General features: G+C 33.8%; 10 protein-coding genes across 11 annotated transcripts; 6 read left to right on the plus strand and 4 right to left on the minus strand.

Annotated features, from left to right (window-relative positions):
- Nucleotides 1-1,730: 1,730 nt before the first annotated feature.
- LOC108908604 (calnexin) lies at nt 1,731-6,802 on the plus strand. Its single transcript, XM_023454207.1, has 9 exons — nt 1,731-1,824; nt 2,198-2,294; nt 2,350-3,107; nt 3,393-3,780; nt 4,397-4,537; nt 5,890-6,030; nt 6,147-6,263; nt 6,339-6,395; nt 6,450-6,802. The coding sequence occupies exons 2-9, from the start codon at nt 2,220-2,222 to the stop codon at nt 6,516-6,518; spliced, it is 1,746 nt and encodes a 581-aa protein (XP_023309975.1). The 5' UTR covers nt 1,731-1,824; nt 2,198-2,219; the 3' UTR covers nt 6,519-6,802.
- Nucleotides 6,803-6,892: 90 nt separating this feature from the next.
- On the minus strand, nt 6,893-10,415 carry LOC108908623 (parathyroid hormone/parathyroid hormone-related peptide receptor). Its single transcript, XM_018712709.1, has 8 exons — nt 10,089-10,415; nt 8,930-9,174; nt 8,686-8,854; nt 8,473-8,629; nt 8,270-8,400; nt 7,918-8,006; nt 7,527-7,671; nt 6,893-7,204 (listed from the first exon to the last, which is right to left on the minus strand). Exons 1-8 carry the CDS (start codon nt 10,284-10,286, stop codon nt 6,959-6,961), a joined length of 1,380 nt encoding a protein of 459 aa, XP_018568225.1. The 5' UTR covers nt 10,287-10,415; the 3' UTR covers nt 6,893-6,958.
- Nucleotides 10,416-11,735: 1,320 nt separating this feature from the next.
- LOC108908622 (ribosomal oxygenase 1) lies at nt 11,736-14,317 on the plus strand. The gene is made up of 4 exons (XM_018712708.2): nt 11,736-12,752; nt 12,809-13,069; nt 13,134-13,394; nt 13,513-14,317. The coding sequence occupies exons 1-4, from the start codon at nt 11,863-11,865 to the stop codon at nt 13,847-13,849; spliced, it is 1,749 nt and encodes a 582-aa protein (XP_018568224.1). The 5' UTR covers nt 11,736-11,862; the 3' UTR covers nt 13,850-14,317.
- Nucleotides 14,318-14,507: 190 nt separating this feature from the next.
- LOC108908621 (WD repeat-containing protein 48 homolog) lies at nt 14,508-20,588 on the minus strand. The gene is made up of 14 exons (XM_018712707.1): nt 20,495-20,588; nt 20,051-20,115; nt 19,723-19,927; nt 19,454-19,666; nt 19,261-19,401; nt 19,021-19,126; nt 18,866-18,962; nt 18,692-18,796; nt 17,811-18,011; nt 17,653-17,760; nt 17,380-17,597; nt 17,076-17,283; nt 16,847-17,020; nt 14,508-14,805 (listed from the first exon to the last, which is right to left on the minus strand). Exons 2-14 carry the CDS (start codon nt 20,096-20,098, stop codon nt 14,710-14,712), a joined length of 1,920 nt encoding a protein of 639 aa, XP_018568223.1. The 5' UTR covers nt 20,099-20,115; nt 20,495-20,588; the 3' UTR covers nt 14,508-14,709.
- A 203-nt stretch (nt 20,589-20,791) lies between these two features.
- On the plus strand, nt 20,792-21,946 carry LOC108908624 (KRR1 small subunit processome component homolog). The gene is made up of 2 exons (XM_018712710.1): nt 20,792-21,593; nt 21,651-21,946. Exons 1-2 carry the CDS (start codon nt 20,817-20,819, stop codon nt 21,906-21,908), a joined length of 1,035 nt encoding a protein of 344 aa, XP_018568226.1. The 5' UTR covers nt 20,792-20,816; the 3' UTR covers nt 21,909-21,946.
- Nucleotides 21,947-22,116: 170 nt separating this feature from the next.
- On the plus strand, nt 22,117-23,494 carry LOC108908605 (peripherin-2-like). Its single transcript, XM_023454209.1, has 4 exons — nt 22,117-22,754; nt 22,808-23,027; nt 23,282-23,399; nt 23,445-23,494. The coding sequence occupies exons 1-4, from the start codon at nt 22,117-22,119 to the stop codon at nt 23,492-23,494; spliced, it is 1,026 nt and encodes a 341-aa protein (XP_023309977.1).
- An 83-nt stretch (nt 23,495-23,577) lies between these two features.
- Nucleotides 23,578-25,510, minus strand: LOC108908617 (protein fuzzy homolog). Of its 2 annotated transcripts, none has more exons than XM_018712701.1 (7): nt 25,280-25,510; nt 25,082-25,203; nt 24,884-25,031; nt 24,710-24,835; nt 24,458-24,655; nt 24,193-24,392; nt 23,578-24,137 (listed from the first exon to the last, which is right to left on the minus strand). In XM_018712701.1, the coding sequence occupies exons 1-7, from the start codon at nt 25,355-25,357 to the stop codon at nt 23,732-23,734; spliced, it is 1,278 nt and encodes a 425-aa protein (XP_018568217.1). In that variant the 5' UTR covers nt 25,358-25,510; the 3' UTR covers nt 23,578-23,731. The 2 variants fall into 2 exon arrangements, with proteins under 2 accessions (XP_018568217.1, XP_018568218.1); XM_018712702.1 differs by having other exon boundaries at nt 25,082-25,216; nt 25,280-25,305.
- Nucleotides 25,511-26,059: 549 nt separating this feature from the next.
- Nucleotides 26,060-90,872, plus strand: LOC108908615 (polypeptide N-acetylgalactosaminyltransferase 2). The gene is made up of 10 exons (XM_018712699.1): nt 26,060-26,245; nt 70,361-70,629; nt 78,580-78,678; nt 83,800-83,867; nt 85,055-85,242; nt 88,655-88,822; nt 88,885-89,055; nt 89,318-89,478; nt 89,530-89,813; nt 89,916-90,872. The coding sequence occupies exons 1-10, from the start codon at nt 26,153-26,155 to the stop codon at nt 90,110-90,112; spliced, it is 1,698 nt and encodes a 565-aa protein (XP_018568215.1). The 5' UTR covers nt 26,060-26,152; the 3' UTR covers nt 90,113-90,872.
- A 241-nt stretch (nt 90,873-91,113) lies between these two features.
- LOC108908616 (dynein light chain 1, axonemal-like) lies at nt 91,114-93,912 on the plus strand. Its single transcript, XM_018712700.2, has 2 exons — nt 91,114-93,194; nt 93,249-93,912. The coding sequence occupies exons 1-2, from the start codon at nt 92,801-92,803 to the stop codon at nt 93,416-93,418; spliced, it is 564 nt and encodes a 187-aa protein (XP_018568216.1). The 5' UTR covers nt 91,114-92,800; the 3' UTR covers nt 93,419-93,912.
- A 3,044-nt stretch (nt 93,913-96,956) lies between these two features.
- Nucleotides 96,957-98,129, minus strand: LOC108908614. The gene is made up of 3 exons (XM_018712698.1): nt 98,060-98,129; nt 97,731-97,933; nt 96,957-97,675 (listed from the first exon to the last, which is right to left on the minus strand). Exons 1-3 carry the CDS (start codon nt 98,110-98,112, stop codon nt 97,392-97,394), a joined length of 540 nt encoding a protein of 179 aa, XP_018568214.1. The 5' UTR covers nt 98,113-98,129; the 3' UTR covers nt 96,957-97,391.
- Nucleotides 98,130-144,179: the final 46,050 nt, after the last annotated feature.

Below are 144,179 nucleotides of genomic sequence, written 5' to 3' on the forward strand. Positions count from 1 at the left end.
AGTGGTGGATTTAGAACTGTTATAAAGACGAAATATGTACATGGTGTTCCAATTTTTTTACACAAAAAACAAATGAATCAGGGCCTGAGAACTTATACTTGAAAAAATGGGGAAACTCTGGGACCCATGTGACTTGAGATGGATATACAAGTTGGGGAAAGAGTCTATAGATGTCGCCACAAAGATTTTGTAGAATAAATTTTGACAATTGCAATTATGAATCATTTCATGTCATTCTTGTTCATGTTTAATGTTTATTGTTGGTTAGGTTTGGCGAGTGTTGGTGTGTGTTTTATTTGTGTTTTTAGTGTGTTTTATTAGATATTTCATTCACATTTATTTATATAACATAATAATGTCTGATCATCATATAATCACATTTTTTTATTAATAATAAAATTTTTTTTTTTTTTTTTAATAAAAAATGTGATCAGAGGTAGGTAGTTTTTTTTATGGATATCAACACAACGAAAAATTTAAAGTTGCATAATAAATCTCTATTACAAGAATTAATCAAAGATTGGTTTAGTAAAATTATTTACTTGTAATATTTTTTATTCACCGTGAAAGCTAATACAATATAGAAAACACTGAAACTATAATCATTTTCACTCTTTTTTTTTCAAAATATGTACTGAAATTTGAAATTTTTTCAACAAACATTTTAAAAAGTTACAGTATCAAAATTATTTCTTATTTTAAGTAGGAAGACTATTAGAGCATTTAAAAGTGTCTTTAATGCTTGAGTGATTTTAATGCTTTCTATCAAATGTACTTATTTTCTCATGGTGACAAAAAAAATTATCTACGTGAAAATTATTTTACAAAATCAATTTCTGAGTGATCTGTGTAGGGTGAGATTTGTTATGTAATTTTAAATTTAGCGGCGGCAAAATACCTAAAACAAATATTGAGTAGGTAGGTATATAGTTGTAGAGCGTACAACTAGATGGCGCTTGCATCTTTTACTGGCTAAAGGTAATTTAACTCACTGTATTACCGATAATTCCTAGAAAAGGAAAGCAATGGAAGTTGGATAAAGTGTCAACAGTTAGCGCTGTTAATGACCACGAAATCTGTTCAAGTTTCCTATCTATAGTATCATTTATCTAGGAAATGAATATCAAATATTATAAAGTAACTAGACTCGCTGAAAGGTGGCAGAGTATGTCTGAGTTTGTGCGCCATCTCTCAATTAGATGCCAAAGTTTAATATTCAGTGGTGTGGTTTAAAACCTGGCTCGAAATTAATTGAAAATGGCGGACATGTTGATCGCAGTGTCAAATAAATTTCGCCCATACTTTTTAGACCTATTATACGATTTCAGACAGCAATATTTTTAGAAATTGTCTAGTTATTTAACTTAAATAATGACAACTTTTCATAGCGATATTTGATGGTGTTTACCGGATACAAATACTTACATTTTATTTTCTATAATAGGAAATTATTTGACTTCAATTTTCTTCCTTGCCTACTGCAATATTTTGTCTTACATCTAACAGCTAACAGCACAAACCAGCCTATTGCCTAAAAAGTTAAAGTATTATTGAAAATAGGTCTACATTTTCAAATACCTAATTAAGAAAAAATAAAATAAAGTAACGGAAATATATCAGGAAACGCCGCATTTTATTATATTTTCTTTAATTTTAATATTTTACTGCCGCCTAGATTTGAAGAAATACACGTCATGGCCATCTGTTTAATTCCCATTGGCTGCTGTCATTCGACACAATTATTCCAGAATTTGTATTTGTTATACGAATGCCAGTTTTTAGTGAGATCTGGAAAATTGTGTTAAAAGACCAGTCATATTAGAGGTAATTAATTTCGCGGCGCCTTAACGTAAATCATTCGTCGTATTTCACCGGGAAATAAGCTGTACTTATCCAAAATTTACTGCCCGTAGACTTTTTGAGGTTAGATGTCATTACACCCCAGTTTTTAATTTAATATAAATTTATTAGTCTAATTAGATTTAACTTATTTAAATTGATTTTGCTTGTGTGTTGAAATTTTTATAGAAGGTATTGTGGTATTATTTCCAACAGTAATAATTGTTACAAGGCAAAATGACTGATAGAAGTCCCATTATTTCTCATGGTCATTAAAAATAAATTATTTTGTTTGACTCGGCTGTTATCTTTGTTTGTACATCGATTAATTTACTTTACAACAAATTTTTATTTGCAGTTTATGTGGCATTGACTACACAATGAGCAGTAATATATGCTACACACTGTTTTTTGTATTGTTAACATTTAGTGGAAATCTAGCTGATGATATTGATGTAAGTATGAACATCTAACGGAAATGTTTTGTTTTTAATTAAATAAATTTGACAGGATGGTGTTACGGTAGAAACAGTCGAAGACAACTCTTCGCTTGATATACCTTATGAGAGCCCGAAAATATCCGATCCAACACCGGTCTACTTCGCGGAACATTTTGATGACCCCGCGAGGTTCGAGAAGCTGTGGATAAAATCTCAGGCTAAGAAAGAAGGTTTGGAGGAGGACATAGCAAAGTACGATGGAATATGGGCTCTTGAACCTTCTCAGAAGGATAACCTTCCAGGCGACAGGGGATTGGTACTTAAATCCAAGGCTAAACATGCCGCTATCGCTTCGAACTTACTGAAACCTTTCGTCTTTGATAAAAAACCGTTGATCGTGCAGTACGAGGTCTTACTGCAAGACGGCCAGGAGTGTGGAGGTGCTTATTTGAAGTTGTTGAGCGAGAGCAAGGAAACTAAAAATCTCAACAGCTTTCACGACAAGACGCCTTACACGATCATGTTCGGGCCGGATAAGTGTGGCAACGATCACAAATTACATTTCATATTCAGGCATAAGAACCCTCGTAACGGTACCATCGAGGAAAAACACTGTCAGAAGCCCAAGGAGAGGCTGGAGGAGATCTTTTCTGATAAATTACCTCATCTTTATACGCTCGCCTTAAATCCAGATAGCACCTTCGAAATATCCGTCGATAAGAATGTTGTTAATTCGGGAAGCTTACTGGAGGACTTCGTGCCTCCTGTCAATCCCGCGCGGGAAATTGATGATCCCAACGACAAGAAACCTGAGGATTGGGACGAGAGGTAAGAAATAAGTACAAAAATACTGATTCTTACGTGTTTGATTGTTTTCGAAGGCTTTCATAGTTAAATCATAATTTTAATCCTTACTTGGTGTTTATGGTCCTCTTCTAGACTGAATATAAATTTATCTCGAGATGGTCAGGTGCACCTCAAGGATCTCTTTTGCAAATTTCGGTAAATTTTTATGGTTTGGAGACGATTAAATTAAAACCGTTTCCTCACCTGCCGAACCAGCAGTTTTTGGAAATTTTCTTTCATTAACGACGACATTTGCCTTCTATTTAGAGAGAAAATTCCAGATCCGGACGCCAAGAAGCCCGACGACTGGGACGAAGACGCGCCGGCCCAGGTGATCGACGAGACGGCCGTCATGCCCGACGGATGGCTAGAGAACGAGCCCACTCACATTCCGGACCCGAACGCTGTAAAACCGGAAGATTGGGATTCCGATATGGACGGGGAATGGGAGCCGCCGCTGATCGAGAATCCTGTCTGCGAAACTGCACCGGGGTGCGGACCTTGGGAGCCCCCGTTGGTAAATAATCCCGCGTTCAAAGGCAAGTGGCGGCCGCCCATGATCGACAATCCCAATTACAAAGGCAAGTGGAGGCCGAGGAAGATTGCGAATCCGGAGTTCTTTGAGGACAGGGAGCCCTTTAAGATGCATACGGTGGTAAGTTTTGGGCGGCAGCAATTTTTTTATAATTTAAAAATTATAATTTTGCAATTAAAATAAGTAAGTACGTTGAAAAAGTTGTCACTGATTTTTCAGTTGTTAGCACGTTTAAGTTTAATTGTGTATCTCTATTAATAACTGAGATAATGAGGTGGATGGATGCCGTTTAGAATTATTTCATGTTTGTACTGTGTATATTTTTTTATTTTGGGTTTAGCGAAAATAAGAAATTTATTTGCCTGTTTCCAATATTCGCGCTCCTTGTGTTTTTTTTTAATTTTTAATTAACTAAATGACAGGAGAGAGCTCAAGGTGCGCCCTTCTGCGCAAGAAGGTAGTATAAAAAGAGGCAGGCAAGTGTGTATACTCGGGTTCCAAAAGTTGAACATCCAAGAGAAACCACAGGAACGCCCAACAATCGTATCGCTTGTCTGAACCAGCACACGTTCATGCTAAAATTGTTATTTATATTTGCCCTGGAGTTATAAATAGTATCCTTGGCACCAAATTCTTCTTCAGTTGTTGTTTTCGATACGATTTAGTGCAGCTGCATGCGAGGTATCGATTCTAACCTCGTAAATGGAACTTTTCAAAGCTGTACTGTCTTTTACAGTCGGCTGTTGGTTTCGAACTGTGGTCTATGTCGAAGGACATCCTCTTCGACAACATAATCATCACCGACGAGATTGCAGTTGCCGAGAAGTGGGCGGCCGATACGTTCGACAAGAAACGTCAGAAGATCGCCAAGGACTCGGTGAGTAAAAAGTTTTGAAACGTTAACAAAAAAGTGATTTCACTTTGTGAAAATTCTCGTATTCCTCGTTACTATTGCATTGGTTTGACATGATCTTCGATTATTAGGAAATAAATCGAAAATGGTGTGTTGTGTTGATGTTTCGATTTATTTTAAAATCATTTCAGCACAGAAAATTCTCGATAATAGAATTTGTAACATCAAACACGTAAAATTGTTGATGTTAATGAGAATCGTTGCCGAAAATAATGTAAAGATTTTAAAATAAATCGAAACGTCGACATAGTATAGGATTTTAACTTGTAGTTTTTATAACCGAACAATCTTCTTGCATTGTTCGGGAAATGAACAATCTTGATTTTTATTCGTGATAACCATTGAATAAATTTTTTATTGCAAGCTGAAAGGATTTGCTTTATCATCAAGGTCACATTATCAATTAGTCGGACTACAATTATCTCCACGCTCGATAAATATCGGAGCGATTCAGATGTAATAAAAAAATTCTGATAATAACCTTTAAAGTTTTTTTATTTAAAAAAATTTATTTCTCATATTTTTTTCTCTAAAAATTTTTCGAATTTGTTTGCCTCGAAGTAAATGTGGGGCGCTAGCTAAAAAATCTTATTTTGTTTAAAGCCCTATTATTTCTGTTTAATTTCAATCGGCGTTCACTTACAGTCCACCTTGTGGGGTAAGATGATGAAAGCGATGAACTACAAGCCCAAGGCTTGGGCGGCCTACGCGGTGTACTGCGCGATACCACTTGCGTTTTACGTTTATTATTTGTATCGTACGGTTAAAGAGGTAATTGTCCAGTTGAAATGTGGTAGGCTGTACGATAAGCTCGATGTATTTTTATACGCTGATTTGTTGTTATTTTTTTAATTCTCTTGGAGGTAGGGTCGTTTTCAGTGCTTTTTATTGTATTTATTTATTTTTTTAGTAGTAGTTTTTTCATTTTTGATTATTTTGTGTAAAAAAAATACATAATTACTTTAGCGACTAGATGCTAAGTTCGCACGACAGATGGAGCCGTTTGCGCTCCCGCGTACACTATTAAAGCTTTTGCCTCATATTCTAGAAGGTTCAAAATACCTTTTAAGCAAAAAAAAAAAAGATTTTTTGAAAATTCTACAGTGGTGTAACCCCTTAATAAAACATTTCTCCACTTTCATACAATTTTTAAGAATTTTGATGAGACATAACGATCCAAGCCGTTATTGTCATTTTAAAAGTGTTATATTACGTTTAATTTTGTATTTAACCTTATCGGTATTGGAAACGACCTTATCGATATCCACCTGAAGTAGACGCTAGTAAGTCATCGAGCCGTTTCTCTTTTCCATTAGGAGAGCTTAATCCAGAAACTAGCAAACTTAACGAACGACTACCCAATTCTGTGGGGAGTGTACATCCTCGTCCTTGCAATACCCGTAGTATTCGTCTTGTACGTCTTCTGCCGACCCAGCTCCCCGGCTAGTCAAACCCAGGTAACCGCTACGCTGACCGCTAGCTTTGACGAAGTTATCCGAGGAATAATTTAGTTTTACTCGGATGGCTTTGTAGAATTCAGAGTATTAACTAGAGTATCGTGTTTGCGAATTAGGAGAAAGAGGAGCTCAACGAGGCGGCAGAGAAGAAAAAGACTGACGAAGCGACCGAAGACGTAGAAGAGGAGAATAACGAGGCGGAGGCCGAAGCGGAGCCCGAGGTGAACGACGAGGAGGACGCGGAGAAGAATTCCGAGCCGGATTCCGAGGAAGACAATGAAACCGTCGACGACGACCAGGACGACGAGGAGGACGCGGAGAAGAATTCCGAGCCGGATTCCGAGGAAGACAATGAAACCGTCGAGGTAAGTTTCTTGTTTTACGACTTGGGGTATCGAGTATCTCGTTTCGTTGTTTAGGAGAAAGACGCGACGGAGAGCAAGGCGTCCGGAGACGGTACGAGGAAAAGGAAGGTCCGCAAGGACTAAGAGTCTCCAGCACCGCACTAGTACCATTTTTGTGAGTCTGCATCTATTTATTGTTTAGCTAACGTGTAGTATTTTCCTTGCGAGCAGGGTCTGATTTGTTTAATCGTTGAAAGATATTTGTATTTAACTTATAAGAACTAGTAATCGTAGCTGGGAAATTCCGAGAAACTGGTTTTTGTACATATTTTGTGTAGCGTTTAGTTTAAGATCTTTTCCATGCATATTTTGTAAACAGGACCAGAAATTTTTAGTTCTATCCGAGCTAAAATAAAATTTTAAACTACCGTCGTTATTTATTTCCAACAAGTAGGACGCAGTCGCTTGGATACAGATCTGGGAAGTCAGGTGTCTGAAGCAAAACATGAAACACGGGCTATATTTACATAATAGCCATTTATTTGTAACATTAAACATTTAATAGACCAATTACGAAGCGTGTCTTAAGAGCAGCTATGATCCCCTTTGGTTATAATGATCTCTTCGGGATTCTGTTTATCGTTCTCCACTTCCTGATAATTTTCCGGCGGATCGTCCTTGGCTTGCATAATGAACTGTTGCGTGTGGGAAATAGTCCTACTTCTCCGAAATTCCTTGTCCGTCCTGTCCTTTATCGAGCTGTATTTCCTCTTCAGCTCTATCTGTACTTCGGTGTTCAAAAGGCAATAAACCAAGGCAGCGAACAGCCCCTAGAATGTCCGTTATTGTAGCAATCATCATTTACGATGAGATTTGAGACACAGACAGAGTGAAAATAGTTATTATTGAGCAGTAGCCTCCTTTAACGACTAAACTGATGCTAAGCCACATACTATAACGTCTTAGATCATTTACATTAAATAAATAATATTTAAGATGGGGCTAGGTCTAAGATTTAGCACGCAACTTCATCATAAATGATGTTTGCTACATGGTATATACAGTGTGATTCAAAAATAAGTGTGATAAGGTAAGTAAAAGTGTGTCAGTCTTATTTTTTGTTATCCCTTGTTGCACTTTATTTATTTTTACCTGAAAAGCGGTGAACGTTTGGTCGAGGAAAAGCCAGATCACCTCCAGGATGTGGCTTTTTTTAATGTAGAGTGACATTAGCAGTGAAAATGAATATGGGACTCCAAACACTGGAATCAGAATCAGCGTTGCTTTTAGCAGTTTCCTAAAATATTCAAGCATTATATTTTTCAAAAAAAAAATTTTTAATTAGTTGCCGATGTTTTGGTTTTGTTTTACACCATCCTCAGGGCTCTAAAATAGAAACGGCCAATTTTTTTAAGATACCGACACCAAAATATTGGCAATTAATCAAAAACTGTAAAATTTACTATTGATCTATATCCCACGAAAACTGTTGCTATAAATATTTATACAGACTATATTTGTTCAGTTACGAACAATTTATTACCTGTATTTGAATCGTCTTTGTTGAATACATGCATTGTTGAGCTTTAGAATTAATACTAGTACCATAATTAAAAATAGTAAAAAATTTATCTGAAAAGGTAAGCAAAATTAAAAAGTCCATACATTTTTATATCTTGTGCAAATGTTAGAATATATTGTGGCTGAGACACATCCTACATCGTTTGTCACATCTTAAATGTCAGCACCTACAAATAGTAGTTCATTTTCCGAGTAGGTGCAAAGTAATGTTTTGTGCCAGTAGGCATTGAGTATCAACGAAAGATATGACAATTATGACATATAGTTTGTAGGTTATGTCTGCCTACTCATCCTCACCCAGAAGTTGAACTTACCACAACAGTAATACCTATAGGTAAATCAATAAATAATGATATATAAATATTTTCCTTCTGCGTCCAGCACAGAACGTCTTCATACATAGTCCTCAGCACAATCCATGGTATGATAAAAAAGAAAGGCAAACCTGAGGAAAAAGAAGTATGAAATTTCTACTTCGTTGCTTACACTTTTTAGGCGCTTCATACCCAACACTTACCCCAACCCAGCAAGCAATATATTCTTATACTGTGGTTATCCGAAAACAAATTGAAAAACATCAAACTGTGCAGGTACATCCCTTCCATCAACATGAGCATAAAGTTTGATAAAATGAAATACCAACGAATGCTTATTATGGCCTTGCACACCCATGACTAAAGAGGAAATAAGTGAATTACTGTGCCTATTTTATTAATTTTTTTGGTCTTACGTAATTTACATCTTTTATGAACTTTGGTTCACCGTTTATGTATTCGGTTTCATACACCAAAGCTGTACCACTTACAAACAGCCCATCTTTTAATATAGACATAAAGCATCTCATTATGAATGACACGAACAAATTGATATGGAGTTTATTCCGTGGGCAATGCAATCTTCTAAAAAAATAAAAAAATGTTTCAAACTCGAATTGAACACATTTAAAAAAATCTATAGATTTCAAAATTTCTTACTGTATGCTAACGAGAATGCAAAGTGCAGTGATCAGAGTCACAATAGATATAGCGTATCCAAAGTATGAAATATTTTTCAAGACGGGTAGCCATTGAGAATAGAAATGATGCAGTATTGGTGGGGCTTCCGTTGAATTTGTTTCGATAAAGAATGGCCCACATTCTGTTAAATTCGACCATGGCTCTGAGTGATTTGATGGGACAAACCAGGTTCCGTTCTCAGTGCATTTCCTGGAAGCAATTCCCTAAAAAATTCAAGGTATATTCGATTGGATCAGCACCTCTTTCTCAAGATAAGAAGTGGAATCCGGTGATACTCGCATTTTTACGATACTGAAAATAAATTGACGTCGGACGGAAAATTTTAATGTATTTTTTTAATATTTATGCCAGTAGGTTTTGAGTCACAATGTCATTTGACATATACTTTATAGGTTATATTTCACAGCGAGGCCTAAGCCAGTAGGTACAAAGTAAAGCTTTATACCAGTAGGTTTTGAGTCACAATGACATTTGACATATACTTTCTAGGTTATATTTCACAGAGCGACCTACGCCAGTAGGTACAAAGTAAAGCTTTATGCCAGTAGGTTTTGATTCATAATGACATTTGACATATACTTTCTAGGTTATATTTCACAGAGCGATCTACGCCAGTAGGTACAAAGTAATGCTTTATGCCAGTAGGTTTTGAGTCACAATGTCATTTGACATATACTTTCTAGGTTATATTTCACAGCGAGGCCTAAGCCAGTAGGTACAAAGTAAAGCTTTATGCTAGTAGGTTTTGAGTCACAATGACATTTGACATATACTTACTTTCTAGGTTATATTTCACAGAGCGACCTACGCCTGTAGGTACAAAGTAAAGTTTTATGCCAGTAGAGTTTAGAGTCAAGTTTCAAGTTTAAACATCAACATAATAATCAAATTTGAAGCAATTTCGTGACTTTTTGCAGCTAACCGTTTTGATATAAATTAGAAATTTGTAAATATATCTTCAAATAATAATTTATTAAACCTTATTTGTACATCCGTATTTTTAACACATTGTATGTTTCACCTTGTATTTTTTTGAGAAAGAATGAAACGTAAGACAAAATTAATTAATTAAATGTATTAAAATATGTTTTATCTTCACTATTTCTAAACGACTTACCGTTTTGATGGACTTCAGCAGATCATTTGAACACGGTTGGACGGCTAATTGGCCAGCCCTGGTGAAAGGCCAGCAAAAATAGCCGTCAAACACGGCCTCACAGTAACCATCGCCCAGAGAGGCATTTCCCTCCAATTGCAAACTGCGACAATAATTTTGTAAAGTGTGAAATACTCGGTCGATCTGTGATTCGTTCATTTTGAAAACAACTTCCCATCAACTCGTTTCACATTAACTTGAGTGAGGAGAATCGAAGGATGCGTAAAATGATATTGGGCGGATTTTTTAATATTATTATTCTGTTTACTCTTGCCCTGACAAAGATGAATTGCACAAATATTTAAGTAAGTATAAAGCTTTCTGGTACTTATCTATATTTTTATTAATTAAACCAGTTATAATAACATCCAGATATTTTTTTAGGAGTAATCGTGTAATGCTGTTGGGTAATTTCTTATTTCCATATCTTAAATATAAACAAAACAATACATATTTATAATTGTGTATCTACTGGGTGCACAACTTTATAGATAAGGAGTGATTAATGGTATCGAAAATATATAAACTCGCAATTATAGTTTACATTTGTCTTGGCACTTATTTTTAATAATTTCATAAAAAAGTTATGTATATACCTACTACAGACATTTATTTTTCAATACTCTGGAAAGCAATATCGATAATACCATTTGATATATCTAAAATGTTGATATCAATTGCCAATGATATATTGTTATTTACGATATTTTTAATTAAAATAAAATATTTATTTGTTAAAAAATATTGAGGGAATCAGATATCGAAACACCCAGTAAATGAACTTGAAAGGTTAAATCACGTTAAGTGCGCTATCAAAGATTGATCATTTTACTTTGGAGGACAAATTTGATAGATTGATGATGATGAATAAGAGCATAAAAATAAGTTTAAGGGCAGCTATCCTTAATTTTATTATTCTAAGGAATATTTTTTACCACAGGAAATTTTCGTAAAGAATAATATATCCATTCTGAAAAATAATTTTGACCTGGTTCATTTAAATTTAAATAAAAACAAATTATCAAAAGCTATCACAGCGAAATGTTTAATTTTACATTTAACAAAAACAATAATTATGTAATTTCTCTATATTTAACTTCAGAGGTAAATATAGTTTAAATATCGATAATGCTTAAATATGAATCGTAGTATCGTAGTAATTTTTTAATTTAAAATGTGAAAAAGACCATTGTCTCTATTCATAAGTAAATATATCTAAATTTTGCGGTATTGCAATCCTCCTTCATTTCTACTTGCGAATTTTAATTGTTGGAAATCATTTCAGGATCTTATTCGTTCTCTAGTTACCCATTCTTTGCCTATCCGAAAATTGGTAGAAATGGCCATTAAACGCAATTGAAGTTGAATGATTATTTCGCCAGATTTAACAAACAGTAACCTGTACGGCTCTTGCACACGGGCGGTATTTTTCCGAACGGCAAAATAACAGACTAAATTTTAAATTACACATAGTTAGTTAAATAAAAATATCTTTACACACAAAATCGTTGCCGACAAGTTTGACGGTTGGCTGCCGATCGGTCAACCACCGCTAGTGTGTAAAAGCCGTTAGGTGAAATAACTCGTTTTGAAACATTTCAAGAAGAAGAAGAAGTAGTTAACCTCAAAAGAGATTTTTAAGGATTTGGTCTCGTGATTGCTTTCAAATATTCAAATCATTTCTATGAATATTTAATATTACCTGGTGTCTTGCTACGGATCTATAGTTAATGTGATGTTTTTAAATAATCAAGAGTCTATGTCTGCTTTTGCGGTGTACAAAAAGAAAATAAAAAAGAAAGTTAAAAACAAAACTTCTGAAAGTCCACCGGCAAAAAAACCAAAACTAAATAGGGACCGGCAGGTAAAAGTACTTAAAAATGGAAATGAAGGAACTGTGAAAAACATTGGAAAGCAGAATGGAGTACAGAAGTCAGGCAAGAAAAAGAAGAAAGCTAAGAAAAATAAGGAACCAGTTACGCATGTGGAAGATGATGAAGAACCACCACTTTTAGTGCCAATTGAAAACAGTGATGTGGTAGGAAAACAGAATACTGAAACAGCATTATCCCATAATTACCACGAAGCTAGTATATCGGAATTTTTAACAGATTTGAACAAAACAGACCCATCTCCCGACGGACTGAAACTATTCAAGTGGCTCATTGCCCCAGTCACCCCAAAAACATTTTTCGAGACCTACTGGGAACAGAAGGTATTGTTCATTAGCAGAAATCAGGCCACCTACTACAACCAAATATTAACTACAGAAAGACTCGACGGTATTTTCAGGGACTTTCCTTTATATTACACTAGGAACGTCGATGTTGTTTCTTACGAAAATGGGGTAAAAGAAGTACACAACATGGAAGGTAGAGTTGCCGCCGCAACTTTATACGACTTTTACACTAACGGATGCAGCATCAGAGTTTTGAATCCTCAAACTTACGACCAGAAGGTTCATTTACTGATAGCTACGTTGCAGGAATATTTCGGAACTATGGTAGGGACTAATGTATACTTAACACCGCCCGGTAGCCAAGGTTTTGCACCACATTACGACGATATAGAGGCGTTTATTCTACAACTCGAAGGCAGGAAGCACTGGAAGTTATATAAACCCGTGTAAGTAAATTTTATATTGTTTTACCTCAACAAATAAACGTAACGTTTTTATATAGAGGTCCGGACTTATTGGCAAGGGATTCTAGTCCGAATTTAAAACACGAAGATATAGGTGAACCCTTTATGGAGGTTACGTTGAATGCAGGCGATTTGTTGTATTTTCCGAGGGGTACGATACACGAAGGTAGAACTGATCCGGAGTCACACTCTTTCCACATAACGGTGTCCGTTTACCAACACACTGCGTACGTCGATTTGCTGGAACACATTCTTCCAGATGCGCTACAAAGGGCGGCTGCCGAGAGTGTGGAATTTAGGTAATTTTAGGCGTTTTTTTGCGTTGTATTACTAAAATAGTTTCATAAATCTTATCGTCCTTAGACAAGGACTTCCTTTGAACTACCTGAAGCACTTGGGTTGCGTAAATAGTGATTCCCAGACGAAAGAGAGGGCGGACGTTACAAACAAAGTACAAAGTTTAATGATGACTTTGATAAGTTACGCTGATGTCGACCAGGCCACTGATAAGCTCGGCAGAAAGTTTATGTACGATTCCATGCCGCCCGTACTAGCGAAGAAAGAAATCAGGCATACGTCGAAGCTCGATGGAGATTTCATGAAAAGTGGCAAAATTTTTAACAGGTTCGATATATTTTTTCGATCTTACAACAAATTGAGCTTCAAATTTCAAGTTTGAACTTGAAATCTCGTTAAAAAATTAAAAATTTTAATTTCTCTGTCTAAGTACGATCATTTGTAGGGTTGAAGTGGGAATGGACACGCAAGTACGTTTGTTGCGCTACCACTGCCTCCGTTTGGTCGTGGAGGAGGACACGGTTAAACTTTACTACAACACCGATAACGCCAAAGTGTACCACGGGGAGGAAGAGCAGTTCTTGGTTATCTCCAACGAGTTAACGCCTTGCATTAAAAAACTCCAAAACAGTTATCCGGAGTTTGTGGCCGTCGAGGATTTACCCAATGAAGACGGCATCCAGAAAGCTCAATTGGTCGCCGACTTGTGGGAGCGGGGGTTGTTGGTCACGAACGGCCCGCTGCTTCCTATTTCCGATGAAAGTGGTGATGAAGACGACTGATATCCTTCGTTTATACAGTTTGGTAACCGGTTGTCGACCTTACGGACGAGGGTGCTAGGTGGCACCACTCCCCCAAAATACCCGTCGGCCTTATTTGTACTACAAACAAGGGTGACAGGAGCTCTTGGCGGTGTCGCCACCTAGCGTTCTCATCCGTAAGTTTGATTTAAAAGGAATCGAGTCCGCCGATAACTTTTCAAGATTTGAGTCCTATCAAAAAAGTTTCATATAAAAGTTGACAACTTTTTGTATTAGAACTCAATCCTGAAGAATTATTGGGCGATTCGGGGCTTTTGGCGACACCTAAGGTTAATATTATACATTAAGGATTTTATTACGTTTTGTTTTTAATTGATTTAGACACGTTTTCGTCTTTTAAAGGAACTAAAATCTGTTTCAAATATTTTTTTTAATGAACTATAACCAAATGTGATACATTGATTGAAATAAATACTAAATATCGTAAACGCTAACATTTATATCGACACTACGCCTACCACTTCCTCGGAAAAGTTTTCTCGGTAGTGTATATTATATAAAAGGTACAAATAGAAAAATACTTTGAATTTTTGATAGTAAATGATAATCCGGGCCCCGTTTCACTTATATCCCTAGACGAGGAGTTGCCGTTGCCTTTTTGCTTAAAAATAATTCATACTTACGGATAACGGAACGTAATTGTCTGTATTTGAGGTTGTGTAAATTTAACAATTCAGAATTAGGGCCTTACAATCCCACCACAGGATAAAATTATATAAATTGATTTAAAAAAAAATGGTAAGTCGGATGATCTTGCGTTACAATTAGATGATATAATCTGGCAAGAATTAACAATAATTCTTGTTTAGGAATCTGCGATTTTACTTATTTATAATTTTATAGTATAATGTTAGATCTGACGACGATTTCCATATGAAGTGTTTGACGGTTCTCAGATCCATAGAAGGTTCCAATACCTAAAATAAAACTTCTTGTTTAATTGTGAAATTTTGGGTTTCGACACAAAATTTCAAATTAAACGTGAAATTTCGAGTTAGTTTTATATTTTTTTCTAATTTATTACTAAACTCAAAATTTTGAACAACACTTTGGATTTGAATGAAATCTTGAATTTTAGTTTCAAACGTTGAAACTCTAACATTTGCATTTAAAGCGAAAATTTCCAAGTTTAAATATGTAACTTCACATTCAAACTAGAAATTTCACAATAAAATTCCAAATTTTGAGTTTAAACATGAAATTATATTTTTGATCCTGTGTTTGAACAAGAAATTTCAAGTTTACAAGCAAAGTTTTGAATATGAACTGTAAATTTCGAATTTGAGCTTAAAATTATGTTTTTTTTTTGTTCACTTTTGGAATTTAACCTTCGAAATTTGTTATTTTTCTTTGTTTACTAAATTGTGTATCCTGAATTGAAAATTTTGTACTAAAGCTCTAACATTTGCATTTAAGGTCAAAATTTCCAAGTTTAAATATGTAACTTTACATTCAAACTCAAAATTTCACAATAAAATTCCAAATTTTGAGTTTAAACATGAAATTTTATTTTTGATTCTGTGTTCGAACAAGAAACTTCAAGTTTACAAGCAAAGTTTTGAATATGAACTGCAAATTTCGAATTTGAGCTTAAAATTATGTTTTTTTGTTCACTTTTGGAATTTAAACTTTGAAATTTAAGTTATTTTTCTTTGATTACTAAATTGTGTATCCTGAACTGAAAATTTTATATTAAAGCTCTAACATTTGCATTTAAGGTCAAAATTTCCAAGTTTAAATATGTAACTTCACATTCAAACTCAAAATTTCACAGTAAAATTCCAAATTTTGAGTTTAAACATGAATTTTTATTTTTGATTCCGTGTTTAAACAAGAAATTTCAAGTTTACAAGCAAAGTTTTGAATCTGAACTGCAAATTTCGAATTTGAGCTTACATTTGTTTTTTTTTCACACGGAATTTAACTTTCGAAATTCAAATTATTTTTGTTTGTTTAATAAATTGTGTATCCTGAACTGAAAATTTTATATTAAAGCTCTAACATTTGCATTTAAAGTCAAAATTTCCAAGTTTAAATATGTAACTTCACATTCAAACTCAAAATTTCACAATAAAATTCCAAATTTTGAGTTTAAACATGAAGTTTTATTTTTGATTCTGTGTTTGAACAAGAAATTTCAAGTTTACATGCAAAGTTTTGAATCTGAGCTGCAAATTTCGAATTTGAGCTTAAAATTATGTTGTTTTTGTTCACATTTGGAATTTAACCCTTGAAATTAAAGTTATTTTTGTTTGTTTACTAAATTGTGTACCCAACTGAAAAATTTGTACTAAAGCTTTAACATTTGCATTTAAAGTCAAAGTTTCCAGTTAATTATGTAACTTCACATTCAAACTCAGAATTTCACACTAAAATTCGAAATTTTGAGTTTAAACATGATTTTTTATTTTTGATTCCGTGTTTAAACAAGAAATTTCAAGTTTACAAGCAAAGCTTTGAATCTGAACTGCAAATTTCGAATTTGAGCTTAAATTTGTTTTTTTTTGTCACTTGGAATTTAACTTTCGAAATTCAAATTATTTTTGTTTGTTTAATAAATTGTCTATCCAACTGAAAAAATTGTACTGAAGCTCTCTAACTGCATTTAAATTAAAAATTTCAAGATTAAATATTCACAATCTTCTTCTTCACAATTCTTCACAATCGAACTCAAAATTTTGCATCGAATTTGAAAAAAAAATATTGTGAGATTCCAAATTTGAAATTTCAAGGACAAACTAGAAATTTTGCAACATAAAATTTCGAATTTGAACGTGAAATTTTAAATTTTAGCTTCTCGTGTCAAATTATTTTTTGTTGTACTAAATTTTAACTATGAATTCAAAAACAGGCAAAAAAAATTTAAAATCAACTTCTTAAAAAAAATTTCTTTTTACTTTTTAACTAAATATTTTGAGCTTTCAATATGACAGTGAAATAAACCAACGTTTTTCTCACCTGATCGTTACAAGTAAGTTCGATCTGGTCGACGTTATAGCCGTTGTTAGACGGAGTCGAATCCGCATCTCCTCCACCGGGAGAACTCGCCGACCCATCGCCCAACAATTTCTCTAAAATATGCTCCGCCACTTTCCTGCACTGGATGAAATCGTTGGCTACCAATCTGTCGGGCTAGAAAAATACTTAAATTACTACCAATCCAAGCGAGACGTCTTGAAAGTCGTACTTTCTTCATCCTGTCCTGCTTCAAGAGATGTGATGGTACGCTGGAATGGGGCTGAAGGTAGAACTGCACTTTGATAAACTTGTTGGTACAGTTCTCTTCTATGTTGGATATGACCCAGTTGGGGACGGTTTCGTTCAAGAGGGCGTTTTCTGTATCGCCCGACGTGTCGCCAACTAATACCCTGTAGAGAGTTCTCCCGCCAACCTCGCTGAAAGGATATTTTAAGATTTAAGGAATATTTAATAAAAATTATCATACTGGACCAATACACTCGTTTTGTTTAGTGTCTTTTATATATTTTTACCTTAAAATGAGTGGGATATGCTTTGGTACGCTGAAATACAGCCTGTTCTCGGGATCCGTTTCGACTCCCCGCCAATGCTCGAACAAAGCCTGCAGCAACAATTTCCCGTAATTAACTTTGTGATCCGGTTCGGGAGTATCTTTAATCCCCGCGTCTCTAGCGGAAACCCACGCTGAGAAACAATCCACTTCGTCTTGGCCAAGGTGTATCGTCAACATCTACAAGAAAAAAAACAACCAATAAAAATCCTATTTTCAACAATATTACACTTACCCCCGTTTTCAGATCGACGTTGAACCAATTCGGCACATACACCATCTTAAACCTCCTCTTCAGCTCATCCTGGAAGTTCACCTGTCCCAAATCCTCCACTTTCTTCGCCTGAAAAGTCACGATTAGTTTCACCAACCAAATATCTACCAGGCTCGTACCCGTAGAACGTCGTATACCGCCACGCTCTCCTGGGCGTCTTTCGTTAAGATGTGCCTTTTGTCATTTAAAACCACCGCCTGTCTTATGGCGGCGCCCCCTGGTATGAGCGACACCGGCGACGAAGGCATCTTGGCTTCGTCCTTGAAATGTTTCTCCGTGGGCAGTTTCCAGCAACGAATGCTGGAGTCCGACGTCGACACCTTCAATATAAAATGTTACGACTAAAAAATACTCTTCGTATAAAAATTAATGCAGTGTTAAATACGCGCGACAGTTTTAAATTAGATTTTCTCTCAAGTTTTGTTAAAAACTGAAATTTCAATGTGAGGAATAAAACCGTGATTGAAAAAAAGGAGATTGTTAAAATCAGATATAGGCTATTCTCATTTTGTCCAATCGTTGATTGTCATTTGTTTTTTTTTTCCTCTTTTTGATTGGTTGTAAGGCGGTAACACCCTGTTCAGGCGGATTGACATTATGTAGTCCACCTAACAATGACAGAGCTCATTAATGCTGAGAATCATAAACTAAACACAGTGATTTTAAAATTGTAGCAAATACGATTTATTAAAAAACATTTGAAAATTTTTTTATGTTTAACAATTTGTCCGTATTGCAAAGTCATACAAAAGCTTCTGCTTTTACAGCAAAAAGGTAACACCAGAGAAGAGCGCACATAAGACCAAGTCCAGGTGCTGCTCAGTGATGGCGTAGACAAGAGTTAAGAGTAGTTTTAAAAATTAATTATAATTTGACTAATTACTTGATTGAATAATTAATTTCAGATTAGTATTTCGGGAATACGTACTACCATCCCTTAAAAAACTGATCCCCACTTAGACTTACACCTTGTTTTAATAAAAGAATATTCAAACGTTACCCAAACGGCCTGTTGGTCCACCGTGAAGCACATTTTTAAGACTGGTGCTTCCTCCACACACACTACAATGCTATTGGAAATGTTTTTTAAATCAGTCATTATAACCTGAAATAAATAAAAGGCCAAATTACAATTGCAGAAACACATTTTACGGATTTTTTCGTATGTACTCGCCTTTTTGTCTCTTCCCCCTGATATGACATGGCTGAAGGTCTCGGTGGCAAGCAAAGCCCAAACCGAGTCCGTATGGACCCTAATCGTCTGAATATTCCTTAAAAATCATTAATTTCTAAAAAAAATTCATTACCGAGAATATTTTATTACGGTACCTCTGAGATCCGAGATTCCAGAGCTTGATGGAACCGTCACTGCTGCCTGACAAGCACATGGTGCCATCTCTAGACACCACTAAGGCTTTTACGTTGTCCGCGTGACCTAATAAGTTTTAAAACTGAGTAAAAAAATAGAAATAACAATCTTTAATCCTACAAAATAATTTGTATTCGGAAAGTTGCACAAGAAGAATCATGATTTACGGTTATTATTGTTATTAAGTAAAGAGCACCTACCTTTCAATTTAAACAGTTTGGCACATGTTCTGGGATCCCACAGCCTCAAAGCTTTCTCCGTCGATCCGCTAACGATTATACTACCAGAAGGGTTCATCGCTAGGCTGTAAATCGACTCCTTACTACCAATCAAGCTTGACGCTGCAATAATTCACGTTACTAATCCCTAATTAACTATTATATATCACCGTACTTGTAACTGTGTTGTTGCTTGCCGTTAGAGCTGTTAGAGTGTTAATATCCCACAAATATATGGACTTGTCCAGTCCGGCAGAAGCAACCTGCTCGCGGTCTTTAGCGTAAGCTAATGCTTTGACGTAGTCTTTGTGAGTTCGTAAAGTTGACATGCAGAAGCCTTTGTGGGCGTTCCAGACTTTAACGGTAGTATCTGAGCTCGCTGATATCACTGGCGTGAAAAAGAACGTGTGAATAACATAAAATATGTAATAAGTAGGTGCTTACAGTGTCTGCCACCGCAACATAACACGATATCATTCACCCAGTCGGTGTGATGTTCCATTCCGTGCAGGAACCTTTCATGTTCATAGACCCTTATTATGGAATCTCTTCCTGCGGAATATAAACGGTCAAGTGCTGGGTCAAGCTGAAGAGCGTTAACCCCTGATCTGTGTCTTTTTTCTTCTGCTTCGCATATTACCATCGATACCTATTTGAATCACATTCAACAAAGCCAGATTAAGCTTTACTAAATATAGAAATTATCATTGCAGTTTTATAATAATTCTAAATTAATTAAAAACAAATAAATGTGATAAAGCTGATAACATACCTGAACTTTCTTACGAGTGTTTTGACTTCCTGGTTTTAAATTCGCCATAGTATACTAATTGTTAGCTTTCATTTCAAAAAAATTTGTGAAATTATTACTAAGAACTGAATATTTTATATGTACCCTTTGTGTATTTAAAGGGCTTAAATTACAATAATAAATAAACGTCCACTACCCAAACAGGTTATGTTTTTTCTTTCAATTTTTCATAATATTGTTTACAGTGTTGCCAGATGACTTTTTAAAAAGAACCAAACCTGAGCGGATTATGGTTAGATCTTTTAAAAATTGCAAACGTTCTATGATAATAAGCTTAATGACAAAATGCACCCGATTAGCAATGTTTTTCGAAAGTACGTTGCTAATGCAAACTCTAACATTAGATTTAAAAACTCCAGATCTGGCAACACTGTCTGTCTATTTCTTCTGGCCTACAATACAAACCTAGAAAGTATCTACACTACAGGGCTTTTTGGAAACTGTGATTGTGTTATTCCGATCAGTAGGATCATTTGTTCGAAAAGTAAACCAGTTTATATTAAAAAATATTTGAAAATTGTTAACAAGACTGCATGTACTAAGTCAGTCAAAAATAGTTGTGAGGAATTAGGTACCGTTATTTGACAGACTATATTTTTCCTAAAAGATGGAAGACGAAGAAGAAACAACAGCAATATTGAGGTTAAATTTGGATTATGCATGTTATTTATTGATATAACGTGATAATTGACTGGGTATTTCTGAGGATTTGATAATTCTCCCAAGTATGGCAGATTCTACTGAAGAAGAAGGGCCGAAGACAAGCGGTCCCATTACGAACGCCTGGGAAATGAAAGTTCCAGAATTTAAACCGGAACACAACCCCCATGGCCTGCTGGAAGAGAGCTGCTTTGCGACATTATTTCCACAGTACAGGGAACAGTATTTGCGACAGGTGTGGCCCTTAGTTCAAAAAACTTTAGGCGAGTATCATATCAAAGCAGAATTGGACGTAATCGAGGGCAGCATGACAGTCCGAACCACAAGAAAAACTTGGGACCCCTACATTATCATAAAAGCTAGGGATATGGTGAAGTTAATGTCAAGAAGTGTTCCTTTCGAACAAGCAAAACGAGTGTTGGAAGACGAAATCGGCTGTGATATAATTAAAATAGGCAAACTTACGAGAAACCGAGAAAAGTTTGTTAAAAGACGGCAGAGGTTGATTGGACCAAACGGTTGTACCTTAAAGTCCATAGAATTGTTAACAAACTGTTACGTTCTTGTGCAGGGTCAGACAGTATCTGCTCTGGGGCCTTACAAAGGATTGCAGCAAGTTAGAAAGATAGTGGAAGATACCATGAAAAACGTTCATCCGATTTACAATATCAAAGCACTCATGATTAAAAGAGAACTGGCCAAAGACCCGAAACTAAAAAATGAGAATTGGGAGAGGTTTTTGCCTAAGTTTGTTAGTAAGAACATCAGCAAACGCAAACAGCCCAAAAAGAAGAAGGAAAAGAAGCCTTACACTCCGTTCCCGCCACCTCAACAAGAAAGAAAGGTATTTATTAAAGATATTTTGTGTGCGGCTATTAAATAAATATTAACTATTTTTCAGGTGGACAAGGAACTCGCCACTGGTGAATATTTCCTTAGCAAAGAGCAGAAACGTGTGAAGAAACAGAAAGAAAAAGACGAGAAACACGCCGAAGCCGCTAAGAAGAGGACAGAGAAAAGGAATGAGGCTTTCGTACCACCAGAGGAACCCAGTACTTCGAAAAAAGAAGCTGATATTGGAGTGGACGTAGTAGCATTGAAGGAAAAGATATTAAAAGCTAGAAAAGGGTCTAAATTATTTAACAAAAGCAATGTTTAATTATGTAACAGTCAAAATAAATATAGAATTTTTTGAAACACCGTTTATCTGTTTTTAAACACCCTGTATGTAAATATTAACGTTTTTCAAAAAAAGTATTTCGCGAATCGCAAAAACTAAAGTAATAATAAACTGTTATTTCAATTTATTTACACTTTTTGAAGCATGTGTTAACTTTGACATTGACATATTTGTATACGTCTAAACCATGCAAGCTCTTTTCAAAAAGAAAGCAAAAAAAGTACCACAGTCTCCTACTGAAGATGAAAGCCCAGTTCCTCTCGTTATTAAACATGGTAAACTTGTGCGATTAGTATCGTACAACACCATCAAATTCTTATCGGGAGTCTGTGCTGTACTGCTCATTGGCAATATAATTTTTTCGTTGAAGTTATTTTGGTCTTCCGTGAGCATCACCACGAACTTGGGAGCCTACATAAACATGGTATCGAAAGGGGACGGACATATCCTACCGTCGCTACAAGCTATCCCAGTTTTAACCTTCTTAATTGTAGATTTTGCTTTAATGTATTTTACGTACGAGCTCTTCGACCCTGAATTGAAACCGAACCTAAATCGGATTCTGTTTATGCTAATAATGGTCAGTTTAATTTTAATCGTAGTTACTTTAGTTCTACTCATCGTTATAATACAACACATTTACGGATTACACGAAGAGCTACACAATGGAATCATAGAAGCGATGTCAAACTACGCAAGTAATTCCGTGTACAAAAGCCAGATCGACAGGCTGCAGATCGAATTCCAGTGCTGTGGAAGCAAAAAATACGACGAATGGTATAATATCACCTGGTACGATTCAAGTTTGACGAAAAATAACGCTAGGTGACATTTTATATGGTTTTATTGTAATATCAGCTAAAAAAATTACTTTACAGTGACAACTCGCAGGGGCATACCCCTTTTAGCTGTTGTGCAATGTCCTCGATATTTCCGTGCATCCACCACAATATAGAGAATACAGGAAAAACTTATCTCTATACGCCAGAGTTAAATTTGAGTGTTTCTACACACGGTTGTTACGAGAGGATCCGGCACGAAAAGCAAGAAGTCGGATGGGGTATCGTAGGAAATCTATTTTTATACATTATATCCCAGGTATATCCCAAAATAATTGACAAATATCAATATTAGTTCGCCTTTTACCATTTTTTGGCGACCCAAATTATATCCAACATGGTCAGCTCAATTTTTCTTGTCAGACCTTGCAAAAATTATTTTGGTTTGGGTTTAGATGTCCATGTAACCTCAACAACCAAAAAACCTCTAATCATGTAATTAGTTTATTACTAATCAAAAAATTAAGTCGAGACTACTAAAAAAGGTCTATCCTATGTATTTTTTTTATTTAGGGGGCTACGGTAATTTGTCTACGATTTCTACAAACGGCTCATTATGAAAACTGTAGATTTGAAGGCCATAAACGTTTTTACACAGTTTGGCTAATTGGATGCTACGCTGGAAGGAAAGGTACTGCTGATGATGTTGCAGTTCCATACGATGACGACGGTGAAGCCACAGAACCACCTGAAGTACCGCCAGTACCACCAGACTTAATGGAATAAAAATAAAAGGACATTATTTTTACAAAGTGATTTATTGTTTAAATTGTTATTATACCCGGTGTTTATTAACACCCTGCATAAAATTATTGTAAAAGACTAAAAATACTGTTAATTATCGTAAAAAAATAATTTCACACCAAATCAAAAAACCAAAATACTAATTTATCACAGATAGTGTACATGGACGGAAAATTCAATACGAAATCAATTCATCGCAACAAATCTTTAAAAAAAAGGTTACCAACAAACCTGCTTGTCCGATATCAACTGCTTAATTGTCTTCTGTGTTATAAGCCTCATGCAATGTGTCGGTACCGATGAACTATACAAAACGCACAGGATGTTCTCGTTAGACTTGACAGCATGGCATTTGTGATATTCCGAACACCAATATGTCTCCGTCCCAACGTTTGACTCATCACAACCCATTTTGTCCTTTGAAGAATTATTTTCGGTTGCGTTGCCACCACTAGATCTATTCTTACTCGGTACAGTAGGTACTAGATGGCTTAAAACCGCTCGATAGAAAAAAGTTCTCAAAATATCAAGGCGGTGGGAGCTGCTCGTAGGTTTTTTGGCAGAGTTCTGCTGCGGGCTCTTCGAAATCATGTATTTTCCAATACTGGTGTTCACCAACAACAAACTAAAACGTAAATCAGAAAATAACAGTACAGAAAAAGAAACTAAAGCAATCGTACCCTAAAACATTACCATCGATGGCGTAATTGTTAGGAAAGTTCTTCGGGAAGCAATGCAGAGCAGAATTTAATATATCGGTGGAATTTTTGAAGCACTGCATCACCGAATGTTCAACGTCGTTTAAAACTGGGGTTGGCCCGCAAAGGCAACACAGTTGTACCTCTGGTATTAAAGTACATGCTACGAATCGGAACGCCACCTATCAACGACATAAAAAAAGTTTCACCACTCACTCAAAATCACATTTTAATTCTAAGTACTTACTGTAGGGCTCTTGTATGGCAAGAAAACGGGGATATCCTTGGAATTGGCAGTGTTTTCAGAAGTGGCAAGTAAAGAAAGAAGTTTTAGTTCATCGGGATGTAGCGACCACCAACTTTGTGTGGCGGCAGCAATTTTTCCCGATATCAGCACACAACTGAACATAGAGTCCACACATTCTGTAAAAGAGTCCAGTACAATCTAAAAATAAGACAAAGTAAACTTTATTTCATGATTGACTATTTATAAACATACCTGAATTAAATGATTTTCTGGACATAATATTGTTTCCACAAACCCAGCTAGATCAGAGGAATGTTTATTGGTTGAGTCACCGCAGTCTAATGAATCCAACAACCTGTCTATGAGAGGGTAACACACCTACAAAAAACCTATAAAGATAAATTAAATATAATGAGGAAATCTTACCCTTAGCTCACGTTTCAACCTTTCGATATTGCGTTGAGTTTTAACTTCTTCTGTGCCCACTATCAGTACAACTGCATTAAAAACGGATTCTAATATTTTATTCAAAATATCAACAGAACACCCACTTGCTATACCAATAATAACAACACTGAAAATATTTAAACTATAGTATTTTTTTGTTATTAAATTTGTTCCTACCTATCTACAAATTCTTTCCAAGCAACAACATAATCATCAGTGAGGCTATTTATCATTTCTATGCCAAGCGGCTTTCCAAACATGTGCACCCCATTTAAAGAACCAATAATTGAAAACGGTAGCTAAAATCAGTTCCTATATTAAAAAAATTCATAGTTTGAAGTTTGAATAAGCTGGGACTTGAATATTTTAACATACATTTTCACAATTGCCTTTTTTTCTCGAAAATATGGGCAATCCACCTCCAGATGTAATACAAACTATGTGAGCAGACATGACAAATAGAGGGTGAAAATTATAGTTACTAATTTTACTACTCTGTTATTACATATGTACTAGATCACAGTTGGTATAATACTAGATATTTTTTATTTGCCTCTCTTATATGAAATGTAAATATGGTACCAAATCAAAAGTAAACACACAGTAATAATAATAATAAACAGAAAAATGATCTATGTGACAGCTGTCAACGCTGTCAAGAAGGGAAATCAAGTGTCAAAATTCAATTGGAACAACAAAAATAGAATTCTAATCGAGATATCAGAAACGTGGGTATTGTAGTGTATCTATAGTATAATAGATGTCGCCCATTCGTTTGAGACTATTTCATTTGTTTTCGCGAGTCTGTCAATAGAACTTCTTACATAATTTATTTCTAAGAAATTAAATCAAGGCCGTCAGTCTAATACAAGATAACGGACAAATACCCAGTTAAGAATTGATTAGAAAATGCAGCCGCTATTATTATTACCAGCTTTTAAGAACTACACAAATTTATCGAACAGGGTAGCGAAGCAAACGAGCGTAGCGGACAATATCAATACAGAAATGACGAATCGAAGCATTCGCCGTCTCTATCGAGCCCTTGTGAAAGTAGAAGAGGATGAATTCTAACACGCTACAGCTACACCCTTGGTTGCAAAAACAAAACACAAACACGGGCGATGGGCGAATCAGTATCGCGGCGTCCGTGGATGCTGTGGTGTTTGTTGTTTGTCACGTCAGTGGTGCGTTGGTTATTCATGAACATCAGTGTTTAGTTTAGAGTGTTGTGACTGAAAAACTGAAATGATGAGAAGAAATGTTAAAGTTTTACTCCTCTTTTCCATGGCATGGATGTTTGTTATTATTTATTACTTGCAAACTAACGGAGACACCAAGGTACGTTTTTTTTGCTTTATTTCTTCGCCGATGCACAACAAATGATTTTTGCCTAGTTAATTACTTATCTAGTCGTCTGGGGTGTATAATTTTATAAAATTGCATAAAGTCTAAATAATTTCCTGCCATTTTATTTATGGAATTTAAGATATAATAACTAAACTCTGCTTTACATAATCATACTTAACCTTTTAAATTTACCCTATTATTCAAATAAGAAATTGTTTTGCATCGTCTAAAGAAAATATTTGTTACGTCTTACAACTATAAATGAAATGTACAAGAACATTTTAAACGTTTAGAATTATAGAATACTTTTATTTTTACAACCCAATTTGTTTCGTTTATGTAATTATAACAAAAATACTGGTACATATTCTTAGGTGGGTGCAGGTATTTAACATTTAACCAAAATAGCACATTTATTGGCAGTTTTTTACATTTTAAACAGGTAGTGCTTGAATGCAATGCAGTTTATTGAACTGTTAAAAACTACTGAAGTATTACCTGTTATGTATTTGTAATAATGATGAATGAAGTAGATGATCCTAGCATTACTGATATTTAATCGATGCAAATAATAGTGGAAATAATTATTTGTTCTACATTGACTACCTACGTTAGGGTATCTAGATCTCAACTCAAACGATCCGTTTTATCGATTCTTCAGAGCTGTCTAGATTTAATAGTTCTATTTTATATTATTCATCGACTGTTCAGGGGTATCTAGATTTAAAATATTGAACCTTTCGTTATAAACAACACTAATAAATAGGAAATTGTTTAAAATGTTTATGTATGAATGGAGGTGGATGAGATTAAATTAATTTTAAGCTACTAGGTATACATATCTTTCTGAATAAATCCTATTTTTTTCCATTTCATTATGTTGATACACGATTAAGTTATACTACATAAGATATGCTGATGAAATAAATACAAACAAGTATGTAAAAATGTTATTTTTTTCACTTAAATTTTGACATAGATACTTGTTTATCATAAAACGATTTTAATTTATAGCGACATTATTAATGAAATGTAAAAAGCCATATATTTAGGACGTGATATTTTGATTCCGATATGTCCAGCCTTGACATTAACAAAATATAGAAAACGAAAGTTAGAGACGTGGTTATGTCGAAATGTTCGTATGTCAGGGACAAATCAGAGATACACGTAATGCATCCATATGCTTTTACACCTGGTTAGCAGGATTGACGATAATAGCACGATGGGCAGGTAATTAGCTATAAATCTGTGGCAATGTCGGGGGAAAGGACGTGTTAATTCCATTTGAATTACCATTACCATTCTAAGAGACGAGGTGTTAGCGATATTTTATCGCTTTGTGGTCCGTCCTCCAGAGCACATCCGTTTGGATTGTTTGGAACTTATGTGGGAGGGGAATTTTTTGATATTTACGTAAAGTGTCGGCTTGTTTTCATGGTCTAGCTAGAAAGTGGATCTGCTAGCTTTTTTTTTTAAGTTTTAGTTCTTTTTAGTATGTTCTATTCCTTATGTAATAGCAAATTCGAGAATTTATTAATTTAATATCGTACTTCAGGGCAATCGTAGATAAATAGACAGACGTCCTCAACATTTATAAATACCTACTTTCTAAATAAAATTTTTCATAAAAGTCATGTTAAAATTGTATTGTATTAGGCTATTGATTATATCCAAAAAAACAGGGTTAAAATGAACTATGACTTTCAAGCAATTTTATTGCATGAATCGTTCAAAGGGTCATTTTAGATGAAAAAAAAATGCACTTTGCAGTTTTATTACTATAGCATGAAAACGAAGCAAAATTTCGGTATAGTTCATAGGAAAAATTTTGTAGAGAATTGAATTTCCCATCGGAATGGCTTATTTAAAAAAATTTAAAAGGAAAATTTTATGCAAAAAATCGTTAATAAACAATTTTGAAAAAAGTAAAACAAGGTTTTTTTTAATTTTTTGGCTCTAATTTTTTTATTTAGTACAAGTAGGCAAAGAAAATTGTTGTACAAAAAAACTAGATAAGATTCCCTTCAAAATGGTGCGTTTTCAAAAGTTTTTGGATTAATTTTTACTGTTATAATCGGTTAAGCTTATATATTTTTTAGATTTTCGTTTTAAACAAAATAGTGAAAAAAGTAAAAAAAAACAAAAATTCTTATTTTTTTGTATGGTTTAAAATAGTTTATTAACGATTTTTTTGCATAAAATTTTTGTTTTAAATTTTTTAAATATGCGTTTTCGATGGGAAATTCAATTCTCTACAAAATTTTTCCTATGAACTATACCGAAATTTTGTTTCGTTTTCGTGCTGTATTTAAAAAACTGCAAAAGTGCATTTTCACCCCTATCTTCAATTTCAACCCTCTAATTTTCATTTTTAATGACCCTTCGAACAAGTCATGTGATAAAAATCCTTGAACGTCTTATTTCCTCCCTTTTTTGCTAAAAAATTCTCATCCAAAAATACTGTACAACCTCTCTTTTTGAAGGAAATTTTATCTACTTTTTTTATGAAGCAATGCCTATACATATCTTTACTCAAACAAAAAAACTAGAAAAATCTAATTTTTTGCTTTTTTCAGATTGTTTATTAACGATTTTTTGCATAAAATTTCCCTTTAAATAAGCCATTTTGATGGGAAATTCAATTATCTAAATAATTTTTCCTATGAACTATAGCGAAATTTTGCTTCGTTTTCGAGCTACAATTAAAAGACTGAAAGGGGTGTATTTTCACCCCTATCTCCAATTTGCACCATCTAATTTAATAGCACTCCGCGTTTTTTCCATCTAAAATGACCATTTGAACGATTCATGTAATAAAATATCTTGAATCCTATAATCAATAGCCTATATATACTTAGGTATGTTTAATATTTGTTCCAATTTAAATAGGTACAGTTAACAATTCTGTACACAATCTGTTTTTTTCAAAAGTTTCAACCGTTATGACCAAAATTCGCAAGTACTGACATGAGCAGAAGAAGCACAATAACACTACTGTTTTTTTTTTTGTAATATTTTTTTAATTAATTTCGCTTTTTCGTATAGTAAACTATGAGAAATTGGGCAAATAATCGAACCCGTTTGGTTCTGCGACTAAATTTTTCCACTCTCACACACAATTAAAACGATTTTGACGGTAGCAGATAATGGTATTACAACTTAAAAACTATCGTGTAAAAAATTCACACGTTATTGTCTTATATGTGGAACATTATTTGTGCAACATGACGCCAGCAAAATATTACAATGGCTAGAGTTGCGTCATAGAGGCTAGTATACAATGAAGAAATCTCGGAAGAAATAAAACACAGCGGAGAAATAGGGTCTTCTAAACTGCCAAAATTTTTTTGTGCCACGGTGTATTTCATTTTGGGCTCGAAAAATGTTTTTCTCCAACTTTCCTTTTTAAAAAAGGTAATACAGAGCTCATACCTTTGAGACTACTGCATTTATTTCGGCTTTAATTCCTCGATACTTTTGTGAAAGTTTTTAAAATAAAGAAATTTTGTTTTTAAAAACCCAAACCGCTCGGCATAAAAGTGATCTCGCGCTAGCCTTACCGCAGGCGCCGTTTCAAAACTAATTTATTTTTGTCAGAAACTAGGTATAATAATTGAAATTTTCAAAATAAATTTGACGCTTAAACTTGTTTCATGTGCTTCAATTGCTGGAGATATATTACAAACCTTTTTTGGGTGCTTTTTTCAGCTTTATTTTCAAGAGAAAAAAATGTGTACTCATTTTAATGGTTAGTGCGCGTATCTGTGGCCTTTCAACTGTAATTTTTAATACAAATTAAAAAATAGCGAACAATCTCTCTGGTCGAATCAACGTCAAACGTTGCGACGCGATTGTTCGCGTTCGGAGGCACATACCGAACAAGATTAATTCTGTGTCTATCCCGACACAATTGGGCATGGTCGAGGGATGGCTTGCCTTGAGACTGATAAAGCTTTGAGTGCCGGGCTTATTGTCCTTATCGCGAAACCCTTTCACCGTACCCGCCTTACCCTCGCTGATGAATTTACAACGAAGTATTTATCGGTGTACTTTTGCTGCTTTGCATAACACACATGCCCGATTTAGGGTTTAATAACGCACGCATAAATGATTCCGGGCGATACGTCTACCTCTGATTCAGTTAAAATTCTCCTACGCGATGCCGGATTTCGGTCGTGGGACTCATGGGCATGGGCGTCGTCAGAAAATTTTACAAGCGGGGGCGAAGATAATCTCTATTTTATTTTTTTTTTCGAAAAACTTGGAAATACATACGGAGTGAGTGACATTCGACCTAATCTCCAAAATTTTAGTCTACGTTTAACTCCTCAAAAGCAACAATTTTTGTCCAATGTTGTATTTGTTCGAGCACGTCTTAGTTTTTAAGATTTTTTTAAATTCTAAATTTTGTTTACCCGCCACTGGGGCATAAGTAGAAACGTTTAGCTGAACTAATAATAATTTAGCGCTAGTATTTATTCTGGAAAAAAATTAAGACAGTTAAAATTTTGGCCCTTATTTCAGGGACACTCTGTACAGTTGAAACATTGAGATGTTACTTTGAAAAAAATCTTTAATGCCAATTATCTGGGAAAAAATATCTAACTTTCTAGATCATAGCCAACTACGATTACCAGTTAAAAATATATGTATAAGCTCTTTATAGCTTTATAACCAGGTCAACAACCACTTAAAAAAAATTAAAGATTTTTTTTGACAGTCGGATTTGTCTTTAAAATCGAATTTTTTTATTTTAAATAGTCGGTGGGATGCCTTGAAATCCCAGAGAATTTTACCCACCCTGTACAGCAATCCTTCCAATATTACAATTAATTTTAGCTTGATAAATGAGCGCTTGTAAAAACCGAAAAATAAAATTACCCACATTCGTTACAATTTATTTTTTCCGCTCCAAATTGTCTTTTAATTGGTACCATCAAATATTACTAAAACTTTTTACACATAAAATTATACAAATCCGAAAGGAATTACTGTTCCACAGTTACAATTGCCGTCATTATTTCGCGGAGGTTTCCTGCTTTTTTTTCTTCTTTGCTCTATTCAACTGTTATTCGCATTCGTATGTGGCGTTTTAGATCATGTATTTGTGTAGGTATCTCGCTTTGCGTTAAACGTCATCTATAAATTATTCTGTACGTGTCACCCGAAACAAACGACGATGCGTTACAAATGAAATCAACATATGTCATGCCACTTTGGGGTATTTAATAGAGATGGGCTCTACGTAGCTTTCTAGTTTCTAAAAAGTCGACAAATGTCTACAGCGATAAAGACTTTCCAATGTATTGTTAAAAATAGCGCATTTCTGATAATTTACCTTTAATTTTGAATTCAACCTCGAAATTGTTTTGACATTTATGTGGTATTTGACGTTTGACAGAAACGTATATACAGAATATAAACAGCTGAAATGTGAATATGTAATTGTTTTCATCTGCAATATTTATAGTGCTCAAATTATGTTAGGAAATTTTAATAGTTAATAAAGAAAAGTTGCTAAAGTAAAATTGGACGATAATCCATTATTTATAACGAGCGTTCAAATAAAAACGTGGTCGAAGTTGGCTCTGACACATTGGACGTAGGGAGTAGCTTATAGCGACCAACTTAACCTCATTTCTCAACGAGCTGTATAGCAGCTGTCAGTTTCAATAACGTTAATGACTATATAACTTTATTTTAAAGAATAATCGTGATAACAATAACAAACAATTAAAGGAGCTGCGGAAAGTGACCCCCTCCTTGTTATAACAATAAATTAAAGCAGCTGCTGAAAGTGTCCCCCTCCTTGTTATAACAATAAATTAAAATTTGTGATAAAACACGTACAGAAGTTCTTGGCGCATTTTTCATTATTTGTTGGACATTTTCTTTTAATTCTTCAGTCCGCTTTTTAGGTCGGCCGCTTCCTTCTTTTCTTGTTACACTGCCCGTTTCACGAAAAACATTAACACAACGCTGAACTGCACTTTGAAAAATTTTGTACTCAACAACGCCGGGAAATTGATTTTGAAATTCTATGAAACATTCCTCAATAGAATACTTCCATACTCCATCAATCTTGCGTCCATTTCTAAAGTAGGACTCTATGATAAACACTTTTTGTTCTTGAGAAAACACCATTTTAAACGCTTTTTAAAACGAAAATATTCAAATTGATAGCGGCGATATAGCGCTTTGACAGATGACGTTTAAGTTCATTTGCTATACGCTACGCCCTACGTCCAAATTTTCAGAACCAACTTGACCACGTTTTTATTTGAACGCTCGTTATTTGTATAAGTTGCATTTTATATTGTATTAAACATAATTGTGGAAGAAAATATGTAAATGAATTGCCTTTTTGTAAGTATAACTATGCCACAACAGTCATTTTCAACGAAAAATTTTCTATCAACAGAAAAACATTTTTGGATATTTTCTTTCGTTGCGTTAACGTTTTGAAATAACATCATTTGTTTGGCTACAAGATATAGGTGTGAAATTTTCGTTGTATGATTTTCAATCAACTACAAAATAACCAGTTTTAAAAATTCTGCTGCTTTACGGACTACGGCTAATATGTGAGCAATATACTTTCTTGCGAAGTTGCAACACTTGTTTGTTCGTAAGATTATCCATATATTATTATTATGTGCTCAATACCGAAGGTAATGATGCAAATTCGTTTTTAATTATAGACATTTTAAGTAGAAAGTAGAAACGTAATCTTACATTCTTGCGCCGCTAATTTGTTAAAAAGTTTCGGCTCAATGGAGTGTGACTATAGCTAATGTGATTATTTTTTTTTGCTGTATTTATCGTATTACACGTACCGGAGCCACTATAATCGATATCGTATGAGCAATTCTCTCGGAATTCTCCAAGTTCCGTGAAAACAGCTGAAGAGTAGACTACTGCCTACGTTGTGTCGCATGAACATCTAGTCGCCTGTGGAGGTCATACATATTTAAATTTATTCTAGATTTTGTAAGTATCCGCGTTTCAATAGCTTACATTTTTCTAACGTTGCATTATTTATGAGCTGTTGTCCTTTTACCTAGTTTCGTACATATTTTTGTCGGATTTGCATGCGTTATCTGTCAAAATTAATACAAATTGGCGCGACATGTTTCGCTTACCATCACCGAAACGTTTCTTAATAGCCTAAAATTTGACGCAAAATGAATTTTAAAGGAATAAGAGCCATTTCTATACATGTTGGAAGCGAGCGCGTTTCATTTGTGTACAAATACAAGTTGATTTGTTCAAAAGGGATTGTTTGAAGGTTGTTTTCGTTTGCCGAGATACTTGCGTACAGTTACCCGTTCTTCTTGAATAACGTACCTCTCTCTTTGTTAGATTTCATTATGTCATTTAACGACAACGGTTACAAACATTCCAGTTTATATATTCAGTCGAGATAAACTTTTGGTGTGCCTCAAGGTTCAGAATTGAATATCTTCCGTCCTTGTGAAAATAATTTTATCTAAACAGTTTTAATTACAAACGAGGCTTCTTTTATATAATAATAATAATATTCGATGAAAAGTGTGGTACATGATTGTATTCGAAACTGCAAATAAGAACCACAACACTTCAATATTTCTGTGCCCTGCACTGGGCGGGAAGGGGTTCGACTTTTTTTATCACCCTTTTTTGGCGTAACAAACTAAAGCTTTCATATTATCCTAACTCGATTTTGAGAACTTAGGTAAATGCTACCGGGAATCTCTTATCGAGTTTTTAAGTTTTGTCATTCCGGGAAGTCGGGCCGGATCCGTCGAGGAATTCCGTATATCGATTTCTTGAGGGAGCTTGGGCGATGAGACGAAAGTAATCGGAGCCAAGAGAGAAGAGAATAAAGTAATATTACACGACGGATATCGGCAGCAGTAAGTCTAGCTAATATTACAGTCATAATCTGTCGATGGATTAAATTGTTAAGTAAGAGTTGCCATACACGTAAGCCATTTTTGACATTTGTAAAACTAATGTAAACACTATCAGAAATACACTAAAATCGGATTTCAATATTCGGAATCGCCTGTCGCCACGTGGAGAGAGAGAGCGCATTACTTTTTTCCTTTTATTTTTCGCGGCCAAAAATAAGGTTTGCCTTAATACAGGGACTCTATTTGACATCTGTTTTGTTGTTTTAAAATTTTAAAAGTTAAAAAATACAAGCAGTGTTGGGACGAAGATAATTTTTTATTCCTGAAAGTTTCTAAAATAAATAGTTACAATTATAGCAGGTCCTGTATAATTCTTATAAAAATATACACGATATTTTAAAAGCTGATCCTCAAGTCAAGTGCGTCATTCATGTTTTTATCTGGATACTTCCAAATTTATAATAAAATATTTATTTTCTCACGTTTTCTACATATTTATTATTCTATTACTTCTACATCATTGAATGAATTCATATTATAAAAATCCAAATTGGGCTTTTTTTCGTATTTTTCATTGATTCATAGTAATAAAAAAGCAATATAGTAACATTAATATTTTAACTAAAATCCTTTTAACTTTGCCACTCGGTTGTAGAATATGTGGGTTTGAAAAACCAATTTCTACTTCTTTTAACATTTATTTTATCTTTGTCCTTCTAAAGGTGACATAAATGTGGGTAGATATTGTCATACGATAAATATTTTCTTTTCAATTTCATATTTTACCAAGAGAAAAATATTCAGATAGAGATAACTTTTAGATAATAGTTTTTATTTCTTTCAGTTTTCTGTTTTACTCTGCATATATTTGTATCCACATATCTACGCTGTGTACAAGGTGTCCCGATTTATAAATGCACATACCATTAACAATAAGTAAACAAATAAAGTTTACATCTTTTATCTAAATATTTTCTGCACGACCGTTTTCCGCTATGATCGTTTCCCTTTGTACGAAATTTTACGAACTTTAGAAAATCTTTTAATGTTGGAAGTAGTAGTTAATAACAAACAAGTTCCAGCTTAGTTATGTAAGAGGTTGTTTCTTTATTCTGGTTCATATCACGTTTAATATACCTAATTCCTTTTGGGTACCTCTTTGCAATGCTAAGCCTGCCTTTCACATCCTAAAGCCGATTAAATTGCAGCTGGAAATTCTTCTTCATTTCCATAAACGACTAATTCCAATATAGTTATATTAAAATAGTATACGTTTCGTGGTGACAGCGTAAGGATACGTACTTTGCAATAATTAAGAAGCAGTTTTGTTAGTTTAAAGCTACTTATCAGTGACCTACAGAAAATATCGTACCATTTATAGAACGCCCATGACATTGCTGATCGGAATGCGCGATGTTAAACTGTTAACGATTTTAGTCGATCACTTTTTCCGGAATATTTAATTACCGCTCAACCAGCGCAAGACTGTTTTTTTAAGCTTTTTTAAATCATTACTTTCTCTTTGCCAAAATACAAGCATGCTAAACACACACTAACCTAAATATTTTGCCATTAGCGTCAATTCATGCAAAACAAAACGCAGTAGGAGAGTATGTTTGAGTTTTCACATTAGAAGTGGTTCAATAAGTGATTTTTTACAATTATAATTTTATAAGCAAGCATGTTGAAGAAATTAGAATGGATGAAAATGTAGTTTCTCTTGTAACGTGTGTGGTTGACTAACTGGGCTTTGTTTTTGTGGGTTCCGTGAATTGATATCGATTTTCGCGGGTAGTAAAGTTTACTGCACCCCTTTTCTCATTTACATAATTGCCCCTTAAATAAATTTGCGGCGGGCTATTTTTTCACAGCACATTTTAAGTCGAGAAAAAGTCTTTTGGGGAGTTCTTAAAATCTTTCAATGTAATTATTCACTTTGTTATAAACACATTTTTAATAGGTTAGGTATTTCATTGTTTTCTGTATGATCGCGTTTCCACCTCACTTTTACATTTCTACGGAAATAACAGAATACTATTTTTAGTTTACTTTAGGAATATCTACATGTAAATAGAAACACGTATTCAGTTTCATCAAATAATGTGCTGCTATTTTTAAATGAAAGCTTATCTGTCTTGTCTAAGAATGAAACAAAAACAAACTATGTAGTTTCTGAATTGTCTGGAGAAGTCTTTTTTGGAACCGGATTATTTTTGATCTGTTACAAATATATACGTTTGTAAATAAGTGCGAAATATTTTAGGGGGTGGTTACCGAAGTTATTTTGTGAAAAAAGAGTTCATATAAACATAGGTTGAAATACGCTTCCTTTCCGAGATACAGAGCGTTTAAATTTTAATTTTTTATTTATTTTTATTAATTATTTCAGTGTTTTGAAGATATTGACTCGAAAATTGAAAAACGCTTTGGAGGGATAAATGTGCATTTTTTTAGTGATCCGAATATTTCTACTTACGCCTTTAAATAAAAGATTAACAAAACCTGCAATAAAATATGTTTTTTTTTCTCAAAAACGGTTCATCCTGCGAAAAAAATTGAAGAGACCAATCTCATTCAGAATGCAAAACGGGAAATAGTCAGTGGCGTACTTTTTTTTTATTAAAAAAGTTTGACATTCTCGCACGGTACAAATAAAAAAAATCTAATTTTTTTTCAGAGAAGAAAAGGGGTAGTTTTGAAAAAAAAACTGTTTTTTAAGTGATTACAAATTGCACAAAAATTAATTAGTTTGTCTCAAATAAATATAATTAAAATTTTTCGTTTACTCTGTAGTTCTCTGGAATTTTAAAGCATCTTTCGTAAGCATTGTTAATAAAATATAGTGTAGATAGGAATCTGTGGCGCCCTAAGCTAAAATTATGTTAAATTCTCTAGCGTCACACTTCGCCATTCCTTGAAACTTTTATTTTCAGAATCCAGGCCATGCCAACAGGTGCAACTAAATATTTTTCTCATTTTTCCGAAACTGTAAAGATTGTAGAACATACATTTTTTCCGAAACTCGACCCCTTTTCGAGATATTCAAGGTCAAAGTTCCAATTCCATGACGTCCAATACATTGGGCTCGAGATATTCACGAAAAATCTTAATTTTTGGCCTTAAATATCTCGAAAAGGGCGAGGTTTAGGGAAAAATTGCAAACAACCCATGTTATAGACAATTAAATTGTCTACAACTTGCACAGTAGTAAACGAAGTCATTCAATATGCCCTTATTTCTTTGTCGCAGTCAGTAGCGTAGGCCCCTGGATCCCAAAAAAAATAATAACAAAGAATTCATTTAAATCCTGTGAAGAACAGTGCAACCCCTGTAAAACTTGAACAGCTTTATGTAACTCCAAAAAAAAACGTACTTGCGTTAACATTTACGCTTGAATATAATTAGCCATGTTACGCAGACTAGCCGGACTGTTGAACTCGAAAAGTTTCCTAGTTTACGCCGGTATAGAAAGTATTTGATCTAATTCCTGGCAGTGATTAGTGGCTGCATGATATAATTAGCACTTTCTCGGTGTAAATGGAAAAAATTACTAAAAATAAATTATAGCCGTACACACACACGCATACGCATGTACGAGTTGATTTTACTACAACAACGGAATGACAATTCTTGGCACAGTTTCCTAGATTACGTTGGTGGATAACTAGATCGGTCTTTGGCAATGGCATATCCCGTCTCGTCTCGTTTATTAATAGAATATGTGGCATTTTTTTCAAATCTCAGCTATTCAGAATGCCTTTGTTAAAAGATATAAACATGGATTATTTTTATACTACTGACAGGAAAATATAAAACAACTTTTTTAGCCACACTTCTGACTACCCCATATTTGCCAATTTGTTATTCTTATAAAAATCATAATTTTATGTTATCAAAAGAAAAGCTACACCCTGTATATAAAGTATATTACAGTTGTTCAGTCAGTCGTGATTGACTCCAGAAAATGTATGTGACTATTTGTCGATAAAAGTCGCATCTCATTCACGTCAGTGAACGAATATGAACCCTTTCTTGACGGGAAATTATTTTGTCAAAATCAAATCCGACAAGCAAGTCAGTGCTCAAACAAAACTACAAGAAAATGTGTCTTTGTTTGCACAATGTATATATTCCAGTAGAAAGTAAATATCAAAGTCTAACAGTTAAATAAACAAGCAGTCTTGTTTTGTTAGAATATGACTGAATTAGAATTATAGCCTACAATTTATTTTATAAAGTTTACTCCATCTCCTAAAATTGCGTCCAAACATGCCGGTAGGTAAAGATTCCGTAAGTTTCTAGCTAAATATTTGAACAAGAGCTCCTGCAGAATCCTTCGGAATGTCGCACAACATAAATGTAATAACTTCTACTTCCGTAGGTTGCTGTGCATATTTACCGAGAATTAACAAAACGCGCTTTAAATAAAAGTCAACTTGTAACACGTAAACGGAACTTAAACAGTTGCAATGTTTTACTTGTGTTGTTTTCGTGGAAAATGAAGGTTAGCATCCGAAAATAATTTTATTAGTGTGTATATTTTGCTTTAATCACAATTAGTCGAAGGTTTTGTGTTTGAAACGTCCTTTCGGTTATAGAAAAGATCAAAATAAGCAGTATAGATGATTATCTTAGCTGGAAAAGGTATATTGTATCACTATTTCTGATTATTACAGGGTTATGCCCCTTTTTCATTGTGTTCAACTGACCTCTAAATGATACGTTTGGTCTTGGCAGATCGCCAGAAGAAAGGGCCCTAGCCGGCGGGGCCCAGCCAGGACAAAAGGAGGTCCCACAAAGCGCCTACACCGGCCGCATTTGCGATCGGGGTAGACGACGGATGGGGCCCACCTACGAAGGCTGTCCAGGCCTACACGAGATGAGGCAGGATAAAGAGGGATAATCCCCCTCGATCCCAAATCATTGAGGCCAATTTCTAGCCATGGAATAATGGCGCGGTCTTGGCAAAACCTGGTTCAGATTTGTTTTCGAGTTTGTCGAGTAAATTTCTCTGCCCAAATCCCATTCCAAAAATTTTGTGATTTTTTAAATATAAATTAATGCAAAAATTTAAACGCGACAAAAAAATTTTGCAATTTTTTTTCTCCACGGACTTGGAAAAATTTTTTTCAGCTAAGCCATTGCATGAACCAGATAGCTTGTTTATTCAGCTTCAATTTCCTTTTTTTTTTTAATTTTGATACGGACATTTTTCATCGTAATATCGGACTTTAATTTTTTTAGAAAATTGACGGCTAAATTAGAAATATTCACGAAATGACTAATGATAAGCATGATTTTTACAGTTCGATATACCTAGAAGAACCCTGTGGAGTTTCATCTAGATCTAGAGAATCGGTTTTTTGTTTCACAGTAAAACTTTCGAAAAAAATTAAAGGGTTACGTTTTTTCACTTCATAATCATGATTAAAATGAAAAAAATATGTTTTTTGAGGTTTTCTCACATTTTTACCGCAAATAACGTTTAATTTTCTACACGCTATGTCAATGTGACCAATTTAAGTGTCTTAAACTTAACGTTATGTCTGTACTTAAACAGAATTAAAATTTTTTGAATTATTTTAACCATGTTATCTGTATTACTTATCCCTGTCATTAGTCAGAGGTGGATGACTTTTGATACATCGGTGAATATATTTTACGCTTTGCCGACCGCGAGTACATAAATTTTTCAAATACATGGTGTGTAACCCGATAGAGAATAGATTGTTATAGTTTGCAGCTCATTATATGGAGCTTGCACAGGAAAAGTGGTGTTATTATTGTTTTTATAGGTGTCATTAACAGTTCATAATCAAAAAAATCTATAAATATGTAGTTATTGTATGCATGGAGCGAAAAAAGTATAATTAATGTAACGTTGTCCCAAAAATTTATTTAGGCGGGCGTGTCTCTAAGTTCACTTACTGGTTTCATGCAAGAATGCAAAGTAGAATACAATAAAAGTAAAATCCAAGGAAGAGTATTTGTTTTCAACCAACTAAACCAAAAAGTGTCCCTAAAATACAAAGAAAACCACCTTCAAAGGATTACCGCGGTTAATAAATTTAATTATAAATTTTTAATTGTCGGATCTCGTTGAAACAAGCATAATTATGTAAAGAATTAAAACTTTCACGCTTAATTAGTGTTTAGAACGGCGTCTCCACACATAAATCTCTTACCCCGGGCGGGAACCATGCGAAACAATTATTATTTATACGAATTTCGACACTACTGCATAATTTTATTCTAACAAGGCGATTTATACAACTAATTAAAATTTTAATTACGAAGGGGAGAGCCTAATGTACGGCCCAACCGATTTCTAAATTTTAACTCGCAAAACAAGCCGGTCATGTCGAAAGTGAATATTCGTATGTCACGTCGACTTAGTTGGTCGACTCATATAGCATAATTATTTTTTAAACCATTCCTGAAATTTCTTAACGATTACCGTGTCGCATTAAACTACATATATTCGAAGGTGGTTTGGGGATCCTCGTCCCCGTCTCCGCCGCCATAACTTTTTGAGTTATGCGAGTTATCTCGACAATTCGAAGACGATAACGAACAGTTCCGCAAGTAATAATGAACAAAGTTCCTAACAGTCGAGCGCGGATATAAAGTAAATACCTCGTCCCCAGTGCATTGCTAAAGTTGGTTCTAGAAGGAAACATTTTGGAACGCAGAATGCATTTCGATCCGTTATGAAACGGTATACATGCGTGTTAAATATATTTTTCCCACAACCCCTTAAGAAAGAACGCATAACAGTTATTATAACCACAGTAGGCGCGAAAACATTTGCTAACACACACGTGTGTTTGATATTCCAATTCAACAATATTGATTAAATTTACAAAAATCAATATCTCTTGCCCATTGGACTGAGCAGGTGAGTTCGTTAATATCCGTTATAATTGTGTTGGTTTCGCAAAAAATAATTAATTCCCTGTCAACTGCAAGCGGTGAACAATTGCAGTGATTTTATGGACAAACATTCTGTGTCGGTAACTAAATTGGACAAATATCGCATACGCATGAAATGGATTTATCGCGTTCCGGTAAAATTCTGCACGTGGGCGTGGCTAGGGGAGCAGGGTTGTGCACGGCCCACCCCAGAAAGCCCGGTGTCCAAGCAACAATTCTAGCTACGCCCATGATTCTGTATTTTAATCAAAACAGAGGTTTAACATTTTAAATGGTTTAGTACGAATTTAAAAATAGTGCAATGATGCGTCTAGGATTTTTTTAATTATATATATTTTCTTAATATTATCTCGATTTCTATGATATGAAACATTTTTTTATATATTAAATAAAAAAAGGTACTGAGAGAAGTTCCTTGCGCCTAGTTAACGAATGACTCCTGATTTTAATCTGGGGTCGGCTTGGCCTTTCTATCCCACAATATTGAAACCAAATTTTTGCTACATTAAAGAAGATGCAATAATTAATATCTACCGATTTTTTTATTGTAACATTCGATTAATAAGATATTATAAAACTTATCGGTGAATTTAAACTTTAAAATCCAAATGTAACTCGAACCAAAACTATATCTCGATTGAAAACGACAAGAAATTCAAGACTTAAACCAATTAATCACCCCAATTAAGTTGATACAGAAAGCAATCACGATATCCTTACACTCGCGATTAATAAAGTTTCATTATGCATGTCCTTTAGCCATTTCTCCGTATCAAGACGACATGAATTTTATGAGTGATATATTTTCTTGTTACTGCATGGAATGTATTTATCATATGCTGCTACTGGCAGTGCTTGAGTGGGCTGGATATTTATTTAATTGATTTTAGTTGGGTATATTAACAGCTCGGTTAACTTTCTCGACAAGTGTATATGCAATTTGTTGAAGGCATGCGGTCCAAAAAAAATATTTGTTTATTGAGAGCAAGTGGAGTAGGTAGATTAAGTATCTGATTTTAGATCATATGTAATATACTTGCATAGTTTCGTTGATAGAACAATTAGGAAAGATTGGTATTTTCTAAAATTTGCGTATAGATTTCTGACAATAAAGAAATATTGTGATATAGGTCAATGTTGACTAAACTATGGATTCCCAGTCGCTTGGAACCTGAACCGGTCATAATTTATTTTCTTATCTATACGACGTACCATAAAAATGTTTCCCCAGCGTATAATCCTGCCCACCGCAAATGATTTCGCTTTGATGGACGGTAGAAATCGACGGATTTTTATGGGCATTATGACGGACGATTTTACATTTCAATTGAACCCAGTGACAGTTGCGCGATGTTTCATACGGTGTGGCAGTCAGCGCGGGAAAAAAATTCGTTTGCATTTTTTGCCTCGCCTTAATCAAATTTAAACATGAACTGTTTAAATATATTTTGTTGACTTTAAAATCACCTGCTGCTTTAGTTTCATATAAAAAAGTGTTTTAAAAATTATCACAAGCAGTTTTAGTATTATAAAAAGTCAAGTGATATCAAATCCGGTGAACGAATTGGCCATTCTGCTGTATCTTGCCTTATGTTTCAATGAGTTCAAATGACGTTAACGTTTTAAGAACTGACATTCGTAACTCATGTCACGTACTATGTATCATTCTTGTTCGGCTATTTGTATTCAGTTACTGTCCATGTAATTATTAAGTTGTATACTTCCTTCTTGGAGGTATTTACAAGTTGTACGCAATTTGTTTACGGCACCAACCCTAGTGACCTTCTTTTGCGTCGTCGATAATGAATACTTCGTCCAAATTCTTGCAGTTCGAGGTCTCCAACACGGTCGGTCCAGTTTCGTGTATTTAAGTCACTGGACTAAACAGACAATGGCGTCGAAGTAATACCTTTCTCTTTTTTTAATAATAATTAGGAGACTACAGGATATAAAGTAAATCGCTTACGTAAAAATGTCACTAAGTGAAAACAATTTGCCGTTTATTTCGGAAGCGTACTAAAATTTTATGGAAATACTTCGTAAATGAAATGCTTTTTTTTTGTTTCAATGTATATACAAGTTATTTTTTATTTCCTTAAATGTAACAAAATTTTTTGCTTCAATGTATGTAGAAGTTATTGGTTATTTCCTTAAATGTAACAAAATAAGCAGATTTACCTATACCCTATCCTAAGTTGCTTCGTTTAGCTGCTAGAAGGCATCAGAGTTGACAAAAAACTGGCCACCTCGTTCACCTGATTTAAATCCTTGTGATTTTTGTATTTGAGGTGCCTTAAACCACAAAATATACTCTGTAAGTACTGATAGTGGGTGACATCTATGAAATCGGACTTTTTGCAGAATGAAAGAATATCTACTGAGAACAGTCCCTTTTAATTTTTGGCGCAGTTAATTTATTTCGTTTACTATGTCAAAGTTACAGCTGTGTGGAAGCATTAGTATGCCTAATTTCAATGTCTCATTGTTAATGCGGAAGTGCCACAAGGATCAGTTCTTGGCCTGATTCTCTTCTTAATTTATGTCAAGGATTTATCTTGTGCGAATGATTTACTTTGTCAATGATATAAATGTCGTTAATTGCAGTCGTACCTGTAATAGATGATTTAATAGAAAACATCCGCCAAGCTGAACCAATGACGAACTGGTTTCTTTCTATTTAACCGTAAGAAACCGTAGTATTTAGCCTAAGGGAAGCAGATCTGTTTGCTCCACAAAGTAGAACCATAAAAGTAATAACCGTTTTTAAATATTTCGTATACTTTGTAACCAACAAAGAAACTGCAGTAAATTTTTATGCAAGCTCTTGATAAAAGATGTGTGAATGCTTTTTTGTTCTCTTAATGAATAAGCCAATCAGCTGCGAAGGCAGTATTTCCTATTTCGTTCAAGACCTATCACGACCAATCTCAGTAACTATGTCAACGAGCGCGTCTCGTTGCAAAATGCGTTTGTTAATTATAAAAAGGCAATAAATTACGACGATAAAACGCTCCGAAGCAGCTAAAACGATTAACGGATAGTATTTTACTATAGATCACCATTAAAAATCGAAAGTTGTTTATTGAATGACATAAAAGTTACGGTAAAAGCGTATATCTCTATTAGGATCGACGACAGTACACAATAGAAAGTTAAATTATCGCTAAGGAACGTTTAGGTGACATTGCGATTTGTGTTACAAAACTGTCTATAATTGGTTCAATTGTTTTTATAGGTTGGTAGTCCAGTTGACCCGAAAGAAGTTGCGTAATACCATGAATAGTAAACAAAGTGTTTGCTCTACCAGATCTTCTAGGTTTTAATTGATTCTAGTTTGATGCTGGTTGGAAAATTGCAGTTCTATTCATACTTATTTGTCTCACCCGTACTATCTGCATACATCTGACGACTTTTTGTTTTTTCGTAGCTCTGGATCAGCCGTTTGCCACTTAGAAGTTGAAATCAAGTTAGCAGGCCATTTTAAACGCTCGAAGTGACGGGCAAATGTTCCATTATTTTCTGTCAACACGGTGAGGCGCACTTTAGCAAAGTGGTTTAGACAATTTCGCGTCAAAGCGGCGTAGGTGGTGCGCCTTAGCCCACCGCTGATCCCTAGCCATAAACAAGGCTTTTAACTTGTCGCGAAAACTGTGGATTTGGGGGAGAATGCGGGTATAAATGATTTAATAAAAACTAGTTTGTTTTTTTAGAGATAGAAAGTTCACGCACGCGTAAATCCACACGAAAATCGTGAATAATATGTTTATAAGAAGAAATTTTCTTTACTACACTGATAAAAGTACCTTTTTAAATATATAAAAATATGGGAAATTATCAGCAATCCCAAAAACGTATGATTATAGAGGCATTTTAGTGGATTCTATTTTATCTATTTCATAATGTAACAGTATCAGATTTGTACAAATATTTACTCAATTATAAATATATATTGTTTTACTGTTTATAGTGAATTACAATGGAATAGCCAATACGGATATCATTAACTGGGAATTGAATAATTTGCTCTGTTTACTCCAAAATTGGGCTGGGGATATATTAGTCGTTAACATCGAACGGTTTGACATAAACATATATTATCAGAACCAGTTGTGGTACTTTTCATTTGTTTACAATTTTTAAAGATATTTGAATAAATATTTTTCCTAAATATTAAGAAAAGGAAAACTGTTTACATAACCAACTAGTTTCTAGCCTTGCAAGACTTCCTCTGTCTTTATTTGTACATAATTTAAAAAATTCATTTGAAAACAATGCGGTGAAGCAACTTCCAATAAATTTAATCGGATATTTTCATCGAATTTGCGTTGAAGCCTATTTTAACGAGGCGATGATTGTTATATCATTACACTCGGTTCATACACTGAAATTATTTCCCTTTCATAATTTATGTTATGACCAATAAACAGCTAAAAATAAAATTGAATCGAATTTGCTCGTTAATCGCTGACAGCTTGTAAAATTCGAGCTGACATTTCGCAACAAGAATATATTTAGTGAGATGCAGAGTGCAGAGAACCGTTTTGTTAGGAAAAGCTTTGTTGTATCACAATTTGTTACTAAATTTGCAAAAAATTGTCAAAAACCGACACTACTAGCCTTTTTTATACAGGGTGTTTTCAAAAGAAGTAGCAAAGGATGTCCTAATATTCAGTCTACATGAAACTACCATAATATCGCTATACAAAGCATTAAAATCTATTAAAATGTCAGAGTAAAAATACCCGAAAATAAAAAATGACATCAAATACGTCAGTCTGGTTGGTTTTTTGATTATTTCGAAGTTTTTAGAAGTTTCCGAAGCGGTTTTAATTAATTTTAATTGTTTCTAAAGAGGTTTCCATGTATTTTGATATATTTTATAGAACTTTTGTTGCTCTTCGGAACATTCTAAACCTATTCGAACAATTTTGATGCACTCTGAAGATTGGACTAGTTTTTTTTTATTATTAGAAGGCTGTTTTTGCTTTTTCGTAGTATTTTGTTTGTTTCTAAGTGTTTTTTACGTGTTTGGTGCATCATAAAGGTGATCCGGAGTATTTGATTTTATCCTGAAGTATTTTTTGCAAAGCCGTTAACTTTTATCTAATATTTTCTGTTCTATAAACATGTAAACAAGCCTTCTAGACCTGACATGCAGCTATGACAAGGTTCATCTGTTTATTTTCTTTTGTTTCAATGGTAAACAACAAACTGTGGACTCGTGTCGCTTGATTTTCAATACCTGATCCTATTCTGTAGAAATGGAAATTGACAGAGGTAATAAAAACCCTATAAATACGTAGTTTATTATAGCACGGTAATTTGTTTATTATAATTTAAATTCGCGTTTCATATTCATAATTAATATTTCGTTAACCCGTTACCGACGGCAGAAACATGGGTGTTTCGTAAAACGGTTAATTAGAAACCGAAATCGGTATTTCGCTTATATTTAGAACACTTTCTAGTAAATGTACAACGAACTTCGCATTTATAAAAGCACCAAATTGATTTTGCAACAATGCGATAGTAATATATCACCCCTTCCCCACACAAATCTTCGCCGTAGAATTTAAGGAAGAAGAGCACAAATTACGACATTTTTTATATTATAATATATCTACCCCTCATTCTAACCTTAAGGATTATGTGTGGGAGTGGGGACGGCATATTATTAATCTATTTCCTGCAGTATTGAGAGCAAATAGAAATTCCTGCCAAAAGTGAATATTCAGGCGCGTTGTTTGTTTGTTTCGTTGGCCCTCGCCCCCTTTTTTCTCGTTTCGCTCGTGTTTTTAACGGCCGGTGAAGGTAAATTGGCGAGGTGGAAGATCCGTGTCGTGGTGTTGCGTGATATTTGGTAGCATTCGGGACGAGGAGTGAAGGCCGCGAAGGACGACGGGTCGCCGGGCGATTGGGGGGGTTTAGAATGTGAGCGACTCGGATTATTGACACATAGTTGTCGGTGGAGCGCAACTCTTTTAGGTCATCTTTACTTTCGAACTCGTTCAGTGCTCCAGTGGCGGAGGCCGGATACGGGGTGTCTCAAATTCGGAAATATCAGTATCGGTGTGTAGATTATCACAGAGGATGGAGATATGCTTGGCATAAGAGTATTTTGCTAGTTTTTACTATCATTACTCGTGTAGGTTTCTATACTGAAAAAAAAGTATTTGGATCAAATGAGCAGATAGTATTAAATGGAATTATTTGCCGTAAATGTTATTTTATTCTATTCAAATGTATATACTTTCGTCAAACTATGTGGAGTATTTGCTATAATCTATAATTTATATTATTTGTAAATATATATAATTTAATTCAAATCTTTTATAGTTTTGAAATTTATTATCTCGGACTTTAGCTACAATATCTCTTACAGTTCAGTGCAAACATATTTATTTCAAAACTACCAGTGCCTTAAAAAATATATAAATATTTAAAATTTAGTGTAGCAATTATTCAAGACAAATGTAGCATATTATCAAATTTATGTTTCTTGAAAGAAAATTGTAGCAGTCATAGAATGACGTATTTGGGAAGTAGCACGATAGATGGAGCCACTTACGCTCTGTGTATACACATCTCCTTGTGAGTAATGACACTAAAGCAGCTGGATCGTTATATACTATATTCTTAAAATAAGTATATACAATCATTTGACCAAAACTATTCAGTTTTGTATTAAACAAACGATACATTAATATACAATAAAAAAAAACATGTTTCTATAAAATCTATGTAGATTGTAGATTATGGCAGATTAGTGAAAATCCTATATTATTAACTGTTTTAAATGTGGCCAAATTTCACCGTAATATTACAACAAATAAATGGGTGCGGTGGTTACAAAAATACCATTACCAAATCAAGGTTTTTTTATAAAGATGACCGAAAGTGAAAGCAACTGTGTGGACATTTATTAAAAGTAAGTTAATAAATACCTTAATTTGAATCTCCTCACCTGTATTTTATGTGTAGTTTACCAAGTTTCCATATGTTCAGTTTTGCATAAGGAGCTTTTTGTTTTCACCATCGCATATCAGTTGTTGTATAATAAACGCTAAGAGACTTTCACTGAAATTTTTGCTTTATGCTTCCAACGACAAGCAACCGACCGAAAATTGTAACAAACGTACTTCTAATATAAGAAATAGCTTCCAATGCTCTATGGATTTACGCTTTCGTGCATTGCCAGTATTCATTTTGTACAATTTTGTTTTTAAAAAGCCTGTTGATGTTCTACACATGTTGTACACATTTAAGATTCACTCTGTATAAATCAGAAAAGGGGCAAGAATCGTGCTTTATATTTTTTTAACGTAATATATTCTTGTCAAATCAATCAATTGCAAGGCTTACTGAAAAATGCCTCGGTAGGTTCAGTGACAAACGCGAAAAACCCTTTGAAGTGGCAATGAATAATTTCCTCATCCCTTTTAACACGGTTGTGGGGGGAATTTAAAAATATTTATCACACTTTGGTGCGTGACGAAACAACTTTTAGATCGCCAGACATTAATTTGAATTTGGTGCTCTGCGTAAATATACTTGAAATTCGGTCAACGTTGGATCCATTCAAAATAAAAATGGAGAGCAAATTATATCCCTTTTTTTCTTCTTTTTTGTTTCTTCAATAGCCTCTAGAAGGCCTTCATTAATTAAGTAATTTAATTCCATGGCGTTGGCAAAATTAAATTTTGGTAAAATTGAAAATTATTATAACAATGAGATCGCATTATTGCAGACGTAGAGGTGTTTTAAAATCTTATGAGCTTTGACCTTCATATGCGCAGAAACATAATTGCGACGGTCGCCTAAATTATTCTACGTCCTAAAAACATGACATCTATTATTCACAGTCTATCTCGAGCTCTCGTAGCGTAAACAAGCCTTTGATCCGATTACAGATATCATAATAAAATGCTCTATTCTTTATTATTTTAATTTAGGCAATAAAAATATATATAACGAACGTTCCCCAGTTGACTTTATTGATGCCCGAGCGCCTTAGTTCATTTCTGGTTGTAATGAGGCACGTGATCTAATTCTGAGTCAATGTTTTCACAACGTGCTTATTAGAAGAATTATGCGGATACGCCACGCCTTTCGCGCATTTCGCAGCTCATGAGATATTAAAACACCTCTAACAGTTTGTTATTGTTTATTGTAAACGAATCACTATCGCTACGTATAGTAGGGCCCTTCTATTATAGCCATTTTAAATGATGATGATTTACAAGTAGGTTACTTTTGATAAGATGGGACAACCGCACATACTGCAAGACCAGCAATTTTTTAGTCGATAGTGACAATCGTGTAATGATGGTTGCCTATACTCGACGTGACTTGTAATCATTTTTTAAAATTCTGTATGTGGTTTTATGATGAAATATGAGAATAATTTGTGAAGTAACTAATTGTAACAAGTAAAGTTTTAGTTATTACACTTTCCATGAATTCACTGGGGTTAAAACTAGAATTTCATTTTAATCTGTAACATAGTAGCGGCATAAATAATTTACCTAATGCCTTGTGTCCTTTTGAGAGTTGAGAATTCTAGAACCCTCAGGTCACTCGAGAGCGTTTTTAATTTCGAGATTAGCATTGGGAATACTGTAGAGTCGAGAGAGCTTATCCAATACAACCATGTCCAGTTTGACCTAATATTCAATGTTACTTGTCTTTCAGATTTCATGTGATAACCTTATTCTCTCTTTTGTTGATGATAGTGCTTTATTTTTCCCAAATATCACGGCAAGAGATCGGTCACGGCCTCGCAGAGCAATCGTCGTTAACAAAGAATATCAACACCGTTGATTGACAAATCAGTGAGAGCAATTGTAGTTGGTCATAACAGCGCGGACCCTTTGAAGAAGCTTCAGATCGTTTTTGCGGTACTAACGTTTCCAGTTGTTAACTATCGCACTGTAAAATAGCGAATTGTGAAAGTAATTCAGAGAAACAGCGGTTTCATCACGGGTTGCGACATCTCGCTGCAAGGAGATGCAAAATTGTGTCGAAAGAGATTAACCCGCTAACTACTATTGCGTATTTCATTATAGTAAATCCTGCAATACTTTGCCTTCTCATAATAATCATTTCTTTCTTTTCCAGGTGAGCGATTGAAGCGTTCTTACTTAATGGGTAAGTTATGTGGGTGAAGTAGATTGCGTATGTAGGTGATATTTGTCTCGTTCAACCACATTTACATTTATAAAAAATCTTAATAGTCCAGGTGGTAGAGCAGTAAAAGTAGACTTTGGCTATTTTGTTGTACATTGAAAAATTTAAAAAAATTCTAAATGGTTATAAAAGTGTAAAAATAAGTATTTTTAGTATTGATCATTGTTTATTATGACAATAGTCCATTGTTAATGCAAAATTCAACTTTTTTGATTCGCAGTTGTTGTAACTTTATAGAAAATCGTCAAATAAACAAAAAATAAAGCATAACTTTTTTTAGGGCTTACTTTCAATGTTGCAGGGAAAATATGTTAAAAACGGGTCATTTTTCGTTCTTTTTGTATGTTTGTTGTTCCCCGAATGGTTTTTGGAATAGGCAAACTCGGATTCTTATTCTACATAATATTTGGGATTTTTCTGTACAACAAAATAGGCGAGATGTTCACCCCTAAAAAAGGCATAAACCGACTAAATTTTTAAAACAAAAACCTACAACATGAAACTTTTTTTATTTTATAGTGTATTTTTCTGATAATTTACATATGTTTTTTATATTTTTCGGTGTGGTCAGGCAATTGTTATAAACAAAAAAGTTGTAAACATTTTTTTATTGTAAAATGGACCAAAATATACATTTTGTTCTTTGACAAAAATTCGAAAAATACTTCGATTCCGAGATATTTACAATTTAATGTGAAAAAAGTGACGAAATCGTCAAACTTTCGGAATTTTTTTCTCAAAAACTACTGAGCAGATTTTAATTCTAAAAAAAGCATAATAATCGTGCGATTTTCTACTTTAAGATATACTTTTTGGTACGTGTCAATCATTTTATTGAAGGTCTAAAGTGAGTAAAAAAAAGTCTTAAAGAAAATTATGATAACACTTCAAATTTAAATTTTCTTTTTACCATATCTTGAATTAGATTATATTTACAATAAACATTGTTTCTTAATCGATATATGTTAACAGTACAAATGTTCAAAAGATTATTTTGTTTGGTTTTGTAGCCGGAGTAAGGTTTTTGCAAGTAATTAGTCAAATTTAAATATTCGATTTTTGGTTTTATAAATAGCTAAATAGCTTTTTAAATCGTAAAATTAACCTAATAATAATAATTGACCTAGCGGTCTCGAAAAATAAAAAAGTTATTGGATAATTTATTGTATAGGATAATTATTTTATTTTTATTTTACAAAAATATTAAGAGCAATAAAAGTATATTAATTTCTTTTTTATTTAATTTTTAAAGAATAAGTTTCGTTATTTTCGACAAGTTCTTTAGTTGAAATAAGCGTTTCATCATCAATTTCGGATGGAACATTATGACATTCATCTGAGCACGATGACAAACAGTTACAATTTTTCGTAGAACATTTTCCACTACATGAACAAAAATATTTTTGAAGCGTATCTAACGCAGTTTCTTCTTCGAAATAATTAAAATACAAACAACCATTTTCGATTTTTCATCCATGTGTATATGGATCTAGAGTTACAATTTCACTATTTGTAGACTGTTTTTTTTTACTCGCTTTAGACCTTCAATAAAATAATCGACCTATACCAAAAAAATATATCTTAAAGTAGAAGATCTGCCGATTATTATGCTTCTTTTAGAATTAAAATATGTTCAATAGTTTTTGAGAAAAAAGTTCCGAAAGTTTGTCGATTTCGTCACTTTTTTCACATTAAATTATAAATATCTCGGAAATGAAGCATTTTTCGAATTTTTGTCAAAGAACAAAAGGTGTTTATTTGGTCCATTTTACTTTCCAAAGCCACTCGGCGAGTAATTTTTTTTTACAACTTTTTTGTTTATAACAATTGACTGACCGCGCCGAAAACTATAAAAAAATATGTAAATTATCAGAAAAATACACTTTATAAAATAAAAAAGGTTTCATGCTGTAGGTTTTTGTTTTAAAAATTTAGTCGGTTACCTTCATTTAGAAGTATGTTTTTAGGGGTGAACCGCTCGCCTAACATAGATGAGTTCAAATACAAACGCCTCGAATGCTCCACTACAATTAACAAAATTCTTATTTATATACTTTACAATTAAATATCGTTCATACTGATATCTACAAACGGTGTTGTGTAGCCGAATTGTTAGATTTGAGTAGCACGTAACTAAAAAATCGTAAATGATATTGAATGTCGCATTTTTGCTTAAACTAAAGCAACGTTTGTACCCCTCGCAGAGATTTTGTATTGTTTTCCCTACAAAATAGTCAAATCCTTTAAATCTACTCTTCCATAAGAATATAGGATTCAGTTTGTGGGAGATCCGAATTCTATATTTGCATCCGCAGCACCCCACGATAAAAATTCAATGCGGTTAATAAAAGCCTATCATAATTTATTTCCACTTTCGGGCCACGCGTCTCTCTAACCGAATAGAATACGTTTTATCCGAAAATACAACGTTTTTCCTCGCCTGTCACTTGATAAATGCCCCTTTGCCGGAGGAATATTTTATTCAAGAAAGTTTAGGCGATATCCCTGCAGAAAATGTAACACGATCGGAGCGGTTTAGGATTACATAACTGAAAAATTATAAGGACGAGGCAATTCTATTCTGAAACAACCATGTAACAAGTGAACTTCGACCTAGGATTGCGTCATTCTCGAATATCGAATTTGTGGAACGATTTTATTGCACCGTGGTGGCCTAACAATTTTTTTATGTGCAGTCGTGGCGAGCTAGCCGCATGATCGTTTATTCGTGGTGTCCAGATAGTTTCATTGAATATACGTTCTGAGATAGAATCATTTCAAGCTTAGTTTAGGTACTTGATTATTTTTTAACATCGGAAAAAATCATTTACAATTCTTTTATACAGTTAGGTTATTAGACTTCAATTATAGCAATTAATAACAATATACGCTTTCTCAAGAACGTGATTTTTAGCACGGAGTGAAATCTATTTCTCATTTTTTTATGAAAGGATCAGCGGGTTATGATCTAATACTTGGCATAAAAAATCTTTTCATGATTTATCAATGCTAATGAGTAAGTTTCAGTTCACATTCTGTTTGCTTTTAAGAGAATGTGAAAGGATGCTCTGAGCGAATGCGGAAGATGCTTTATATGGCCGTTATACAATTATATTTCTGCATTGGGAATCATCTAAGAGCTTCAAATGTTGAAATACGATTGCCGTTCTTGTTTGAGAAAGGGGAAGCCACTCAAAAACGCAGTGATTACATTTTCACACTTGTTTCCACGCAGAGAGCTATGATAGCTATGCTATGTTCGCTGCGTCGAAAATAGCTATAATTGTTTTAAATGCGCTATTTTGGAAGGATAGATATGATACACACTGTTTTTATCAAAATATTTCAATAATCGTAGCAGCTACAGGTGTACCAATCAAGTGTTATCTTGTGTATTTCGTCAGTTTTCGAATACCTTCAAACGAAATAAACGCTACTACAAACAACTACAAACGATTTTAAAGCCAGAGCTTGCAGTTTAGTTACTTCTCGTCAGTTTTCATATAACTACAAACGAAATAAACGCTACTACAAACAACTGCAAACGGTTTTAAAGCCAGAGCTTGGAGTTTAGTGACTTATCCTCAGTTTTCGAAGAACTACAAACGAAATGAACGCTAGTACAAACAACTACAAACGATTTTGGAGCAATAGTTTGGAATGTAGTGACTTTTAGTTAGTTTTCGCCGAACTACAAACGAAATATGTGCAACTACAAACAACTTAAACAAATTTAAAATCATAATTTGACGTATAGAAGTTATTATAACGAGCGTTCAAATTAAAAACGTGGTCAAGTTGGTTCTGAAAATTTGGACGTAGGGCGTAGCGTATAGCGAATGAACTTAAACGTCATCTGTCAAAGCGCTATATCGCCGCTATCAATTTGAATATTTTCGTTTTAAAAAGCGTTTAAAATGGTGTTTCCTCAAGAACAAAAAGTGTTTATCATAGAGTCCTACTTTAGAAATGGACGCAAGATTGATGGAATATGGAAGTATTCTATTGAGGAATGTTTCATAGAATTTCAAAATCAATTTCCCGGCGTTGTTGAGTACAAAATTTTTCAAAGTGCAGTTCAGCGTTGTGTTAATGTTTTTCGTGAAACGGGCAGTGTAACAAGAAAAGAAGGAAGCGGCCGACCTAAAAAGCGGACTGAAGAATTAAAAGAAAATGTCCAACAAATAATGGAAAATGCGCCAAGAACTTCTGTACGTGTTTTATCACAAATGGTGGGAGTATCAGTCGGTACCTGCCACACAGTGTTAAAAAAAGATTTGCGTTTGTTCTCCTATCGTTTAACTTGTCAGCAAGAACTTCATGAAGTTGATTTTCCGCGACGGGCTGTATTTTGTGAATGGTTTTTAAACAACTACGGTGAACTTCATAATATCACCTTTTTTTCTGATGAAGCCTGGTTTCATTTAAGTGGTTACGTAAACTCACAGAATATGAGAATGTGGTCTTCTGAAAAACCAGATAACTTTTTTGTCGAGGGCCCTCTACACGCTCAAAAAATTGGAGTTTGGTGTGCTCTCAATCGAAGGAGGATTTATGGACCTATTTTTTTTAATGGTACTCTTACTGCGCAAAGGTATAGAGAAGAAATTATCGCTCCTTTTGTTAACCAGCTGGAAGAAAACGAAATTACAAACTTTTACTTTCAACAAGATGGCGCAAGGGCACATACGGCAGGCGAGACGATGAATATGTTGAGGGAAGTTTTCCAAAATCGACTAATAAGTCTCAATGCTGAACATGAATTTCCACCGAGGTCATGTGATATTACGCCGTGTGATTTCTTTTTGTGGCCTTACCTTAAAAACACTATTTTTGAACTGCCTATTCCTGATTTAAACCATCTGCAGGCTCGACTTATAGACAAGATTCGTGAAATTAACAATACCCCGAGCATCTTAGAAAATGTCTTTAATTCTTTGAGGAACAGGTGTGAAAAGTGCTTGGAACAAGGAGGGGGACACTTTCAGCAGCTGCTTTAATTTATTGTTATAACAAGGAGGGGGACACTTTCCGCAGCTCCTTTAATTGTTTGTTATTGTTATCACGATTATTCTTTAAAATAAAGTTATATAGTCATTAACGTTATTGAAACTGACAGCTGCTATACAGCTCGTTGAGAAATGAGGTTAAGTTGGTCGCTATAAGCTACTCCCTACGTCCAATGTGTCAGAGCCAACTTCGACCACGTTTTTATTTGAACGCTCGTTATAATAATAAACTTGAAATTAGAAGCGCTCTCTAAATTTACTCATGGCAAATTTTTAATATAGCTCTAATTTTTTTTCCTTGCTATTACAAACGAAAATTCGTTCACTACAATCAACTACAAACGATTTTCTATAGGAATCAACCATCAGATTTAAGTGCGGCTAAATTGGGGGATGCATTTTTTTATAGGCCATATAACTTTTTTCTTGAGCTACTACAAACGACAATATTGTTACTACAAACAACTACAACGAAAATCTGTTCCCACAGGTTCACACAGGTCAATCCATTCCATCCGAGAATATTGACAGCCAAAATGCTTCAGTGATTGGACTAATACCTTGGCATAAAACAACAGTGATTGTTTGAAGTACATACAGCGTTTGTTGCATATAGTCCAAGCATTCTGTCACGGATTAATGTTAAATTTGCAGAAATTATTACCTGGACAAAAAAAAATATGACCGTATAGAAAATTAAATTTTAAATTGAGTTTCTTGTTCTTTAAACTCGATCCAATATGGCGAATATGGTTAAAAAAAAATCGCAAAGTTGAAAAAATCGGTTTTTCTAAAATAACTAAAAAAATATAGCACGGATTGAAAAATTTTAAATGAGAAAGTTGTAGGTTTTAAAAAGATCTATCGACTGATTTTTTGAAAGTATCGATTGCTTTGTTACTTTTCGAGATATATCGAAAAAACCGTTAAAAATCTTCTCTTTTCTCTTCTTCTATAACTCGTTTACATTTACATGCCCATATTTGCTATTTACTGCAAGCATAGCCCGCGGCAAGCCAAAAAAGTACATTTTTGAAAAATTTAAAAATATTAATTATTTTTCGAGATATATCGATTTTTTGAAAAAAAGGCGCTCTCGAAAATTGGCTAGATCTTCTCAGCGGATAGCCCTACAGTAACGATTTTCGGTTTATTTTCTTCGTAAAGAGTTATATTATCATGCTGTTAAAAAATGTTGACGATTTTATTAATTTTAAGGATCAAAAAATGACTGAAAAAGTTGCACTTTTTTTGGGTATGTTTTTTTCAAATAACTATTTCAATTTTTATTATTTTTTTGTACTTAATCTGGGGTAGCTAAACACGAATATTATAGCATTTTCGCCTTAGAAGCAAAATAGACCCGTAAATGTTTAGTTTTCTTTCTTTAAAAGTCATTTTCATAAAATAAAAATTGAAATAGTAATTTGAAAAAAACATACCCAAAAAAGTGCAACTTATTCAAAGTCATTTTTTGATCCTTAAAATTAATAAAATCGTCAACATTTTTTAACAGCATGATAATATAACTCTTTACGAAGAAAATAAACCGAAAATCGTTACTGTAGGGCTATCCGCTGAGAAGATCTAGCCAATTTTCGAGAGCGCCTTTTTTTCAAAAAATCGATATATCTCGAAAAATAATTAATATTTTTAAATTTTTCAAAAATGTACTTTTTTGGCTTGCCGCGGGCTATGCTTGCAGTAAATAGCAAATATGGGCACGTAAATGTAAACGAGTTATAGAAGAAGAGAAAAGAGAAGATTTTTAACGGTTTTTTCGATATATCTCGAAAAGTAACAAAGCAATCGATACTTTCAAAAAATCAGTCGATAGATCTTTTTAAAACCTACAACTTTCTCATTTAAAATTTTTCAATCCGTGCTATATTTTTTTAGTTATTTTAGAAAAACCGGTTTTTTTCAACTTTGCGATTTTTTTTAACCATGTTCGCCATATTGGATCGAGTTTAAAGAACAAGAAACTCAATTTAAAATTTAATTTTCTATACGGTCATATTTTTTTTGTCCAGGTAATAATTTCTGTAAGCATTTCTCTATAATGCTTGGACTAATACTTCGCTAGTGCTCTTTCTGATAATAATGTTGGTTGTTTTTCATCTGTAGAGCAAGAACATAACTAGACTGTACTACATGTGGACCTAAAACAAGCTTAGTTCATGTAACTGATTTGTTTACTAGAATTTTAAAAGTTTTAACTGTAGAAGTATCCGCAATTAATCCAGAACCATACGAATTCTGCCCGAGATACAGATTTTCGCAATTACTCCGATATAAATCAGCTTCCGCGTATCCATTTTGATTTATCGCTTTGCCAGCACCAGATAAGAGGCTGCGCTACATCGCATGGCATCCGGCTTTTGTATTCCGCTGAAGAATGTAAATGGGGACGGCAACCCCTACTTCCGATTTCATTTATCAAACCCCGACTTGTTTTTCTGCCGGTTTATTAGTTGGGGAAGTTATAGTTGCGGTCCATAACTCTGCATATAAATGCCATTTTGATAGATTACGCTCTAGGCAGCTCGCTCCCTGTATTAAGTTCGCGTTTGCATTTGTTCGATTCGGAAAAAAAAAACCGTTGTATTGATCTTGTGTTAAACCGCAAATTTTGTACTGAGCGCTCGGTTATTTGTATCGTATTCGTTGCCATTGTGAAAATATCTTCTCGGGAAGAGCTTGCACCAAATTAAATTGTATTACTCGGCTTTTCTGGGCGGGCGGGATAATCGGGTGTCTAGATTGAATTAAGGTTTCACTGCCTTGGACATTAAATTTAAAGCCGCTCTTATTTGAAAGCTTCTTCCTTTTGTTTTCGCTGCGAACGGCTGAATATTTTATGGCAGGCGACTGTTATTTATCGCGAAGGGCGGAAGACGTATACAGGCGGTCTAATATTGATGACCCCGTCGAAATAAATGGACGTCGTTTGTGATTTAGGTTCCTATGGATTATTTTGTTTGATATTTTTTAGGGAGTTTCTCCGATTTTTCCTCTCTACATTAATGTGAACGTACAAACAATCTCGGCCCCCAGTCTTTTAAACGTTCGAGTTAGGCAACACCGCCGTGACCTATCATTTTCCATGTCTCGGACTTTCCATACGCCATTGTAAATCGTCGAGTAGAAATAGAAAGGCCTCAATTTTTTTGCCTTATTTGACCGGTAGGATAGTTGATAGTTCAATCGTTGCGGCGTGAGCATAAACCAAACAAGAAAGTAAAAAGATGTATGGACTCTACGTATCCACTTTGTGGAATAAGGTAATTGTACGAAATAACCATAAACTAAAGCGATTGCTGTGTAGATATTGCGCTATACAAGGCGTCCCATAAGCACATGATCAAAAAGGTACTGCAAAATATTTTTTGACTCAAAAGAAGACGATTTGACCTAACTTCCATTAAGAAAAAATGTCTGGTTCCTCTGCTATTGACTGTCAAAGTTCTTGAAAAAAAAAATGTTTTTTTGTAATATCTGGAGAATGTTACGATGGATTTTAATAAAACTTGCTGTGGATTTGTTCCTAAGCAAAACTTATGTTTTGATGAAGCAACCGCGTCCGTCTGCTTTGGGCTAGGTTCTTGAGTGTCTTGATTCAAGAATTACCAGAACTTTTTATTTGGTCGCTGGAATTAATTCATTTTATTTTTATTGATGCATCAGTTCCTTTTCGAGATTTTCGTGCTCTTGGTAAAATCTTGTAGCATTCATAGTTTTTACGCAAAAATTTTTCTGGTCTTCAATTTAAAAGATCACGTGCTAGTGGATGGCCCCTTGCACGAATAATTACATGTGGTTATCAGCGGGCGTTTTGGCCTATAGAATTTTTACACCTTTTAAGTAAATTATTGTTGGAACACAGGAGCCTTGATGCAGTATGGTTTCCAATAAGACCCATACGCTCATCTATTTTAGTTAAATACTATTATTCAAATGTCGATTTATAGTTCGGTCTATCGAAATAAGTAAATGGAATAATTACGTACCTACATTCTGTTTGTGCGTTAGTCCTCTGAAATTGGAGATATTCTGTAATTTCTCACGACTGTAGGACTGTAGAGAATAAAATCCGGCGTGAGCTACAAATAGTCCAGTTACTCAAGAGTTTTTACCTCCGAATTCTTTATAACTGAACCGATTGATGTGAAATTTTGACTGAATGTGGGGAATGCCTCAAGGAACAAAACTTATATAGTGCCGAAATGTGTTTTTGCTCTGGGGGTGGTTCCCACCCCTTCTTGGGGGTGGAAATTTTTACGTCCAAAATAACCACAGGAATCGATAGAGGAGTCAATTTTAAGTAACAAATGTTATATAAAGTTTTTTGGATAATCCAATACTTTCCGAGTAATTCGTCATTGAAAATGTTGATTTTTTACTGAAAAAGTGCTTGTTTTCGGACAGTTTTTTGCAAATAATTCTGAAACCATTGGATTTAACGAAAAAGTTGTAATGAACAAAAAGAAAGGTAATAAAAAACAAATCTAATGGCATTATTTTGTTTTTCTTTAATTGCAATATAAACCGACTTATGGATTTTTAAACATTATTATATGTTATAGCTAAAAACTAAATTGGAACCGGTTAACGTTAAATAACGCCAAAACCATAAATATTAGGAAAAAAACTGTTTGAACCTTTTTTAAAGTACTTTGAAAAACCTTTAAAATGAGCTATTTTAAAACTCTTTAGAATCAAAATTAACGGAAATATGATCGAAATAACATGATAGTCTCATTTTTTTAAAGAAAAAATTAATAAACAAATCAGTGCCTTTGGTGACAGAATTAAAATTAAATGCAATCCATTTACAGATTTCTTCATTTATGTTCTAAGAATATGTTCTGGGTCTTTGGCTGACTTACAAAGCATGATTTCGAAAAAAAACTTAATTTTTGAAAATGTTAATTATTCAAATTTTAAAAAAAAAATCGATTTTTACGTTGTAACTTAAAAATTAAAGGGTGTACGAAAAAATACAAGAGTAAAAAAATTTAGCTTTATTTTTGCTGATGATTTTGCTTATTTTTATTATTCCTCTAAAATTAATATTAATCGAGATATCGCCATTTTAAGTTATCATATGAATGAGAGAACCACCCTCTTCGAGCCCTTTAAACCCTTCAAACTTAAAAATGAAGGGCTTAAAAAAGATCAACTCAACAATTCACGTAGCCCTTACAATTCCCTGCAAAATGAGCCTTTGTGCGATTAAAAATCTTATAGGTGATAATTTTAAGAAAATACATATAAATATATAAATAAATGTAAAGGGTAATTTTTAAGGGTTGAAAAGTTGCAATCGATTCAAAATTATTTTATCAGAAGGGAATAAATGTTGATTTAACACGAGTACACATTTAAAATGTTTCTACTCTTTCAATAAAATTTTTTCATTTTATTTTCGAAAGAAGGGGTATTTTTCAAGGGTTGAAAAGTTGCAATCGATAAAAAAAATTTTTTAATCAAGAAATCAATTTCAATTTGATAAGAATGCATGATTAAAACGTTTCAAGTTGAAAAAAAATTTTTTATATTATTTTCATTCAAAGGGGTGGTTTTTAAAGGTTTTTCCGGGTTGAAAATTTGGGATACTTTACGTTTCATGTTAGATAGCACATGAAATTACTCATACTGCATAAATAAAAAAGATTTGGTTACATAAAATGCTTAAATTTGTATTTTTTCTTTTTTTTCCAATAAGGGGTGGTTTTCACTCCTTAAGAACAAAAAGCACACCTAGCGCATATATAAGTTTTGAAGTGGGGAGTAAGATGAGCCTAATTCTAAATTTTGAGAAAAATCGATGCAGTTATAAAAAATTCGGAGGCATTACTATATTTTCAGCTACAGTAACTGGGCTAAAAGTCGTAAGCGGCTCTTGACACTGGTTAAAGTAATTCCGTATAAAAGCAGACAATGAAAACACAAAGAGCTCCTCTTTGCGACGGCTTTGCCAGCCTGGACATGTTTATGTTGGAGTTGCAGATAATGACGTCTCACTAAAACTGAAGCTTTGCAGCACGGAGACCGAGAGATCGTTATCTAGTTGCAGCTTTTTCCACGTATTTCTTGTACGGGATGCCGAGCGAGCACGATTTCCTTTAGCACTTTATTTTGAAACTGTGAAAAGCCGCATTGGTAGTGCCAGATTTTCTGCTTGTTTTCGAGGCGCGATCGCTGCCTACTCGGGATTTTCCCACCGAGAGTGACACCCTACCTTTGGTTACGGTATTAGCACAGTATTAGTCAAATTACTGAAGTTTGTGTGGATCCTTTCTTTGTGCTAATGCGATTTGGATGTCTCTTCGGGGTTCCATTTCGTTTCTTTAACAATATCGTTTTACAACATACTGTATTGATTCTGATTTTAATTGTTAGGAACATACAGTAGATACGTATTTTACTCCTCTCATATCTAAATAGTAAAACACGTATCAATAAAACCCGGTTTTATAGTTGTCCTATTCGTTTTAAATCGTTATGTTACTCATAATTCTTGCTTCAATCCAATGTAATTTGCAATTTTCGCGTAAGATATTTTTCAAGTACGAAATCCTCGACTGTTGTCGTATTCTAAGAATTTGTTTCAGTACTAATTGTTAGTGCTGGCAACTGAAATCGGTTTTTTGGATAGTCGGTTAACTGGTTTCGGATAAACCGGTTATTCGGTTATTCGATTCTTCAAATATCCGAAAACCGGTTATTCGGTTATTCGAATCTTCAAATAACCGATTATTCGATGATCTACTTCCTTTTTTTTTAGGCATCGATTTGTCCGATTGCAATTGACCTTTTTTTTTGTAGATCGATTTCTTCGTAAACAAATTTGACTTCCAGATTTTTGTACAGACCTTTTTTTTAGACAATTTCTCCGGGTCTATCTTTGTAAAGCACCGATTTTCAGATATCCGGTTTTGGCGATTCAAGTAACGGGTTATTCGAATAACCGGTTTTAGCAACTATTCAACTAACCGGTTTTATCTGAAATCGGTTTTTACGGAACCCGGTTAACCGGTTTCACTTTTTTCCGGTTTTTGCCAGCACTACTAATTGTAAGTTACCCTGTTAGAGAACTAACAAGGAGAAGGTAAGATAGTCGGATTTTTGTAATTTTTGATATTTATGGTACGTGTAGTTTGGACCTTGAATAAGAATTTTCTGAAGTAGTTCGACGCAACGTTCATAAATTACCGAGATAATCGATTTTGAAGTTTTACCTGACAGTTAAATTCACTAGATGTGACGCATTTTTCAACTGGGAGCGTGGCCTAATTGGTAGCGTTCGGGAGTCACGAGATCGCTGGTTCGAGTCCGTTGCGTGACATATTTTATTTTTTCAAAACGCACCATATTTATTATTTTTTCTCATCTCGAAAATTATGAACAAACGAAATATAATAAATACTTATGTAAATGTAGGAATATTCTTCAAGTGTTTAATTAACATTTTGAGCTAGATTCTGTGGGTCGTCCACCGTGTTTGAAAAAAACCGCTTACAGAACACAGTGCTCGGGAATAAAAAGTTTCGTTAAATTCCACAAAGGGTAGAAAAGCATCGAAACTATCGAAAAAAATTGGAGCTTTTACTTTATTTTCGCTTTCAGTGACTGGCCTCTATATTGTAACAGTTTTGTCCCAGAATAAAAATTTGTCGATGGTATTAAAGGAGTAACAAACCGATACAACACTTACCATTAAATGAGAATGTAGCAAAAAGAAATTAAATTTTCAATGGAGTATCGGAGTACTGTAATAAAGACTGACCTTACCGAGAAAAACTGACCGCAAAAATTTGCAATTTATCGGAAACAATTCCATTGAACGATGAATACGGTAGAAGGTTTTGGGTTGGGCAGTTAAAATTTGTTTCGCATTTTTTATAGGTGTTTGGTACGTTTATTTTAAATTCTTGAGAATATGATTAAGATTATATTGGAATAGAAGACTTCTTCGGGATTTTAAGTAAAAACCTCACATTGTGGTAAAATATGTTTTAGTAAATATGTTCGTAATTTACAGGGTGATTCACAAGTGGTGGCCAAAAATGAAACCTCGTATTCTTCGGTCGTTTTAAGGGGAGTCTTTCCTATAAAGTTTCTATCTACGCTTCGTTAAAAAGATACTTGGTGTTAAACTTCAAAAAATATTTTTAATTTTTTTAAATAATTTAAAAACTAGTTAGTGAAATAGTTTGAAATTGGGCACATGTACTTATGTAAACGTTGTCCAAAATCTGAGGGCGTTTCCTAAAATTTACATGTTCCAGTAGCATATTTTTCTAAATAAAATAGTACGCCATCGCATTACGGTAACAACCATGATATTTTCGGATTCGTCTTTCAATTTTCTGCACCCGAGAATGTGCAGGAATCTAGAATCGTACGACCTGAACAGCGGAGGCTAGCCTCGGTTGCCCTTCGTAAGGGTTCGGAACATGATGGGATTCTGCTTAAATTTAAACTGTGTAAGGTGTATCGGTTATCATTTTGTTGCGCGTAAAAAATAATAAATGTAACGTTAACTTACATTAGCCTTTTTCTGGGATTAAATATTGTTATCTACCTATTTGGCTGATGAAGTGGTTGAATAAGCAAAGTCAGTGTAAAAAAATTAGATGGCGACTTTAGTTTCCAATTCTGACTGTTAAAAATTATGTAAACAACATACATGTATACCATAGTCATTATTTGGTGTGCATTAATCACGTACAACCACGCACCACGTTGGTAATTGCAAAGACGTGGAACTTTGGAGTAAGTTAGACGATTGTGGTTCGCCTTTAGACATCTGTACTTAATTGATTGCCGGCCGTCGAGAAAGTTGAGATTGCGTGGGAGGGCGGAACTCATTTAGGGCCTTCTGCTAAGTCTTAGGTGATAACTGACATAAATTTAAATGGCCCCGAAGTTTGGAAGATTGATTGGAAGGGGCGCGAAGCAAAGGCCTAATATCGGTATTGATTAATGAAGGACGTCCATTTTGATACTGATTAAAAGAATAATAAAAAGTTCGTTGAGGAATATCGTTTAAGGATTCTAAATCTTTCCACCTAGCGAAAAAGTCTTGGCATTATGTTTTAGTGAATAAATAATGTGTATGCTAGGAAAGTATGAACTATATAATGCTTTAATTTGGCACAAGACGCTGCAACCCACGCAACGTCTAAACTTGCTGCAATGAAGTCGGTGGTCGCCTGGTAAATGACACCTCATGCATAATGCATTTTATAATACCTGCATTGCCTCGGGAAATGCCATGAAGTAGATGTCTCTCAATAATTCGTAATTGAAGGTTGCGATCCTACAATTAACATTAATGCGTGTTTTGAAATATTTAATCGATTCGATTCTGATGGCCGGTCAATAGGAGTTAGAGATATTCTTATAGAGAAAGAAAGATATGCGCTCTTGGCATCCTTTTCAGTTATTCATGAAACACTTAGAGACGGCGTCGTGACGTAAATTATGTAATAGGAGCCTTGGATATGGTGGGATTTACGTCATTATAAATTAAAAACCCATTTAGGTGGATTGTTGATAATGTTCTTTTCTAGAAATGAATAATTAAAATAAATTAATAATAAATTTCAGTTTTAGGATATTATAAGTAATGCAATATATTTTTTTTTGGATAAACTATAGAAAAATAGGTTTTATCAACACAGATTACATTTTTTTGACATGTTTTTAGAAAGTTGATAATGTTTGTATGTTTGCATACTTTGCTATGTAACTAAAATTAATTTATGTTTTAAAACAATTGTTTTTGCTGTTTTATAAAATAAAAACATTAAATTATTACTACTACTTTCTTTTAAACACGATGTTTAGTTTGTAAATCTCACTCAATGATCTAGTTTAGATGANAAATTTCAGTTTTAGGATATTATAAGTAATGCAATATATTTTTTTTTTGGATAAACTATAGAAAAATAGGTTTTATCAACACAGATTACATTTGTATGACTTTGCGACATGTTTTTAGAAAGTTGATAATGTTTGCATGTTTGCATACTTTGCTAATAATTGTAACTAAAATTAATTTATGTTTTAAAACAATTGTTTTTGCTGTTTTATAAAATGAAAGCATTACACTATTACTACTACTTTCTTTTAAACACTATGTTTTGTCATCACCCAATGATCTAGTTTAGATGAACTAGACTACTGTCACTTTACATATTCCAATGAAGTAAACAATTAGATCAAGTGGACAGGGTCGCACTTAGGAATTTAAGCATTAAATTAAAAAGTTATGAAACTAAAATATACGGTCTTTTAATTCTTTTTTCTTTTTCATTCACTTCAGTTAAATCGATGGTAGACATCTTAAATGAATGTAAAACAACAGTAGAATTAAGCCACGGATGATACGCACGAAATGAAAACTCATGATGAAGACCTATTTAGTATGAAAGCTAACGCGCGCCACATTTGAGGCCACACTAGTCAGTTTTCATTACGGAATTTGAGAAAATTAACTTGTGTTTTTAAAGATAAAGTTAGCCTATGTATGAATACACACACTGTGTAATTGTTCTCGAGGATTCCAAAGCAAAATCTGTGTCACCTAGCGTACATACCATGCATTAACTGATATGTAACTTTCTAACTGTAATACGGTTCGTCAAGTTTAATAGTTTTTATATAAAAGCGCTTAAGTTTAACATATCGACACATATTTGTTCGCATTAATTAAATTAAGCAAAATGCAGTCATCCTAGCCTATGCGCGCCAGCTTGGCGGTTAAGTCCGATTACGTACGGGACCCTTTAGGTTGGGGGAGAGGTCGTTGCATTCATAAATAAATCGCTCGGCAGCTTCCTGTTAAAACGTTTCTTAAGTGGAATAATCCGAGTTTTGATTTATTTGTTTGTAAGCCCCATTTTTTTCCGCCTTAATAGCCCACCATAATTAGTGTATCAGCGTTTCAGATTACTTAATTTTTTTGTCGGTTCCACCACTTCTTCGATTGTGTACGATCACTTAACACAGTTTTATTTAATTTCCGTTGAGTGATCTTTCACAAAGGGTTTAATTATTTGTACATAAAACTTAATCGAATCGCATCGAAACGGAAAAAAGTTGCGTTTATAAATAATTAATTGGTTATACAGAATATGCCTACAACGGTTCACAGAGGAGGCTGAAAAAGTTATTAAACCTTATAATTGTCAAAAATTACTACTTTCTCCGGGATAAAAAGATTGCTCAGAGTTGTAATTTTTAATAACATTACACTTGTGTTTGAAACAAACCAATCATTGTGCAAAAAATAATTGCATACAAAAGACGTCGCCACTTTATAGGTGACAATGACATCACTCATTTATCATCACATACCGTCTCGATTACCATCTGTTTCAATTTCAATGAAAAGGCGATGAAAGGAAGTAAAAGCGTTTTTTAATCTGTGTGAATTATATAACACGCTTTATGTGAAGCTATTTTCGCAACAAACAATAGCATCATTGTAAAATAATAACTCTAGTAACTGTTGTCTTTAGAACCAGTGTCATAATTTTAATGCAGTTAGTCAATCATAGATTCTGTTGGACTGAGATCTTGTAACCGAGCAGGCTAAAGCATATTTGTCTCATTCACGTGCCGATAATAAATTAATTAAAACCAGTTATAAAAATACTTCTTAATACACCTTCTGGTGGTCAAAGACCTTTTCGTGAAAGGCTGAAATTAATGAAATTAATAGCAGTTGCGGCGCTGGTAATAAATTCTGAATTAATGAACGATTCATTCAGTTCAGAGGCGGTGGAGTAAGTACAACCCCCAGAGAATACTCCAATTTCACCAACGCTGTGTCTCATATTTGCGGGTAATTGGCATTTGTCTGTTATTAATAAACCACTGCTTACTTTAATTTGTAAACAGTTCGCTCTAATAATAGCGAATTCAGTCATCTGAGCGTAACAGGACCCTGGATCTTGTTGAAACAGTGGCGTACTGAAATTAATGTTAATGATGGCTGTTTCAATGAGGCCCACTTAAAAACTTGATTAGGCACTCGCCGGTTAAGAATATTACATAGTTGTAACCATTAGGAAGAGCAGAATAGTTCTGTTAAGTGTGTAATAGGGTTAGATTCGGCTGAAAAGTCGATTAGTTAACGAAATATCCAACCTGAAATCTGTAGAAAAGTATTTTCTCTTCCTTCTTTGATCAAAAATGAAAAGAAAGTGGAAAACAATGAACCTGCATTTCTATAAAACGTGGTACTTTGCTAATTAATTTCATATATTAATTTGATCTGCGGATAAATCTTTACCAGCAAGGAACAGACAAAATTCTGTGTAACTTCGTTCAATTCAAATGTTTCTCATTGTACCCTATTATAAAATATAACACCCTACGATGATTTGCGGAATTTATATTAGATTTATATGCAAGGAACAAGAACGAATTTTTACCGGATCAGGTTTTTCTCCTATTTTGGTGTTTTGCTTTAATGGATTTGTTTTTATTCTGTACCGTTATGTCACGATGAAAGTGAAATTTGTTGCCCACCGTGACTCGAGTTCCACATAATTATCCGGAAGATGTTATTAGTATCATTTTATTTATATTAGCATTCGCGCCTTTATGGGTCATCTTTTTTATCTACTCGACCGCGAAGATTTCATTGTAGCGCTATTAAAAATTGTGACATAATTATAAAAAGTACGAAAATATGAATTATGCAAAGACAATAATATTGTGTAATAGATTTCGGCTTCTTATCTACAGGGTGTATCAGGTATAGGGCCTCACGTTGTCAACTTTAGTACCGGAAGAAAACTTACATTTTCACAACGAATAAAATACAGGTTCTTATCAGTTTTTACCGAAAATTATTTCAATAGTTTCATTTGTAGCATATTTTGTTGTTCCATTCAAAAGATCGGTAAATCTATTACGAATCCACAGTAATGTACTTTATTATATTAGACTTAGAGATGAATGATTTTTTTTAAGGAACGGGAGACATATTACAGAAGTCGTAACCTTATTTGTCCTTTTGCTCAAAAGACGAGGACGCTGTCGTCTCCCAGCATTAATCAATGAGAAACTAATTCGGCCCCGGTGACTTTTTTCCCTTGGAAAATGGCTCATTGCTCCGCTTTAATAAGTCTCGTCTCTTAATTGAAAAATTGTAAGTCGATGAGTCGCTTTATTAAATCTCTCAAACTCGAAACGATCCCTTCTTATTGAATATAGCTACGTCTGATGGGATAGTAATCCACTTTATATGAGTTTTTATATAAGAAACTTTTCCAATAAGTGCACTTTAATATCAGGTCCTTAGATTTCCCGTAGGTAGGCCTTTCGAGGGTTATTAAGTTGTGGATTATTTCAGATTTTAGTTTAAAAGGAAAAACTTAATGGATAAAAATTCAATTGAATTGAATTAAAATTCAAGTAGGAACCTAGCAGCTATTACTAACGCACAGCGTTTTCCCTTGTTTTGAAAATCTCAGGGAACCAATTTCAGCCCACGATGCCGGCATATCGGTTCACTTTCTCTTCCGCGAAGTAAACGAATTAGCCAATCGGGGTACAAGACTTAATACTCTATTACGGTACACTATATAACGCCCAAGAGGATGGTGTTAGAAGGCGTACTATTAAACTTAATGGTACCTATTTAGAACGACCATTAGCAAATAGAAACGTTAATATAAGACCACGACTGCAGCCGCGTTATGCAACAGTTATATCGTTCTTTTAAAAAAACACAAATGTTGCGGTGATATAATATATGAAGATTTCAATGTAATGACTACATTGAAAACAATTCTTGAAAACAACAACAAATGAGTGAGCCTCAGAATGCTTTTTACGTTCATGTCACGTTGGTATACTGTTGCCTTTCCGTTGGTGTATTGTAGACAAATGCAACATTTTTTTAGGCAAAATTACAATTTTTTCACATTCAATTTTTTCAGTGTACTAACATGAATATTCCTCGAATAATCCTCATACATACATTAACAGTTTCACAAGCATGTGTTACAGTGTAAACTTGTAGCTCATCCTATTTCGGAAACTGCAGTAATTAGTCAGAACTTTGCCAAAGGGCCCGTGATGTATCAAGTTTTAATACTACTTGGTAATTATGGTTTGCGCTTCGTGTAACAATATGTGTGGAGAGAGAGATGTGATTCGTTAGAGTTTAGCGGAATCGTATTAATAAATATCACAAACTGCAATATCGGGGGGTTATTTCATTTTAGATTCAACTGAATTCGCTGCAACGACATTAGCGAGATATTAAAAGTTATAAATTTGCGCCATTAAATTTTATGAGCGGAAATATTGGAGGATATAATTCGATGTGGATTTCTGTTGTTCGGGACAATGTTTATCTGATTGTGAGTAATATAACTGCTACAGACTGCGTATAATGTGTTGACTGAACACACACGGAGAAAACTGCTGTTGTACTATATTTAAACCGCTACTTCTATAAATTTGCTACAAACTTTTATGTGATTATCTTAATGTTATATCTACTTGTGGAACATTTAGTAAATTGTATCGATTTTATAGTAGGTACGAAGATAGTGTTGTGCTTAAATTTTAGTAATTATGAATCTCCTAAAACAGAAACTTAACTTTGGCTTAAAAGTATATCACTTAAAACAGGATATCGTTTCCTCTGTACTTAATATACCCAACTAAATGTTTCGTGTCTGTTTCCTTTTTTCAGTTTCAAATCTTAAATTTAATAGGTGAAAGACAACGTTTGTAACTTCCTTTTAATTTAAAATAAAAAAAAACTTAAGGTTTTAATAATTTTAAAGTATATCCGACAATTTTTTAATATATCCTGTTTCCTGACAAAAATAAAGTTTGTTCTGACTATTTTTCCCGTACAAATATCTGTTATCATATGTTGTTTTTTTTTCTTCATTAGCTTAAGTATAATAATATTCGTAATATTACTTTTATGCTGTAAAAGGGGGAAATATTTTTTTTTTTTACAAAACAACAACATTCTAGGAATAATTTTCCTTTGAAAAAATGTGTTTTTCCAACTTTCCTCTTATTGTCTCCAGACTGAAAACAAAGCACTGCGACTGAAGGACGGCATCACGGCGTCGCCGCTGGTGGAAGAGAGCGCCGCGGGTCCGGGCTTCCCCTTGGCCCTCCAGAGTTTCGAGACCACGGACGGGCGCCTCACGTGGAACTACTTCGACGAGGCCGGGTACATAGCCCGCGGTGGCCTGCGCCAAGGGGAGGACCCCTACATCCGGAACAGGTTCAACCAGGAGGCCAGCGACAGCCTGCCCAGCAACCGGGAGATTCCGGATACCAGGAACGCCATGTGAGTAGCGCTGTCTTGTTTTTTAGTAGGTCTCTAAATGAAATGTTTAAGACTTTTTGTCGCCTTATTAGAGCTAAAAAATTTAGAAAGACTAGAACGTGAGTATAGAATACTCTATATTTCTATATAGTCCAGTCACTGTAGGCGAAAATAAGGTAAAAGCTCCCAGTTTCTTCGGATAGCATGGATTTTCCTGAAAATTTGCGTACAAGCTCATCTGACCCCCCACTTCAAAAGTCTAGATGTGTGCTGTTTTTATTTGGGGGTGAAAATTACCCTTGTACGAAAAAAATGCGAAAATCGCAGATTTACTTATTTTAAAGATTCAATTCATGTTCAAATATGTTGGATAAAGTTCCTTTCGTGTTTTTTAATATTATTTATGAAATTTAATTACTTTTCAACCCCTAAAAATCCTTAAAAACTACCCTTCCATGGCCACAACAATAGGAAAAAAGTTTTTAACATTTTGAAATATTCTTTTGGTGCATTTACAATGTATTGCACATCTTTTGTTATTCATTAGAAAGTTTACGACTCATTACAAAGTTGCAACCCTTAAAAACCATCCCTTATAATAAAATAAACAAAAAAACATTATTGCCAGCTTGAGATGTTTTAATGGTATGCAAATGTTGAATTATAAACTTTTTATTGGTTTTCAAATGATCTTATGATATATTGCAACTTTTCAGCCACCCAAAAAACCCTTATGGAAGGCCTACCCCTCATAAAAATCCCTACCCCTTATAGAAAAATTTTCTAAAAATTATATACGAGTATGATGATATAATTATTTTTTTTTTTAATTTTATTGAATCTTAATATTTTTTTATTAAATTAATATCAAATAAAAAAAATTTTATATAAATTATAAATGGATACGTGTGTGTATGTATATTATTAAAATACTCAAATCATAATACATAATTTCCCAGCACCGAAAATTTTACCGAAAAAATTCGATTAATTTTTGTAATTTTGTAGTTCTGTGATTTGCAGTTTTTTTTGAGCCCTTCGTTTTTTAGATTTGTAAGTTAAAAAAGCTCAGGAAAGGCAGTCTCGGAGCTTAGTTTTGAGCTTCTAACTTTTTTTATAACTGTTAGTTTTTGAAATATGGCGATTTTTTTTAAAATTTAAAAATTTTATTCATAAGTAAATGAATTTTTTTTTTAAATTTACGCTTCTACTCGTTCAAATTCCCAGAATCTACTGTTAATACATAAATAAAATAATTTGCACAAGGAATACGTTTAATTTTTTTTCCGTCAAGTCATTAATTTTAATACCTTTTTTTTCTCAAAAATCAAGACAATAATTTTATTTTGATTGTAACTTCATTAGTTTTCATGGTAACGACTTCTACTACCACTCAATTTAAAGGTCTTTTCAAGAACTTTAATAAGTGTTATTTAAGTTTACCACGAAAATCCTTTAATTTTTCCGCTACAGGACGTTGAACGTTTCGATTATAGCTATCTTCGAAATTGACCAACTTCTGGGAGTCATAACTCGGGTTCTATACCATCTACAAAAATTAAAAAAGCAATCTCTTTGCTATTCATTTTTGCTTAAGATAATTTTTTTGATAAAACTTGTAGATCTTGAGATATTCGCGAGAAATTGCTCAAAAACATGCATTTTTTGGGCTAAAAACGAACATGTTTAGGCGCAAATAATTCAAAAAGTATTGACTACAAAAAATTCTTATAGGACATTTTTTTGCTTAGAATTCATCCCTCTATCGAATCATGAGGTTATTTTTAATAAAAAAAATCCCATCCTCCAGAAGGGGTGGCATCCACCCCTAGGGTAAAAGCACACATCGGCACTATATAACTTTTGTTTCTTGGGCTATTCCCTAGCTACAGTTCAAATTTCACGTCAATCCAGTAAATCCGAAAAAACTGGTAGCAAAAATGCTACAGTGACTGGACTATAAACACTCATTAAGAATTGGCAGGTACAATGACTTGAAGATCAAACTGAAATTACAGTCAACCTACAAAATCAGTGACTACCTACTAGCGCTTTGTTAAGTATTGTAATATGGGTTGCAAGATAACGTAGACATTTAAAAAATATTTTTTTGTACCCAAACCGCTCATTTAATCAAATTTCTATAAGAGGCCCAAAAACTTCCAAATGGTGTCGTATATCAAATAAAAAATAATTGTCATTATTGCCCGAAAGAGGAAAAAGTTATGAACGGTTTTTATCACCATACATCAATTTTGTAGGAGTTGGGAGTTTTAAAAAACACTATGTATAAAACCAAAATTTGTAGATTCAAAGCAAAAGTCCACACCTCTAAAACAATCAAAATCGATTAATACATATTCGAGTTATTTACAAAATTCAAAAAATTTCACGAACTGTGAAGCCATCTAGTGGCCAAACGAAGCGATTTCGGATATAGGTGAATTAGCCTAAATCTGCCTATTTTGAGTCCACTAATCTGCGGTCTTCCGTTGTACACGCTATTCTGGGACACCCTGTATATTAAACAGTAATAATTGATTATGATGACATCGTCAATTTATCAACACACAGTTTTGCTGGTATATCATAATTAAACGCTAATTAATTCCCATTAGAGCCAGGTAATTGTAATTAGGCAAATTAAGTCAATTAAGGCGCTTATCCTAATTATAAGATTATACGCGGTTAAAAAGATTGTACGCTAAAAATACACTTCCTTAGCAAACCCCTCAATTAACCTGGGCATTATTTTTTTTTATCAAACTATTAGACGCTGGGGATCGTTAACTCTGCCAGAGCAGGCACTGTTGTGTGGTCGGAATTCAGGCTAATTGTTCGCCTTTCTCCGCGAGGCGCCCACGAAGATTGCCTCGACGGACTTTTTGAGTCGCTTTGGGTACGAATAAAGCCTGGCTGGGGGCGGTATGCGCCTTTCCAATTATGAAGTTGCAACATAGACACACTGCGGCGTTATGGATGTAATCGCGGATCGGACTTGCGTAAGAATTGCAATTTGCCGAGACTTAGTTGAACGGCAGGTCGTTCGTTTAAAAATGGGGGTGTTAATTGCGGCATAGGGGTGAATAAACTCGTGGACGAATGAGTCTATTGAATTATTAAGGAATAGTGGTTGTCGCACGAAAATAATCGCGGGTTATGCATTGTTATAAATAATTTCTTTAAAAAAAAGTTGCGTAAAATTTTCAAGACGTGTTTCGACATTTTTCTGATTTCGGGCAAAAAAAAGAGGCGCAAAATATTGAATTTGGGCGATCACGTGATTGATTGAGCCAAACAAATCAGTGCAAATTCACACTTATTTGTGATTTACATCGAAATTGGATTAAAATATTTTCAAGTTTGTAACTTCATCGCTAGGGGGCGCAACTGCTATAGTGTTACAGAAAATTGTCGTTTTCTCGAAATTTCGCTTATATAACCTAAGTTGAAAATACACATTTTAAATACACTGTTAAACCCTTCACATGTTTTGTCTGGACTTTTTTTTTGTTATTGCCATAGCAACGCCAGTATGAAGGACGCCATCTTGAAATTTTTAAATTCTCATAACTTCTAAATGCCTTAATCGATTTCAAGAAATGACGGCTCATTTTAAAGAACTATTTATAAAATTTATTTTTATGATATGGGAATAAAAATATTATTTTCCTGCGCAATGGTAGACGACGCTAATCACAAAAGTTTTATAATTATCTTCGTTTTCTAAAAAAATTAAATGTAACGATATAGATTTTTTTCATGGCTTGATAGACCATTTATTAAAGAAAACAAATACACAAACCGGAGGTCGATATCTTTTTTCGTTTTCAAGTTATTGCTAAAACAGTGAAATTGTGCTAGAACATCCTCCTTTATTTAGTTCTCTAAAAAACAATGACATAGTTCAAGCCAAAATTAAATTGTAAAACTATACCAAGCTTGTCTTTAAAAAAAGTACTTGCTATATTTTAAAATTTTTTTGATAACTGCAATGTTTCACTATTTTGTTAATTTCAAATATCTGAGTATTTATATAGATTATTGTTTCTATAACGAAGCAGGCTATGCCCTATGAAAATAGACTGAAAAATTATGCCAAACGAAATGTGACAGCTCTTGCTACGTGCAAAATTAGTGTTACCTGTGGCGGAAAAGTACTTGTGAACCAGGAAAATGCCTTTTACGAATGTAGAAGCGTATGAAATGTTGAAAGAACAAGAAAGAAACACCAAAACTTCCACGAAAGGTTTTAATAACAATAAAAACAAAACAAACAAACAAAATAACAACTAACGGACTCGAACAACATTATTAATTAATTTATTGACACGCGACACGAGATTCACGGAATGTGCGATCCGTAGCAAAATTTGGAATGACTATCCATTATTAAATTAACCCGAGACTCTAAAACTAAGTCGACTGCTCAATGTGGAACCCAAGCGAAAACTGCCTTTTTTTCGAGATCTCTCCTAAATTCGACACCTCGCTTCGACACGCCAATTTCTTGGGTCCAGACGTTTCTGTTCTTATATTACTGGAGGGAACCCTGAAATATCGGGACGCTTTGGCATAACTATGCTATGTTAATAGTTATCTAATGGACTGAATTTACATTTATATAGATAATTCTGTGACTAACTGGACTTACAAGTAACCCTAGCCTTCCTCTAGTGACTCCGTGTAGCAATACGGGACGGATTAGTCAATCTCATTTAATCTATTCTTATAGCTTGGAAAATCCGCCTAAAAACCAGCTATTTGATCTATTATTATTTTTCTAACAACTTCTAACAACTTATTCTTGGAATTCCTACGTTCTTTGGAATGCATTTCACGCGTTATTTGAAATATCGATTTTTCTCTTTATACCAGATGCTCAACACATGGCCCCAAGAGTCTAAGTGAACTTGTTAGAAAATATTGCTAATCATACCAGGTCTAGCTTCCTGTATACACTCAATCGCACAACGCAAGCGATTATTAAAATGTCAGAGAGAAATGACGGCAAGCACTGATTTTTCCTCGCGGTAGTACGGATCTGTGATTAATATTTACAGAATCGGCTTCGGAAATCTCACTAACTTCAAATATACATATTTCTTCCATGTATTTATTTGTAATTTATTTGTGCATTGTTTCGACAACAATTGTAGCCTTTTAAAATTCTAAACCCACATTCGAAAACACCCTGTATTTGACATATTTAAACGTAATCTACATGTTCTTGTTCTGGAAGACTTTCCATGCTTCCGTAGAAAGTTATCTTCAAAACGACGGGCAGCAACATCGGGCGTTGTTAAGAAGAAAAAGTCATTTATCAGTTGCCATTAAACCTTGCAAATTTCGGTCGGCCTTATCTCAGCGAAATTTACAACGTCATGAATAACCGACCATAAAATTTTATGAAAAATAAAATCGAGCAAAAACTGCTTCGACTCGGTCGTAAATTGTTTACATTTTATTGACCTCATTACGGTCCCGAGCGTAGGGGGAGTTTCATAGGTAAATTTGAGATATAATGGACTATGCTGTGAGGAATATTTCAGTTGGTATCTTACAATAAAATGCCGGCGGAGGAGACGTATAACATCGCACTTTACGGGTTGTTCACTTCCGTTTTAAACGAAACTTAATTGCGCCACTTAAGCAAGTTCAAGGAGTATGAATAACGACAGTAAATTGTACTTAACAAGTCGTTTCTTCAATTAGTTGTCTCGTCGTGGACATGTTTTTACAGATGGTGGAAAATATTTAGATGTGCGACCTAGTAGATTAATGATATTTTTATTATTAGTAGTAGTCCAGGCACTGAAAGCGAAAATAGAGTAAAAAATTTTTTACGGATTGCATGGATTATCCTGAAAATTTGCATACAAGCTCATCTGACCCCCCACTTCAAAAGTTATATTGTTTAGATGTGTGCTTTTTTCTATTTGCTGGTGAAAACTACCTTTGTACAAACAAAATGCGAAAATCGCAGATTTACGTATTTTATAAATTCAATTCATGTTCAAATATGTTAGATAAAGTCCCTTTCATGTTTTTTAATATAATCCATGAAATTTAATTACTTTTCAACCCTCAAAAATCCTTAAAATCTAACCTTCCATGGCCAAAAATAGAAAAAAAAAGTTTTTAACAGTTTAAAATATTCTTTTGGTGCATTCACAATGTATTGCATTTCTTTTGTATTCATTAGAAAGCTTACGACTCATTACAAAGTTGCAACCCTTAAAAAACATCCCTTATAATAAAATAAAATATTATTGAAAGCTTGAGATGTTTTAATGATATGCATATGTTGAATTATAAGCTATTGATTGGTTTTCAAATGATCTATGATATATCGTAACTTTTCAGCAACCCAAAAAGCCCCTAGGGAAGACCTACCCCTCATAAAAAACCCTACCCCTTATAGAAAAGTTTCCTAAAAATTATATGTGAGCACGATGATATAATTATTTTTTTTAAATTTTATTGAATTTATTCTTAATATTTTTTTTATCAATTAAAAAAAATTATATACGTTATAAATAGATACGTATGTGTATGTATATTATTAAAATACTTATTCAAATCAGTTCACAAGTGCTCCAAAATACACAAAGATGATGGTAATTTACCCGCACCGAAAATTTTGCCGAAAAAATGCGATTAATTTTTTTACCATAACTTCTGTAATTTTACAGTTATTAATTTACTCAAAAAATCATTTTGTAGAGAATATAAAGCACTTTAAGTTATGTGATTTGCAGTTTTTTTGAGCCCTTCGTTTTTTAGATTTGTAAGCTAAAAGGACTTAGGAAAGGCAGTCTTGGAGCTTAGTTTTGAGCTTCTAACGGTTATAACAGTCAAATTTTGTCCTACAAAAATTTAAAAAAGCAAATTGTTCAGTAAGAACAAACCTACAATTTCTTATTCTATCATTTTTTTTATAACGTTTAGTTTTTGAAATACATATTTTGAAAAAAGGCGATTTTTTTAAAAATCTACTGTTAATACATAAATAAAATAAATTGCAGAAGGAATACGTTTAATTTTTTTCCGTCAAGTCATTAATTAATTTTAATACCGATTTTTTTTTCTCAAAAATTCAGACCTTCATTTTATTTTGATTGTAACTTCATTAGTTTTCATGCTAACGATTTCTACCACCACTCAATTTAAAGGTCTTTCTTTACAAGAACTTTAGTAGGTGTTATATAAGTTTTCGTCGAAAAACCTTTAATTTTTCCGCTACAGGACGTTGAAAGTTTCGATTATAGCCATCTTCGAAATTAACTTCAACTTGTGAGTCATAACTTGGGTTCTATACCATCTACAAAAATAAAAAAGCAATCTCTTTGCTATTTAATATTACCTTCATTTTTGCTTATGATAATTTTTTTGATAAAACTTGTAGTTTTTGAGACATTCGCGAAAAATGGCTCAAAAACATGCATTTTTTTGGGCTAAAAACGAACATGTTTAGGCGCAAATAACTCAAAAAGTATTGACTACAAAATTCTTATAGAACATTTAAAACATTTAAACATTTTAGAACAATTAAAATTGCATGAAATTTAGACGAATTCCCTGATATATCCTTGACGTTTCCAGTTCTTTGGAATCTCCTAACACTTCCAGGTTTTCCAAATTGGTAAAAGTCAGTGCTGAAACATATTAGCTTTGCTCCAGACTAATCCAAAACGGTTTCCAACGGTCCGACGCATGCGCATTGCGATATAATTGTTACTTAAGGTTCAAAGTTCATTGTTCCGAATCAAATGCGATTGCTTCCGACTGTTGGAAACCGTTCCTAATGCACTAGAACCAACAAAAAATTTGAATGTTTTCTACGCGAACGTATTATTAACGTTGCCGCTGCATTTTCTCCAGAAATTCCGAAACTTTCCCAAACGCGCTTATCTCCGAAACCCGACGCCCGCTCATTAAACCTGATAATATTAATAAAACTCGTTGCAGGTGCAGACGCAAGAACTGGGGACCGGAGCTTCCCGCCACCAGCGTCATCATCACTTTCCACAACGAGGCAAGGTCGACGCTGCTTAGGACCGTGGTTAGGTGAGAATTTATACGCGCTCGGATCGATACCGGCGTTATTATTACCGCCAAATATGCGGGAGGTGAGCAATTAGTCGCTTCGGCGACGAGGGGGAAGGCGACGCTCTGAATGTGGTCATTAGCAGTTTGATTTTCAGGCGGCTACCTCGTACGCGGTGGTAATCGGATAGTCTGTCGCCGTGTTAGGCAACTGTACTCGGATGAGCTCAATTAATGACATTTAATTTATAACTTGTTTTTTTATTTTCCGTAAGCGCCCGATGAAAAAAGGAGGTCGATAGCTTTAATGTTAACCATGAAAAATAATTTCTATTCTTTGGCGTTCGTAGGGCTTCTGTGGCGTCACACCACCCGACTGGATCGCCCCAATGGCTCAGGATACTAGTTTTTTCCTGTATGTTGGTATTTTGTCAAGCCGTTTGGTTAGTCGCTGTTAGGTCTTTGAATAAAATGGATAAATTTAGTTGTTTGGACATTAGGGTGGACCAAAAATATTCTTCATTATGCATAAAAAAAAATAATGCGAAAGGAAAAAGTTTTAGGTCTATATCTTAACCTCGCCAAATTTTGTCAATGTTTAAAGTGTCAGAATTTTTTTTTTTACTTACCTTTATAGGAAATTTAATTCTCTACAAAAAAGGTCGAATCTGTCGAATTAATGGTGACGTTTTTCACAATATCTTATGTTTTTTATAGATAAAAAGTGATTTTTTAAATATTTATTTTTTAGGAAATTCAATTCTCCTAAAAAAAAGGTCCTTAGGAGAAATCATGTCAAATTAATAGTTTTTGAGATAATGGCAATTTTAGTAGAAACATTGATATTTTTCACAATATTTATGTTTTTTATGGATAAATAGTGATTGTTTAAAGGTCTATTTTATAAGAAATTTAATTATCTACAAAAAAGGTCCTTAGGAGAAATCATGTCAAATTAATAGTTTCTGAGATAATGGCAATTTTAGTAGAAACATTGATATTTTTCACAATATTTATGTTTTTTGTGGATAAAAAGTGATTGTTTAAAGATCTATTTTATAAGAAATTAAATTTTTTACAATAAAGGTCCTTAGGAAAAATCATGTCAAATTAATAGTTTTTGAGAGAATGGTAATTTTAGTAGAAAAAATAAACCTTATTAGAATCATCAAGTTTCAATATACATGCGATAGTAAAATAAATAGAAATGAGGACTGTTTTTTGAGAATTTAAAAAAAAATATTTTACAATTTTCTTTTCTCCATCGAAAATATATATACAGTGTGTCCCACTTAAACATTACCCACCCATGTAAAATTGTTATTTATTGACCGATTTGTTTCAACTTTTTTTTTTGTTTGATAGATCTCAGAAAAAGGAGTAGAATGTATAATTTCGGTATTTTCTTGGGCTAAGTCATGGCCAACCGAGACGCGTTTTATAGGAAGAAAAAACGAGAAGTAATATTAGCGATTTTTTTTCGACAAAAACTGCAATGGATTCTTATTCAGGATTATGAAAACCCTACTATACCATTTTTTGTTGTGATAAAATACAGGGTGTTGCAGAAAATTAAACCTTAATTTTTGAAACCTACTGAAGATTTATTTACGAAGCACATGCGCGATTTTGACACTTTTAGGTTACGATATCTTGAAAACCAGAGCCAACTGAAAAGTTTGGTTCTCGGATTCAAATTCAGCGCACCAAAATCATTCGGAGTACATTCTGGTTTCTGGGTTTGAGGGTCGGCCAAATTTTGTCGTCATGTTTAATTTTTCGACGCTTTTAGTCGCTCAAGCCTAAATTTACGTGGGTTTGAAAATATTTTCAGTCCACTTTAATAGGCACTAAACTCCCTCGCTCAGAATTTACAGGCAGTGAAGTCGAAGTAATACCTGTAGGCAGCGGGTATATATTTGCTGCCTTCTGCTTTTATTTGCAATAAAATATCCTTTATGTCGTTTTTAGCCCAGGGGATGCTCATATAGGGATTTAAATTCTAAAAGAAAGTACGGTTTTCCAGTGGAGTGTGTAACAAAGGCAACAGTACTTTTTAAAGAACTCAGTTTCGTATGAAAAACTTTCAATTCCAGCTGAAGCTTCTATGAACAAATATCACGTTGAATTTGAATTTCTAAAAGTTCTCCGGGTGCATGCAGCAAACATATATTTGACTGTCTGAATATATTGCGTCACTGGCTGTTCCAAAACATGTCACTGACCCTAGAATTGCCCTTCGCAGTTGCAGAAGTACGAAATGTGACGCGCGTACGGGATTAATATCGATTCCATTAGCAAATTGTACTCGGTACGTTGACAGTTTTGAGTTTTATAGAAATTTCGCTGCAGCATAAAGAAGAATTAAATAAAACTCTATTTTTAGGGGTATACGGTGTTCCAGGCAATTTTTCACAAGAGATTACCTTTCTATTCTTCACACGTCTATTCATATTTATTTCGCTTTTTGCCCAGACAAACTGAATCCCTTAATATTTATTTATGTTTCTGATAAAACTACGCCGGGACACCGAGTCGGCGTAAAATATGACAAAAAGCCTTTGCGGATACGGTGCACGTTTTTATAAAATTTGTTCTCAGTGGTGTACGTCCAGAATAAATCCATAATATACAATTATTGTCCAGATTTAGCCTTATTGTATTGATCTATAGCGAAACTGTTGAGGATTATTCTTGATCATTTTTTAAATTGATAGGTTTTCCAGATATATCTAAGTATTTTTAAATATTTTTCGAGGTTTTCGAGATATTTCGACTTGTTTAGTGGTTTTTGAGGCAATTAGAAGTTTCTTGAAATTTTGGTGCTTTTTGGAGGATTGTAAAGCCAATTCGAGAAAGTTTTTATGGATTTTAAAACATTTTAAATATGTATGGAGAAATTATTGTGCATTCCAAGATTGTTTTCATGTGTTTACCTATTAGACCAGAGCGGATTTTTTAAAATTGTAAAACTGTTTAAAAATTTTTTAAAAATACCTATTTTATCTGAGTTTTTTACTTATATCTTGGAACCTTTGCATTTTGGAAGAATATTGAAGAGGAAAAAAGTTTTAGAATTGATTTTTGCACAATATACTGTAAGTTAAGAATGTTTAAATTTATTACCGATGTTGCAAAATAGAAATAATTGATGAAAACAAAGCAAAATAATCAAGTTTTTTGGATAATTTTTTTAAAATATTTTAATTTCTCCTAGGGCATTCTAATTTTGCTAAAAAAAACTTCAGAGTATAATAAAATAACACACCAAACTTCATTAAAATTGGTTAGATAGTTTTCGCAATAATTTTTTGAAAAAAATTTTTGAATTTTCAAAATGCTCAAATAAAGTTCTAGATACTTGAAAATTTTTTCACATAGAAAAGACCGCTCAACCTTTCAAATTTTTTAAAACATTGAAATCGGCTGATTAGGACGGCCCAGTAAATTTGAATTTGTAAAGTTAAGTTTTTTTATTTTTAAACGATTAGATTCGTCCTGGTCTATATTCGGTGTCTCGCTTAATCTGCTTTTATTCTGAATTATTTTTTGCACATTTTCCATACTTTTCACAATTTCCTTATAGAAAATGGGTCTTTGGAATCTAAAGGGAACCTAAATGCTAATTATGAGAAAAATTTCTAACCTCAAGATGACCTTCGGGAAACAAACTTCTTTTGATATTCCTGTATCACGGCGTATATCACCTTGAAACCTTGAAATAAAATTCCATAGATTTGCAAAAGGTATCGTGGTTCCAGAAGACTTTCTTTTGGTGGGAATATCTTTCGGAGTGAATTCTACTTCGGAAAAGGATTTGCGAAAGAAAAAGAACAAAATAGGTCTGGTTACGTGTCTGCGTATGAATTTCTCAACCCGGATTATTTTTTTCAATGATGTCTTTTAACAGAGTTCATTTGGAGGACAGGAAGCGAAGATCGATCGTTTAAACAACAAAACACGTTTAACAAATAAACAAATCAAATAAAATCTGACCTCCTTCGGCATTCCGGACTTCCGTATATCGTCTCTGCTTGTTAGAAACGAGATTTCCGATAGTATCTAGTACGGACTGTATCGAAAGAATCACGTGAAATCAGTGAAACTGAATCCAACAGCGTCGATGGGAGGTGATTGCGCCAGCGGTTGCCAATAAGCGACCAAACTGATTTATGGAATTGAATTTAATTCTCACCAAGATGCTACCAGGGGGTTTATCTTGGTTTATTCCAGTATTTCGCGGGATGAAATGATAATATCGGGCGTTGGACGTTATTTGCTCTTTATTGGCCCGAACCTGCGCGTTTTTTTCAACGCACGCCTCTGCGTCAGGGGTTCGGAGGTGAATAAAAGCCTCCTTGATTAATGGTACTTCTTATTGCGGCAAGTAAATTCAGTCTTTCATGGCGGTTTAATTCCCCGCAATAAAAATGGCCGCAGTGCTAATGAAAGCCATTAAAAGGGGTCACGTTAAGAAAACCTTATTTGCTCGTAAAGATGTGGGTCAGCTCACTGCAAAAAATTCAAAAGTTAGCTGCGTCTACAAGGGAGAACCTTGCCAGATGTTCTCGATCTAGTCAGTGTTGCGTTGCGTATTTTTCTTCGCTAGGCGTACCAGCTGGTAATAAGTGAGGTTATGTTATTTACTTTTGTTTGTTAGATTTTAATGCCGCATTTTTTATCGATCTCTACCGTTTTCCTAACGCGCTGCTTTCCATCCGAGTTTCTTAAAAGGATATAAAAAGAAAATTTACTCGCGCGCCAACACATTTCTCCCCGACTAGGGTTAAAATTGTAAAAGCACTGAATTTAAAATGAGCGGGACCCAGAAGCGTGAAGTGGAAGGCAATAAAGCTTTAACTGCTCTGTATCGAATGCTGGAGAAATAATGGAGTGTGTATAAAAGCTCATTTAAATGTGACGAATGGGGAGAAAGGAGTTCAAAATCAATCGATAACCGAGCAAACCGCGTTGCGAGTGCTCCGGAAGGTACGTTACATTGTCTAATGACAATAGATACAGGGAATTCTTGTTTAATTCCGAAACGGCAAATGCTAAAGTAACATAACCTCACTTTAACTTACCCATTCCAAAATTAACAATTTTTGCGGTAATTACAGTCTTGTTTGTATTTTTTTTCAGCGTTTTAAATCGAAGTCCTGAGCACCTTATTAAAGAAATCATTCTAGTCGATGACTACAGTGATAACCGTAAGTATTATTTTTATTTAAAAAATCAGTAGAATATATTCGCGCTTCCTGAGTTTGTTAGGTATTTTTCTAAATCGCCAGAAAAACCTTTTTTATATTTTCTTTAAATGCAGTCGTCAGATTATTCCCAAATATAATGATTACTTTATTTAAATCCAAATTCCTTCGTGCAATTTTTTTATTACATTGAAGTCCCTGTATTATCAAATTCATTCGATACAGATTACGAAGATAAGATCTCCTCGCCAGCCTTTTCTTAAAGTGGCGCAGAAGTGGGAACGGAATAAGAATAATATTAATAAAATTAACATCTAAAAGGCTTTCTGGAAGGACGCCTTTTTTAAATCCTTTTGAGGAGAAAGCTTTTTATCGCAAATTTCAAGTATTCTCTTGGAAATCTAGGGTGCTTAGAGAGACTTATTTAATTTGTTGCAACGTTTTGGGGAAATAACAATTTTAATCAACTTAAAGTGTGTACGGATTTTACTTCAAGGGCAAAATATTTAGGATTTAATTTGTGGAAGAACATTATCACTTATCAGGAACTTGTGACTTTACATTACTGCCATAGAGCATAATACTACATGGAAGAAGCACGCTTACGGTGATAGTGTAGACCGGTGAAAGAGAGAAATAGTTTGGGTACTATCTTTCTCTCTCGCGCAGGCACGAGATTGGCCACTGTAATCATGTATTACAAATACATGAATTGTAGACAGCCTACAGTGCATGTAAAAGGAGATAGTGCCGGTAAACGGTGGCGAAACAGTAGTTCTGCATTTGGAGACATTTACTGCTTCTCCAGCGGCTTCTGTACATGAAGTATATGCTCTAAGCTCTAAGGGGAAAACAAACAAGAACAGTTTAGGAGTAAAATGTTCCAGCTTATTGGGACCCAAAAAGCCAATTTCAAGTGTTCCCAAAGTATATTTTTATATATATTTTTAATTGGAAAGCAACTAATAGCCGTATTCTATTTACTTGAGATCTCGGTTAATTAACCAATCATCTTTCAAAGTAGCTGAAATCTCAGGTAAATAAAACGCGGTTAAATGACAATTATTACGTCAGGTGATTGGCAACACTGCTACCAACTAAACCAAAAATAACTATCCTCCCAAAACGTGGGATATTTAAATTCAATCGCCGCAGTTGAGTGTGAATTATTTTCTTCTTGCTAATTCCAGCGGCCGACGGGGAAGAACTGGCGAAGATCCAGAAAGTCCGCGTGTTGCGTAACGAGAAACGGGAGGGCCTGATGAGGTCCCGAGTGCGGGGAGCGGACGCTGCGAAGGCCTCCGTCCTGACTTTCCTCGACAGCCACTGCGAGTGCAACGCCAACTGGCTGGAGCCGTTGCTCGAAAGAGTCGCCGAGGTAAGTGTTAATTAACCTAGCGAGATAAAAGTATTTTTCCGATTCCACGAGTTCCGTTTTCCTCCCTGTTCCTTCGTTAAGGTCACACGGGGTCGTCTAGTGAATTGAAAGGACCGGAAAGTGTCCTTGATGGTAAATAGACTTTATCATTCTCTGTGCCCTTTATTAGTTGGCTGTATATTTCATTTTTGTGAAGGCGACGTTCTTCGGATGCTGGGAGTAATATTTATTCTTTGTATTTTTATTTTTCGTTTATTCTTTTATGTGGTTTTTAAAGAAGTACTCATCAGATGTAAGTCTAGGACGAATGGGTACATTTTGAGGCGGTTTTATTCATATTTTAGAACTGGTTACTGTTCCCCAATACTTTCGTAATAAAGTGTCTGTGTCACGAAATGCAAATGTAAGACTATTTATAGGATATTTGGAAATGTAAAACGAAATATAAAATTTAGATTTTGTGTCGAAACTTTGTTTTAAACTGTATAATAACAACCCAGAAATATTAAATAACTCTAAAACTTTTTAATGGGTAATTAAATGGATTCTGGCCTTAGCGGTAAAAGACTTTCAAATTATTTCTTTAATTAATGAAACGTATTTCAATTTATAAAACAACTAATGCAAGTTCTCTACGATGTTTTCAATTGCATAATCTAAACTTTATCTCATACTAGAACTCTTCAAAGTAAGAAAAAAAGTTCTTAGAAAGCTCCGAAAGTGTCAAGTTTTATAGATAAAAAGTTGAAATTCTCGAAAACCTATTTTCTAATATATACTAAAATTTCCTAAATTTTTTCGTGATTTTTGGCAGACTGTATGTAGGTGAAAAATGGTTGTATCGAGAATTAAAAAAAAAAACATTTTGAAGCTCTAGGGTTCTAGTTTTTAGATCTTTCGGTCGAAATTTTTGAAGAGCTACAGTTATCATGCAATTCTAAATAGCGCGACAAAAAAATTTCGAGTCCACGGACTTAGAAAAATTTTTTTCAGCTAAGCCATTGCACGGACCAGATAGCTTGTTTATTCAGCTTCAATTTCCTTTTTTTTAAATTTCGATACGACCATTTTTCATCGAAATATCGGACTTTTAATGGAAAAGGCTCCTTTTGTCATCGATATCTCGGGGACAAATGGTCGTACAGAGAATTGAAGGCCAATTTCGAAAACTGGAGTAAATTTCCTAACATGCAGCCGCAACTTTTCGGATTTTTTTTTTTCAGTTTTTACACGAATTTTAAAAACAGGAAAAAAGGGTAATAATTTATGGTTTTTTAGAAAATTGACGGCTAAATTAGAAATATTTACGAAACGACTAATGTTAAGAGAACCCTGTGAAGTTTCATCTCGAACTAGCGAACCGTTTCTTTGTTTGAAACAGTAAAACTTTTGAAAAAATGAAAGGGTCACGTTTTTTGAGCTTAAACACTTCTTAATCATGATTAAAATGGAAAGGAAATTTTTTTTGAGAGTTTCTCACATTTTTACTGCCAATAACGTTTAATTTGTTGAAAAATTAAAAATTTGGAAAATTTTTGGAAAATTTTTTGGAATTTTTTTTTTTTATTTTTATTTGGAAAACCGGACATTGAAGAAAACAAAATTCAATTATTGTTTCCAGCACGATTCGGCTTTTCCGTCCTACGCTTCTGTTCATCAACTTTTAATTAAATTAAAATTAAAGTTGATCACTCAAACCACATTTCGATCCCAATTCATACCGTTTTTTGAGCTAAATTTCTAATTAATTTTTGTGCAGTCTGTAATCACTTAAAAAACAGTTTTTTTAAACTCCTTTTTCTTATCTGGAAAAAAATTAATAAAAAAAAGTTTAAAATTTTTTGTCGCGCTATTTGTTAGAATTACATGATAACCATAGCTCCTAAAAAATTGCGACCCAAAGATCTAAAAACTAGAATCTTAGAGCTTCAAAATGTTTTTTTTTTTAATTCCCGACCCGACCATTTTCCATCTAAATACAGTCTGTCAAAAATCACACGGAAAAATTTCAGAAATTCTTTTAACCTTTTAATTTTTTGCAATAGTTTATGTACGTTTTGCCCATTATAAAATAATAATAACTAAGCTGTCAGAGAGAGCCGCAATTCAGTGGCGTGCTAAGCGGGCCAACCGAAAAATTCGTGAGCCGCTGCTTCAGAATGCTTTTTACGTTCGCATCACGTTAGTATACTGTTGATCTGTTATGGAGCGGATATTGCGTAATTAATTTAATTTCTTGCTTTTTTTAATATATAATGCGTACGCCTATGCCGCGCGGCTCAGTTCCGAGAGCCCTGATAATAACTGTTAACCAGAATAATTCAGCGACAGATGAAATTTTACTCCATTTTTCTTCATTTTACATTTTTTCTGGTTGGTAAGAAAATAATTTTTAAACTAAACAATTTTTGCACAAAAAACGTCGCTAAACTTTATTATTTAATTGTGGTCGGATAATAAATGTAAGTAATTAAATTTTTTTGTCTTCATTTAAACAACCGAATAAAGTTTAAATCCTTGTTTACGACCATTAGACGTAGAAATGGAACATTGCATGATACAAAGACACGAGATATGATACTGCGCATATCCGCGGCCATGTTATGACGTCACGCGGAGATTATCAAGGGATTTGCGGATATTGTCCGTGCGAGACTGACGGGTAGTATCAATTTAACTTTATAGTTTGGCTTTCATGTCTTGTGCGCCCTAAAGTGGTAGTATTACGTGTGTTTGTATAAAACTTTTGGTTCCCATGGTGATTATTAACATTGTCCCTAGATATTGATAAGTACTTCTGTCAACCGCCATTTTGGGGTAAGATTCCTATTGCCAACCTTGAAACATAGTTTGAATTTTCAATACATGTTTATTTTGAACAATTCATTAGGCAATACCTCAATACTTGTAGCTTCTACAACAATTAAATTTTAATATATTTTAATATGTAAATAGCAGAAACTGATGTACATCAAACCGCCGTTTTGGGTCAAACAAGAACATTGGTTGTGGTACTTAACACCGTTGCCTTTGTTCGTAGTATGAATCAAAACTCCTATTGCCAACACTGAAATATAAGATAAATCTTTTGATTTCGGATATAAATAGCGAAATTTAAAAAATGCAGTGGAGTTTTTAGAAATTCCAAATTGAAAGTTACGTATTGGGGCAAAATAAGAAGAATCAGTTGCAATACTTGGTTAGTTTAGGGATTTTCGGGATTTTCTGGAAGAGTTACCATCGTTTTCAATTCTAACTTTGAATCTTGACGACTAAGTTTCTAAATTCTGTTGTAAGATGAAGTTTGACTTATGCAGTTCGGGATGTCGTGTACATTTAAAAAAATTTTACGATGTCCGCATTAACTAACTTGATTGATATTTAAAATTTAAAGACGAATATATTTACACAGGACCCCACACGTGTTGTATGCCCTGTGATAGATGTAATAAGCATGGATACTTTCCAATATATCGGGGCCTCGGCGGACTTAAGGGGAGGCTTTGATTGGAACCTCGTTTTCAAATGGGAATATTTGAGTTACGCCGAAAGGGAGAACCGACAGAGGGATCCGACTCGGGTAAATTAAAAAAAATAATAATTTAATATATATTTTCTTATAATCAACTTATGTAACTTTAGGCTATAAGGACTCCGATGATAGCGGGAGGTCTTTTCGTGATCGACAAAGCTTACTTCGACAAGTTAGGCAAGTACGATATGAAGATGGACGTGTGGGGTGGAGAAAATTTGGAGATTTCGTTCCGGGTCTGGCAGTGCGGAGGCAGTCTCGAAATTATACCGTGCAGCAGGGTAAGTCGTATTCAGTATTTTTATTTGAAATTATAGCACTTTGGAGACACTGAAACGGGAGAAATTGACGAAGAAATTGGCAATGTGGTCCCTCAAAATACAAAGAAGAGTCTTGTTTTTGACCGAATAAATCTTTAGACAAAATCCCAAGACCGAAAGTCGTTATCCGAGCAAAATTTTGTAAAAAAATTCACTTATCGGGCAAAACTCGATGGTCTTGGGATTCAACCCACGATAATTTTTTATATCCCGTTAATTTCAGGTTGGACATGTATTTCGCAAGCGACACCCTTACACCTTCCCCGGAGGAAGCGGTAACGTGTTTGCGAGAAATACGAGACGTGCAGCCGAGGTTTGGATGGACGATTACAAGAATTACTATTACGCTGCCGTTCCTCTCGCCAAGAACGTACCGTTCGGAGAGTAAGCTCCGATAAACGTGTCTATTTAGCATACTAGTCGGTTTTATTTCAGCATAAGCGACCGTCTCGAGTTGAAAAAGAACTTGCAGTGCAAGCCGTTTAAGTGGTACCTGCAGAACGTCTACCCGGAGCTGGCAATCCCGCACGCGACGACGTCCCACATCGGAGAACTCCGCCAGGGCATGTTCTGCCTCGACACGATGGGTCACCTGCTGGACGGTACCGTGGCGCTGTATCAGTGCCACCACACCGGGGGCAACCAGGAGTGGAGTTTTACCAGCGGGGGACTGATTAAGCACCACGACCTCTGTTTGACACTCGTCAACTTTTTGAAAGGTAAGGTTGCGACTTTTTGGCGTTTTGATTGAATAAAAAAAAAATACAGCGACACCGGGTCACAAAACATGAGACCGTAAGACTAATTCTCGTTTTTTTCAGGTTCTCAGGTGGTGATGAGGATATGCGACGGTTCCGACAGCCAGAAGTGGCACCTGATCGAGCCGGGCGGCCTCCTGAGGCACTCCCGCTATCCGCTGTGCCTGGACACGAAGTACACCAACATGAAGGGCGTGACCGTCGAGCGGTGCAACAGCAACCTGGAGACGCAGCGGTGGCAGCTCAGCAGTAGCTCCTAATAAGTGGACGAGCTAGGATTTTTTAGGATATTCAATTTTTCGACTTGCATAGTGAGATCTTCTGTAAAGTTTTAATGTACCCCTTAACGAATCGAGGCCCGGCCGCGGGCTTGGAGGTAGATCTGAAATTTGTTTCACTGTATTAGGATCAAGTTAACGTTTTAGGGAAAATTTTTAAATTTTTTTTTCGTTTTTTTATTTTTCGATTTTTTTTTTTAAATTTGAGATTCCACCACTAGTAAAAGCGTTTTTTACCTTTAAGATTGGTAGTTTAAAAAATACGCACTTATTAGTTACGGGTGAGAGATTCTTTAGAAACGTTGCAATTATGAAAAAAAAAAAAAGGTGGAATGCAGATATTCGAATAGTCACACTGTATATTTTAAATAAGTGTTTGTAGATAATGTTTTATACCATTACATGTTTGTTTTAAAATGAGTACTTAAAGAAAAGATTTTAATATATTGTTGTACATTACGAGTAATTATAGAAAGTGTTATTTATTTTCTCATATTTACGACACATTGTTTGAAATACTCAATTTTTTATATGAATTTTATTTATTTTATTACGAAAATCTAGTGTAAATGCTACCACCATTGGAAAAGACATAATAGATTTTTTTTACATTGATTTTTATAAAAGTAATAACGTACAGGGTGTCCCCATTTATTGATGTACGAACCGATCACTAACACGAAAAAACAAATTAAGAGGGCTCTGTAGCAAATAGGCAACCAGTAATACATTTTTATAGATTTTACTACCGAGTTTGTCTAAATATGAATTAATGCACAAATAACAGACTTTCCTCCATTCTAACACATATTTTCTATAAAATGAACTTTGTTTGAAACTCGAATTACTTTTTGGTGTACAGAAATTTGTAATTTACACGGTAAATTACAAATTTCTTTACAACGAAAAGTAATTTGAATATCAAACTAACTCCATTTTATAGAAAATCTGTGTTAGAATGGAGGAAAGTCTGTTATTCGTGCATTAATTCATGTTCAGACAAATTATGTAAGAAAATCTATAAAAATGTGTTGGTGGTTGCCTATTTGCTATAGAGCCCGCTTAAGCTCAAATATAAGTCCATATAGATGAATTTTTGAATCTACAGCTACTGTTTTATATAACGTATATTTGCATCTCATAATTTCTTAAAATTTGCTAATCCTAAACCTGCTAGAATTTTTTTAATCAAAGAATTACTCGTATAAGAAACAGCATAAATAATTATTGCAAATTTACAAAATTAAGCGTTTCTTTATATTCAGAAACAAATTGAATAAGAAAATAATTAAAATAAATACCAAGAAAAGTTATTGCTAGTTGATACTCAGTAGCAATGACATTTAAGACATGACATATACTTTGTAGGTTATATCCCACGAGCGACCTAAATCGGTAGGTACAAAGTATATTTTTTGCCAGTAGGCACCGAGGAACTGACATTTAAAATGACATACTTTGTAGGTTATATCTCACATAGCGACCTACATCGGTAGGTACAAAGTAATATTTTGTGTCAGTAGGCACTGAGGAACTGACATTTAAAACATGACATATACTTTATAGGTTATATTCCACCCAGCGACCTACACCAGTAGGTACAAAATAATGCGATGTGCCAGTAGGTGCTGCGTAGCAGTGACATTTAAAATGACATATACTTTATAGGTTATATTTCACAGAGAGACCTACATCAGTAGGCACAAGTATTCCTACGGGAATATTCTGAGAGGTGTGTTAAAAATACATTTTGCTAAGAAATTCTCACCTAAATAAAATCGTAGTAGGTTTAAAATTTGCAATTTTGAAGAAATTATGGTTTCCAAATTTGCGTATCCTTTGGGTCTACTTAATATAAAATATTTTTACATTAATTTATTTTTTAAATTTGTTAACGGCCCGTACGTATAAATCGGTACACTCTGGGTATGGATCCTCAATTGGTGGTGGACGTCTGGTTACGGTTTGTCTCTCACATACAAGAGAGACTGCATACTGTTTTTTTTTATTCAAATTCAATGGGAATCTCATAAATCGTAAGAGGTTGATCGGTAGCGAATTTAACTTAAATATTTGGACCTAATTCATTTATTTCCTGGTTGTGGCGAGAGTTGTAAGTTATTTGTGAGAATCCCATCTGCTAATATTAAATTTCGCACCCTGTACAGTGTAAAACCGTAAATTTGAAGTTTATCGAAAATAAGTAACGATTTGAAATGGAAAAAATTAAAATTTTATTCAATCGCGGCAAAATTAAAAGAAAACGTAACAGTTACGTTGATTATCAATTGAGGTTGATCGCAACTGGTCGAGAAGTTTTAAAATTGCTCGGAAAGACGTTTCCTTCATTTACAGACAAATACAAAAAAAAATTTGTACAGCAGCTAAACTTTAATACTTATTTTTTAACTTTTATAGCCTTATTTTTCCATGTCAAATCCGTTCGTGTAAATAATTGTCCAGGATTTGTCAATTTGACCCCCGTCGGATGCTTGTTTGGTAAAATTGAAAGTATTAAAATTTATCACAAAAATAAACCATTATTAAAGGGACAAAGTACTAGATCTGTTGCCTACCAACATCGCTGGTGTTTGATCAATACCAAACCGTAAAAAATTGCCATAGAGACGAACTTCACCGTTTAATCAATGTGACAGAAAATTTATAAACATGTCAAAACCGACGACAATAAAGGATGCGATAAAAAGGTGGGAGGAGAAAAACCCAGACAAGGCCATCGCCGACGCCACCGACATAGGCTTCCAGTTCCAGTGGCCCCCGATCGAAAAAATGGACAACTCCCTGTCGGCGTTGACCAAGGTCACCAAGCTGAGCCTGTCGACGAACATGATAGAAAAAATCGCGGGCCTGAGCGCTCTCAAGAACTTAAAAATCTTGTCGTTGGGCAGGAACTACATAAAATCGTTCTCCGGACTGGAAGGAGTGGCCGATACCCTGGAGGAACTGTGGATCTCTTACAATTTGATCGAGAAGGTTAAAGGAGTGCAGGTTTTGAAGAAACTGAAGGTTTTGTATATCGGTAACAATCTTATCAAGGAGTGGGGTAAGTGGTATCGGCGTTAACGATTGCGTAATTCTCATAGAGAGTATTCGGTAGGCGAGTTCATGAAATTCCAAGAGCTGCCTTCGTTGGAGGACATTTTATTTGTGGGGAATCCGCTTAGCGACAATTTGGAGGAGTCGGTGTATAAAGCCGAGGCGATAAAGCGGTTGCCGCACTTGAAAAAGCTGGACGGGGAGCCCGTCGTAAGGGAAGAAGCGGAGTGATTCGGAAATTGTAGTAAAGTTGAACGTTTTTCATTTAGTAAATGGGCAATCGTTTTAAGAAATTTCTCTGCTCTTTTCGGGTTTATATATCCATAGCGGGTGGATTTTTTTTTGTAATTATTTGAAATATTTCAAATTTACCAAACAAATCCCACTTTAATTGTATCCTACAGCAGCGGAAGACGGTAATAAATGTATCCATTACTTGATTTTTTGTTTTTAAGTGACGACTCGTGAAAATTAAAGTTGTCGCAATTTGATAACGAAGTGCGGGAGTTATACCGTTTTTTAGGGGATGATTCCTATACTCACGTAGAGTAAAAATTATTATCTGAATAGGTACAAAAATTAATAAAAATGTCGGGAATGGGAAAATTTCTGAAATAAAAAAAAATTCTTCAATTATTACATTCTCCATTAAGAGGGCGTTGTAGGAAATAGGCAACCAGTAAAACATTTTTATAATTTTTTTTACACAGTTTGTCTAAATATGAATTAATGCACAAATAACAGACTTTCCCCCATTCTAACGCAGATTTTTTATAAAGTGGACTTGGTTTGAAACCAAAATTACTTTTTGTTGTAAAGAAATTTGTAATTTGCCGCTATTAGCATCGTAAATTACAAATTTCCTTACACCTAAAAGTAATTTTAGTTTCAAACTAAATCCATTTTATAAAAAATCTGTGTTAAAATGGGGGAAAGTCTGTTATTCGTGCATTAATTCATATTTAGACAAACTGTATTGTTGGTTGCCTATCCGCTATAGAACCCTCTTCAGACCTTTTCAGAAATAAAATACGTTCTGCTTTGAAATTTAAATATGGGTCTGAAAATTGATATATTATGAGATACAGAGTGATGAAAATAAGAAAAATCACCACTTTTCAAACTATCTCTGAAGACGATTTATATAGAATGACGAAACTCGGACTGATTTATCTAAATAAAGACAAAAATCCACTGAATTCGGAGATAAATATGTGTAACAGTGGTGGAGTCACGTTGACTAAATTCAAAGGTGCGTCAAAAAAAAATATCATTTTATTCGAAAAACGAGTAGTTTTGGATTTAGGTCACTTATTGTGTAGTGTTTTCGTAACGTTAATGAAAATAAACAAATACAATAAATTGAAAATGGTTCGTTTTTCAAATAAAATGAAAGAAATTTTCAAAACACCACGAAGAGTTACAAAGTAGAGATCGAAAAATCCAGTGGTCTCAAATTTCTGGGGTTTTCAGTGAAAGTAACTAGTATTCCTCTTACTGATACAGATATTTATCTCCGAATGATATAAATTTTTCTTTAAATTGGACTGGTCCGCTTTAATTTTCATCATCAGTCAAACGTTTTTTGCAGATACCCAAGAAAAGGTGACATTTTTTTAAATTCTAACAACAGTTTGTATAAATATGAATTAATGCACAAATAACAGACTTTCCTCCATTCCAACGCAGATTTTCTATAAAATGGACTTGGTTTCAAACTCAAATTATTTTTTGGTTTATAGAAATTTGTAATTTATGCGTTAAATTACAAATTTCTTTCCAACAAAATGTAATTTGAATTTGAAACCAAGTCCATTTTATAGAAAATCTGCATTGGAATGGAGGAAAGTCTGTTATTTATGCATTAATTCATATTTAGACAATTTGTGTAATAAAATCTATAAAAATGTATTGGTGATCTTAATAATTTATTTATTTTGCAAACTTCATTCAAAACTTTTTTATTATGAATTCTCCATGTGGGCCTAAAAATCATCCCCTTCTTATGCTTTGTTATCAAAATACGATTACTTTTATTTTCACTGTCCCTCACTGATTTTATTAGAGTTGTGATATTTTATTATGTAAAATATGTAATATTTTTTACAAATACTGTATTGAATCAGATATTAATACTTTACGACATCCATTCTAAAAATTTTTTCATTATTTCAATTCTATTAATATCTGATTTTAATCTAGGTGTGTATATTTTAAATATTTAGAACGAGTTTAAGTTCTCTACACGGGTATACCTTTCATCGCGTTACATAAGAGATTACACCTGAAACAGCCAACCCACAGTTATTTTTATTTCGATAAAGTGAAAAAAATTGAAACTGCACGATTATTAATAATACTCATATAAATTTTGCGTAGACAATAAGTAGTATTTTAAAAAGGTAACTTCCAAGTTTTTTTTTTTGTATATATGACTGGCATTTATTTGTACTTATTGTTACATAGTTGTATATTGTAAATATCGCATAGATACAATTAGAATTTTTTTATTATAATTTAAAAGAATAAACGATTCAGTAAACCGGTGTTTTATTCAATAGGCTTCCATCCTTTTTCCTTCTCTATCGGTGAATATTTGTGTATTTAAAAGTAAGGTGAAATTGAAACTCGTTTGTTGCTCCGATGATGCTGAACAGGATTTTAAGAAGTAAGTAGGCTTATTTGACGTGAATTTAAAGTGATTATAGTTTTTTGCGAATTTCGACTCGTCAGATTCAATATGGCGCCCATAACGTCCAAAAGCCACTAAAATTCATAAAAAGTCAGTATTAAAGATCGAGTAGCAATTAAATTTACCCCAAAAAGACTTTTTAGAGGTTTTCGTGGATTCTGAATAATCTAGTCAATTTATTGAATTTCAAAATGGTGGATCCAACATGGCGCCCGTATGTGTAAAAAATTGCAGATATTATTAAGAAATCGATACGAATGATCCCAGAATCATTCATTTTAACTTAAGAAGGCTCACTGGGGATTCTTTAGACCCTTAGTTCTAATTCCCAGCGGATTGTTGAATCTCAAAATGGCGGATCCAATATGGCGCCCATAACAGGCATGAATTGCTAAAGTTTGCAGGAGTACTTATGATTGAACGATTGAATTTACGTAAAAAGTCTTACTAAAGCGTTTTCATGGTTTCTGTTTGATATTACAGTCGAATTATCTGCAATAGATGAGTTAATGCAAATTGAGGTGCTTACAGCTGATCTTCAATTTTTCCTGATAAAAATTCAAGTGAACAGGAATTCAATTGTTTTTTTTAGTATTGTAAGAAGTATTACGTTCGTCACTGTTTGGCCAGGAATTCTTAAAAGGGCTCTATAGCAAATAGCCAACCAGAGATACATTTCTAGATTTTATTATAGTTTGTCTAAATATGAATTAATGCACAAATAACGGACTTTCCTCCATTATAACGCAGATTTTCTGAGAAATGAAGTTAGTTTGTTACTCAAATTACTTTTTGGTGTAAAGAAATTTGTAATTTAATATGCCACTAGTTCAAAAGCGGCAAATTACAAATTTCTTTACAACAAAAAGTAATTTGAGCTTCAAACTAATTCCATTTTATAGAAAATCTGCGTTCGAATGGAGGAAAGTCTGTTATTTGTGCATTAATTCATATTTAGACAAACAGTGTAATAAAATCTATAAAAATGTATTTGCTGGTTGGCTATTTGCTATAGAGCCTTCACGACAGTCAACCAACAAACATGCGACACAGGTGATACAAATAGACGATGTAAAATAGTAGTAACAAATTTATTTCTCAGCGACAGGACATCCGGTGGTACAACTTTGTAAATAAACAACGATTACGACTGGAATTTGAAAAAATTACATGAAAACTTAAGAATTCACGATATTTCCAGACCTATGTACCTCCCTGATAATTCCAGGTTCTAAATTGATATACACCCTGTATAATGAGTCTTTTACTAAACAAATCGAGGCTTACATAAAATATTCACCTTAATAACAAAAATATACAATATGAGCTCAAAATATAACTTTTTTAAATATAATTCTTAAAAGAAAGTGCCTCAAACTTACCAAAACTTAAAAAAAAATCACATTAAGAAACCTTTTCAGGTGTTTATCTAAAAATTTTAAGACTTGGCGTTAAGTTTTTTTAAAAAGTAACCGGAATGAAACAATAAATTAAAAATTATATCTATACGCTTTATTTCCCCTCATCCTTCATGTTCTGGAGCCGTTTCATCAGCTGGTTCTTCCATTCCTCCTCCGGTATATTCGCCGCCCACTCGGGTATAGAACTTTGGGGCAAGGTAACGTTCATCATGACTTGCTTAACTTCGTCCACTCTCTTGCTGTCCATTTCGATGTCGACGGATTTAGGTGGGGGACCCGACCACACTTCTTTTACTATTACTTCTTCCATCGGAGTAATAGGAGGTACTACGGAATCATTCGTAGGTGTAGAGTTTGTTATTTGGACGTCGTGACCTGTAAAATAATTATATGTAATGTACGTGCATCAAAAAGGCGTGAATCACTTAACCTTCGTCGTCACTGCTCGACTGGTGTAAATCTCCAATGTCTTCCGTTGCAAGGGGTTGGTATTCGTCTAGAACTACGGTTTCTTGGTTGTCGGAGTCTTCTTCGTCATCGGTGACCAGAATTACGTCGTTCGTGGCTCTTATTTCGTTACTGGGGTTGTCAGGATCTGGAAAGCCAGTGTCTGTTGTCACCATCGTTGAGACGCTTATTAGAGAAATTATACTGTTCGAATCAACCATTAACGTAAACTATTTTTTAAAAGCCGTCGTTGATATTGAGGGCGAATAAATCAAAACATGTCAGTGGGAAATGTAAATTTTAAAACCTTACATATAGGTTATGTTGTTTTCCTGTCGTGTTCTGTCATCAGCAGGAACACCCATTATGGAGTAGATGTGACATTTTAGAAAAATTAAGATCTGGTTCTTGTTCCTTTTGAACACATATTGTAATTGTTTATAAAACTTGGTTAAACGTATCTAAACAAGTCGTTGACTTTAAAGAAATGTATATTTTCCAAGTAAATGAGCTTTAAAACGCATTTCTTTTGGTAACTTTTGCAATTAAGTTTGGCCTTGTTCAATAGGTTGGTAGTATTTCGGGCCTTTTCAGTGCAAAGATTTCCTATCTGTATCTATAAAGTTAGTGAAACAATTGACCATGGAATATATGTCACACAACTATTTCATTTATCTATGGGCTTCGATAACAAATAGGTAGACTAAATGTACATTTTGATGCGCCATTATTCCATGGTTAGAAATTGGCCTCAATGATTTGGGATCGAGGGGGATTATCCCTCTTTATCATGCCTCATATCGTGTAGGCCTGGACAGCCTTCGTAAATTTTGATGCAAAGAGCTGTCGTTTATTGATTATTGCCGTTTTATTTCATGGAACGGATTCAGTCCGTGTTATTATTGGTCTGTTTGAAATAAAGTAATCTGTGATCAGTGTTACAGAATTCATAGTGATGGATAAAAGAATACGGCAATTTCAACGGAGAAATTATATTATTAGATTTTAATTTGGTGATTTGGTGCTAAACATAGAACTTTTATAGAATTGTAAACCTGCTAAATAATATTTTATAGGCATAATCATGCTTCTTACCTTTATTTAAACAACCCAGGTTAATTAATTTTTCAAATAATAGTCGGCTTCTGCAGTGGCAAGTAATTTTTCAAATTAAGTGCAACTGTAAGCATTGATTAACTTTTTAAATGACTGCGCCTTGCTTCAAATGGAGTTAATTTACCTACCGCGATATTAATGGAAGGGCGACATTAAAATATACTTACAGCTGCTTGCCACTGCTGATATAATCTTATTAGATTTTAGTTGACTTTAAAGTTTGACTTTGTAAAGGATGGGACTCTCGCTAACTTCTAGCAGGGAAGAGCAGTGAAGTACGAGGTGAAATTATGGGTTTTAAAGATTCTTTCTGAATAATGTTGTCCAAAAAATAAGGTGAATTTGTTTAAAAAATAAAAAATCTTTATTTATGCTTCCAAATCAATTTCGTCGCCTTCAAAGTAATCCCCACTCAATACAATGAACTTATGCCAACGTTTTTTCCAACTCTCGAAACAGTTTGAAAAGTATTTTTCTTTTATATCCCCGATCAAGTCGAAACGGTGTTCACGGAGTGGTCTTTTGAGTTTAGGGAATACCCAGAAGTCACTCGGTGCTAAATCAGGCGAATACGGTGGTTGCGGAACGATATGAGTTGAATTTTTGGCGAAATGGTCTCGAACTTTCAATGCTGTGTGATATTTACTGAATCTTTTGAAATTCCAACACTATCAACAGGGTTTTTTTTTATTGTTAATCGAATGTTTTCGTGTAACATCCTCAATCTTTCCGCAGCAGAATATTCATTCATAATTTATTGCAAATTCTTTGCTCAACAAAATCGGCCATAGTGAACATCGATAAACTCACTTTTCTGCGGGGTGAGTCATTAAAATGTGGCGAAAATAAAATGGTCGGATATCTCAATCGAAAAACAATAATAATAAAGAAAGGCAATAAAATACCGTGACATGACGGCAAATATATTTCCCATTGCTCCTGTTTCCCCTAAAAGAAAATCCGGTTCCTCCGTGTGATAATTCAATCGCTTGACTTATCATTAAACTACAATCAGGGCATGCTGGAGCAGTGGTATACATCATCACCCAACAAAGAAGCGTTTTAATTGAGATTTACCGCGAATCCCTTAGGAAATTTCCTTGTAACTTGTAATATATGTGGCCTAATCGCAAATTTCTAACGTTCCCATTAGAAAATCGCGAATAAATCAGTAATTTTTCACTTCCGTACCTTCAAGGGGAAATGGCAAAATATCTAGGGAGGGTTATTCGCCCTGATACCTCACTATTTAGTAGTTTATTACTTTGATTTTCATGTTAACAACATTAACGCCCCCTAGCGGCAACGCGTCTCCCCAATATCGGCTGGAAATTTTGCGCATCCGCGCGTTTATATTAAAACACACAAACCCTTAATAGCAGTTATTGTTGGCTTTAATTTTTAATTACGGCCCAAATAAACCGAATAATTAATTCGTTAATGGCTTCAATTATAAATGTTAATTATTTTCTCTTTCAATTTCGAAAGGCTTTAAATGAATATAATTCGTTGTATAGTCGGTCAACGCTTTCGTTGTCGCCTTCAAATGTTTGTTTGTACCCAATTATTTCGCATTCGGTTTGAATAGAAAGATATGCGGTTGACAAAAAATTGTTTACGGGATAAAGCAAAGCGTGTGGAAATTCTTCGTCAATTGCAACATGACCTTGAACCGCTGTTCTTCCTCGGGCTGATAACGCAAATTCTGCATAACGGAATTCATAGAACCCCTCCTCTGTTTGGCATAAGCCTACTGGGAAATTTGCGCATTTACTCTCGTGCAAATGCGTTTACATTTTCCTGTACAGGTTTTTACAGAGTGAACAGGACATTTTTCTGTGTCGAACTTAACCTTAAGAACGACTTCATTAAGTTGTTGTTAGTATATTTCGATGCAAACGGACATTAGACGTATACGGTATAAAAATTTTACGTATTTCACAGGTTAATACTCGATTCAGCTTTTAAATCATCCTCCTAATCCCCGCGTGCGGGGAGATAAATCAATATTGGTTTACGAGACTTCACAGGTTCCGCGAAAGTATTAAACTTTCGGAGCCGGTCAGAGGAACTTTCGGATCGGCCGCGAGTAGATTTGAAGAATGTAACATCTTCCTGCGAGCAACTTTTCCGCCACAAATTGGACCGCCGTTTTCAATCCATTGTCGTTTAATCGACGTACTATTTTTGACGTTTAACTGAACTCGAACGGTTCAAGTAATCACGGGATGAAATCAATTGTTTCCACAGCCAACTCGTGAAAGTTTAAAAAAACGTTCTCAGTCTCAGCGAGTGGATTAAAAAGTAAATAATCCTTTTAAAATAATTACAAATAATATGAATTGTCAATTTAGAAGTGCATGTGACAAATTATAAATTTATTTGATACGTATTTACCATCTTGAGCTGTACCTAATATATTTTCGACGAGGGATGTACGGAATTGCCGAACAAAAATCTCGAAAAATTTAATTTCAGATCCAAGAGGCGGTATTAAAAAGTGAAGTGTTCGCTTCAGGTTCAAGAGTGTCAATTTAATTTCATTTGCGCCGTAGGGGAACAAGGCAAGGCCGTTTTTTAATATATAGCGACGCAGTAAAGGGCCTGAGTAATTTGTTTAACCCGATACAGAGATTACTCCAGTCGAATTAGATCATAAAACCTGAATATTTGAAAAAATTATTAGTAGATATTTTATAGCCCTTTATGAAGGGTGTGTAGAATGGATCGAAAATGAAAAATTTCAAAAGGTTGAAATTAAGTAGCCCTTTACAACTAACAAAGTAGGTCGTGCAAAACAGCGTTATTAACAAATTGTCCCAAGGTCAGGCAAAAGCCGCTCGGGAATTCGCTCTTTTTGCATTATATAAAGCTTAATTTTACGGTAATTTTTATTAAAAAGGAGAAATCACATACTCTTACTCGTCATAAGGCGCAATAAAATATCTATTAATATTTTTTTCACGTTCAAACTCTAATTCGATAGGAGTAAATGCCTATTTGTTGCAGCTATAGATTTTAAAAGTGTTTTTTTACCGATGGAGATGTAAAAATTCATTCCTTAAAAATACTTGTTCATTAGGGTAGCCCAAAAAAAACGAATTTTTTTTTCGTGTCTCTTGTGAAAATATGTTTTAAGAGCCTTCTCAGAAAATCAGCTCAAAAAAAATTAATTTTTTCAGAGATCGCTCAAGATTTTTATAAATTTCCAAAATCGTCAAAAATTTCATTCTTTTTTTTTTAATTTGAAAAAATCTCGATTCTGAAAATTTCAAATCGACATTTTAATTTTTAAAGGTCACTTATAATTATTTTAACTTTAAAAGTAGTGTACCTGTTTTCGAGCGACCTCTAAAAAATAAATATCAACACTTAAATTTTAAAAAATTCAAAAATTATAAATATTTGATACCCACAGTGTGGTAGTAAATTTTGCCTCGAGAAATTTTTTAAGTGTCTCGTGATTTATTTCTATTCTTTTCTTCATCAAATTCAAAAAAAAAATTATTAGTTCGTTGATATTTATTTTTAGAGGTCGCTCGAAAACATTTTAGGCACACTACTTTTAAAGTTAAAATAATTATGAGTGACCTTTAGAAATTAAAATATAGATTTGAAATTTTCAGAATCGAGATTTTTTTCAACATAGAAAATGATAAAATAACGAGAAAAAAAATTTAAAAAAAATTATTTTTGACGATTTTGGAAATATTTAAAAATCTTGAGCGATCTCTAAAAAAATTTTTTTTGAGCTAATTTTTTGAGGGGGCTCTTAAAACAGGACAAACTAACATATTTTCACACGAGACACGAAAAAAAAATGTATTTATTACATTTAAGGAATTTGATAAATGGATAATTTTGTTCTTATTTTAATTTGACATTTAATTTTATGTTACTAATCGAAAAGACCGGAAAATCTCAGGTTAAAATTAAAAAAATTTCGGTATCCACCTTGTATGTCTTTCAATCTTACTCCACTGTGAGTATTCCAGCTCGGTATTTCCAACGGAATATGCATAATTAAAAACACGCCGAAACTAAATTAACAAATATTCCCAGTATTAAATACTGCGCAATAACACAAAGTACACAATTTGATTTATTTTTTAAGTGCATGACGAACACACCGCACCGAGGCAATTTTTAGTTAACGAATGGGCGCGTCTCTCGCTAAACCTCATTAAATAGTCAGAACAATGGGCCGCGCGAAACAATACCTGTAGATACGTTTCGAGATAACAGAAAACAGCTTTCAGTACACAATAAATCCGGCAGTTTGAAGCTCCCAGGAATAAACTTCCATTCCTAATAAGATAATCCTGGATGAATTCGACTGCCACAGCAAATTTTAGCTCCTACAACAAATCCCGACGACGGAAACTTCTTTTCAAAACGTTCTGGTGTAAAACGGTATAAATAAAATGGTCATTTACGCTTCAAAATCGGGTTAAGATGTAACGATTCAATACTTAGGATTCTGTCTCTGTTCGTGAGTGATGCTGTTCGGACTTTTACAAAAAATAATTCATTACAAGAGATTTTGTGCTGTTCCTCGGGTGACTTATGGATTTAATTAAATTTAAGGCTCTTTCGGATAACGTTGCTTGCATGCAGCAGCAATTTCGTCTCAATTTTGGTAACAAATTAAATTTTTACTCGAAAAAAGTCCTATCCACGAGATTATTGTAAAATTGTCTAAAGGAACATAATACAAGACATACATCTCTCATCTCGTGAGTCAAAAACTTTTATTAGCTAACTTTTCTATTTAAACAAATAAGTGAGGAAAACAGTTTTTTCACTTTGCAGGGAAAACCATCAATTTTAGCGAAAAGTGACTCTCAGACAGCTTATAGGGAGTAAAATTATCTACAAAATGAGACTTGTTAAATTAAAATCGGTTAATAAACAAAAAAGTTATTGCAAAAAAACAAGAAAAGTGCCCATTTTTTAATTTGTTTATAACTATCGCATTTATTGTTAAAATTTTATAAAACCTATGACAAGTTGAGGGTTTTGTCATACTTTAAAAGTGTGCCAAAAGTGGGCGCTGTAGGTGCAATAGTTTTCGCACAATTCTATTTGTTTATAGCGGAGGCTCCAAAAGTTATGAACTTTAAGCCTCTGTACAGACGTTAATTTTCAATCAAACATGATTCTGAAAGCGTCATTGTAATCTTAAAGACGCAATTAAGCGACCTATTAAAAAATATCACCGTTTTTTTGACATTAACATTCTCAAATTGTGCATTAAAAAACCGTGCGTTTTTCGCTTATAAACAATTTGAATAACATTGTTGCTATTTATGCTATCTCACCGAAAATAGATGCAATGGATAGCTGGCAAAAAAATACAGTTTTAAAATAAAAAAAGTACCCCCTACGACCGACAGGAGCCAAGATAAGATTTTTTTTTAAATCGTAGCGCAATTGTTTATAAATATTAAGACTTGAATTTTTCGCAAAATAAAGTTTACGACGTAAACTACGATTTCCCGTGAATTGCATTGAAAAATGTGTAAAATTAACGACTCACGAGCCTTACTCCACGAGCCACTTATTTGAAAATAATTTATGAATTTTAACTTTAATTTTACATTTAAATCGTAATTAAATAGAAAAGTTTGAAAAAACAAGTTTACTTTGCCTTAATATGTAAAAAAATAACTTTTTAAATGAACGATAGCTTCATTTATTTATTTAATAATAGTAAAATAATTCCGAGATTGAAAAATTAATTAATATTTCGACTAACAATAATTTTTGTGACATTTTTGTAATTTAAAAAAATTAAAGTATAAAAGATGCATTTTTTCTGGTGTTCAGGGCTATTCTATTCGTAAATATGCCCACTGTTAGTTTTTCGTCGAGCTACCCCAGTTTAAAAATATTAATAAGTTTCTACGATGAATAGAAGCCGAGATATTGCAAAATTTACAGCGCGCATCAATTTGAACCACTCCGCCGGCCGCCGGACAGTTTACTTAGCGAGTACCTTCTTTAAAGGGCTCGTGAGTCGTTAATTTTCCACATTTTTCAATGATATTCACGGGAAATCGTAGTTTACGTCGTAAACTGTATTTTACGAAAAAATCAAGTCTTAATATTGATAAATAATTGCGCTACGATGTTTTAAAAAAAAAATCTTATCTTGGCTCCTGTTGGTCGTAGAGGGCACTTTTTTTATTTTAAAACTGTATTTTTTTGCCAGCGATTTTCGGTGAGATAGCATAAATAACAACAATGTTATTCAAATTGTTTATAAGCGAAAAACGCACGGTTTTTTAATGCACAATTTGAGAATGTTAATGTCAATTCAGAATCATGTTTGGTTGAAAATTAACGCCTGCACAGACGCTAAAAGTTATAACTTTTGGTGCCTCCGTTATAAACAAATTGAATTGTGCGAAAACTATTGCACCTACAGCGCCCACTTTTGGCACACTTTTAAAGTATGACAAAACCCTCAACTTGTCAGAGGTTTTATAAAATTTTAACTATAAATGCGATAGTTATAAACAAATTAAAAAATTTGCACTTTTCTTGTTTTTTTGCAATAACTTTTTTGTTTATTAACCGATTTCAATTTAACAAGTCTCATTTTGTAGATAATTTTACCCCCTACAAGCTATCTAGGAGTCACTTTTCGCTAAAATTGATGGTTTTCCCTGCAAAGTGAAAAAACTGTTTTCCTCACTTATTTGTTTAAATAGAAAAGTTAGCTAATAAAAGTTTTTGCCTCGCGAGATGAGAGATGTCTTGTATAATGTTCCTTTAGACAATTTTACAATAATCTAGCGGAGAGGACTTTTTTCGAGTAAAACATTTAATTTGCTTGGTCTTATACCTACTTATCTGTCTTTTATATTTCACGATTTTCTGGCAGAATTTAACAAGCAATCTAACGCACCTCGAATCAGCAGATATTTGGCAACACTGTGAGAAATTATTCACTTCGTGACCTGCAACTGGTGCAGAAATATTTGTCTTGAAATGTGGATTATGAAAAATTACATTCTAAATATTATATTAATTGAAAAAAAACCGTACCTCAGCAGGGATCGAACCCCGAACCTTTAGATTAGTAGGACAACGCGTAACGCTTTGGGCCACAATACCACGTTTATTTAGTTTCGATAACCTGGCTTATATACTTAACGTTGTGCCTCTTGTGATATAAACAATAATTAAAATGAATATATTGGCAGACAGCTGGATACCAATAGCAATATTATTGGCATATTTTGAAGAATTATCAAAAACAATAAAAAATAAATTGTTGCATATTAAAAAAGACCTATTTATCTGTCACTTTAGAGAAAGTATAGTGCTGTAAAGTATTTTCCATGGTAATGATTTATACATTCGTGAAAAAACTGTTTTCCTCACTTATTTGTTTAAATAGAAAAGTTAACTAATAAAAGTTTTTGACTCACGAGACGAGAGATGTCTTGTATTATGTTCCTTTAGACAATTTTACAATTATCTCGCGGATAGGACATTTTTCGAGTTTCTCTTTTATTTTCGCTAATTTTCCTGGTGTACTATACAACGGGAAAGATTCCCACCCCCAAACGAAAAATTCCTCGTCGGCAATAAATAATATTTAGATTATTTATACTTTAGACTAATCCGTGTTCGGGGAACTTATTTAATTCGGGGAAGTTTCCCAAGTTAGATTGAATCTATAACTAAAGGGATAATAAATTTCGTTCAGCATGTATTAGATTCAAAGTTTCCAAAGCCACGCGGCTTACCGGAGTGTATTCCATTTAACCGGGACGATGGATAATGTACGTAGCCTGATACAATATACAAAATATGCACTTCGCTTGGCTTTTTAAAAACTAAAGTTTGATAGGGGCCTTAATGCCAGACACAGGTTAGCTTAGCCTCACCGAAATATTTTGCTGCATGTTTTAAAGTGGATAATATTTGCGAATACAAAATACAAATACATTTTGGTTCGTGAAGAATATCACCAGGATGTCCTGAAATTAGGCTGAAATATTTTACGTGCATCTACGAGTAAAGATAAATGATAAAATGTACGTAAGTTATCTGAGTAGACGTTCAATCGCATGGCTCGGTGGTTCCGCAGATTTTGTCTTATCGGCTCTCGCTTTATTAAATTCATATTTGTTTATTTTTTATTTTATTATTTTTTTATTTTATATTATATTATTATTTTTCTATGTGAGTCTCAATGCACTGGTTATAGGCTTCGTATTTTGTATTTCGGCACTTAAAACTTTTAGTCCAAGCATTATAGAGAAATGCTTACAGAAATTATTACCTGGCCAAAAAAATATGACCGTATAGAAATTTAAATTTTAAATAGAGTTTCTTGTTCTTTAAACTCGATCCAATATGGCGAACATGGTTAAAAAAATCGCAAAGTTGAAAAAACGGTTTTTCTAAAATAACTAAAAAAATATAGCACGGATTGAAAAATTTTAAATGAGAAAGTAGTAGGTTTTAAAAAGATCTATCGACTGATTTTTTGAAAGTATCGATTGCTTTGTTACTTTTCGAGATATATCGAAAAAACCGTTAAAAATCTTCTCTTTTCTCTTCTTCTATAACTCGTTTACATTTACGTGCCCATATTTGCTATTTACTGCAAGCATAGCCCGCGGCAAGCCAAAAAAGTACATTTTTGAAAAATTTAAAAATATTAATTATTTTTCGAGATATATCGATTTTTTGAAAAAAAGGCGCTCTCGAAAATTGGCTAGATCTTCTCAGCGGATAGCCCTACAGTAACGATTTTCGGTTTATTTTCTTCGTAAAGAGTTATATTATCATGCTGTTAAAAAATGTTGACGATTTTATTAATTTTAAGGATCAAAAAATGACTTTGAATAAGTTGCACTTTTTTGGGTATGTTTTTTTCAAATTACTATTTCAATTTTTATTTTATGAAAATGACTTTTAAAGAAAGAAAACTAAACATTTACGGGTCTATTTTGCTTCTAAGGCGAAAATGCTATAATATTCGTGTTTAGCTACCCCAGATTAAGTACAAAAAAATAATAAAAATTGAAATAGTTATTTGAAAAAAACATACCCAAAAAAAGTGCAACTTTTTCAGTCATTTTTTGATCCTTAAAATTAATAAAATCGTCAACATTTTTTAACAGCATGATAATATAACTCTTTACGAAGAAAATAAACCGAAAATCGTTACTGTAGGGCTATCCGCTGAGAAGATCTAGCCAATTTTCGAGAGCGCCTTTTTTTCAAAAAATCGATATATCTCGAAAAATAATTAATATTTTTAAATTTTTCAAAAATGTACTTTTTTGGCTTGCCGCGGGCTATGCTTGCAGTAAATAGCAAATATGGGCACGTAAATGTAAACGAGTTATAGAAGAAGAGAAAAGAGAAGATTTTTAACGGTTTTTTCGATATATCTCGAAAAGTAACAAAGCAATCGATACTTTCAAAAAATCAGTCGATAGATCTTTTTAAAACCTACAACTTTCTCATTTAAAATTTTTCAATCCGTGCTATATTTTTTTAGTTATTTTAGAAAAACCGTTTTTTTCAACTTTGCGATTTTTTTTAACCATGTTCGCCATATTGGATCGAGTTTAAAGAACAAGAAACTCAATTTAAAATTTAATTTTCTATACGGTCATATTTTTTTTGTTCAGGTAATAATTTCTGCAAATTTAACATTAATCCGTGACAGAATGCTTGGACTATTTCATAGACAACGTGTATTCGAAGACGAAGGTCCCTTGTAACGTACCATCTACACTATCTGAAACAAGACTCCAAGTTAAACAATAAAATCATCGAAAGTTACTTGTCCCACGTCTTCCCAAATCCGCTAAACATGAATTCAAAGTTAAACACAAACTAAAAGCCCTGAGATTCAAGTGATTTAGGTACTCCAAGTCTTTGACATGGAATTTACGTCCCTCAAGTTTTGATTCTATTAAGTTCACATGTAGGATTTGTATTATGTAATGACGGAATCTCAATATCGCAGATCGAAGCCATTAAGTGAGATGTAATAGAAGCTGTAGAAAAAAAACACGCAAGTCAGTAGCTTCTATTCAATAAAATCCGTCATTATTTCACTTAATTTCACTGTCCCAGTCCTATTTACCGCGTGTATGTATGCATTTGACAGTGATCATACAAACCACGCGAGGCACAAGTATTTTAAATCAAAGCTCCAGACTTGCTGCACCTCCGTTCCGAGTTCATATTTCCGGTCGATTACGCCTATTAGAAAGTAAGCCGTTCCACGATAAACTTCCCGGGGAGGTTCCGGAGAGTTATGTTCAATTATTTCAGCACCGAGCATTGCTGACTAGTAATGAAATTTAAGTGACATGCACAAGAAGCAGTGGGTTGCTCGTTGGTACGCTTGAAGTGTAGAGGAAATTTATTCCTCAGAAATGGAACTTCCGCTTTAATCTCGAAAATAAGACGCCGGCAATTTTAAGTAACAGTGTCACACATATTATTAGATTAGTGTATTAATACTCCAGTCAAATTAGAGTTTCAACGCTAACTTCTTTTTTTATAACGTTAATTAACTATTGGACGTATCGGATATTAGAGACAGTTAAGGAAAATAGTTAAATTTTATATTCAGAAAGTTTGACATTGATAGTTCATGTAATAAACGCGCTAGCAGCTGTAAAAGTTAACGTTAACGGACGATCTGTACGCGGGAGAAGGAGCGCAAGGCCCGCGCATGCGCGTGAACCTCGCTCTCGTCGCGCCCGAGAGTTTTTACTTGAACGTTTCAAATTCGGTTCCATTGTTTGAATAAACTTCTTACTCGAGTTGTAATGTTAACAAAACAATCGTTTTTAAATCCGAAAATGTACATAACATACCCAACTATGTTCTGTAAACATATGTACGTACGTGTATCCACGTAAGTTATGCAAATCTAATTGATCTAGTCAAATATTTAGATATTCTATCACGAATTTATTGACGGCAAACACTTGCTTTGCTGCATGTGCCGTAGCTATTCATGGGCAACGTATCAATCGTGCTCAGCCGTATGTGTCGATGTTATCTGCTTTAATTGGAAAGGGGGATGATCTAAATACGTGACAGTCGTCGTACTCCTAAATCTTAAATGAAATACGTTACTTCAAATACTTTAAAACTGCATAATCTACAAAAAGTGTGTTCGGAAACGTCTCGTTTTCGATATACAGGTTCAAAATTAATTAAAACGTTTGGTTTATTTCAAATTCAAAGAAGTTACGTAAATAATTAGGTTATTCGAATAATAATTAATTTCATTTAAAAAGATCGACGATAAAAATAAACGAATGCGAATTTAAAATTAAACGCAAATTTGGAACATTCATAATGAAGGAATCGCCCATCCCCGCTCGCATCTTCCGGGCATGAAATGGTAGTTTTCCAGCAGGTAGCAACGGAATAACGCCGCCGGAGCCGACCGCCTCTCCGGATCCGGCTTGGTCATTGACAGGTAAGGGCCCTCGGGCTGATTGATGGGTAGAGGGCAGCACCATCGACAGATTGCAAGGCCCAGATACACTTCCCGCCGACCTCCGGTTGGGAAAGCAATTACTACAGCCGAAGAGCGATAGATGGAATTGAATTACTTCGCAGGGAATGCAAGCTATATTTGTAGACTTTAATTCAAAGAAAACATTCGCCGGGGTCTTTTTTTGCCGGCCCGGAGAGGTGAAGAATTAAATAAAATCCAGAGCGGACGGGGGAGCGATGTCCGGACGGCCTTGTTCCGTTTTTAAAATACGGTATTAGTCCAGTAAGTTCGACCGCGGAGCAACTTTTTAATCTGTAATTTGCGTTCGTCGTTATTTTTTCAATAAAAAGAACAGGAAATGCGTTAAACGCATGTTAAACATTAAATGTGGTCACATTTCAAATTCAAGAAATATTTACAACGAAACAAAATCGACGGCCAAGAACTCGGTCCTAGTTAAGTGAAATTATCTGGGTAGACATTCGAACGCATAGCTCGGTGGTTGAGAATATTTCGTTATCTTAGACCTCGCTGGCCAACTGGAACATGGGTGAGAATTATGTCGTTTAAGAACACGTTGGATAAACCGTTTGTGACTACTCAGCAGTGTTGCTCTGGTCTCTTGGATCCTCGGTCGTTTCAGCGAATCGAGCATAAGCCCATTCGAAAGTTTCGTGAAAATACGCTTTAGTGGAGTCAAGATAGCTTAAAATTACGCATTATTTCGAAATAATTATGGGAAGCATTTACTAAAACCTTTTGAAATTACTTGGAGATAAGTATTAGAAAAAAGTTATAAACTTATTTTTGTACGCTAATCGTTTTTTAATTGTTGAAACAATAATAAATAGTTTTTTAAAGAACATTTAAAACAATTCAATGAATTTTAAATCGAATTCTTTCAAATTGACAATATAGGGGTTTTCGATGTCGCTGAACAAGGATATGAAGTCGGAAAATGAAAATTCAAAATGGCTGATCCAATATGGCCGACTATTTTAAACAATTTATTTGACAATTATTGATTTTAAATCAAACTCGCTCATATTTGTAATATAGAGGTTCGAAAAATTAAAATTATAAATGGCTAAAGAGGTTTTATTGAAAATATGTTTTATTTTTTAAAAAACAAATTTAATATAAAATAATTAATTTTTAAATCTCATCGGGTTCGTGCTCTTCTTCTTCTTCTTCTTCTTCAAAAAACACTGATTTTAAATACAAAATTACAAAATCAAAATAAACGTCCCCTATTATTTATTTATTCATTAATTATTTTAAAAATGGATCATATTCATATATAAATATTAAACTCATACATTTACAGGTTTAGCATAAAAGAAAACGAATATAAATAGCTTAAATACAAATTGAAGATTATTTGTAATATTAAGTAATAATATTACATTAAATAATTATAAGTGTACGAGAGCATAACCTCAAAATGGACAAAATATGTGAATAATACACTTTTTAACACACTGATAACTTACTCGAAAACATAAAAATCATATTCTTATACCATTTATAATAAATAAAACTGTAAGTAACAAAAAAATATTTGATGTGCTCACTGTTTAGCTTCGTCACCCAAACTGACAAGAAAAACAACTTTCAAAATAAGAGAACTTATATTCACAATTTTAGATACAGAATATGTTTTAAAAAAAAATATTAAATCAATTCATCAAAAAACGTTATTTTTTTGCTGTTATAACAATTTTCCACTTATTACTATAAATCAAAAAATTATTTTTTGGTGGATTTACTTTTTTTAAGGTCTTAACTTAATTGTTTGATGGTTTATTAAAGAAAAAAATTTTTTTTGTACATTATCTATTAAACTTTATTTAACAATAAATTTCACGGATTTTTCATGAAATACTTTTATTTTCTGTTTTTTCAACTATTACCTCAATTTTTTAAGAAAAATAAAATCAATTCATCAAAAAACGTAATTTTTTTGCTGTTATAACAATTTTCCACTTATTACTATATATCAAAAAATTATTTTTTGGCGGATTTACTTCTTTTAAGGTCTTAACTTAATTCTTTGATGGTTAAGTAAAGAAAAAAAAATTTTTTTTTGTACATTATTAAACTTTATTTAACAATAAATTTCACGGATTTTTCACGAAATATTTTTATTTTCTGTTTTTTCAACTATTACTTCAATTCTTTAAGAAAAATAAAATGCACCATCTTAAAGTAGAGATTTTAAGCTTTAAAAAGTGCTCTCATAAAGTTTCAATATCACATTTACAACTATAGTTTTTGATCTATAAAGTATGGCCAAAAAAGTCAAATTTGTGATTTTTTAAATTATTGAATATATTGGGCTCAATATTATTCAAATTAAATTTTAAGATTTTTTCCATATCGCTCACTGTTTCAATCGTCATTTGAAGAGTAATCTGTGAAAGTTACAGATATTTATTTTAAAAATTAAAGGAATGACAGCTATTTTATTATGATTGTACAAAATTATAGAATGACGTAACTTTATACGTATGTACTATATATATATTTTTTTCTCAAGTTTAAAGACATAAAATTCTGATAGCCGGATGACTTTTCTTTTATTTAAATTTTTGTGAGGTCGATTTGATCAATTAGATCAAAAGTTATAACAAATTTAATGTAGCGCGCTCGAGGCCGCACGCTCTTCGAGAACTATACTTGTAGACCAAGCAAATTAAATTTTTACTCGAAAAAAGTCCTATCCGCTAGATTATTGTAAAATTGTCTAAAGGAACATAATACAAGACATCTCTCGTCTCGTGAGTCAAAAACTTTTATTAGCTAACTTTTCTATATAAACAAATAAGTGAGGAAAACAGTTTTTTCACTTTGCAGGGAAAACCATCAATTTTAGCGAAAAGTGACTCACAGACAGCTTATAGGGAGTAAAATTATCTACAAAATGAGACCGGTTAAATTAAAATCGGTTAATAAACAAAAAAGTTATTGCAAAAAAACAAGAAAAGTCAAAATCTATCTTAACTTCACTAATTCTCTTTCTCTGCTTCACTCTTAGACTGTTTCTGGATGTCATTCGTCGTGCCGGAGGTATTCGAAAGTGTGGCGATCTTTTTGGCCTCTCATACCACATATTCCTTCTGTATGGTATTTACGTTGAAATACGTAACATATTGTTAATTATGAAAACAGTGGACAAAAACTATCGCTGTAGGTGTTTAACGGGGCATAAATTTCGCGAACAGAAGCAACAACGGCGGTCGGCGTCACCGTTCCGAATGTATCAACTATCAGAGGACGGCCTGTGCTCCGTGATACCGCCTGACTTGTTTATGCGAAAGATAGGCTAATTCGGCCCGACGCAGATGATTAGTGGATTGTCGCTGCGACTATCGCGATGGTCCGGCCGAAAGGTACGTCTCTCGTAACCCCCTCCCGACAAAAAACGGTCGGCCGAGGCCGGTAAAAAATCACCTGCTCCGCAATTTGTTCTCTGCTTGATAACAGAAGTAATTAATTACTTCTTAGGGCAATCTTTTGTGTGATTTCATGGCTTCGTCAGGGCAGGGAAGGGTCGGTTAATTAGCGGCGGATTACAATGGGGGGAGTGTGAAGTGAATGCATTCGAATGACGTGGAATTATGCGTTAGTAGCGGAAATTGTTTTGTGTCGCGGCGGGCCTTTTATGGATGCGATTCAGGGAAGTAATGGGTCCGATCTGATTGTTCGAGGTAAGGGCATTCAGGGGCATTCAGGTTCAGACATAATTATATACGCGCATCATTAAATTGAGAGTATTGGTACAAAAAGATGGTTGTCCGTATTTATTTCTAAAAAACGAGGGAGATTCAATTAATTTTATGTCGGTAACAAGCACATCAGTCTTCCCATCATTCCAGGACCCAGGAAAACAAATCGGCGACAGATTATTTATTGTATCCAACAAAAAAAATAGTCCGACTTTTATGGTCCGCTTAATATATTAGAGTATTTCCATTATTGCCAACCGTTACATTTCAATTTCAACAATTCATTCAGTTTGGGAGGCAGAAAAAGACTGAGCTTCGAAATTTATTGCTTCTAAAAGCAATGTATAGGAAATGAAGTTGTAATGGTGGTGATACCGGACTCGTGCAGCGATTTCGATGCGCTTTCACCATCAATTAAAACGGAACGCCAGTGGCCAAACCATCGGTCTTGAATGTACTTACTGACGCACTTTTAGAGCGCTAATTACTCTCGTTTTTAAACGGCTCTCTTTCTTAGTTCAGCGGTCCCAAAACTTTTTCGGTAAGGAAGAAAATTCAAATAATAACAACGCACAGTCCGTCCCAATGTAGGTTATTTCACTGGCCACCACGTTCACCTGACGTAAGTCCCTGTGATTTATTCGCGGGGCCTTAAAAAAGGACAATCATGGAACAGGACTGAAGATGTTCATAATTTGCAGAATGTATCTACAATTTTTACGTGGAATTAATTTATGTATTACAGAAAACGGCGATAATGTTAAACATGAGCGGGACAGTCTATTATAAGTTACTTTGTTACTGTTACCAAATAAATTACTTTAAATGACGTAATTGTATTAAGTTTAAATCCAAAAAAAATATTTACAAACGAATTGTGAGTTTGCCAAGTCATATATCCAGAAAATTATTTTGAATCAGACCTCTATTTTTCTTATATCGTACTTCAGGTTAAGTTTAACTCAAATGAACTGTGACATATTCTAGTTTAAAAAATAGTAAATTAAAATTAAATTTTACGGTAATATTGACTCAAATTTTGATTTTCAACAATGTGCTAAATTATTCAAAATGACAGAATGTTTGGACAAAGTTGTCATAGCCTTACGATCCACATGCGTACAGCAAAAGTCACTGATTTTTGTGATAAAGACATAACTTCTAACTGCTATCACATTAACTTTGAAGAGTTTAATAGTTTTACTGTAGCAGAGAGACTAGAATTAGATATGAAATTCTGTGCTGCCTACATCGAAGACCTGATTTATACGGACAGGTGTGAGGTTGAATGAACAACACCTTTGGGTCTATTAAAACGTAATATATTGTTCCTTGAAGATTTAAAACCCGCTGGATTTTACCAAGGGAAACGCGATTATACACTTTTTACCCAAATTAAAATATTCATTCGAATGAAATGGGTATTGGCTTTGTTTTTCTACATTTCGATTCCAATTTCTAAAAAAAATAAATATAAAAAATATAGTTGTCTGTCTCTTCTTTCAAATGAACTGTTCGATATGACCACCGTTTTCTGTATAACATAATATAAAAAATACAGTACACTTTTTTCAATATTCCTTCATTCCGCAAATTGTAAGTCTGTTTATTTTGAGTACCCATATTGAGAAACCCTGCAACGATATTTTTCAAATTTGTACACCAAGTCACAACCATAATTCCTCATGGAATTTGTTCAAAAACACCACCGTCGAGCTACATCTGCAGAGCCCAGTTCATTATACCCCAAGACCGCCACCGCGAACCGTTTAATTCACTCAGAATGGCGATAACAGACTCCGAGCGGCAATAAAATTCATAAGTCCCATTTCGGGCGAACCTTCGTAGACAATCGGGAGGTTGACGTGTCGGTCCCATATCCGTCACATGGCGTTTTGTCAAATGACTGGGGAACAGCCTAGAAACTGGTAGGGCTCTGGAAAGTTTCGCTGTCAATTCGCTCGGGAGGCTTGATGGTCGCTTTGGCACCGGTCCTACGTCTTCCCGGGTTAACTTCTTCTACGATGTGGAAGTCGTTAACATTCAGGTGGTCTGTGATGAGATCTCAAGAAAAATCACGTTAAAATGTCTATAAATGTAAATATGTACCTAATATTACTTTTTTTTTGTTTAGTCTGTTTATTCTTAAATCGTGTCAAATTCTGCATAATATGAAACATGAGAATATTTGTCTAAATAACCCTAAAACTTCTTCGAACACTAAAAAGTTAGATTGTACTAAACAGGCTGAAAAAAACTTAAAAAATTTAAAATAAAACACTACTGTTTTTATATTTCATAGGCAGACAACTACTGAAAGTAGCATATAATGTGGTTTCAGTTTAAATTCTGAAATTAAAGTGCAATCTACCTAAAAATTACCACAAATGTATCTACTCTTTTTTGGAAATCACACTATGTACGAGCTATTGTTTTTTTTAAGGCTTTTTTCCCTCTACTCCCTGACATTCAAGAATAACCACTCGTAACAATATACCTAATTACAAAGAAACAAAAAACTCGAAATAGTCAGTGACATGAGGTTATCAGAGCTCTGTTTTCTTTCTGTTAACAGCTTGTTATTCATATTACAAGTTTCTAATAAAATCTCAACCTGAAACTAAACAATTATTGCAGCACATAATCCACAAGTGTCGGAAAATAGTTAATAAATGCACCCGAATAATAAGAATAGAAATTTATTACAGAAACAAAGCTGATACTGTACTTGTCGAATACAATTTACACGTTTTTATAATAATAAAAACATTTAACATACGATACGTCATTAATTATTCTAATTACATATGTACACTTCAAGTTTTGTTTACATATTTCAAACGTCTTTTCTAAACATTCAGATGAAATGAAGTAAACGTCATCGTTTTAAGCCGTTGAATTCACGATTGCCATGCCTCGTATCGGCCGAAATTTTGTTGTTGCGGCGCGTCGTTTGTTTTGTGGCTAGTGGTACGATGCGTCTCGTATTTTGTTAGCGTTGTAAATTTTTCGCGATGCAAGTGAACATATCGCGTTATCTAAACTTTATAGTGTGCAGGGGTATGTTTCAGATGAAATTCCGTTTGGTGCATGTGAATTTGGGTGAAAAATGTGAAAGTTTCCGGACGCTAGAGTGTAGTGAAGTGCCCGGGCTTGGCAACTGGCGATGTAACATGCACGAGGGAAGCAAAAAACAGTAAACAAGGCTTATTTAGGTGAGTCGCATGTTCAGTATCGAGTATTGTGTTGATTTAGGTAATTGTTGCGGTGTTGGAATTCTTACAGTTTGATTTAAGTGCGAATTGCAACGTAAGCTAAGACTTTTCGCGATACCGATCGTGTCTGTTCGTTTAACCTCGAAGGTTCCATTGTTTGAATATTTCCTAAGCTCTGTGAAAGCAAATAAGTTGAATAAAATAAGGTTTTATAGTCCAGGGATATGAGGAAAATAAATGACCTGGTGGTGTGACTGTTGAGTAGCCAAGGATCTGTAAAGTTTTTCATAAAATTTGGGTGAATTTTAGTATAATTTCACATTATAATAAAAAACGATAGTTTTTATTATAATGTGAAAGTAACCAACTTGTAGGGAATAAAAAAACCTTTAAAATGGCGGTTTTTAACATCCGATACGATAATTGTTGCTCGGGAAATTGCAAAAATCTGTCAAAATTGTATTATTACTAAATAAACAATAAGTTTTGCAAAAGTCAACCTACGACTTTGTTATTGCATAAATAGTTGGCTTTTATAGTCCTTAATATGTGATTAAAATTTCAGACCGATTCATCCAATATTTTTTTCAATAACTTGACATGCAAAATTACCAAGATATTTTAGTTCTGCGGGTGTCATATGAAAGAGAAAGACTTCTTTTATTGGAAGAAATTATTTTATTGCAAAAAAATTGTTTTTTACCACTGCAAAAACGTACCACAAAAACACTTGTCATTTTTTTCTTATATACAATTAGAATAAATTTGTTGTTATTATATTTAGAGAGATTATTTTTCCATTTTTGTAAAGCTGGTATTTTTAATTAATCCAGTAATTTGTTTAAACATTAACAAAACATATTTTTTTTGCAAAATATCAACAGCTTTTCTAATTTTTTGTAATGGAACATTATAGGAGTGATTAAATGTAATTTTTCAATAAATTAATATTGCAATTAACCAAGTACAATTTTGTTTAAATTTTTACCGAAAAAAAATTCTTAATTATCATCATTTTCGGAGTTATTTTGACGGGAAGTTATAGATATAGGTTCAATTTTTTTTCTTATTAATAAATTAACATTTAAATAATTGAATAATTTGTTTAAACATTAAAACATTTTAAAATATCAATATTTAAGGTTTTTTTAGGAAGTCATAGGAATAATTAATTTACATTTTAATATAAGCTTTATTAATGTAAACAATGCATTTTTTTTTTGTTATTTATATAACATAATTCTTACTTTCGCATATTAAGTATGTATATAAATATATAAATATCTTACAAACTTTTAAAATAAAAAAGGTAAATTATTGTGATCGCCTACATATAAGTATAACAATATTTTATTTAGATTCAAACATAAAATTATCAAAAATCTAATCGCAATACATAAAAAAAATGTTTTAATGTTTAAACAAATTATTCAATTATTTAAATGTTAATTTATTAATAAGAAAAAAATTGAACCTTCCCGTCAATTTTTTTTTTTGGTAAAAGTTTTAACAAATTTCTTGCAATATTAATTTATTAAAAAATGATATTTAATCATTCCTATAATGTTCCATTACAAAAAATTACAAAAAATGTTATTTTGCAAAAAAAGAAATTTGTTAATGTTTAAACAAATTACTGGATTAATTTAAATTTTTATTTATTAACAAAATGCATATTTGTGATGTACGCAACAAGGTACCCCAAATTAAAAAAACATCAAAATCAGTCAACAAGTTCCAGAGATATAACTTGCTCTATCAATTTGCCCCCTCAACTGACTCCGTCATCTTGTATCGAAGTCATTAGTTGGAGCATTCTCAGAGATGTTGTTACAAAGCTATCGTTTTCAAAAATTCCACATAGAAACTATAGTTCTTTATCTTTGAAGTGGCACTTATTAGAAGTCTTAATTGTTATAAACAAAGTAGCAGTGATTTAAAAAAAAAAGTGTCTAACTTTGCCCGAAATTAAGATAGAGCGACTTTTTTAAAATTTGTGTAAAAATACCAGCTTTACGAATATGGAAAAATAATCTTTCTAAATATAATAGCAACAAATTTATTCTAATTGTTTATAAGACAAAAATGACAGTGTTTTTGTGGTACGTTTTTGCAGTGGTAAAAAACAATTTTTTCGCAATAAAATAATTTCTTCCAATAAAAAAAGTCTTTCTCTTTCACATGACACCCGCAGAATTAAAATATCTCGGTAATTTTGCGTGTCAAGTTATTGCAAAAATAATGCCTCTGGGATAAACATTTAGAATTTTGCAAAAACTGTTGGATGAATCGGTCTGAAATTTTAATCACATTTTAAGGACTATAAAAGCCAACTATTTATGCAATATCAAAGTCGTAGGTTGAATTTTGCAAAACTTATTTGTTTATTTAGTAATAATCGAATTTTGACAGTTTTTTTGCAATTTCCCGAGCAACAAATTATCATATCGGATTTTAAAAACAGCCATTTTAAAGTTTTTTTTATTCCCTACAAGTTGGTTACTTTCAAATTATAATAAAAAATATCGTTTTTTATTATAATGTGAAATTATACTAAAATTCACCCAAATTTTATGAAAAACTTTACAGATCTTGTCTACTCAACAGTCACACCACCAGGTATTTTCCTGATATCCTGAACTATAAAACCTTATTTTATTCAACTTATTTGTTTTTACAGAGCTTAGAAAATATACAAACAATGGAACTTTCGAGGTTTAACGAACAGACACGATCTGTTTCGCACTTAAATCAAACTGTAAGAATCCCAACACCGCCACAATTACCTAAATCAACACAATTCTCGATACTGAACATGCGACTGACCTAAATAAGCCTTGTTTACTGTTTTTTGCTTCCCTAGTGCATGTTATATCGCCAGTTGCCAAGCCCGGGCACTTCACTACACTCTAGCGTCCGAAAACTTTCACATTTTTCACCCAAATTCACATGCACCAAACGGAATTTCATCTGAAACATACCCCTGCACACTATAAAGGTTAGATAACGCGATATGTTCACTTGCATCGCGAAAAATTTACAACGCTAACAAAATACGAGACGCGTCGTACCACTAGCCACAAAACAAACGACGCGCCGCAACAACAAAATCTCGGCCGATACGAGGCATGGCAATCGTGATCAACGGCTTAAAACGATGACGTTTACTTCATTTCATCTGGATGTTTAGAAAAGACGTTTGAAGTATGTAAACAAAACTTGAAGTGTACATATGTAAATAGAGTAATTAAATTATCGTATGTTAAATGTTTTTATTATTATAAAAACGTGTAATTGTATTCGACAAGTACACTATCAGCTTTGTTTCTGTAATAAATTTCTATTCTTATTATTCGGGTGCATTTATTAACTATTTTCCGACACTTGTGGATTATGTGCTGCAATAATTGTTTAGTTTCAGGTTGAGATTTTATTAGAAACTTGTAATATGAATAACAAGCTGTTAACAGAAAGAAAATAGAGCCTGATAACCTCATGTCACTGACTATTTCGAGTTTTTTGTTTCTTTGTAATTAGGTACATATTATGAGAGTGGTTATTCTTGAATGTCAAGGAGTAGAGGGAAAAAAGCCTTAAAAAAACAATAATTCGTACATAGTGTAATTTCTAAAAAAGAATAGATACATTTGTGGTAATTTTTGGATGTATGTATGTATGTAAACTAATTTTTATTTAGAAAAAAATTAGGCACTCTTTTGCACTTTAATTTCAGAATTTAAACTGAAACCACATTATATGCTACTTTCAGTAGTCGTCTGCCTAGTTGGGTTACTTTCACATTATAATAAAAATTATCGTTTTTTTTTTTCGGGTAAGCAAAAAGTGATATTTTGGGTTATTTTAGACCTTTTATTGTTAATTATTAAAAAACGTCACCTGATGGTGTGTGGGTTTTGCACATATTATACTAAAATTCACCCAAATTATGAAAAACTTTACAGATCCTTGGCTACTCAACAGTCACGGCATTTTCCTCATATCTCTGGGCTGTTAGTGAGATATTCACGGTTTAATAATCTGTTCATAAATTTCACGATTTCGTGAACTAATGTTGAGTTTTGGTTAAACACCGTAAAACGCTTTAGATGAGATCTTAAATTTTCAATTTATTTTCAAATTGCAATCAAAATTTAACTAGATATTTGATAAAAGAACATCCCCATTTCCTTTGCAGTTGAAGGAGACTATTCCAATAGTAGGTCTTTGCAAACCAAATTTGAATTCCACCAAACAGTGGCTTAAACGTGTTTATTGTTCAGCTTGCGATTGATTCTGCCCACTCTGGCGTTAACTTTTAACTCCCGCTGAAAAACAAACGGCCCGGTCGCGCCGGGATGGCCCTACCTGGGCGCAGAAGAATGCCCCCTTTAAAAAAAAAACGCAAAATCTAATTCCGAACCGATGGCCGGTTATTAAAAATTGCAAAGTCCGCTGGGGCGGTAATGAGCAATCCCCGCGCAACACAAAAACAGATTCACACTGAAACGAACGAAAGCTCGTTACATCAGATGTAATTCCGTTACATATTCATGCGTTTCCAATCAGAAGTTCGGTCGGCCGCCGTCGGCCTCCCCCGGGGCCGTTCGGGAAAGCTCAAGTTGGAGCGCCGAAAGCTCGCAGTTTGTGGATAGCGGCCGTCGTCGTGTTTCGCAACTTGTGGGTCGCGATTCGCCGAGGTTTCGCTTTTCGCGGACGAGAGCGCGGGCGGTTCGCGATCGGCGGGTAAGCTCTCGCGGCGCCCCCGCTACGTTTCCAGGGTTTGTACTTGGTGCCTTTTTGTCGGATTTTGCAGTTGGAGGTAAGGCGAATGCACGTGATACCATTAGCTAGAGCTAGCAGAAATAGCTAGGAAAATGAGATTTTTTTATAGAAAAGTGTAAGTCGCGAGGTCACGCAAGCACAAGCAACATACAGAGTTTTGAGCTATGGACATATACAGGGTGTTTCATAATGATGTGCAAATATTTTAAGGAGGTGTTTAGAAAGCAATTTTAGGGGGAGACTTCCAATACATTTTTTTGATTTGAGTTGAGAAAATATTCAAATCTCAAAATGACCGAAAAAATTAGCTTGTATTTTTTTTCACGAAAATAGTTAAACTTAGAAATTTGAATTTTGGTATTGGTAGTCCTTTTTTCTTGTTTATGTCTTTGAATGAAAGAAATTAGCACCCCTTGGTTTTATTTCTCCCACGACATTTTTCTACGTTAGCCAATTCCAACAAGAAAAATAGCTTTTGATACTACATTTCAGTTAGAAACTTTTTTGCCCTTTCCATTTTTTCGTAAAACTTAATGGTTTACGAGCAAAAAAATAAATTATTTTTCCTTGCCGGTTAAGGTACAGTTACCAAAAACGATCGTCATTTTTGACATGCTTTCTGCAAAAATTGTTTTTTTTATCAATAGGAAAAGCTAAATTTTTCTGGCATTTTGAGATTTGAATATTTTCTCAGGGGGGGGACTCAAATCGAAAAAATGTATTGGAAGTACCCCCCCTTAAAATTACTTTTTAAACACCTTAAAATATTTGCACATCATTATGAAACAGTGATGACATTTCACGTTTTTTTTTTTACCAAAAATGTCAATGAAAATACATTTTTTTGAAAAAATGTTTCTAATGAATATTTTCTAAAATTAAATTTACTACAAAATTGCTCCTATGATAAATTTCGATTTTCCCTATAGTTTTCCCGTACTTTCTTTAAATAATGAAGTTCAGATGTGAAAATTATAAAATAAAATGTTTTGGAGCAAAATAAATTTTTAAATAAATAACAAAAGTGAATTAGAGAAAAGAAAATTGCGGAAAATTCTTGGAAACGTATCATTTTAAGGTGTATGTACATTACGAATTAATTATGGGCTTTTTAATATTTTCCAGAAAATTTTGTTTTCTTTGAAATTATTTTTCTTTTGAATATTAAAAAATAAAGATTTGTAATATAATGACATTGAAAATATTTAAATTTGATGACAATAAGAAAGGAATTTTCTGAAGCTGCAAAGGTATACTAAAAAAAAATTATATCAATATAATTCTTTTTTTTATTTATTCATATTTAAAAAACAACTGTTTTATTTATTATTTTTAACAATTTTTTTATGGACTTCCATATCTAGGTTTCTTATGTAAAACTGCTTCATCGCTGTTGCATAAAAATTTCAAAGGAAAGCTTTTTCTGGAAAATATTAAAAAGCACATAATCAATTCGTAAATGTTCGAAAATCTATAAAATGATACGTTTGATGCCCATAAATATTCAGACCTCGGAAAACTGCATAAGATTGTCAAAGAATTTTCTACAATTTTCTTTTCTCTAATTCACTTATGTTATTTAAAAATGAATTGATCATTATTTTGGCTCCAAAACATCAATTTTGACGTATGTACGTCATTTAAAACAAATTCAGTAAAACTATTGGGAAAACTGAAATTTCTCATAGGAGCAATTTTCTAGAAAATTTAATTCTGAACAACTTTTAGGATTTTAAACTTTTTTTCGAAAAAATGTATGTTCATTGAGATATTGGCAGTTTATAGCTCTACATTGCTTGTGTTGAGTGTGCGACATATGTTTTCTAACCTCAAAACTTACATTTTTCGACAAAAAACCTCAGAGTAAAAAAGTGCGCTTATGTCTAATTTTCCTGGAGTAAAATAAAGAATGTAAATGTCGGCTTGTTTTACTTGGTTTCTGTGAACCCATTCCGTTCTAGTTTTGACATGTAAAGGATTTGAATTTAAAAAAGTGAACGAGGAAAATGTCGGGCATCTCAATATTCCGTTACGGACCTACTGTTTATAATTTTTATTGTCGTGTCACATTTTATTAAGCTCGGTATTAAATCCGCATCTAATTTAAAGTTAACCATAGCTAGGTTTTCCAAATTTCGTAAATTTTGGACAAAGAGCAACAGTTTTCTCTAAAAATGAAAATTAGTTTTTAATTTTAAATGTTACTACTCTACTAATTGCCATATGGGGACTGTAAGTTAAATTAATATACTGGGGCTTTTTAAAATCCCATAGTTGTCCTGAAATTTAACCATGAAAATTCAGGAATCAATCAGGAGCAATGAAAAATTATAGCAGTTTGCTGTATAAACTTTATTCCAAATATATCTTATGAAAAAGTGAAGTTAATAAAATGAAATTTTGCAAAAATTAATCAAGAAATCTCTTTTCTATACAATTTTTTTGTTGTATAATCTGATAAATTTCCGAAACTAATAAATTCAATCCATATGTCCAAGATAGCTTATTGGATCGTTTCATATGTATGCCACAGCTATGATATATTTCATTAATTCAGATTTTTGTGTAACAAAAATATAAAAACGAATTCATTAATTATTATTTATCTCTTATATAAATGTTTTGTGTACCTTCTGGGTAATCCATAATTCATTTTTTATCAGGATACGCCGGCTTGTATTACGTTTGAAAGGGACATAAATAACTGACCGCCAAAAATGCGGTTAAAAAATTGTAATTGGAAAACTTATTTTTATATCGTGAGCATCCTTCTTATAGTTACAGGAGTGTATGCAAGGATTATGACAAAACTACCGGTTAAAAGAAAACGTGAAAGATCCTTGAAAATTAGTCCTTTTTTAACGTAGGCAGACCGTAAAATGAATCTGCTTTTTGATTATTTATAACATTTTATTAAAATAAATCAGTGGCTTTACTGTGCTGTTTATGTATTCTGAAAGGGAGCATAATTATACACAGAATTCTTACTCTTAACTTTTATATGAAATAGAAAGAAAAAGGTTGAATAAAGAAGCATCTTTTAAACGATTTTAACTTGCAAAATTATTTTCTTGACACATGACTTGACAAAAACTAATAAAGTAACCTTCTCAAATTTTGTATCTTGACTGAAAAAGTCGTATCTCTACAAATATTTGTACTGAAAAATTCAACCAGTAGTTAATTTACGTACACATTTAAGATTTAAGTCTTTATAAATTTTCTGGACGTACGACCCCTCGACAAATTCCACGCGACGTCGATTAGTGACTCTCCGCCCCCGCCCCACTATTATCGAACCCATCGGAAAGACTTTATTAAAGGGCCTTTTTAGGTTTCGCAGTCAAAATCAAGTTAGTGATGGATTGGAAAATATGACCCGGCAGTTTTAAAACGAAAGGCAGGTCCTGCAGGAACATAAAGGGTTCTTATGCGTTCTGTTGTTTTCTTGCCTTCGCGCTTCGGCGGTTTCATTTAATAATGATCCCGGGGGAATAATTAATTCTTATCCGGGGAATCGGGGAATTTTTCCCGGGTTCTGGGTTGTTATGGAATCTAGACTCGAACTGAAAACAGGCTAATTTCAATTATCGAATTACGTCTGTGCTCTCTTGATACGATCCGGTGTTTTTTGGTCAGGTGGTTTCAGCAAGAAATGAATTTGTGTAATTAATTAAAAAAAAGTTTACCGGCAGTTCAAGCTTTTTGCTACTAGCGTCTGCAAAAGTTTTAGTAGATATTGTCATTATTGCAATTCTAATAGATTAATATACAGAGTGCTCCTCCTTAAGAACGCGATTTCGAGTTATAAATGCGTATTTTATGAACAAATATGTAGAAATATTTGATGAACATTACATTTTATTAAGTGTCATTGTAAAGAATCCTGTTGGCTATTTCATTTTTGTTACTTAAACTGCCAGCAACATAACTTCCTGCAATTGTGGCTGATTTCCACCCACCATGTCTCTTGATTGCTAATACATCAACTCCTGTATTAGCCAGTAACGTTGCCGACGTTCTTCGGAATGAATGACCTGTATATGTTTCAGGATGTTCTAGTTTTAAAAACTGTGCAATCTTATTAGGAATCATAGAAAGGATATTCTTGCCAACTGGTTGGTTGTAACATCTACCTGCTTGATAGCGCATAAAAATCGTGAAATTTCAGTTTTAATTTCCAATCTAATCTTACTTACTTCAGTAAGTAATTGGAAAACAACTTTCTAATTACGCTACGTACCTGAAATTTGCTCGTATATTTTAATTACATTAACTTGTATCACATCGGTGATACGTGTGTTCTTAGTTAGATTGTGTATTCCGTTATTGAAGAACTGTTCCCTTTGAGAGATCGTTTAAATACGTAATAAATTTGAACTTAAACAAAGATCCTGATGGAAGATGATGTGCCCTAATGAGAGAACTTGCCGAAGTAGGACCTAATACACTGAAAGTTTACTTGTTTTGACGACTTGCCATAAACTTATTACTAATTAATTAACTCTAAAGTCTTCAACGACATCGCAATTTTTTTTAAATTAATGTTTTCGGGTATACGAGACGTTAATAACGAACTAGAAAGTCAAGTGAAATAGCAAGGTCGAGATTTCGCCTTCTTTTGATGTTAAAATATTAAAAACATCGTTGTTATTTCATTGTATTTATCATAGTTGAAATTCGTTATCTTTTTTTATCTCGATTTTCATTTATACGTTTATTTTTCTCGATTTTGTTGTGCGTCGGATAATCTCTGCAATCAGTCCATTTTCTAGATGAATAATTTTCATTTCTCGCTCGTTACAGCCAGCCCCACAATACGTCATCCAAACACGAAATATCGTCAGGGCGAGACCTCCTTTCGAATGTTTCGCATTAAAAATAGGAAATCATTTTTAAAATGGGATTGCAAAGAGCGATCGAACGACCCTCAGGGGGTCGAATAAATCATGTCTAATAAATTCAAGTAAGTTAAAATTTGTGTTTTCCAAGGTACTTGAACTTTAAATGGATAGAAATGTTTTACTGTTCGACTCGCTTGGGAAATTTCGACGGAATAGTTTCTGGAAACGCAAAGGCGGCTGATTATCCGCGAAAAATGTAATTTTTCCAAGAAAGTGCACAGTTAAAGGTCTTATAATTGCAGCTGAAATGTTACGCCTCTGTGTAATGCAGTAATATTAACAGTTGCTGATTTATGGTGAATGTAGACCAAATGCTGTAGCCGCATTTCAATTTTTTTTTTCGAGCATATAACGACTATCTTTTGGGCGTCGCGTACGGCTCTCAACGTAATGAAAACAAATGCCTAATTAAACACGGACCCAGATATATGCGTAACACATTTCCCCGTAAAACGAACCGCTGGAAAATATTCAAAGAGTGTAACGTGCGTGTCCCCCTCGCACGCTGGCGAATTAATGTTGGCAAAGGATCTGATTAAGATGCAACGAACGTTAGTTAGTATGATGGATGTGACAGAAAAAATGGACACGGAATTTAGAACCGGCCGAAATGTGTCTGACACAATTAGTCCGTGGTGCTTTTATTATTATAACTTACTGGCGGTGTGTTTATTGAATTTTCATCGATATGTGAAGAGTTAATTTGTTTGAAAAATTTGATAATGTCAAATACAGGGTGATTCACAAAGGGTGACCAAAAAAGAAACCTCGTATTCTTTCTTCTAAATAAAATAGTACGCCACTGTTTTACGATGATAATCATGATATTTTCGGATTAGTCTTTCAATTTTCTACAAATTACTACACTCTTATGTTTTTCGAAAAAAGCTTGATTTTCGAGTAAAACTTAAAGAACGTACTAGATGATTAGGATATGTCTAATGTTGCCCAATAGGTATTGTTTGTAATAAGTTGTTTTGGCATTACATAAAATTGAATATGTTTTGAATCCTTAAACAAGACATTAAAAAAATAATGTATTCAAGTTCTTATGGAACTAATGGTATTAGTCACATGACAAAAAAATATATTAAGGGATTATCTGACGATGCATCTGCGATTTATTAACATATTTTCAGTTCACTCTGGAACTTTTGTCGTAACTCCTAAAAAATAATAATCGCATTTGCATATGATCAGAAGTTCTGTACAAATCAGCAAACTTTTCCCACCATCCTCAACGCCAATTCCAACTTCGGAAGAACGTTGTATTGGTAATTATTCGTTCGGTTTTGAGGCCGGTGAAAGGAAAAATTGTCACCGCCCACGCTTCTAACAGTCATAAAATACTATTTAGTTCCTTTTTGTTTAACTCAAATATTAATAGTCCAGTCACTGAAGGCAAAAATAAAGTAAATGCTCCCAATTTTTTCGGATAGCATGGATTTTCCTGAAAATTTGCATACAAGCTCATCTGGCCCCCCACTTCAAAAGTTATATTGTCTAGATGTGTGCTTTTTTCTATTTGGGGGTGAAAACTACCCTTGTACGAAAAAAAATGCGAAAATCGCACATTTACTTATTTTAAAGATTCAATTCATGTTCAAATATGTCGGATAAAGTTCCTTTCATGTTTTTTAATATAATTTATGAAATTTAATTACTTTTCAGCCCTTAAAAATATTTAAAAATACTCTTCCATGGTTAAAAAAATAGAAAAAAAAAGTTTTTAACAGATTAAAATATTCTTTCGGTACATTCACAATGTATTGCATTTCTTTTGTTATTCATTAGAAAGCTTACGACTCATTACAAAGTTGCAACCCTTAAAAACCATCTCTTATAATAAAATAAAATATTATTGAAAGCTTGAGATGTATTAATGGTATGCATATGTTGAATTATAACTTTTTATTGGTTTTCAAATGATCTATGATATATTGCAACTTTTCAGCCACCCAAAAAACCCTTATGGAAGACCTACCCATCATAAAAAACCTTACACCTCATAAAAAAATTTCCTAAAAAATTATATCTGAGTATGATGATATAATTAATTTAATTTTTTTTTAATTTTATTGAATTTATTCTTAATATTTTTTTATTAAATTTATATCAAATAAAATTTTTTTTATATACATTATAAATGGATACGTGTGTGTATGTATATTTTTAAAATACTTACTCAAATCAGTTCACAAGTGCTCCAAAATACACAAAGATGATGGTAATTTACCCGCACCGAAAATTTTACCGAAAAAATGCGATTAATTTTTTTACCATAACTTTTGTAATTTTAAAGTTATAAATTTACTCAAAAAAACCATTTTGTAGGGAATTTAAAGCACTTTAAGTTCTGTGATTAGCAGTTTTTTTGAGCCCTTCGTTTTTTAGATTTGTAAGCTAAAAGGGCTCAGGAAAGACAGTTTTGGAGCTTAGTTTTGAGCTTCTAACGGTCATAAGTCAAATTTTGTCCTACAAAAATTAAAAAAAAGGAAATTATTCAGTAAGAAAAAACCTACAATTTTTTATTCTATAATTTTTTTTATAACTTTGTTAGTTTTTAAAATATTTTGAAAAAAAGCGATTTTTTAAAAATTGAAAAATTTGATTCAAAAGTAAATATATATTTCAAATCGTTCAAATTCCCAGAATCTATTGTTAATACATAAATAAAGTAAATTGCAGAAGGAATACGTTTAATTTTTTTTTCCGTCAAGTCATTAATTTTAATACCGATTTTTTTTCTCAAAAATGAAGACAATCATTTTATTTTGATTGTAACTTCATTAGTTTTCATGCTAACGACTTCCACCACCACTCAATTTAAAGATCTTGTCAAGAACTTTAATCCACCCCTAGGGTAAAAGCACACATCGGCACTATATAACTTTTATTTGTTTCTTGGGATATTCCCTAGCTACAGTTCAAATTTCACATCGATCCATTCCATCCGAAAAAATTGGTAGCCCAAATGCTTCAGTGACTGGACTATAAATAAATATACAATAACACCAACACTGAACTAGTGCAACTTTACTCAACTAAACCAATACAGAAACATAAACAGACATAGGTCCGCGATAGTGGCGGCTCAGAAACTGTTGTATTAAAATTTTCACTGAACTTTCCAATCAAAACCACGAAACTGTCACTACTAAACCACACTACCACAGACTACAAGCTATCGCCCGTTCTATTCAACTACAATCTAAATATGGCAAAATCCAAATAGGCCAAGTGTCCAAATCATAGGTGATCTTCGCTACGGGATCTCTGCGGATCAATCAAGGACTGTGATCGAACGTCAGCCCTAGTACCTTGCCGTTCAGTAACCAGGAAAGGAACGCTCTAAATTTATTGCAATTTGCATTGTATAAAGCCTCTCCAGATCATAAATTGCACAGAACCTTCCAAATTAGAGGTAATTCCCGAGCGAGTGATGGAATTGGTCTACCAAACAACTAATTTCGAGCAATAAAAGGTGGACTTGCACCAAAGTCCCCAGTTCCAATAAAAAACCCGCGACGTGCGATAGCTCTCACGTCGGGGATTCTTTGTCGGTCGTCATTGCCTCCATATTTACTTAGGCCCGCGGAACCGTAATCCTATACACACAGGACGCGTGTGATCGCACTGCAGAACAGTCCTTCGGACGAACTTAATTAATCCACGGAATATTAATAAAGGACATTTAAATACACAATGGGGAATGGTAAATGGTAAACGAACGGCGCTGATTGAGTTACACTCACCTACGCTAATTACTGCCGGCTGAATCATTTCGTCTCCGACAGCAGACGGTGGGGATTAGCGGGTCTGTTCAGTGGCGGCTCGTGAGGCACGGCGGGGGCGACAGAGTTGGCAAAATAGTAGAGATAGTCCAGACGGTATCTGTTTCAAAAAGCCATATTTGGGTGAATCGTATATCCACGGAGATTTTTGGCTTTTTGGCTTTCAAATATCACTAGAAATGAAAATTTTTCTATGCGCATAAAAAAAAACGTGGGCTTAACCTTTGACGGCACAATATGTTAAAAAAATTGGAAAAAGTCATATTTTTCTTCCTATTTAATTAGGTATCTTTTTAAGAGTTGAATTTAGGCGAAAATGGAAGAGGAAAAAAATGTTTGCAATTAAATTTTTTACAATACATGACTGGTTACAAATCGAATGAATCATGATTATTATGGTAAAAATCGAAAAAATCACTAAAACGGGGTTAAAAAACAATATTTTTTAGGGAATTTTTTTGGTGTATTTAAATTGGGTGTAGGACCTTTATACTTGGCTCAAGAAAACTTCATGTTATGTAGAATCATCACACCATATTTCATCAAAATCGGTTCGATAGATTTTGCATAATAATTCTGCAATCCAGATTAAAAAAAAAAGAAATTGCAAATTTTAAAAATTTTGCACAGCAAAAACCAAGGCCCTTAGATACTTGAAAATTTAATCATATATAGAAGGGCTCTCAGGCTTTCAAACTTTTTTTGAAAAATTCGAATCCGTCAATTAGGAGCGCTCTGGCGCTTGTTTAAACATTAGTCGAATTTTTGTATTTATGAATAATTAGAACTTTGTGAATATTCAATCAAATCAAATTTTTTAAAGCAGGTTTTAAAAGTTCTTGGAAAGGCGCTTCTTTGAAAAGAAAACAGATTGATTGATCAATTAGTTACGTAGTTACAGCCGTCATTTACACTAAATGTACTGAGACATCACTAATTTTTCGAAAAATACCTTTGGTATTCCGAGTACTTCCCAGGTCTAAGATTACAATACTTTTCTACATTGGCAACTTACTTTAAAACGTGTTTAAAGTTATTTATGCAAGCGAGAAATTCAATAAAATCGTACGGGTGGTGGTGGTGGGGGAAGCAGAGAGCGCGGCCGCTTCGGCCTGCTCGAAATTGAGTCGTCTATAACTACGTAACTAATTGATCAATCGATTTGTTTCTTTTTAAAGAAGCGCCTTTCTAAGAACTTTTAAAACCTGCTTTAAAAAATTTGATTTGATTGAATATTCACAAAGTTCTAATTATTCATAAATACAAAAATTCGACTAATGTTTAAACAAGCGCCAAAGCTCTCCTAATTGACGGATTCGAATTTTTCAAAAAAAGTTTGAAAGCCTGAGAGCCCTTCTATATACGATTAAATTTTCAAGTATCTAAGGGCCTTGGTTTTTGCTGTGCAAAATTTAGAAAATTTGCAATTTTTTTTTATTCTGGATTGCAAAATTATTATGCAAAATCTATCGAACCGATTTTGATGAAATTTGGTGTGATGATTCTACATAACATGAAGTTTGCTTGAGCGAAGTATAAAGGTCCTACACCCAATTTAAATACACCAAACAAAAACCTTAAAAAGTATTGTTTTTTAACCCCATTTTTGTGATTTTTTCGATTTTTACCATAATAATCTTGATTCATTCGATTTGTAACCAGTCATATATTGTAAAAAAATTTAATTACAAACATTTTTTTCCTCTTCCATTTTCGCCTAAAATCAACTCTTAAAAAGATACATAATTAAATAGGAAGAAAAATATGACATTTTTCCAATTTTTTTAACATATTGTGTCGTCAAAAGTTAAGCCCACGTTTTTTTTATGCGCATAGAAAAATTTTCATTTCTAGTGATATTTGAAAGCCAAAAAGCCAAAAATCTCCATGGATATACGATTCACCCAAACCAAAACAGATACCGCCTGGTCTAAGAGGGAATATATTGTTTGGGAAAAGACAGGATGTTATTAATGAGAAGTTATCGCAAAAAACAATACGTTACTTTGTGTTTTTTGTATCTTTCTGAAACTCTTTTTCACACAGACAAACTATAGGTTTAAGTAGTTGAATAATTTTACATAAAATTCGGAATAACGTTTCAAAAAAACCTTACCTGCTGGCTTAGTGTTGTAAGCCTCTAGTATTTTTAGTTGTCTCCTTTCTATCTTCTTTGAGCCTCCCGATATTTTGAATCAGCCCTGCGCCTAGCGAATGGCTGACACTATACAATAAATAACCTTTCTTCTTTAAAAAAAATAAAAATACAAATTAAAAGCAGATAATAATAAAATATTATAAATGGATAGACATAGTGGACGAATTTTTACAAAGTACATGTACTCGTATGTCCCGCGAGCCGCCACTGCATCTGCTGGGGGGCAGGCGGCCAATTTGGACGCGGGAGCAACGGTGACGCAGATGCACTTCCGGGTTGACATTTGTATCACGGCTCCGAACAGATATTTCGCGCATATAAGGTACACGCCTTTTTCGGGTGATTTATCGCCCCGTTCGAACAGCGAGAGCTGCAACGTTTATTTCGTTTAATTAATCGTTTCCGGGGGGGTGCGGGAGTGGGGTGTGAAATTAGCAGTCCCAATTCTCACAATCGCATCTCAATTGAAAATTATCTATTTATGTGCCACTGATATATCGGTTGTAATATGTGCCATATCGAAGGGTTACCATCCATGTGGACAATTATTTTTTTAGGAAGCGCAGTCGGCTAATTTTCCGCTTTTCCGAATTTTTTTTAGTCATCCATCTCGTTAAAAATGCAATTTAATTCAATTTAATTATTCAACCCGTATTATCTTCGCTGGAGTTTTAGGAAATGCGTCGGAAACCGAGATAAAACGTAAAACATTCTAGATTCCATCAGAGAACACGTCTAGTTCTCGAGACATTTTCATTAAAAGTTTCCGTGCGACATAAGACATACCCTCTCTGGATTTCATAATTAAAATTACTTAAATAAATGTGTAACTGCAACGCGAGATTAGCTAGGTATGTTGAAAACTAAGTCCTAGGAAGGAAGTAAGGTAAAAGGTAGAGGCGAAAGTTCGCTAGTGTACCACCAAGATCTTTCATGTGGAGAACTTAGATGACAATATTTCTAGTGTATTAGAAGCTTGATTGCCATAACTTGAATATACGACAGTATAATTACGAGAAACAAAACAACGGGGGTCATTTTGAACATTTACTTTAAGTAAATTGAATTAACTTACTCCAGTTCATCTTTTCTTATCTTCGCAATTTGTTTTGTAATTTTTATTGTTCTTGGCCCGTTGGCTTCTACATTCTTGTGGTTGTTGACTCATTAGTCTTCAAATTTTTACTGTTGTTAATAATTTATAGCAAATTTGAGACCAGATTTCGATTTCTCATGCCAGAAATCTCCCTACGCCAAGTTTTATATATTTACTAAAATTAATAGTAAAGTTATCGAAGAAAAACCAAAAGAAAATTGTAGCTTCCATGTCCTGTGTCTCGGAAACTATTAAGTTTTGGACTAACGTAACTTGGATTGGTGCATCATATTTTTTTTGACCCCACGATTATGTTTCGTCCAAACTTCTTGGAGACACCCTGTATATTAAGTTGTGTTAGTTATTTTTATACAGAAAACATGTTTTCTTATATTTTTTGTGCTTCTGCGTCAAGCAGTACAATCAAGCAGAGTAGAAATCTGCACTAAGTAAATGTGATATTACATAACAAAAACAATCAATCATTGACATCTTTGTTGATTAAAATGTACGTAAAGTAAACAATCCCACAAAAAACTTCGTGCTTTGGGGGTAAACACTAACAGAATCAATATTGGGACAAACTTTTACTTCGTTCCACAAAAATAATTACACGAGCTTTATGAAAAAAAAACGCGTGAAACTGATTTGTAAACAAATTTATCACTTTTTTACAGGCGTTTTTTGTATTACGGATACCAGACAAAGAAATATTTTTCTTTGGTTACCTCCGTTGAGATGGCCTGGAGGCGATTTTAGAAAAATATTTCCTTTTTTATTTGAGATAATTCTTTACGGTTTTTAATTTTAATATCACCCTTTTCTATTTTCTATTCTTTTAGTGACTTTTCCTTCCTCTTTAGCTTTATGCTGTTTCCTGTCAACTCATTGAAAAAATGTAATTAATACACGTTGCAATCGATTCGAAGCTTTTATTTACTTTAAACCCACTTGTCTATAACCGTGCTTATATCCGATGATTGATTATACAAAACGAAAAAAATCTAGAGTACGTCGCATTTATCTTACGCTACAAACAATATATTAAATATTTATAAAAGAAAGTACCTACCTTAAGTAGCTATTGATAAATAACATTAAAATTGTCCAAATGGACATGAAATATGGCTACGTGACAGGAACGCGCGGTACATCGTATGTGCTTTGGGAGTGAGAATGTTTACATAGCACAAAAAATAGGCGGGCCGGGGTGGGTTAATATTAATTGCCCGTAGCAGCAAACTTTGGGATATCTTTTAATCAGGGCGGATGAAAGAGTTGCCGCGCCAGAGGGGGGGGGGGACGACTGTTAACTGTTTTGCGAGTATTAGCAGGTTTAAACGGCCCAATTATGTGTCCGTTGCCCAGGCCTTAAGGTCCGCGTTATTTTCACTTTACTGGCATTGAAAATAGTAACTATAGTACGATCGTATACGATGCAAAGTAGAGCAAAAAATTGTCGGTCTTTTATCAAAGGAAAATCGTGTCATCATTTTTAGGAGGCGTAAGATGAACCGTTTCAAATTTAAAATGAAATTGAATGTAAAATCTGAAATACCGCCGCATACGCACTGTGTTCTGGTACTAGCTGTAGTCGGCCAGGTGCATCGAGTGTACGAAGTGGTCGGTTATACGTCAAATACTAACCTGGCGAGCTTGATCGTAGAGCAGGGAACAATAAACAGTGGCGCGTACAGAGGTGAAATGTAGTACATATGTGGAATTTAAATAACGAATTGGATTTATAATAAATTACATTTAAAACAAATAGTTTATCAGAATAAAGGGATTTTTGTAGGAACAGGGTTCCAGACGTGAACTGATCTCTTCATCGCACCCCATTACGATTCTTTTTTTTATAAGGAGAACGAAGTTTCAAAGCAAAAACCTTGTATAACAGATATACTATAAATATTTACAGAATGAAAACAAAATATAAATCCTATGATATGATTCTATCAAATGAAAACACTAACAACAATTCTCTACCAATCTCAACGAAATAAGTTATTTTTCTATCAAACAAGAAATGTTAACAAATTATAAACAAAATATAAATTCTATGATTTATGTACTGTACGCCAAACTGCTTTTTCTCGTCTTCATTTAATATTAATTTCTTCTTTGCACCCCCCTTTTTTAGGTTTCTTAACGTCTCCTTCAATTTTCTTCTCTCTTAAAATTTTGAAAACAGATAATTCGCTTACTCCAGTATATCCAGAACACATTTCCACCAAACCAGTCTTCAGTTTCATGGGATGATCCTTTTCTAAAGGGTTATAGACATTTAATATTATCGTTTTTTCTCTGTAACTTAATATAGATTTTTTTGTACCCACAGCAGTACATCCGGCTCGCGAACATCCAGGCACCGCCTCCATTTATCCATATAACGACAACAGAGCAATAATAATACAAAAAAACTTCACTTCACTAGCACAGAAAATATAATAGCATTCACGATTCACAAACAACAGCCCGAAACACACACAGCACACAAATAAAACACTAAAAACACTTTTGTTACGGAGCACAAGAAATATGATTTCACTCACAAATTCTCAAATAATAGCGCGAAACACACATATAGCCCGAAAGAAATATAATTGCACTTATAACAGTTATAACCTCACAAATATCGCGAGCGAGAAACACGCAGCACCAATACAACCGAAACGAAACTGACCACGCCAGGCCGGCACGCGTGCCGCCGCAAAAAACACAAGACACAAGTCATATGAGGGATAATGAAGGGAGTAATAAATGTATTGTTGTCCTGCCGCCCAATGTGCGAAGGAGATGCCGTTGTTTTTCATTTTGTCCTTCATAAATATATAACTGTTAATCCATAATGCATAAAGAAATTATTCAATTTCCAAAACCCCCTATAAAATGTGTTGCACTGATTCCCTTGACAGGCAATGATTTATTACTTTGCATCGAATACGATCGTACTATACTGTTCTACATGCGAGTGTAATATTTACACGAGCGTGGAATATACGAATTTTGACCCATGTTCTGAAATCACTTCGATAAACCTTAAAAAAGGCATTTACGGGTGTAAATCCCGCCAATTCAACAAGTCAACAAAATTCACGCATGTTCCAAAATTTTCCCTGAAGTCCCAATTGCCACCAAACGCCAGGTGCCGTAAAATAGCGAATTTTATTAAATTGTAATTGGTCGAATGACCTTTGAACACTACAAAACATTTCTTTTTCGATAAACGAGACCCACTGTTCCGATCTGACGAATTAATAAACCCAAAATTCGTTAAAACATTTCGCAGCCCAGAGTACCCCGAACAAAAACCCAGTTCTTTTGTGCCTTTCGTTTATTAAATTAAAAACAAACTTCAAGAAAGTTCTCCTCTTTGAGGAAATATTAAATTAAATATTATAGACACACAAAGAACTCAAGGAAATTGGTGCAGCAAGTACATTAGATCTTCCGAGAGAAACGGTCACAAGTTCATCTTTTCTATTAGTTTTACTAAAAATTTTGTATTCGTTTAAAGTAGCTGCATTGTTTACTACAAGTTTGAAGAAAAATTAGTAGTTTTTTTTACCATCATATTTGCAAAATCAGTTAGAAATACGTTCACAACATATTTAAACCAGAATATTCAGGGGAGAGGAAATCGTAAGCAATCTAAACATCATTTTAATTTCTCATTTGCAAAACTCTCCTTTATATTCCCAAACTTTGCAATCGTGGTTTGAATAGTTACCAATCCCGTGATCCTTTACAATGTCGATACAATATCCCTAATTAGAGGCAAGTCAAATGAAACATTGTCCTCCGTACATTGCAAAATAACCAATTATTATTTTAATTATAGATAAATTAGCGCGTCTATTGATGTTTTGTCGGTCCTAAATTGTAGGTTTTCTGTGGAATTGAATGTAATTTATTAGTTTAATTGCATGTAGAGTGTAGTAATTAACCCGTCCATTCAAAATTAGAAGCACCGTAAATCGTGTGTAATTTCGCCACTATTTAGAATTCGCTCGCCCACTATTTAATTGCCCCGTTTCTTTTTCGGCACGTATGAAATATTAATTAATAAAGTTTACCCTCGAACCGGAGGAACTTCGGTAATTAATGTCGTATTGAAAATAAAGCGGGACTCGGTGCGGCCCTTGCGGGTATTTTGTATTTGAAATTTAATAGTTAAATAAGAGAAAGACGGCAGTATTGAACACTTATACGGAAAAGAGATAGATGAAAAGTAGAAATATCCGCTCTATAAACAACGAAACCAGAAACGTTTTACTTTTCTCTGTATGTGGATATTACAAAAGAAATTTTAATAATCAGGGCTGACGTTCGATCGCGGTCTTCGATGGGGCCGCAGAGGACCTATAGCGAACTCCGCCTTAGTTCTGAACCGTTGGCCTCTCTAGAATCTACCCATATTTGGAATTTCGCCAGTTGGAACACTTTTCAGTTTCGAAACAGAGGTATCGTTGACGACTAGTCTATCAACAGCGTAGGTCTGGGAGTTTCTTAAGGACTTTCGCCAAAAATTTTGGGGAGTTAGGTGAAAACTTTAATTTCTTCTGCTGCTCGTGGAAGGTATAGTTTGGGTGCCTTTGGACCTATTTCTATACTTTGTGGTTTACGATGGCTTCATGGTCCTATTGGAAAATTGGAATACTACAAAGGATGTGCCTAAAGCATATGAGAAACTATAGAGCGTTATCGAAAATACATCCTAAGTTTGGCTGAATATTTACGTGCTGAAAAATCATGGGAATTAATTCTTTTTATCCTGCGATAAGGCGGTTAATCCAGTCGGCGTAATTTCATTAATTCCCGGTTGAGGTCCTTAATTATATCTAAAAAGATCCCCATGCTTCCCAGTGATAAATACGTTAATAGCCGCCTAATTTGATTTTGATGCTTGAGAGTACAAAAAAGCACTCAAAAGTTTTCTCATTTCAATATTTTTCCTTTAAAACTTTCTACATTTATCTTATTCAGATTAATCTCGCCGTGCGTTCTCCCATAATGTTATGCGGATCTTTTATTCCTTAAATGATTTATACCGCAACTCGGACTCATTTACGGCATTATTATATGCACGCGGGACCCCCCCAACTATTGCGCTGATTGCGATCGCATTCGTTCCGGTAATTAAAACCGAATAATTTAACGTCTGTCCCCCGCCGACGGACGATCGCATAATTCATCCACATAATTTTATTGAAGAACCAAGTATATTCATCGGTTTGGTTTGTGGGTTTCCGTGGGAGTTGTCAATGGCTCATTAACGTACAATTTGTTGCCACGTCGTCACTTTAGGTTTCTTGGCGTTTCCAAAGCGCTGGCTTCTTCAGAAGAAACAGTTTTGTACCATCTACATGGTAGGGTAGGGCTGTCTTCCATTAATGTGGTTCAGAAACCATTTACTGTTCTCCATGGGGCCAAACCTGTGTTATTTGAAAAATACAACTGATTTTTCTCTGTTGGCGCTTATGATTTACAACGAACAATTAATTAAATTTCGCGAGCGAGCAATTTCAATTGTATCGTTTCCAAATTACGTTTCCTTTGCACGCAGTTGGTGCCGGGGCCCTTAAAAGAAATTGGAAAACGCAATTAAACTAAAATTAAAAACATAATACAACCACCGCTGCGGAATGAGCAGAAAAAACCTATTAATATCAATTTCTGTGCAATAAAATTCCTTAGGCCCATCGGTATAAAAGGATCCTGATGTCTTGAAAATGAAATTCAATTCATGTTGAATCAGGGAATTCTACAGTATTCATGAGCTTCCAGGCGATTTGTATACATTTTCAGCCCCTTTATCAGATCCAAATGTATCAGAGCGGCGTTTTATTTGACCACAGATAAAGGTTTATTTATAATACGACGCGAGTATTTATCATGGCCTGAAAGATAGCTTTCAATCTGTTACTTATTGTCGTTTTTTTTTGTGCGCGACATCTCAAAAACACGCAAAAGCGGTCCCTTGTATAAATAATAATACCGCACAACGTTTTAAGCTTAAGGATTGAAAATTTGTGTGGAGGAGAGCGGCGTATTATTATTCCATAGGTTGGATCACTTCTGTTAACGAACGAAAAATACCTGCTTCTAAAACAAATGCAATATTCGATATGTATTGTTTAAATATTGATACAAACAGATTTTTTAAACCATTTACCCAATGAAAACGATTGGGTTTGCCGTCGGTGGATACACAAATAAAACGTTTATCTGGCGTTGTACACGATTCCGCATTACTCCGAAAATGACTGCACAAAATATAATGTTCAAAGAGAATTTTATTTCAGCTCAGCTCAAATAGAAATAGTATTTCTGTGAAATATCTGCAGTATAAAATTTTATTGCCATTGAAAACGTATCCGTACGTGTATGGAGTAGTCGTGTAAGGATTTGTCTTAAAATATTGCGCCCATAAATATATTCGCTGAAAAACGTTTCTTGCAAGATGCAGTTGGCGTTCTTCAAAAATTCGTTACACTTGCTACGTACTGCAGAACGTTCTTGTAAATATAACTCTGTGTCTAATGAATTTCAAGTCAATATATTTAATTGCTGCAGAGCTACTGGTGTTTTTGTAAACATACGAAAGTGAAAATTCACCTTATTTTTTGGTCAGTGGGTTACGTTTCGATGCTGATACTGATCCAAGGCTGAAAGTGATAGAAGATAATTTAAAAAATATAAGAAAATTTATAGTGAGGTACTTAAAAAAGCAAAAATGTTATACAATGAAAGAATATATGAATCGTCTAGCAATAAGTCTCGTGCTGATTGGAAAATTATAAAAGGAAATGTTGGTAATCACAACAATAAGATGCAATATATCTCTGAAATTATCACTAAAGATAAAATAGAATCTAATCCATTAGCAATATCAAATATGTTTAATAATTTCTACACAAATATTTCAAAAGAGTTAAATACAAAATTAATAAATACAAATAATTTTAAATACTCTTCTAATAGATATTATCCAACACTTTTTTTATCTAACGTAAAGGTAACTGAAATATTCAATATTATGGTTGGTTTGAAAAAGTCTAATTCTGCAGGTTTGGATGATATCTCATCAAATTTGTTAAAATAATTTATTTATGTTTTTGTTGAACCAATAACATATTTAGTGAATTTATCGATAAATGAGGGAAAATTTCCAAATATTTTGAAAATTGCCAAAGTAATTCCTTTATATAAAAAAGGAGAGGAGAGTAAAATTGATAAACGTACATAGGTATTGTATTTTTGAAACCGAGTGAGTTGCGCGAAACTAGATGTGTACAGGACATAGCTCTAGTACCGTGCGAAACATCGCCATAATTTTAAAAATGTTGTCACCGCCGTTCTTGGGGGTGAAAATTCGAAATATTTAGAATTATTCAAATTTCGTGGCTGAAAACGTACATAGGTATTGTATTTTTGAAACCGAGTGAGTTGAGCGAAACTAAATGTGTACAGGACATAGCTAGCACCGTGCGGAACATCGCCATAATTTTAATCATAGGGATCTACACTTTTATTACGTGAGTTGTACTGAAGGTAATCCAGAAAAAATTTTCTTGCCCCTCACATCCACCTCAAAAATACAAGAGACCGATGGAATTTTCTCTAGTATAGTGTCGCTCCAATTCCAATTAATTCAAGATGGCAGAAATTGACGTTTTTCTTAAAATTGTTGTTAATTTTCTAAAAATCTAAAGAAACCTCATGTAACTTTCGGAAAATACTCCACAATTCGTACATAATAAACTCCCGAAACGTTATACCTGCCAGGATCTTCGGAATCCCTGGTGATATTAGAAGTGAATATAACGGCTGCCGAAGTGTTAAATATTGCCTGTATTTTGCTACTAATTTCTAAAAGGCAACTATTTAGTAGATTATCGCTAGAACTAGGCTCATAATGCGTTATTTTTTAAAAGAATATAACCTACCGGACACGGACCCTGTTCCCTAAATAAGACATATGTTTAATATTTACCACCGACTGTATATAATACATTTTGTTCGTTGTGCAACCCGAACACATCCGCTTACACAATGAAGAAATTTCACAAAAATGGATACAGGCTAGATATATTTTCATCATTGTCGGGGCTCAGCTTTGTTGTGTCTTTCACGTTAGAAAAGACAAATAAATTAATAAACCTAACACAATGTTTCCCGCTGAACACGCAAACAATAAGCACGTCAGAAATAACAAATGGCCGACATCTGTAAGGATAAGCAACGAAGTAAAGAGCGCATTTTTTGCGGCATTGACAAACAAATTGTTAGACGACCTGCTCGAGACTCCTAAAAAATGCCCCGCGGGATGCGTACGGATCGAGATGGCCCGCGTATTTTTGTTAGATTGGTTCGAATGATGAAATATGCCAGTCTAATGTATTAGAGGCATAAAAGGAGGGATGTCAAGGACCTTTTCGTTCATCGCTGTTTGATGTAAAGGTACCAGTGGTCGTTTCGTGACGCGGAACGTTTTTGCTCTAGTTTTTCAGAACGAAAAGAGTAAATTTAAATTTATTCATAGTCCGTTTAGAAATACTCGAGAGTTGAATGACCTTCGGCAGCGATGGATTCGTCATATGCAGAGATATGCGTTGTTTTTTTTAGAAAAGCTTAGAAATATTCAGTAGGTATATGGTAAATAGATGGATGGCCACTTTTTGCTTTAATACAGTTCAAATTGATTTAAATTTTCATTAAGTATAAAAAAAAAATCTTAGAGGTTGTATTTATTTGCGAAATCTGCAACACACTGTATTATTACTTAAAGTTATATTTTAAAGTTATTGTCATAAAAACTCACTCCAAAAAATTCTAGGGAGGACTAATTTGCAATTCAAGGCGGGAAAAAGTTGTATGGAATCTAAATTACTCTAAAAATGAAACTACTACAATACCAGCAGGCTTCAACCGTCAAGGAAATATTTAATACAATACAAAACACTCTTTCCGAATAAAGGATATCCTAGAAGCCGGTGCCTTTTTCCGGGCGTGATTTTGACCCGGAACACGGATTTTGCATCCGCGGAAAACGACTCCGGTTAGAGCTGACCTTTTTAAACCATATTGTTATTTATGCAATGCACCAGCCCTCCTTTCGTCGGCGCAATATATCACATATTCTTCAGGTTGACGTATTAACCGAGGCTGCCGAGAGTACCTCCAGGTTTCCTTGAATTTATTTTTGCCCGCGACATACTACATCGGAAATAGGGGATTATATTACAGAGCGCCATTGCGCTTATTAAATTATGAATTATGAATGTATTCTTATTTCCTATGTAAATGTTCTATGACTGACATATTAATGAATTAATTTAAAAGTTTTTTATCCACACTCACCTTTTAATCGGACTTTTATCTATACATATGAACCGTTTAAAGTGATACTTTATCCACTAGTGGAATAAGGTAACTTTATTTCACTAGTAGGACAATGAAAGAGTAATAAATCAAATTTAATTTATTTACTTATTAACATTAACATTTACATTTATAGTAATAGACATTTCGTCTTTTGTTTTATCACGTTTAACTTCCTTTCCGTTAATAATAACCCTTGTAGCATTGTGACCATCATTTTCGGAACGCATAACATCTGTCGAAGTTTGTGAAGAATTTACATAAGTTACAGATGTTTCTTCTTCTAAGGAATATCAAGTTTGTTAGATATAGACTCCTGAACATAACTTTCTGCTACAGAGGAGCTCTTCCATCCACCATGCCGTTTGATGGTTGTAAGATCAGCACCTTTATTGGCCAATAAAGTTGTTGAAGTGCGCCTCATACAATGGCCAGTATATGCTTCTGGATTTGCGTTATTCAGCAATGAAGCGACTATTGAGACTACCTTCACCAAATGTTGATTCTAACAGACTGAAGTACATTTTTTTTATTGATGTATCTTTAAAAGAATCCGAATTGGGCGCAGAGAAATATATTTTCTGCATAGTTCAACAGCATCTACGCAAAATCCTTCTATAATTATTGTGAATTTTCTTGAAATGTCCGTCTTGGTGTCAGGTTTTGAAACAAGTAGGTAACTGCCAACGTCCTGTACGTCAATAATTTTCAAATTTGTCAATTCGCAGCATCGACAGGCACCAGAAACCCCC

The sequence above is a fragment of the Anoplophora glabripennis genome, unplaced genomic scaffold (assembly GCF_000390285.2).
Source record: "Anoplophora glabripennis isolate ALB-LARVAE unplaced genomic scaffold, Agla_2.0 scaffold248, whole genome shotgun sequence".
Lineage (NCBI taxonomy): Eukaryota > Metazoa > Arthropoda > Insecta > Coleoptera > Cerambycidae > Anoplophora > Anoplophora glabripennis.

Coding starts and splice junctions, on each gene's coding strand:
- LOC108908604 (XM_023454207.1), top strand. CDS start 2,220: ATGAGCAGTAATATATGCTACACACTGTTTTTTGTATTGTTAACATTT. Junction 3,108..3,392: donor CCTGAGGATTGGGACGAGAG/GTAAGAAATAAG, acceptor CCTTCTATTTAG/AGAGAAAATTCCAGATCCGG. Junction 6,031..6,146: donor CCCCGGCTAGTCAAACCCAG/GTAACCGCTACG, acceptor TTTGCGAATTAG/GAGAAAGAGGAGCTCAACGA.
- LOC108908623 (XM_018712709.1), bottom strand. CDS start 10,286: ATGAACGAATCACAGATCGACCGAGTATTTCACACTTTACAAAATTAT. Junction 9,175..10,088: donor TGCTGAAGTCCATCAAAACG/GTAAGTCGTTTA, acceptor TGAATTTTTTAG/GGAATTGCTTCCAGGAAATG. Junction 8,855..8,929: donor TGCATTCTCGTTAGCATACA/GTAAGAAATTTT, acceptor TTATTTTTTTAG/AAGATTGCATTGCCCACGGA.
- LOC108908622 (XM_018712708.2), top strand. CDS start 11,863: ATGTTTTTAAATAATCAAGAGTCTATGTCTGCTTTTGCGGTGTACAAA. Junction 12,753..12,808: donor TGGAAGTTATATAAACCCGT/GTAAGTAAATTT, acceptor GTTTTTATATAG/AGGTCCGGACTTATTGGCAA. Junction 13,070..13,133: donor GCCGAGAGTGTGGAATTTAG/GTAATTTTAGGC, acceptor TATCGTCCTTAG/ACAAGGACTTCCTTTGAACT.
- LOC108908621 (XM_018712707.1), bottom strand. CDS start 20,098: ATGGCGAATTTAAAACCAGGAAGTCAAAACACTCGTAAGAAAGTTCAG. Junction 19,928..20,050: donor ACACTCGTAAGAAAGTTCAG/GTATGTTATCAG, acceptor TGATTCAAATAG/GTATCGATGGTAATATGCGA. Junction 18,012..18,691: donor TGGACCAACAGGCCGTTTGG/GTAACGTTTGAA, acceptor TTTATATTGAAG/GTGTCGACGTCGGACTCCAG.
- LOC108908624 (XM_018712710.1), top strand. CDS start 20,817: ATGGCAGATTCTACTGAAGAAGAAGGGCCGAAGACAAGCGGTCCCATT. Junction 21,594..21,650: donor CACCTCAACAAGAAAGAAAG/GTATTTATTAAA, acceptor ACTATTTTTCAG/GTGGACAAGGAACTCGCCAC.
- LOC108908605 (XM_023454209.1), top strand. CDS start 22,117: ATGCAAGCTCTTTTCAAAAAGAAAGCAAAAAAAGTACCACAGTCTCCT. Junction 23,028..23,281: donor TTTTATACATTATATCCCAG/GTATATCCCAAA, acceptor TTTTTTATTTAG/GGGGCTACGGTAATTTGTCT. Junction 23,400..23,444: donor ATGCTACGCTGGAAGGAAAG/GTACTGCTGATG, acceptor ACGACGGTGAAG/CCACAGAACCACCTGAAGTA.
- LOC108908617 (XM_018712701.1), bottom strand. CDS start 25,357: ATGTCTGCTCACATAGTTTGTATTACATCTGGAGGTGGATTGCCCATA. Junction 24,656..24,709: donor CAGAAAATCATTTAATTCAG/GTATGTTTATAA, acceptor TCTTATTTTTAG/ATTGTACTGGACTCTTTTAC. Junction 24,138..24,192: donor ATCGATGGTAATGTTTTAGG/GTACGATTGCTT, acceptor TTTACGTTTTAG/TTTGTTGTTGGTGAACACCA.
- LOC108908615 (XM_018712699.1), top strand. CDS start 26,153: ATGATGAGAAGAAATGTTAAAGTTTTACTCCTCTTTTCCATGGCATGG. Junction 85,243..88,654: donor TGCTCGAAAGAGTCGCCGAG/GTAAGTGTTAAT, acceptor ATATTTACACAG/GACCCCACACGTGTTGTATG. Junction 89,814..89,915: donor ACTCGTCAACTTTTTGAAAG/GTAAGGTTGCGA, acceptor CGTTTTTTTCAG/GTTCTCAGGTGGTGATGAGG.
- LOC108908616 (XM_018712700.2), top strand. CDS start 92,801: ATGTCAAAACCGACGACAATAAAGGATGCGATAAAAAGGTGGGAGGAG. Junction 93,195..93,248: donor CAATCTTATCAAGGAGTGGG/GTAAGTGGTATC, acceptor AGTATTCGGTAG/GCGAGTTCATGAAATTCCAA.
- LOC108908614 (XM_018712698.1), bottom strand. CDS start 98,112: ATGGGTGTTCCTGCTGATGACAGAACACGACAGGAAAACAACATAACC. Junction 97,934..98,059: donor GAAAACAACATAACCTATAT/GTAAGGTTTTAA, acceptor TTCTCTAATAAG/CGTCTCAACGATGGTGACAA. Junction 97,676..97,730: donor GTCGAGCAGTGACGACGAAG/GTTAAGTGATTC, acceptor ATTATTTTACAG/GTCACGACGTCCAAATAACA.